This window comes from Lithobates pipiens, unplaced genomic scaffold (assembly GCF_037356315.1).
Source record: "Lithobates pipiens isolate NorthernLeopardFrog02 unplaced genomic scaffold, aLitPip1_a1.2 Scaffold_22, whole genome shotgun sequence".
NCBI lineage: Eukaryota > Metazoa > Chordata > Amphibia > Anura > Ranidae > Lithobates > Lithobates pipiens.
In genome coordinates, this window is record NW_027507784.1 from 79,991,267 (window position 1) to 80,135,445 (window position 144,179).

At 46.0% G+C, this 144,179-nt stretch overlaps 1 protein-coding gene across 1 annotated transcript; it reads left to right on the forward strand.

Moving 5' to 3' along the window:
* The first annotated feature begins 14,173 nt into the window (after nucleotides 1-14,173).
* On the forward strand, nucleotides 14,174-102,805 carry LOC143923853 (lactase/phlorizin hydrolase-like). Its single transcript, XM_077447775.1, has 17 exons — nucleotides 14,174-14,758; nucleotides 17,763-17,833; nucleotides 28,219-28,299; nucleotides 32,135-32,234; nucleotides 35,043-35,118; nucleotides 49,055-49,724; nucleotides 52,349-52,994; nucleotides 57,772-59,325; nucleotides 63,081-63,349; nucleotides 66,206-66,496; nucleotides 73,592-73,790; nucleotides 78,224-78,423; nucleotides 79,556-79,665; nucleotides 84,747-84,881; nucleotides 92,261-92,481; nucleotides 93,488-93,730; nucleotides 102,474-102,805. Exons 1-17 carry the CDS (start codon nucleotides 14,206-14,208, stop codon nucleotides 102,725-102,727), a joined length of 5,673 nt encoding a protein of 1,890 aa, XP_077303901.1. The 5' UTR covers nucleotides 14,174-14,205; the 3' UTR covers nucleotides 102,728-102,805.
* The last annotated feature ends 41,374 nt before the right edge of the window (nucleotides 102,806-144,179 follow it).

Here is a 144,179-nt window from a genome sequence, read left to right on the forward strand (position 1 = left end):
GGAGAGTATGATCTGGTTGTCTGAAGCCATGGTAAGGGTGTATTGCAACAATGAGGTGAGAATCTTGGAGCTTCAACAGTGGAGACAGGTTTGCTTCATGTGGTTATCCTCCACTTACAGGACATAGCAGTTCAAAGCTGCTGTGATTGCAAAAATCCCCCACAATACCTTTGTATCCCATGACCCTCCCCAGGGCCGTCTTTAAGGCAGGGCAAAAGGGGCAGCTGCCCAGGGCCCTGTCATTGTTGTGGGGCCCAAAGCAGCTGCCTCATATTTGCCAACTATCCCAGTTTACATTCCCTTAAAGTTTTAGTCCTGTGCTGCTACTAATGCTGCCCAGCTCTGCCCTATTGTTGTGTACAGATGACTTACCTGCAGACCCTGTGTTTACATATAAATACTAGCATTCATATGTAAATAGCAGTCACATGCATATGTAAATAGCTGAGGCCAACGGCATTGATGTGTAAATAAAGGCAGCATTCATTGGTATATCATGCCCCCCTGCAGTGAGGAGATGATGTGCTGTAACCTATCGCAACCAGTGAGCAGTATTACTGTACAGTAATCTCTAGCAGCCAATCAACGAGCAGAAATGTGCTGTAACCTCTAGCAACTAATCAGTGAGCCTTAAGGAGTGCTGTAACCTCTAGCAACCAGTCAGTAAGCAGTAATGATATGCTGTAACCTCTGGCAACCAATCACAATCGCTGTCTGATCTGATACAGTAACCTGATTTTAAGTCTTGCTGCTATTTATTGTATGTCTCAGAGAAGGTGGAGAGCGAAACTGCATTGGGGGGGGGGGACTTTAGAAAATTTTTGCCCAGGGTCCAATCAATATTAAAGACGGCCCTGACCCTCCCTTTTAGATTGTGGACTTTTCGATGGACTTGGTCCGGCGGACAATCTGACGGACTTTGCAGCTGAGGTCCGCCGGGCTTTCAAACAAATGGACTTGGCCACACACGATCACTTCAAAAGTCTGACGGATTCGAATGTGATGACGTAGAATAAGGAAGTTCATAGCCAGTAGCCAATAGCTGCTCTAGCGTCGGTTTTAGTCCGTCAGACTAGCACACAGATGACCAGATTTTTTGACCGGACTCGAGTCCGTCTGAAAGATTTGAAGCAAGTTTTATTTCTAGGTCCGCCGGACTTTTGGGAAGAAAAGGTCTGCTGGAGCCCACACATGATCGAATTGTCCGACGGTTTCCAGTCCACCGAAAAGTCCAGTCGTTTTTGTCCGTGGCATTACGAGCATGGCCCCTGATTCCTCCTGTATTGAATTGTATTTTAGCTATACTGTCTGCACTCATGTTTTAAAGTGCTGCACAAACTGCTGGCGCTATATAAATCCTGTATAATAATAATAAGGAAATATTGCAAGCCTTTGGTTTCATATATGTTTCCCAGAGAAAGTGACAGCATGCAGTTACAAAATAAACTTCACCTTTTCACAAAGTAGTAACTCCTATCAGCCAATCACAACCCTGAGGGTAATAATGTAGGTCACTATGGGCTGACAATAGTGATGATAACATTCATAATAAACCGTCGCCAATATAATTATTCACAGGTGTTTAAATTACCTTCCACTCTTCATGCACTGCCTAACCTGTTCTATCTAATGACATCTGAGTAGTGCATTGACCCCGCAGAGTTCACATTCCTCAGCTAGGTACCAGCTGTACAAGTTGGCATCACACAACATGGCTAACCTGAGTTTTTTTTCAACAATATAAAAAATGGGAAGAATAAAATTTTATGAAACCCATGAGCTATAAACGTATTATAGCAGTATAACTGGCGTGGTTGCTGGATTGCTGTTAAACTTCTTTTGCAATGCTTTTATTTGTGCAAAAGCATAACTGGAAAAACATGGCCACCAGTAGACTTGCACTTACTTGGTGCCTACACAACCTTGCAGGTTCTCCCCAAGACCCTAGTGTAGCCACCCTGATGTGTGAAGTCCCAGCCTGGACTGCAACTTTACTTGAAGAAGCTTCATCCACACACTCAAGCAGCAAAGACAGTCATCTGTTATTAACAATCAGATATGCCCAGCATAACTTACATCAACAACAATTTTCCTTCTGTCAGAACTGGGCTGGCAATGTGATTACCACAATACACCACAATAGGCTTTACTACAGTATACTATGCATTGTGGTGAAGGGAATACAAAACAAATCCAAGTCTATTTTCTGTTCTTTTGCAACTTCCTCCTTCCTTCCTTCCTTTGATGACGTGGGTATTGAAACTCATGTCATGAGGGATAGGGAAGTTTCTCACTCTATATTCTCTACTTTCCTCAAACCTAGAAAGTAAACCTTCAGGAAGGCGAACCATTGTACATGAAGGCGTATTTCTCCTGGTGTGAGGCCTGTAAGCTTCATCCACAATGATATGTCATGAGGTGCATTTTAGTCTGGTGTGGAGTTGTCACCGGTTTTAAGTACTATCAAGGTACAGATCTAGGCCTTAGCCATTGTTTCAGGTACCACTTGCATTTCATTTCTATGTTAAGACCTTGTCTTTTTGATGGTCATTTCCCTTAGCTTGCAGGGTCTTGGAGTTGACTGTGTTTTTCAGCAAGGAACCTTTACTTGTTACATAGTTAGTCAGGTTGAAAAAAGACACAAGTCCATCTAGATCAACCATAAAAAATATATATATATCACACAATCCTATATACTCAATCCTATACCCACAGTTGATCCAGAGGAAGGTGAAAAAAACCCCCCGAAAAGCAGGATCCAATTAGCTACAGTAGGGGAAAAAATTCAATCCTGATCCCAGAGAGCAGGGCCGGATTAACATAGGGGCTTTTGGAGCTGCAGCTCCAGGCCCCTTACCTTAAGATAGGCCCATTAAACAAAAAAATATTGCCTTTGAGGGTCATGGCTCAGCGACTAGGGGGTCACATAGAGCCCAAATTTAGGGGTATGTATTGGAAGGTCTACCCCACTACTGGTCAAAATTTGGGGCTCCTGTCACCTATAGTCCTGGAGATATGGGGCTCCTTGTGCAGCCTGTCAGAAGCTACATACAGAGCGGCCAGTTTAAATACAAGAAAAACGAGCTATAAAATTATATTATTAATTAGTCATGTTCCTTGTATTGCCTTCTTTTATGTGATCACGTTTTTATTTTAAAAGAATATATTTTTTTATTCTGTATTTGCTGATTTTATGGCAATAAACAGCCATCTTGTTATTTTTCATCTACACTATGGGAAGCTGTTTTTCTTTTTTGTCTCTTATGTGATCCTCTATACGAGTTCGGCCTTGTTTACTATCCTGGTTTTTGGTTGGAGTTGATTTTTTTCCCGTCTATTCCATTGGGACCCTGGAGAAATCGGAATCCTGTGGATGATACAGACCATTCCTCCTTTGACCAGAGGACCTACAGTAATTCCAACGGCTGTTAGACCTGTGGGGATCCATCTATTTCTATATGCACGTATGACCTCATGGTTTTGGTAAGAGTACCCATTTTGTTCTTTCTTACCTAGAATTCACCGCTTTGAGATGTTTTCAAGATCACCCTGTAGCCTTTACGTCGTGTGAAACACCACATTCTATGTCCTATGCGGACTCTAAGGACTTTTTGTATTCACTTAGTATTTGGACTTTATCCATTTTTCTTTCTAATACTTGCCACATGTGTTTTCACAGCACTTTTTTAGCGCTACATTATATTGTTTAGTTTTATTTATGAATTTGGTTATGTTCATATGTAGCTGCTTGTTCTCACCTTAATTTTTGGTTAGCGCAATATGTTTCTCCTTGTTTTATATATAAAAAAGACACTGACACCTGCTGGATGAAAATGGCCTGTCCGGCCTTTATTAACAATAACCAAATTTTAACTTTTATTCAAGATTTTAACCTTTATCACACATAACCATTTATCATGACTGTGTATCTAATCCAACCAACTATCCAGTTTATTAATTGCAGATCCCTGACGAACCACTATTATTTGAGCCTGAAGTCCCATTTTTTGTTGGCATTTGTCCCCAGCTGCCAACTCGCCTCTGGGACTTGCCAACCGACCCCAGACCCCCAACTTATTAACCCGTCAGTCTGGCCACCACCAGCCTAACCGGGAGGACTCCATACATGCGATGGGTCCTAACTTTCTCAATACCTCAACTTAACTGAGTAACTGTTGTATCTGCCATCAAGGAACATCCACCAAAACACCTTTCAGTAACCAATACACTTGCAAGCCACCCTACCTACCTATATACAGGGCGGGGGGGGGGGGGGGGGGCGGGAACTTCTCTCCTATCCTGCTGACTCCGGACTGCTGACCTACAGACCTCCCCCTACCACCAGAAAACCTATACTCCTCCCATCAGAACATTACTCCAATAAGGTAAGTTCCTATGTTACTGACCACACCTCTAACTATTTCACAGTAAGACTTGCACCCTGTCATGTCTGTACTCTGCCTACACTATGTTGCAGCTACGTGCATGTCTAGCTGCATTTAAGCTTGTTCAGGTTACTAAGTAAAGGAGAAAGCTTAAATTTATGGTGAGGGTGTAAAGGTTTGTTGTGAGACTTTGAGATAATTACAGTACATGCATGGATTAAGACTCCATAAAATCAGCTTTTTGTATGTGTTCCCAACACATCCACAAAGGGACACAGGAAGTCTTAAACCTTTGGGTTATCCTGGTATCTACAGGAGAAAGAGCAAACAAACTGTAGGTCAGCCTAGGTTTTAAGCCCTCCAATTCCAGCAAGCCTCAGTTTTTTGATGGTATCCTAGGAGGATGGACAATTTTTTTCAGGCCTGCTGTTTTAAAGCGATTGAAAAAGACAATACGCTTTTTATCTTAATGCTCCATTCAGGTGAAAAAATGTCCCAGTATATTTATTGACTTCCACCCCCAAATTGGTAGTGGATGGAGGGGGGTGTGAGCCACACTGTGTTTGTCTATGCACCCACACAGGCTGGCTTGGGAGCATGGCCTCAGGTGCATTCTCATAGAAAGCAGCTTACAGAGTAGGAAGATCCTGCATTCCAGATTTTTGGGTGCATGAGGTGGTATCCTAGGGCTACAAACCTGGGTTTTGTTTTCCTGGCCTCTCTTTACTCACATCGCTTTTAGGCTCTCAGGCCTTCTAGACTAAAGTGTTGTAGTTCTGATCCTTGCTGTGGAACAGTTCCAGGGGTTTTACTCCAACCTATTTGTTTTCCTAAAAACCAAAAGGGAGCATTGCCCCATTTTGAATGTCAAATCATTGAGGGTCTACATTTGGGTCCACAAATGCTAGATGGACTCAACCAAATCTGTCATTGCCTCACTTCAACGAAAAAGATTTTCTTGCTTCTGTGGACATAGAAAATGCTTGCATGCATTTGCAAATCTTTTCAGCACACCAGAGTTTTCTTAAGTTTGCTGTAGAACTACTGCGCTTCCGTTTGTGGCATTGCAATTTGGCCTATCCTCTGAACCCTCAGGTGTTCACCACGGTGTTTGCTCCAGTGTTGGTCCTGTTGTGCTCTTGTGTCATCCCCATTGTGGGACATTTGGAAGACCTTCTGTTGAGAGAACAATCAAGTGCATTGTCGAAGCAATATATCTCTGACTGTCAAATATTAGAGAGTTTCAGGTGGGTTCTGAACCTCCAGAAATCATAACTGGAACAGACTTGTGATTATCTGGATCTTGCCCTGGATACATCTTATGGCAGAGTGTTCCTTTTTCTCTGTTTTTAGATTAATCTTGGAGCTTTGGTTGTTTTTTCATCCATTTTTGGTTCCCTTGTATACATATGACTGGCTTACATTACCTTGCACTATAATTTCACTTGCTTGGATATGGTCCCACAGTCTATAGTTTCACCTCTAGTGGTATACTTTTGTCTCTTCCCTCTTTCCACACCCCCCATTTGACACTGGTCTCCACTTGGCTCACATTAGCACTACTCTATTACATGAGACCTATTTATAGCATATCATTTTTTCACAGACTCCTTTGGAGCCTTACCCTATGTTTTTATTTCAACAACACATGGAGAATCCAATTTTGTCATGGGACCTTGTGTTTGGACATTCACGTCGCACGCAGTGTAGTTTCCTCTGCTCCCAGGACAGACAGCCTACCCCAGCAGCTCCTCCTATTTGCAGTATTACATAATCCTGAATTCCAGTCCCATGTAAGTAATCAGGTTATAAGATCTTCCCTCTCCTTCCTTTAACGTTGGAGTCCCAATTAGAGTTTATATATTTCTTGAAGATCAGTGGATTCATCCTCTCCTGATGAAGTGATTTGATTAACACGAAAAGCGTTGCACATTAACAGAATGCAACCACGTTTTATACAATCATCATTGCATGCATATTTTATAATCTATGATATATTTTATTATTTCCTAACACGGAGTGTATACTCCATACATCGGTAACTGGAATGTGCTGCTATATTGTTTTAATGTGTATGTGTGTGTGTGTATATATATATATATATATATGAACTGTTGGGAATGTGCATCTATACTTTTATTTTTTTATGCGCTTATGAACTGTACTTTATCCAATTGTGTATGTGTATATATATTATGGCTGTTACTGATTAAAATTTTCGTGTTCGATTAATCGATTTTTTAAAATCAATTAATCGACTAATTTTGATTAATTATAACGCACATACAGATCCAACTACATTTAGCTGATCTCCTTGCATTGCAACTCTGCATTAGTCAGTGGTAAATGTGGTATACACTATATACAATCACCTGACACTAGTTTGTTTCCACAATCTATGACTTAACTTCACAGTTCACACAAATACGTGTTAAATTCAAACTGTAGCACTGACGTAAGTAATTTTTTTTTCCACAGTAGCGTGACCATCCCTCCACCTCCGGTCTAACTAATCACTCTCACCTTATGGCATGGACCCCTGTGGAAACAGGTGGTCATGCAAGCAGGTATCAAAAGGGTTAACACGGACCATAAACTTCTCTCATGTCTACTTAGATCTCAGCAAGGACGCCAGGTCATGGGTAGAAAGAAAAGATCTAAGTGCTCACTACTTTAAGTGGATGTAAACCCAAATTATTATTTTTGTTGTCTGGCACAATATAGAGTATGGGATTTCAGATCAGCTGTGCCCAGTCTTGCCACAAAGAGTTAATTCAGCTCTGAGTAATCCTCATATCTTTTTTCAGTGAAATAAAACCACAAACTGTGAAATCTTTGTCCGTTCTGCCCCCTTGCTGAGAATGACAGGTGATTTACATATCTCGTGCACTAGCCTAAGAGACATGCATTATTTTTTAATTCCCTCCCACTCCTTTCTTCAGCAGCTGTGCAAGGATTGGCTGTCCCACACCTCAGCATGATTTGGCATGCTGAAGTCATGTGGGGACTTTTTTGGGTTTTGACTGGATGTTAGTGATCATAGCAGAAGTTCAGTGTAAGAAATACACAATTGAAAATGCATATCGATAAGGGGAGTGTAGAGGTGGGCGGGGAATCTACTGACATCACGACTCCACCCACTGAGCCCTAGAAAACAGACCCACCCACAAAATCTGAAGTCCCATAGCAGACAGAGGGGAGAAATTTGACAGATAAGTAGTATACATGCAGGAGACATGTATATCCTTCTAGATAACCAATATTGCAGTAGTTTAGAAAGGATGAGAGTGGGTTTACATCCACTTTAAGTATAAGATTTAATTTTTATGTTCAAACACAAACTACTCACATAAAGATGATAAAAACACAGCATGTAAAGCCGCAATCGTGTTAGTTACGTAGGGCAGCAGCGGGTGACGTCATGTGTCGCTCCTCCCCCGTACGTGTTACGACGTCACCGGACTCCTTTGACCGGACTCACGGGGGTCCCGACTGGCGCGTAAGCGTGCCGCCGGCGGCACGCTCGCGATGGCAGGGCGGAAAATTTAAAGGGACGTACAGGTACTCCCATTTGCCTGCCCATGCCATTCTACCGACGTACATCGGCGTGCGCCGGTCAGAAACCAGTTATAAAGCTACTACATGTTAGGGCTTTGGAAATTAAAGATTAATTCCTCGATTAATTGTTAATTTTTTTGATCGATCAAAATTCTTTTGATTAGTACTCACCTCTCCGCCGGCTTCCGGGTCTTCAGGGAGTTCCGTCGGAGATCCGGTGATGTCACGGACATCATAGTCACCGGACTCCTCCCCCTTCTCCAAGTGCCTCCGTCTGCTAACGAAGGGAAGGGGGAGGAGTCCGGTGACTATGATGTCCGTGACATCACCGGATCTCAGACGGAACTCCCTGAAGACCTGGAAGCCGGCGGAGAGGTGAGTACTAATCAAAAGAATTTTGATCGATCAAAAAAATTAACAATTAATCGAGGAATTAATCTTTAATTTCCAAAGCCCTAACATGTAGTAGCTTTATAACTGGTTTCTGACCGGCGCACGCCGATGTACGTCGGTAGAATGGCATGGGCAGGCAAATGGGAGTACCTGTACGTCCCTTTAAATTTTCCGCCCTGCCATCGCGAGCGTGCCGCCGGCGGCACGCTTACGCGCCAGTCGGGACCCCCGTGAGTCCGGTCAAAGGTCCTGCGGACTCAATCGCCGCGGGCATACCCGCGATCATCTCACGGGGCGACTGAACCGAGAAATGCCGTTGTAAACAGCATTTCCCTGTTCTGCCTAGCAACTAGTGACGCTGACCTCTGCTCCATGTGATTGGAGCAGAGATCAGTGTTCACTAAATGAAAGCCCAGCCCCCCACAGTTAGTAACACTTAACCCCTACACTGCCACCCACTGGTTAACCCATTCACTGCCAGTGTCATTTACACAGGAACCACTGCATTTATATAGCAGTGATTGCTGTATAAATGACAATGGTCCCAAAAATGTGTCAAAAATGTCCGATGTGTCCGCCATAATGTCGCAGTCACAATAAAAATCGCTCATCGCCGCCATTACTAGTAAAAAAAAAATTATTAATAAAAATGCCATAAAACTATCCCCTATTTTGTAAACGCTATAACTTTTGCGCAAACCAATTAATAATCACTTATTGCGATTTTTTTTTACCAAAAATATGTAGAAGAATACGTATCGGCCTAAACTGAGGGAAAAATTTTTTTTATATATTTTTGGGGGATATTTATTATAACAAAATGTAAAAAATAATGCGTTTTTTTCAAAATTGTCGCTCTATTTTTGTTTATAGCGCAAAAAATAAAAACCGCAGAGGTGATCAAATACCACCAAAAGAAAGCTCTATTTGTGGGAAAAAAAGAACGTCAATTTTGTTTGGGAGCCATGTCACATGACCGCGCAATTGTCAGTTAAAGCAACGCAGTGCCGAATCGCGAAAAGTGATCTGGTCTTTGACCAACAAAATGGGCCGGGGCTGAAGTGGCTAATGTACTTCATACGAGTGCAATTTTATACTCTCTTTATGACAATAAACTTGCCAAGTTACTATTCACATATAACTTATTTGGTTGTTACTTGCCTCACACAAAGTCACAACTCCCTTTCTATGCTCACTTAAATTAGGGATGGAGGCACATAGTACAATGTGTGTGTTTCATGCAAAGTCTCAGACGGAACTCCCTGAAGACCTGGAAGCCCGCGGAGAGGTGAGTACTAATCAAAAGAATTTTGATCGATCAAAAAAATTAACAATTAATCGAGGAATTAATCTTTAATTTCCAAAGCCCTAACATGTAGTAGCTTTATAACTGGTTTCTGACCGGCGCACGCCGATGTACGTCGGTAGAATGGCATGGGCAGGCAAATGGGAGTACCTGTACGTCCCTTTAAATTTTCCGCCCTGCCATCGCGAGCGTGCCGCCGGCGGCACGCTCACGCGCCAGTCGGGACCCCCGTGAGTCCGGTCGCAGGTCCTGCGGACTCAATCGCCGCGGGCATACCCGCGATCGTCTCACGGGGCGACTGAACCGAGAAATGCCGTTGTAAACAGCATTTCCCCGTTCTGCCTAGCAACTAGTGATGCTGACCTCTGCTCCATGTGATTGGAGCAGAGATCAGTGTTCACTAAATGAAAGCCCAGCCCCCCACAGTTAGTAACACTTAACCCCTACACTGCCACCCACTGGTTAACCCATTCACTGCCAGTGTCATTTACACAGGAACCTCTGCATTTATATAGCAGTGATTGCTGTATAAATGACAATGGTCCCAAAAATGTGTCAAAAATGTCCGATGTGTCCGCCATAATGTCGCAGTCACAATAAAAATCGCTGATCGCCGCCATTACTAGTAAAAAAAAATTATTAATAAAAATGCCATAAAACTATCCCCTATTTTGTAAACGCTATAACTTTTGCGCAAACCAATTAATAATCGCTTATTGCGATTTTTTTTACCAAAAATATGTAGAAGAATACGTATCGGCCTAAACTGAGGGAAAAATGTTTTTTTATATATTTTTGGGGGATATTTATTATAACAAAAAGTAAAAAATAATGCGTTTTTTTCAAAATTGTCGCTCTATTTTTGTTTATAGCGCAAAAAAAAAAAAACGCAGGGGTGATCAAATACCACCAAAAGAAAGCTCTATTTGTGGGAAAAAAAGAACGTCAATTTTGTTTGGGAGCCATGTCACATGACCGCGCAATTGTCAGTTAAAGCAACGCAGTGCTGAATCGCGAAAAGTGATCTGGTCTTTGACCAACAAAATGGGCCGGGGCTGAAGTGGCTAATGTACTTCATACGAGTGCAATTTTATACTCTCTTTATGACAATAAACTTGCCAAGTTACTATTCACATATAACTTATTTGGTTGTTACTTGCCTCACACAAAGTCACAACTCCCTTTCTATGCTCACTTAAATTAGGGATGGAGGCACATAGTACAATGTGTGTGTTTCATGCAAAGTCCCAACTCCCCCCTATGCATTAGAGAGTTTCATGTGGGTTCTGAATCTCCAGAAATCATTACTGGGACAGACTTGTGATTATCTGGATCTTGCCCTGGACACATCTCATGGCAAGGTGTTCCTTTATCTCTGTTTTTAGATTATTCTGGTAGTCCTTTTTTGAGCTGGATCTCTTTGCCCAATTTCACTCCACAAATCTGCAATGCATTATTCTGTCAGCATAGGACTAATTGGTCCTGTCTCTGGTCAGGCTGATTCAGTTGATGCCAAGGACGATGCCGCCCCTGGCTTGGTAGTTTCGGAATCTGTATTTGGTGCTAGAAGTCCTTTTCCCTCCTTTTGGAAGATTCTCATCACAGAGTGCAGTCTGTTGGGCAAGGGGGCAGGTGGGGGAGTCCTCGGCACCTCGTCAGCGTAGGAGACTTGGTTGTTATAGGAATCTCCTCTCACAATAAACATCTTGGAGCTGCAGGCAATTTGACTGTCCCTTCAGTATTGGACCAACTTGTTGAAAAGCCAGCCAACCTATATGGTGACAAAGTACATCAATCATTGGGGGTTGCCTGAAATCTTGCTGTGACAAGATAGGTAGAGCAGATCCTGTCCTGAGCCACACTGTACATTATAGGCTATATTAGCCATGTAGATGTAGACAATTGTCAGACAGATTTTCTCAGCCTACGGCATCTGGACACCTCCTGGTCTTCAGGTTCAATAATAAACTGGACAAATTGCATCCAGGTGGAGATATCCACTTGTGGAAGCAGAAGATGCTCTGATAGCCCCAAGGGATCAGTACACTCTGATCTATACTGTTCTTACCCTAAAACATCTTTCTCACCTGATCTCTAGTATTGAGCTGGAGCACATTTTGGTGATCTATATATGCCTGGAATGGCCTAGGCAGGTGTATGCTGATCTGGTAGGATTTCCTTCAGATGTATTGTGGGCCCTGCCAGACCATCTGTGTATGCTGCCCCAAGGAACAGTTTGCTATCTTACCTCTTGTTCGCTATCTTTAAAAGCATGGCTGTTAAAGCCCAGGTTTTAAGAAGTACTGGTATAGATGTGTTTATGATTCCTACTATGCTCAATTCTAAAAGTCCACTTCCCGCAATGTTTCTCTATGGATGTGGAAGGCATACTTTACTTTATTGTGAATCTATGGGCTTTCAAATCAGAAGTTTCTTTGTGCAACAAATTTTCTCCTTACTACAGTTGGGTCTGGACCATCGTGGGGCGTTAGGCACCATCAAAGTTCAAAGACATCACTTTTTGATTTAGACCTTTGTTCAGGGGTTCTCCCCTCTGCAAGGTGAGCTTCTGCACTAGTAATCTTATCTTATAAAGAACACTTTTTGGTCTTGTGTAAGGTACTCCAGAGGTCCAGGGCTTCTTTCCTGCCCTGAGGTAGTCTCTGTCTTTTACCTCCAAAAGGACATTTCTTCATCAAAAGAAAAGTTTGATCCATTGTCTGACTATGATTGGTCTTATATGACTTTATCTTTCAGTCAATTTTGGAAAGACTGATTCTCATTTTATCATTCTGGAAGGATGCCTCAGCTTTTCATTCATGCATCTCTTGGAAGCTCACACACATCATTCAAGCTCAGTCTCAAGGATCAGGTTCCACCTTTTCCTTTCTAGGTGCACTCTACTAGATCTAGGAGTGCTTTTCAGCATTAAGCATCTGTTTTCCAGCTTTGAAATGATGCCCACCTAGTCTTATGTTCGCATATTCTCTAAGTTGTGCCAGGTGGATGTTTCTGCCTCATCTGATGCCAGCTTTGGGTATAAGATCTTTAAGGTGGTTCTTTGAGCTGTAAGCAGTCTCCAAGTCTCTGGTGTTTTCTTGGGCCTGTTAATGTTTGATGCGTTTCTCACGTCTCAGTTGGACTGCTTTTGGAAACGCTGAAGGTTAAGACGTACTGTATTCCTAAAAGGACTTTTGCTTGTGATTATTATCTCAGTGCTACTTTGCTACAAAACTGAGGCTTGTTAGTAGTGAATAGGATTATCTTGGGCTGGTCTTCAGTTTTTTGGCTTGCCAGTGTCCAATCCTGTAGGCAGCAAAATAACTCAAAGGTTAAGACTTCTTGGGGTTTATTTACTAAAGCTGGAGTGTGCAAAATATGGTGCAGCTGCGCATGGTGGCCAATGAGCTTCTAACTTCAACTTGTTCAGTTAAGCTTTTACAAAAAAACTGAAAGCTGAATGGTTTCTATGCAGAACCGCACCAGATTTTGCACTCTCCAGTTTTAGTAAATCTACACCCCCCCCCCCCCCGTGTCCTTCATTTGCCACTCACCCACTCACTGAAGGGTTCCATTGTTCTTAAATTAACTCTTATGCCGCGTACACACGATCAAATTGTCCGGCGTACTTAGTCCGCCGAAACGCATTTCACCGGACAATTCGATCGTGCGTGGGCTTCAGCGGACTTTCTCAGCGTAAAGTCTGGCGGACCTAGAAAGTATTTTTGCAGTCCAATCTTTCCGCTGGACTTGGGTTTCAGCGGACAATACGTTCGTCAGTATGTTAGTTCGGCGGACTGAGAATGACGCATGCTCAAAAGCAAGTATGAAAAGGAAGCTATTGGCTACTGGCTATTGAACTTCCTTTTTCTAGTCCCGTCGTACGTGCTGTACGTCATTGCGCCAGCAAACGCCGGACTTTCTGTGTGTCCGTGTGTGGCCAAGTTCGTTCGGTAGAAAGTCTGCCAGACTATCTGCCGGATTGTTTGCCGGACTAAGTACACCGGACAATTCGATCGTGTGTACGCGGCATTATGGTGAGTACTAAAATCTTATTTTTCACCACTACTTCACTTATTCTAGTGTTCTAGTGCATTATTCTAAACGTTTCCTGCTATTACATAGTGTGTGTGTTTATGTATGTAAGAACAAATTATATATATATATATATATATATATATATATATATATATATATATATTTATTTAAAGTATATTTGTGTGTAAAGCAGACCAACCAGGGAAATGTGAGAAATACAAAAATGTGATTATTATGTGCTATCCATATCCTGTGTCCTGACCACCCAGCCATATGTGGCTTCCTAATTTTCAATGGTTCCCTTTGCTAAACCAAAGGCATCATGTCCTACCCTGAATCCTGTCTCTTTCAGCTAATAATTAACACTTGTTCTGTTTAAATACATTCCATGTATTTTCTATATCTCTTCATCAATAAAAATATTTTCAGCAGTTTTCTTATCAGTAGGAAAGATAATAAGGAGTTTATGGTCCCAGAGAAGGTATAAGTGTCCTAATACCGGTATGTTTGTACCTTCTGATCAGGATGGCGCTGGCCTGGAGAGGACTTATTTTAGTTCTCCTCTCATCACTGTATCATGGAAACTGTTCTGAAACTGCTAAAGACTTGATTACAATTGCTGGACCTCTTAGAAGTAACATCGAGGACTTACACAATGCAGCAAGGGCATTTGATGTGTTTGATTGCCACGAAAATGATGTACTTGAGATGAGAGAGCGGATTTTGGTTCTGCAAAAGAATGGAGTCACCCACTACAAGATACATTTAGTAGAGAGCTCCATGGTCAAGGGTGACAGTCAAGTGCTGTGTTACAGGAGCCTACTCCAGGTCCTGGCTGAGGCTGGGATCAAACCTTTAGTGGTATTGCATAGTGGAGATGGGCTATCCATCCGCCATACTACTGAGCATAACATGTATGTAGACTATGCTGACTTTGCCTTCCGCACGTTCGGGGACCTGGTCCACACGTGGATCACCTTCGATATCCCCAAACATGAGACAACTGTCTCTTTAAAAGATCTGCTACAGGAACATGTGAAGATATCCAGCTTATACCGCAGAAAGTATTCCACAACTGGTGAGACGTCCTGTTGCATTTTGAATTATATCATGTTGAAGCCCTTTGTATTAGGTTGTACCTTAGCAACCAGATATTTTGGCTGTTTTCCTTATTATTGCCCCCTTTTATAAATGGGCATAAACCAATCTGCCACTTCAGAGTAGCCTTTTCCTCTGTTATGTCACTGTACATCACTGTTAAAGGGCAGTAATCACCTGGTAGAAATTGATGTGATCAGCATCCTGCTCTCTCCATGGTGACTGTGACAGAAGTTGGATGCCCATGATCATGCCTTGGTCTTGGAAATATCTAACAATTAGATCCACTATAATTATAAGTGTGGATTTGCATACTAGTAATTTGTAAAACATGACTCACTGGCACAAAGAGCTGCTTGTAGTAGGCATTAAAGTTATACACCACGTGACTGCTGTACTCCTGGGGAGCCTATGCTTATCATACCTGAGACTTTGAGCAAGGCCTGGACAAGGGGTGGGCAGGAGGGGCGGCTGCCCCTGGCGCAATGGTTTATTGCAGGGGTAGGGGGCACCCTGACCCTAACCCTAAGGGAAAGGGGGGCGCAATTTGTTGTCTTTGCCCTGGGCGCTGGATGAACTTCTCCCAGCACTGACCTTGAGCAATGGTGTCCTCTAAAGCTTGAGTTATTCCACCTAAAGCAAGTCTCAGGTGATTTTATTCAATTCCCTGCTCTCCCAGGAAACATACAATGCAATTTCTCCAGTGATCTATACCACCGGGTTAATAACTTATATCCTGATTCTTACATTCTAGATGAAATAGATGATTTATGTATGAAATGAAAAATAAAGTCTCTTTGCTCATCAGAGATGTTCAAATCCCTTTCCCATGCAGCAATGTAGAATGGAATATGCAATTCTGGAGGTGTTATCAATTCTGCAGTTGCCCTAGAAAGGCGTTGTCTAGTGATTTGGCTCATTGCGCAGAATAGCTCAAAAGCAGTAGGCCCAAGCATTATCCTAGGATCAAATGGTAAAGATTTAAGATAGTGTCATAGTTGGTTTGCCTGCCATATCATAAAAGCTATAGACTTCCATCTTCCCGAGTCCCTAAAATCTTGCATTCTGATTTTATTCATTTCTATAAATTGATGGGATTTAGGCTCAAATAGCCCTGGTACAAAATCTGGGCTTCCAATCACTGGTGTCATAGTTGTCATCTTCGGTTTGGTTAAGCACGCTACTTTACAGGTAGTGCCCATGATAGGATGTTCCCTTACCTGGTTGGGCATTTATTACATGGTAACCACAGGTGGACCTTAAATGGGACGGTCGTAATGGATTGTTCAATAGATATCCAACTCTTTGTCCCTGTGTGGTTGCACCAGTCTAAGATTCTGGATAGATGTACTGCTTGGTAATAGCAGACTGGGTCTTGAAATACCATACCCTGACATTTTTTTAGGCATAGTAAGTGTATCTGCCTTGATCCCAGGTGGGCAATCTGCCCATAGGAATTGTATAAACTCCTGATTTAATTGGCTTAGAAAGTTAGCTGGAATGCCACTGGCAAAGTCTGGAATAAATACAATAATCAGGGCATTATGTTCATTTTTAAAATACTGTTCTTTCCAAGTCATGTATGTGTCAGATTTCGCCATCTCCTAAGATCGCTTCTAATATTAATCAGCAGTTATGGAAAATTATACCAGAATGTATTGGTTATGCACAGTGTAAGATATATTCCTAAATACTTAAGTTTCTCCATCACCCATTTAAACGAGAAGCTAGATTCCAAAGCAGAGACTCTAGCTTCTGGAATTTTTCCCTTTGATGTTACTTTTGGGGGTGCCATAACCAGGGCAGCTGGTGAAGCCGCAGAAAAGAAGCCCCACAAGTCTTGCTGTGCAGGGACACCAGTACCAGCCTTAGATCTCCTCCATGCTGGCATATAGTTTGATTACCCTCTGCAGCCCTCTGATGATCACCAGATGTGATGGGTCTGCCTGGTCTGCTCAGAGCTCAGCTCATCAGCGTCTGCACTGCTCCATATCCAGCCCCTCCCCCTAACTTACACCTTTGACACTTTTTGGGGGCCAGCAACAATAATAGAGTGATCAATGCTAAAAAAATATGCACTGTCACTGTACTAATGACACTGGAAGGGAAGGGGTTAACAGGGGCCATTAAAGGGTTAAATATGTTCCCTGGCAGTGATTACTAACTGTGAGGTCGGCGGGAAGATTAAAAACAAGCAGCCAACAACCACACTGAAAAACTGCTGAATGAACCAGTGAGCCCCTGGGGATCATTACAAGTGAGTGAGCACTTTCACTGACCAGACCCTGCTCCCTTCTCTCTCACTGACCCTTCTCTCCCTCCCTGACCCCCCTATCTTCCTGACCCCCCCTCTCTCTCGGACCCTCCTCTCTCTCCCTGACCCCTCTCTCCCTCCCTGAACCCATCTCTCCCTGACCCCTCTCTCTCTCTCTCCCTGACCCCCCTCTCTCCCTGACCCCCCTCTCCCTGACCCCCCTCTCTTTCTCTCCCTGACCCCCCTATCTTCCTGACCCCCCCTCTCTCTCAGACCCTCCTCTCTCTCCCTGACCCCTCTCTCCCTCCCTGAACCCCTCTCTCCCTGACCCCTCTCTCTCCCTGACCCCCCTCTCTCCCTGACCCCCCTCTCTCCTTGACCCCCCCTCTCCCTGACCCTCCTCTCTCTCCATGACCCTGAGACAGGGTGAGTGGAGAGTGCAGGATGTTAATTTCTCACTACTAAAGTAGTTTACAGCATTTACTTCATAAAAAATCCTTTTCATGATTGAGAGTGTGAAGTTGATATTTTTTTTGTTACAAAATCGGCAAGTTCACTTTCTTTGAAAACATTTTTCAGCACAGTGAGCTCAAAAGGTTGCCTACTCCTGCTGTAAATCATTACACCTAGCCTGATTTCTAGTTGATAAAGAAACAGATTTTTATATCGCCTAAAATGTAGATATAATTAAATCTAATATATAACAATGTTTTTAAAATTCCTTCATCAGGTGGACAGCTGTCAATTGCTGCAGATCCAGCCCTTGTGGACGTATTCCCTACCATTCAAGAACATTTCTTGGTAAACGTAACCTCTTCACCAACCATTTATGCACTTATATATGTTGTTGTTTTTTTGTTGTCTGTGGTATATAAACTAAACAGCCAAATGTACAAAAACATAACTCAAGCAAAATAATATGTAGCGCCGGATCCTGAAGAGCATGCGCTATATGTTTTGAAAGTTAATGTTACACCTGAACTGCAGTTTGGTTTGGGTACAATTGTTCCAAATTTGGGCCTCAGCATCAGTCTGACTGGACTATAGGATGTTCAGCCTGGCCACCGGGGGCACTGTCTCTTCTGGCAGTCATGGAACCACAGTCTGGTTGGGTGCTTTAAGGTTACTTTCTCTCGGAGCCTGCCCAGTGGGAGTGTCACTCTTGCTGTGCTTTCTGGGAGAGGGTACTTAAGTTGCGGATGTCACATGGTTCGGGGTTCTGATTGCTAGGCCTTGTGAGAGAGGGACTATCCAACTTGAGTGAACATCCAGTTGTGAATGGCTATTCTCTGGATTTAGACAAAGTAAGCAAGTCTTTTATCATTGACTTTGACACTAAGAGTACCTGAATTTTACACCTAACCCTCTGATCCTATTTTAAGAGACTGTTCGTTAACTGCGGTTTTTGCAAATAAAAATCCCTTTAAGCGGATCTGTCGTCAGTCTCTAAAGTTACTGGGCCATTTACCACGAGAACCCCTAGACACAAATCAAGGTGAAGAAGGTAACGGTAAGCCCAATCAAACCAGCAGCTCCTTCGGGGGTTAGTGCTACAAATATATCATAAAAATAATTAAAGAAAGGACCCTTGGTGAAATTGACTCTGGATAGCTACAGCTCAAGATCCACTTGAAGGTTCACCTCTAAGATTCCATTAATTGTACCCAGAACCTCTGCCCAATACCTCTGGAGTTTTGGCAGCCCCGTAATAGGTGTATCAGAGACCATGAATTATTGCATCTAGGGCAAGCCGAATCGGCTCTTAAGCCAAAAGCACAGAAAGGGGTTCTATACACACTATGTAATATAAAAAATTGGGTCAGCCTGTGCAAAGGTGAAAGTGACACAGAAGGAAGAGCCCAAAGAATCTCTTCCCAGGTATTATTAGGAATGGGCCCAATATCCTGTTCCCACTTTGCTCTAAGGGCATGGGAAGTAGGCAGCGGAAATAATACCTTCAGTAGAAATTGCTTGAACTACTCTTTCCAGCACTGGCACCAGAGGAAACCAAACAGGAAGCTGATAATTTGGCATGTAGAGCATGGCGTAGCTGCAAAAATTGATAGAATACCCTCTGGTTCAGAAGACCAGAGAACCATTCACATATAATTGAGACAGAGTAAGAACCCCCACCCATTCCCACCACTGAAAAACCCTGCAGGGTTGATAGCTCAGGGAGCCTTTGAATACCCCAATTAGATGAATATTTATTAAGGGAGGATGACCCCATTAACTTCTTGACAGAATCCCACACCTTGAACAGCTGTAAAAAGGTGGGCATGACAGAAACAACATAGCACCCAGACAACCCATCCAAGGTAAGCAGCGGTGGGCGTACCTGAAACACAAATTCTTGAAGGTAAACCCTCCTATCATTTTCAGCCATGGAAGCTGCCATTTTTGACCCTGTTTAATCTTCAACTGCCATGGTGCAGCACATGTGATCAGTTATGACACCAGCCATTGGATGGTTTGACAGTTTGACTGAGAGCACAACCAATGTGCAGTTAGCATTCCCGGCATGCCGGGAATGTAACTGTTTTTTGAAACTATTAAATTGATGCGTTTATTTCACTTTAATGCCTTTGTTCATAAAATTTGAATGAGTTTGGACTCCATAGATAAACACCTATTTCCCTATGGACTTTGACCATAGCATTCCTTTTGTGTTAGGCTAAGATCCATTCTTAGATCTCCCATCCCTTCCCTCATAACGCAACAAACCAAACAAAACCAAAGAAAATCCCAGACTGCAACCAACCAAATTCTCTTGTCTAACTATTTGCATTAAAAGCAGGGGTTTGGTTATCACACATTTGCAAATACCATATATAAGTAAGCTGCAGAGCCACGCCATGGCACCCCAATATCATCTGCAGTCTTAACGCTGTAAATGTATGAGAGTCTCCATAGTAGAAGCACATGCATTCTTGTGGATAGATAGAGGGCAGATGAGCCTGGAGGGAGCCCACCCCTCCTTAAAGGCACAGGGGCACACTGGACACCCAGCACATGGCACAATGGCAGCAAAGGTGTCCAGTGTGTCCCTTTACCAGTATTACATCAGTACAAACAACTAGCCACTGCCTCCACCTATAACTGGCCTTTGCAGCAAGGAGCACATGGTAGGGACGACGCATGTCAAACAAGACCATAAAAATTCCCAGCTCAACTCACCAGCCAGCCTGCAACCAACCAAATTCTCCTGTCTAACAATTTGCGTTAAAACCGGGTTTAGTTTGCACACATTTGCAAATATATGCGTAAGCTGCAGAGCCACTCCATGACACCCCAGCATTATCTGCAGTCCTAACTTTGTAAATTTATGAGAGCCTCCATAGTAGAAGCACATGTATTCTAATGGATAGGCAGAGGGAATGTAAGCCTGGAGGGAGCCCACCCCTCCTTAAAGGCACAGGGGTGCACTGGACACCCAGCACATAGCACAATGGCAGCCAAGGTGTCCAACAAACCAAAGCATCTACATGCAATGCACCACATGTAAACATACTACTGTGCAATGGTGTCGCTATGGGGGTGGCCCATAGGGGGTGGCCAATAGCCCAGAGTCTCTGCAGGGAACCCCAAGGGGAGGGGATTCTCTCTGGGAACTCTGATGTAAATGGGTGCTCTCTGGGGACCCTGATGCAAGGGGGAGGCTCTTTGAGGACCCTGATTTAAGGGGAGGGGCTCTCTGGGGACCCTAATGTAAGGGGGCTCTCTGGGAACCCTGATGTAAGTGGGACGCTCTCTGGGGACCCTGATTCAAGGGGGAGGCTCTCTGGGGACTCTGATGTAAGGGGAAGGCTCTTTGGAGACCCTGATGCAAGGGGGAGGCTCTTTGGGCACCCTGATTCAAGGGGGTCTCTGGGGACCCTGATGTAAGTGGGGGGCTTTCTGGGGATATATACACACAACATATATATATTACTGTATATACATGTGTATGCCCATCCAAGCGTATGACTTTCTTTACTACGCTGCTATGGGCTCTAGCCCCAGATCTTTTGTAGATCTAGCAATGCCCCTGGTACTGTGCATTGTGATGTGCTGTGTTGGAAAAAAATGCATCCAATTTTGTGGTGTGTTGGCAGACCATTTATTTGAATGCAACGCATGTTAAAGTACCACAACAAATCGCATAGGTCTGAATGGCCACTATGTTGTTTGTTAAGTATTAATGCATAATAAATGTTGCAGAAAGCTCTTCATATGAGACTCAGGTCAGGAAGCTAACACACCAGGATAATGATCCTTGATTAATAAGGGAAAGTGATAAAAAGTGGAATATTTTGGGGTTCGTGTCTGGCTCCTGTCAAAATACCAAGTAAGAATACTTCAGTTATCTATAGGCTCAATTCACAAAGCTTAAACACAAGCATACAGAACTTTTAATCATTAATCATAATTTTAAAAACTCAGACTTTTAAACAAAATATATAAAAAATAAACCAATAAAATAAAGGAACAAACTTGATGGACCGCTTGGTCTTTTTTCTGCTGGCAATCTTCTTTGACACGGTTTAGCATGCTGTAAGCCATGTGCGAAAATGCAGCAGTGCCAATTCTATATGGAAAAACAGAACAGTAAAGTGGGAACAAATAACTGTGGGTTGGAAAACTCCAAACCCCATGTAGGAAAATTGCAACCCCAATTCCCAAAAAGTTGGAACGCTGTCCAGGGAGCCCGCAATGTTGGTACTCAAAGCCGGTCTTCAGATCGGCTCCCTGTGCTGCCGCCGCTATTCTTGGTAAGGAAACCAGGCAGTAAAGACTTTCGGCTTCACACCTGTGTGTCATACAGAAGACAGCAGGGGGGGGGAGGGAGGAGGAGGGGCTTGACGCAGGGGCGGACTGACCAGTCGGTCACTCGGGCGCCGCCCGAGGGCCCAAGGTCATTAGGGGCCCGGTCTCGGCCACATGAGAGGCCACTTGAAGCGGCTGTGCCCGTATCACATGCCGCAATCATGCCGATTACAATACGGCACGCTGCTCCCCGCCGGCCCCTCCTTCCCTCCCGTCCGTCCCAGGTGATGTCACAACGCATACAGTACAAGCACCTGGGACGGACGGGAGGGAAGGAGGGGCCGGCGGGGAGCAGCGCGGAGTTAGCCGTATTGTAATCGGCATGAGATACGCGCACAGCAGAAGAGTGCAGGGGCCGGCGGGGAGCTGCGCCGTTAAAAGTATTATCGACATCCGCCGGTAAGTGAAGCCTGGGCCTGCCACAAGTGATGGGGGGGTGGCGGTACAGATGCATGGGGCCCCGGATCCCCCCAACCCAGTGTCCCCCATGTGTGTGTGTGTCCCCCCGTGTGTGTCCTCCCCGTGTGTGTGTCCTCCCCTGTGTGTGTGTGTCCTCCCCTGTGTGTGTGTGTCCTCCCGTGTGTGTGTGTGTCCTCCCCTGTGTGTGTCCTCCCCTGTGTGTGTCCCCCTGTGCCCTCCCGTGTGTGTGTCCCCGTATGTGTGTGGCAGGCCCAGGCTTCACTTACCGGAGGATGGCGATAATACTTTTAACGGCGCAGCTCCCCGCCGGCCCCTGCACTCTTCTGCTGTGCCCGTATCTCATGCCGATTACAATACGGCTAACTCCGCGCTGCTCCCCGCCGGCCCCTCCTTCCCTCCCGTCCGTCCCAGGTGCTTGTACTGTATGCGTTGTGACATCACCTAGGACGGACGGGAGGGAAGGAGGGGCCGGCGGGGAGCAGCGTGCCGTATTGTAATCGGCATGATCGCGGTATGTGATACGGGCACAGCCGCTTCAAGTGGCCTCTCATGTGGCCGAGACCGGGCCCCTAATGACCTCGGGCCCTCGGGCGGCGCCCGAGTGACCGACTGGTCAGTCTGCCCCTGTGTGTGAGTGTCCCCGTATGTGTGTGTGTGTGAGTGTCCCCGTATGTGTGTGAGTGTCCCCGTATGTGTGTGAGTGTCCCCGTATGTGTGTGTGTGAGTGTCCCCGTATGTGTGTGTGTGTGTGAGTGTCCCCGTATGTGTGTGTGTGTGTGAGTGTCCCCATATGTGTGTGTGTGTGAGTGTCCCCGAATGTGTGTGAGTGTGAGTGTCCCCGTATGTGTGTGAGTGTCCCCGTATGTGTGTGTGTGAGTGTCCCCGTATGTGTGTGTGTGTGTGTGAGTGTCCCCGTATGTGTGTGTGAGTGTGTGAGTGTCCCCGTATGTGTGTGTGTGTGTGTGTGAGTGTCCCCGTATGTGTGTGTGTGAGTGTTCCCGTATGTGTGTGTGAGTGTCCCCGTATGTGTGTGAGTGTGTGTGTGTGTGTGTGTGAGAGTGTATCCCCCTGTGTGTTTTTGTGTGTGTGTGAGAGTGTATCCCCCTGTGTGTGTGTGTGTGAGTGTATCCCCCTGTGTGTGTGTGTGTGTGTGTGTGTGTGTGTGAGAGTGTATCCCCCTGTGTGTGTGTGTGTGTATCCCCCTGTGTGTGTGTGTGTGTGTGTGAGTGTATCCCCCTGTGTGTGTGTGTGTGTGAGTGTATCCCCCTGTGTGTGTGTGTGTGTGTGTCCTCCTGTGTGTGGTGTGCGAGTGTGTGTCCCCCCTGTGTGAGTGTCCCCCCCTGTGTGAGTGTCCCCCCCCCTGTGTGTGTGTGTGAGTGTATCCCCCTGTGTGTGTGTGTATCCCCGTGTGTGTGTGTGTGTGTGTGTGTGTGTGAGAGTGTGTCCCCCTGTGTGTGTGTGTGTTAGAGTGTCCCCCCCTGTGTGTGTGTGTGAGAGTGTGTCCTCCCCCCCGTGTGAGTGTGCGTGAGTGTATCCCCCTGTGTGTGCCCCCCCCCCCCCGTGTGTGGTGTGTGTGTGTGAGTGTCCCTGTGTGTGTGTGTCTCTCTATGTGAGAGTGTGTCCCCCTGTGTGTGGTGTGTGAGTGTGTCTCCCTGTGTTTGTGTGAGTGCGTGTGTGTTCTCCCTCCAGTTTCCCCCTGTGTGCTCCCCCCCTTGTCTCCCTGGCAAGGTGTGGCGCCCAAGGGGGCCCCATGAGCTTCTATTGCCCGGGGGCCCCATTAGTTGTCAGTCCGCCCCTGGCTGGACGTGGCTTAGCTTGCCGCACAATGTGTGGCATTCTTTTGCTGGAACTGGGAGCAAATACCTAGATATGACAGGTATCTGCTCCCCCCTCCCCCTTTAAAGCTGGCAAATGTGAAACCAGAGGGGGGGGGGGGGAATCCAATCAGTGGAAGTTCCATTTCTGGGTGGAACTCCACTTTAACCACTTCCAGTCCAAGGACATCATATGACATCCTGGACTTTGAGTATATCTGAATGATGGGTGCAGCTGCAGGCATCATTCAGATATCATCTTTTTCAGCCAGCAATTCCCTGCACCATAAGAACAATCATAGCAGCAGTTAAGCCGTTTGATCATTCTTACAGGCAGCAGGAGGGGATGCTCCCCCTTCCCACCTCCCTCCGGTGCTTCTATCGGCTCGTCCATGCGATCGGGAGCCGGAGAAGGAACCCGCCAGCGCCAGAAGTTGAGCATAGAGATTTCCGTCCCCAGTTATCTCTTTGACCTTCGGAGGCCTGGGGGTGACGTTGTGGCATCACATTCGCCCCGCGGAAGTAAACATTGCCGGGAATCAACTGGAAAGGCAGAGATTGTTTATTTTTTTTTCCGACTTTCTTCCTCGCCGCCGGCCTCTTCTTCCGACTTCGGGGGTCTTGTCCCCCTCTTCGGTTCTTCTGCCGGGCCACCGCGCCTTCTTATAGCTCTTTTACAGGCGGTGGCCCGGTCTTCTGTCGCCGCCGCCGCCGCCTTCCGTTCTTCTTCTTCTTTTTTTCCAGGAGATGTTGACTCGACGATCTCTCCGGCCGCAATGCCAGGGACGCGCTGCGCTGCCACTTATATAGGCACAAGGGGCGGTGTCACATGGCTTTATGTCACATGGGTTGGTCACATGGGTTGATGTCACATGGGGACTGTGACATCGTAAGGGGGCGGGGTCACCATGTGACACCAACCCAAGTGACATAAAGCCATGTGACACCGCCCCTTGTCCCTATATAAGTGGCCGCGCAGCGCGTCCCTGGCATTGCGGCCGGAGAGATCGTCGAGTCAACATCTCCTGGAGAAGAAGGAGACGAAGAAGAACGGAAGGCGGCGGTGACAGAAGACCGGGCCACCGCCTGTAAAAGAGCTTCCGACATCTCTCCATAAAGAGCACCTGTCATACACTATTCCTATTACAAGTGATGTTTACATTCCTTGTAATAGGAATAATGCCGCATACACACGATCAAACAATCCGGTGGAAAAGTCGGCAAGTCCGGCAAACTCAAGTCCGCCAAACAATCCCCCCGTGTGTAGCCTCCGGCATACTTTTTTGACCCGAAAGTACGGCGGACTTAGAATGCCGTGTTGCACACCAATCTTCCCGGCGGACTCGCATTTCGGCGAACTCTCCGGCCGTGTGTATGCCAGTCCGCCGTACTTTTGAAATGAGCGGACTTTTCCCGCCCAGAGAAAAGTCCGCTCATTTCGAGCGGGTCTCCAGGTAGGTGGGGCCCGCGAAGGAGACGTCGCTGGCCCCGCCGCCTGGTATGGACTTAAAGGGGAACCCCAACGCCGAAAAAAAACGGCGTGGGGGTCCCCCCCAAAGTCCACAACAGACCCTTGTCCGAGCACGCTACCCGGGCGGCCAGGAAAGGGGGGCGAGCGAGCGCCCCCCCTCCTGAGCCGTACCAGGCCGCGTGCCCTCAACAATGGAGGGGTGCCTTGGGGAAGGGGGGGGCCGCGCGGCCCCCCCACCCCAAAGCACCTTGTCCCCATGTTGATGAGGACAAGGGCCTCTTCCCGACAACCCTGGCCGTTGGTTGTCGGGGTCTGCGGGCGGGGGGCTTATCGGAATCCGGGAGCCCCCTTTAATAAGGGGGCCCCCGGATACCGGCCCCCCACCCTATGTGAATGAGTATGGGGTACAATGTACCCCTACCCATTCACCTGTAAAATAAAAGTACAAAAAAAACACAACACACAAGATAAAATAGTTTATTGCACAGCTCCGGGGGTCTTCCGTCTTCGGGGGTCTTCCGTCTTCGGGGGTCTTCTCGCCGGACTCCTCCGCTATCTTCTTGTAGCTCTTTTACTAGCGGAGGAGTCCGGCTTTCTTCCTCGCCGCCGGCCTCTTCTTCCGACTTCGGGGGTCTTGTCCCCCTCTTCGGTTCTTCTGCCGGGCCACCGCGCCTTCTTATAGCTCTTTTACAGGCGGTGGCCCGGTCTTCTGTCGCCGCCGCCTTCCGTTCTTCTTCGTCTCCTTCTTCTCCAGGAGATGTTGACTCGACGATCTCTCCGGCCGCAATGCCAGGGACGCGCTGCGCGGCCACTTATATAGGGACAAGGGGCGGTGTCACATGGCTTTATGTCACTTGGGTTGGTGTCACATGGTGACCCCGCCCCTTACGATGTCACAGTCCCCATGTGACATCAACCCATGTGATCAACCCATGTGACATAAAGCCATGTGACACCGCCCCTTGTGCCTATATAAGTGGCAGAGCAGCGCGTCCCTGGCATTGCGGCCGGAGAGATCGTCGAGTCAACATCTCCTGGAAAAAAAGAAGAAGAAGAACGGAAGGCGGCGGCGGCGGCGACAGAAGACCGGGCCACCGCCTGTAAAAGAGCTATAAGAAGGCGCGGTGGCCCGGCAGAAGAACCGAAGAGGGGGACAAGACCCCCGAAGTCGGAAGAAGAGGCCGGCGGCGAGGAAGAAAGCTGGACTCCTCCGCTAGCAAAAGAGCTACAAGAAGATAGCGGAGGAGTCCGGCGAGAAGACCCCCCCGAAGACGGAAGACCCCCGGAGCTGTGCAATAAAGTATTTTATCTCGTGTGTTGTGTTTTTTTTTGTACTTTTATTTTACAGGTGAATGGGTAGGAGTACATTGTACCCCATACTCATTCACATAGGGTGGGGGGCCGGTATCCGGGGGCCCCCTTATTAAAGGGGGCTCCCGGATTCCGATAAGCCCCCCGCCCGCAGACCCCGACAACCAACGGCCAGGGTTGTCGGGAAGAGGCCCTTGTCTTCATCAACATGGGGACAAGGTGCTTTGGGGTGGGGGGGCCGCGCGGCCCCCCCTTCCCCAAGGCACCCCCATGTTGAGGGCACGCGGCCTGGTACGGCTCAGGAGGGGGGGGCGCTCTCTCGCCCCCCTTTCCTGGCCGGCCGGGTAGCGTGCTCGGACAAGGGTCTGTTGTGGACTTTGGGGGGGGGCCCCACGCCGATTTTTTTCCGGCGTTGGGGTTCCCCTTTAAGTCCATACCAGGCGGCGGGGCCAGCGACGTCTCCTTCGCGGGCCCCGCCTACCTGGAGACGCGCTCGAAATGAGCGGACTTTCCTCTGCGTGTGTGGGCGAGTCCGTTCATTTCAAAAGTAGGGCGGATAGTACGGCGGACTTAGTGCGCCGTATTAGTCCGCTCAAAAAGTGCCGTGTGTGGGCAAGTAGCCCGTTCGGAAAGTCCGACGGACAGTCTGGCGGGAAGTCCGCCAGACTAAGTACGTCGGACATACCGCTACGTGTGTACGCGGCTTAAAAGTGTTTAAAAAGATACATTTAAACATAAATTGTAAAAATGAAAAAAGTAAAAGCAAAATAAACAATGAAAAAATTAATAAAAATGTAAAGTGCCCCCATCCCGCGTGCTCACGCACAGAAGGGAACGCATACGTAAGTCGCACCCACATATGTGAACGGTGTTCAAATCACACTGTGAGGTATCACCGTGACCGTTACAGTGAGAGCAACAATTTTAGCCCAAGTCCTCCTCTGTAACTCTAAACAGATGACCTGTAAACATTTTCAAAGCGTTGCCTATGGAGATTTTTAAGTACCAAGTACTAAGTTTGGCGCCATTCCACAAATGTGAGCAATTTTAAATTGTAACATGTTAGGTATCTATTTACTCAGCGTAATATAATTTTTCACCCAAAAATTCTGGCTAATTTTACTGTTTTTTCTTTTTTTTTAATTCATGAAACTGTTTCAAAAACGTGTTTGAAAAATTGCTGCGCAAATATTGTGTGATATGAAAAGTTGCAAAGTTTAGCTCACTATGCTTCACCTATAATTAAAATAAAACCTTTGGAAGACTGACACTTTAATTCATTTTTTTCTAACTTTAATCAAATTATTGTGTTCATTTAGAGTAGAATAAGCATTTACGTCTTTATATATTATTTATTTTTCCAGGAGTCAGTGGATTTCCTGGCACTAAACCTGGAATATAATTGCCAGGATTCTAACCTACTGCCAACATGGACAGCCTATAAGGTAAGGTTTGTGGCCCGCCATAAGAGGTACTTCAAATAAATAAAAAACATAAAAGGAAAATGTCTTTATTATTCTACTTTGAGATCCTAGTAATTTTCATATAATTATAATAAACACATGGCAGCACTCCAGTAAAGATCCTTGGCATTCTCTATTACATCAAATGGCTAAAAAGTAGCTTGATAGAAGGGCACTGTGGAAAGATTCAGCTTCATATGAGCCTCTTGGAGACGCCATGTATCTGGGTCACTTCTGATACCCTCTAGCCTAAACATGGCCTTGCTTGCCTTTCCAGACTCAGACTTTCAACTACTTGTACAGGCGCACCATTGAGGTCGACCCCCTTACCTGACACATTGACTTGGCCGTTGTAGGTTCTTGTTTTTTAGCCTGCATATTAGACGGGGTTGCTGAGTTTTGAACTGCTGGTTTGCCATGCGTCCTTCCCCTCCTTTTTTTTTCTTTTTCCATTGGGTGCCGTTATCGTACTCTTTCACATTTTGTTGGCTCTGTTTCTTTATTGTTTTGTTTTTGTAGACTGCAGCCTACGATTTGCCTTATTTATTTTTTATTATTGGTCTGTTATTGATGTATGACGATTTACATTATCTGATCCCTCCCTTGGGTGCTTTTTCTTTTCCGTTTTTCTTTTTTTCCTTAGAACACGCCTCTCTATTTGGGAGCTTGAGGCACTATGTCTCTCAACTACTTGCCACCCGTAGGACGTCCATGGATGTCCTCGGGTTTCAGTAGTTATACCGGGGTGATGCATGCACCTACAGTCATCATCCTTGTATGGATCTTTTCAGACGGCGATTATCTTTCCATCAGAAGTGATTAGAGTGGCTTATTAGCCACTCGATCACTTTGTGGGTGGTGGAAGGGGGGTGATTTAACTTGTTACATTGAGTACCTTGCTCACAAGTGATTACAGTCTATTATTCTGTATTTGTATTTGAAAATTAAAAATAAAGAATACTTAAACAAATTAATAAAAAATAGCTTGACAGATATGCTTACGTGTTTCAGCCACTCCAGAGCCTTACTCATTTCTATGAATAAGACCCGGAGTGGCTGAAAGACGGCAGTGTAACCGTCAAGTAGCTTTTTAGACTTTTGATGTAAAAATTATTAGCGAGGATCGTTACTGGAGTGCCGGCTTGTGATTATAATGATCGTTACCGGAGTGGCTTGCAGAGACTGAAGCTGAGCACCGGTGTTCCCTGATGAATGGAATTGGGTGAGATCAGGTGTGCACATGTTCAATGAGAGATTATTGACAAACTCCACAATATTGCCCGTGCAAATACAGTCTATTATTCTGTCTTTGTATTTGAAAATTCTAAATAAAGAATACTTAAAAAAATAAGTAAAAAATAGCTTGGCAGATATGCATACGTGTTTCAGCCACTCCAGAGCCTTACTCATTTCTATAAATAAGGCCCGGAGTGGCTGAAACATGGCAGTAAAGCAGCTTTTTAGACTTTTGATGTAAAAATTATTAGCAAGGATCGCTACTGGAGTGTCGGCTTGTGTTTATAATGATCGTTACCGGAGTGGCTTGCAGAGACTGAAGCTGAGCACCAGTGTTCCCTGATGAATGGAATTGGGTGAGATCAGATGTGCACATGTTCAATGAGAGATTATTGACAAACTCTGCAATGTTGCCCGTGCACATAATGATAAACAAGGGATCAGTCATAGATATGTTTATTAAAACAATCTTTTGCTCAAACACAGTCATTTGATACAAAAAATAAACAAAATTATTTGGTAACATTTTTATTAAATGTTCTACCAGGACCGATATTCCTTTTCCATAGTAATTTTTTTTTTGATGATGAAACCACACTTTTAGTGCAGTGTGCTTCATAAAAATACCGTACCCGGGCTATTTTACTGGAATATTCGGCCAGATTGGCAGTCCCTTTCTACATGTTTATCTCTCTAACACCAGTTGTCGATTTCCCCCACATGAGCTGATCTTTTAATAATCCACTATTTCCTTTTCGTAGCCAGAATGTGGCTCATAACCATAGGGGTGCACGTAGGTGGATGCCAGGCGTGCCTGGGCACACTCTTGACACCCCATGTGGCTCAGATTCCCCCTGCTGCCTGGGCCCCTATGTCATTTACTTACCGCTTCCTTTTGTGAATGAACACGGTGAGTGATCGGTACTGGGTTCACACTTTTGAGAATTTGATGCAGGTTTCCCCGCATCAAATTCACATGACAGGAGACTGTGACTGGCTTTCGCTGGAGCCGATTCACACATCTCCGGGGCGGCCACAGAGCGCACAGCATAAGGGTCCTGTGCGTCTTTGGCTCTGTTTCAGCTCCAAATTCAGGCAAAAATTCAGACCTGAAATGGTAAACAGGGATGCATCTGACCCCCTGCTGTGCCCCACGAAGGGAACTGAAACTGGAGCATGCTCAGTAGATGTGGCAATGGCTGGTCTACATAGTCTCAAGCTGTAATGGGGACACAGACAAGGAAGGAGGGAGAGTGAGCAGCAGGATCAACCAGGATTTTTGCAGAATACAGAAAATGAATCCCATTGAGTATTAACACTATGTAAAAACAGGTGTTTGAGCAATGGTTTTACTTCTAATTCTAACATTACAGGCTGTAGATAGGGCTATACACATGCTGCAGCCTTGATGCTTTGCTTCGCAGCCCCAGCATTTTTAACGTGGCTAGCAGAGTTTTACAGCCAGTACAGCCTGTCAAGCTTACCCATTGAGGTCAATGGAAATGTGCCGTAACAGCAAGCCAACAGAATCTCCTCCATAAAGCGGAGTTCCACCCATTTAATAGTCAGCCGCTACTAAAAGTGTAGTGGCTGACTTTTAATAAACAGACACTCACCTGTCCCATGGTCCAGCGATGCGGGCGCCTGAAGCCTCGCTTCTCTCCCTCTCCTCTCTGCTGCACCGGCATTGCAAGTGTGGGCGCCCGGCTGTAGCTTCACAGCCGGGCACGCACTGCGCATATGTGAGCAACGCTGCACGTTATGAATGGCCGGGCAATCTTTTGTAACCTGTGACGTGTCCCAGGCGATTGCAGGGAGGGAGGGGGGAGAGGTGCCACGGAAAACTAGGTACACGCCCCCCCCAAAAAAAATTACATGCCAAATGTGGCATGTCAGGGGGTCACGAGTACTTAATGTGAAAGTTCCATTTTTGGGTGGAACTCCGCTTTAATGCCTGCCAGCCGCTGCTATACAGCCTTCTGGAAAGCAATCCTCCACAGATCGGTTTTCAAAGGGCAGTAGGCATTGCCGCCAGTGTGAAAGAGCCCTTTGAAGCCGATAATGTAGCCTCTGTGTCAGGCAAATAACTGCTTAACTAAGTTTAAATTGTATGGATTGTTTGGGTAGGCTGCTAGTGAGCCTGTTGTACTTCAGATGTAGCAGTTAGAGGATTGAGTCAAACCATTTTACACTGACAGGAGTACTTACAATGGGCAGCTTTTATTCCTGTTTGTAAAACATTTATCCCAAAAAGAACAAAACTGTTTGCTGGAACTGCTTATAAAGTTAGATTTGTAAAGCTTTAATTTGTTAGTGTAAATCTGCTACCCCATCTAACACTCCCCTCCCCCCAGATTAACAATGCTGCTGTCCTAAGGTGTCTTTGTTGCTCCAAATGTAGCCATCCTAATATAGAAGGTATGTTACTGGCAGGATCACCAGGTAAAAATATAGGAAAACAAGCATAAAAAGAAGAAAACGAATGCAGCCACCACGTCTAATGACTGGTAAGCTGCAATATATTACTTTTTGTTTTTGGATTTAACAAGGCTTTAATGGTCTTTCTCCTTTATATTTTTAGAAGAAGAATCTAAAGATTTTAGTCTTTGGTTTATCCCTCACAAACTGTAATGGCAATCTGGAGAGCGGTAAAAATCTTATGCCATTTAACATACACACAGGTAAGAAAATGTCATATTTTATGATATTGTGGCTGCACCCAGCTTAGACGTAATCCTCCACCCTACCTACCATATACCTACCTTTCCTTTGCCCCCCCCCCCCTCCACACCAACATTCAAAGAAGCCAATAGAAAAGATAGTACTTCCAGGTACTATCCAGGTACTGAGGACCATGTGACTCACTCCATGTGAAAGCACAGGGCCAATCAGTGCAATCCATAGCCCCGTGTGAGCTGTGACTTATATTTTGCAGAGGATATTCCTCCAATTCCAGCAGATAAACAGAGAGCCGGGGAGTGAACCAAAGCTAAGTATGTTTTTCTGGAGAGGGCAGAGTTAAAGAGAAGCTATTGCTTTGCAAAAAAATTTTTATTTTACATTCCTTGATAGACACAGCTCTTCTAAGGCCGCGTACACACGCGGGGACTGTCTGCCGAAACTAAGTTCGTCAAACAGTCCGCTCAAACTTTTGAATGAACGAACACGCCCACACACGGCACTTTTTGAGCGGACAAATACGGCAAACTTTGTTCGTCGTACTAAGTCCGCGCAACTTTTGAAATGAACGGACTCGCCCACACACGAGGCAACAGTCCGCTCATTTCGAGCGCGTGTGCAGGTAGGCGGGGCCCGCGACGGAGACGTCGTGGGCTCCGCCGCCTGGAATGTACTTAAAGGGGAACCCCAACGCCGAAAAAAAACGGCGTGGGGGTCCCCCCAAAGTCCACAACAGACCCTTGTCCGAGCACGCTACCCGGCCGGCCAGGAAAGGGGGGCGAGCGAGCGCGCCCCCCTCCCGAGCCGTACCAGGCCGCGTGCCCTCAACATGGGGGGTGCCTTGGGGAAGGGGGGGGCCGCGCGGCCCCCCACCCCAAAGCACCTTGTCCCCATGTTGATGAGGACAAGGGCCTCTTCCCGACAACCCTGGCCGTTGGTTGTCGGGGTCTGCGGGCGGGGGGCTTATCGGAATCCGGGAGCCCCCTTTAATAAGGGGGCCCCCGGATACCGGCCCCCCACCCTATGTGAATGAGTATGGGGTACAATGTACCCCTACCCATTCACCTGTAAAATAAAAGTACCCAAAAAAAACCCACAACACACGAGATAAAATATTTTATTGCACAGCTCCGGGGGTCTTCCGTCTTCGGGGGTCTTCTCGCCGGACTCCTCCGCTATCTTCTTGTAGCTCTTTTGCTAGCGGAGGAGTCCGGCTTTCTTCCTCCCCGCCGCCGGCCTCTTCTCCCGACTTCGGGGGTCTTGTCCCCCTCTTCGGTTCTTCTGCCGGGCCACCGCGCCTTCTTATAGCTCTTTTGCAGGCGGTGGCATATTTTTTTGGGTACTTTTATTTTACAGGTGAATAGGTAGGGGTACATTGTACCCCATACTCATTCACATAGGGTGGGGGGCCGGTATCCGGGGGCCCCCTTATTAAAGGGGGCTCCCGGATTCCGATAAGCCCCCCGCCCGCAGACCCCGACAACCAACGGCCAGGGTTGTCGGGAAGAGGCCCTTGTCCTCATCAACATGGGGACAAGGTGCTTTGGGGTGGGGGGGCCGCGCGGCCCCCCCCTTCCCCAAGGCACCCCCCATGTTGAGGGCACGCGGCCTGGTACGGCTCGGGAGGGGGGGCGCGCTCGCTCGCCCCCCTTTCCTGGCCGGCCGGGTAGCGTGCTCGGACAAGGGTCTGTTGTGGACTTTGGGGGGACCCCCACGCCGATTTTTTTCGGCGTTGGGGTTCCCCTTTAAGTTCATACCAGGCGGCGGGGCCCGCGACGTCTCCTTCGCGGGCCCCGCCTACCTGGAGACGCGCTCGAAATGAGCAGGCTTTCCTCCGAGCGGGAACAGTTTGCTCATTTCGAAAGTGGCCTACACACGGGCGGACTGTCCGCTCAAACCAAGTTTCAGCGGACAGTTTTTCGGAATTTCCGAAAAACTTTGTTCGTCAAACTGTCCGCTGAAACTGTCCGCTGAAGCCCCACACACGAGCGGACTGTCCGCTGAAACACTGTTCAGCGGACAAAGTTGAGCGAACAGTCCGCCCGTGTGTACGCGGCCTAATTCTTGAGCATAGGGTTTTAGCACCACCTACAGGAGTAGACAGAAAAGAATACAGAGAGAATAGAGAGCTTTTTTCACTTTTTGTGCTAGGCTTCAACTTCCATTGACAGGAAAAGGAAGTAAGGCAAGATCTCCCCAACAGGACTAAAAAAAGGGCAATAACAACCCTTTTGTGACACCAATGCCACGTACACATGATCGGATTTTATGACAACAAATATGAGCTTGTTGGTGGAAAGTCTGACCGTGTGTATTCTCCATCGAACATTTGTTGTCGGACTTTCCGCCAAAAAATGTTGGCTAGCAGGTTCTCAAATTTTCCGCCAACAAACTTTTATTGTCGGACTTTCCGATCGAGTGTACACAAGTCCGTTGCACAAAAGTCCACACATGCTCGGAATCAAGTACGACCCGGAAGCGTTCGGTCTTGTAAAACTAGTGTTCGTAATGGAGATATTATCATATCATATCATATCATAATTGTTGGCCAACATTTGTGTGACCGTGTGTATGCAAGACAAGTTGGAGCCAACAACCTTCGAACAAAAATCCACGGTTTTGTTGTCGGGAAGTCCGATCGTGTATACGGGGCATAATCCTCGACTGTATCCAAAGTGACCAAAAAAGTTTGGTTGAAGTTTAACTTTAAATAAAGAGCAGACATAGCTCTAGTCTACCCCATTCCTCGTCTATTTTTGTTCACTGCTTGTTGTGTCTGCAGGTTAATAACTCTGATTTCTTCTTTTCAGCTATAACTGGGACAGGCGCCACCTTCTTGGGATATGATGTCAACAATTTCCTCCCTGTTTCTTCAGGCAAAGTAGGGTAGGTAATTGTGGGGTCAGTTTACACAAAATGGTGCTTATTTATTGGTTTAATCAGACATTTGTTTACAACTCCCAGAAAACTCCCAGAAATAGTTCAGAGACCCCAAGAGGTAGAAGAGAATGCTTTGTGAAGGGTGGAAAGAAGCTGAATGTGTCAATAACCAGCAGTGGCCCGTCCATTAGGGGCGCCCAGGCACCATCCCCTCTCTCCTCTCCACCCCCTATATGCAGTGGATAGATTCATGCATAGCATGAATCTATCCGCAGCCACTGCTGCCTCCCCCTAGTCATGTGTCCGGCCCCTTTCGGGTCACTGTGTGCTCGAATTACAGCGGCCAGGTTTTTTTTAATCACCTGATTAGAGCCATAGGCTCTAATAGGCTTCAAAATTGGGTGAGCTCGGGTCGCAGAAGATGCTTCCGGAGCCCACCCAGGTGTGTTGCAACAGGGAATGAACATTCGCTGTTGCAACACTCATCCTCCTCCCGGTCAATCGGGAACCAGGTATGAAACTCGTTTCCCGATTGGCCAAAACTTCAGGTGATACTATTGGATGCTTATCACCAGGAGGAGCAGAGAGGAGAACCCCCCCCCAGAGAGGACTCCAGGAGAGGACACCAGAGCCCACCATGCTGTTCTCACCGCCCGCATCCACGGTAAGGACAGCGGGTGGTGGAGGGGGGGGTGTTAGCTCCGCGCATGGGCTAACTGGCAGTTGTGCTAGTACTGGCCCGGGGGCGGGGGTTGTTTGCTGCCCCCCCAAGAAACCCCACCAGCCGTCACTGTCAATAACTGTCCATAATGGTGCTAAAAGCTAGATCATTATCAAGGGGAAAATTCGTGCTTTAAGCAAGAGAAGGCTGAAGGCCATCACAACAATTAAAAAAATGTGTTAATGTACTGTAGACGGGAGAAGGGTGGGAAGACCGTAGCAAGGTGAAGATGACAGGATTACATTACCTTGGTTCCTCGGCACATTGAAATTCACATTCATGCCATTAAACCTTTAAACAAATACATACTTTGCCATTGCCAGGGAAACCAAGGCCAGACCACGCAGCACTATTTCTCCGGAACCTTAGCTTTGCCCAAGTTATGTAACTGACAGACAGAAGAAAACAAACTCCAAGAATGTCTTCCTGAATCTGAGATACTTTTCCTTTTTCTCTTTCAATCCTTTTTAGAGTTTTTATCAAAAGGAAATAACAAATATATACTTTATATACAGTGCCTTGCGAAAGTATTCGGCCCCCTTGAACTTTTCAACCTTTTGCCACATTTCAGGCTTCAAACATAAAGATATAAAATGTAAATTTTTTGTGAAGAATCACCAACAAGTGAAACACAATTGTGAAGTGGAACGAAATCTATTGGATATTTTAAACTTTTTTAGCAAATAAAAAAACTGAAAAGTGGTGCGTGCAAAATTATTCGGCCCCTTTACTTTCAGTGCAGCAAACTCACTCCAGAAGTTCAGCGAGGATCTCTGAATGATCCAATGTTGTCCTAAATGACTGATGGTGATAAATAGTGATGGCCGAACGGTTCGCCCGGCGGTCGTTTCGCGGCGAATTTCCGACTTTCGCCGTCCGCGGGTTCGAACGCCTTTTTCCGTCGTTCGCCCCGGCGGACTTACGTGTTTAATGTATACAAGAACTTTAACCTTTCGTGACACGTTTATCATGTGTTACAGGACAACCAATTGAGACATGACAGCTCATGGACACTTGGACATTCCCCCTAACCTATAAATACACCCGATCCGGTGGCCATTTTACATTCTTTCTTCTGTCACTGTAGGGAAAGGATCCTGTGTGGAGTAGGGACAGAGAAAACGCTAGCTATTTGGTACACAAAAGTTCTTTTCAGGACTGGTATAGGTGTTAGGTCAGCAGCCTGAGTTTCTTTTGTCAGTTTAGATAAAGGGACAGAGCGCTGTATGCTGCTATTTTAGGGACAGCTCAGCCAGATTAGTCTTTCTTCATCATCATCATCATCATCATCATTAGCTGTTACTATCAGGTCCACAAAAGAGCTGTTCCAGCTAATCGTTCCAGCCTACTCTTTTTTGCCAATTTGTATAGGGACAGGCAGGAAGCAGTGTGTCAGGCAGTGAGGATAATTTTAAAGACTTGCTGTTACTATTAGTTCCACAAAGGTTCTTTTCAGGACTGGTATCAGTGGTACGGTAATAGGCTTGTACACGTATAATATTCTTTCTTCCAAATATAGAAAGAATATTATACTTGACTGCTGCCCTTCTGCTGCAGTCTGCTAATCATTCACAACTCACTTGTTCCACAAAGCTCTTTATCAGGACTGGTAACTTGGTCTGTCTAGGGTGCTACGGTACATAGGCTTGGGTGCGGTACAGTCTGCTGTTCTGTAAGGACCGCTATCGGTCCACAATACATAGGGTTGCCGTGCACTACTGCTGACCGCTGCCCTATACTGCAGCAGTCCTTCATTGGTATAGGGACTGACGTACAGTCTGCTAATCACTAACACACAACCTGCTTGGTCCACAAAAGTTCTTATAAGGACTGGTAACTTGGTATAGGGTGCTACGGTACATAGGCCTGAGTGCGTTACAGTCTGCTGTTCTGTAAGGACCGCTATCGGTCCACAATACATAGGGTTGCCGTGCACTACTGCTGACCGCTGCCCTATACTGCAGCAGTCCTTCAGCGGTATAGGGACTGACGCACAGTCTGCTAAACACTAACACACAACCTGCTTGGTCCACAAAAGTTTTTATAAGGACTGGTAACTTGGTATAGGGTGCTACGGTACATAGGCCTGAGTGCAGTACAGTCTGCTGTTCTGTAAGGACCGCTATCGGTCCACAATACATAGGGTTGCCGTGCACTACTGCTGACCGCTGCCCTATACTGCAGCAGTCCTTCATTGGTATAGGGACTGACGTACAGTCTGCTAATCACTAACACACAACCTGCTTGGTCCACAAAAGTTCTTATAAGGACTGGTAACTTGGTATAGGGTGCTACGGTACATAGGCCTGAGTGCGTTACAGTCTGCTGTTCTGTAAGGACCGCTATCGGTCCACAATACATAGGGTTGCCGTGCACTACTGCTGACCGCTGCCCTATACTGCAGCAGTCCTTCATTGGTATAGGGACTGACGTACAGTCTGCTAATCACTAACACACAACCTGCTTGTTCCACAAAAGTTCTTATAAGGACTGGTAACTTGGTATAGGGTGCTACGGTACATAGGCCTGAGTGCGTTACAGTCTGCTGTTCTGTAAGGACCGCTATCGGTCCACAATACATAGGGTTGCCGTGCACTACTGCTGACCGCTGCCCTATACTGCAGCAGTCCTTCATTGGTATAGGGACTGACGTACAGTCTGCTAATCACTAACACACAACCTGCTTGGTCCACAAAAGTTCTTATAAGGACTGGTAACTTGGTATAGGGTGCTACGGTACATAGGCCTGAGTGCGTTACAGTCTGCTGTTCTGTAAGGACCGCTATCGGTCCACAATACATAGGGTTGCCGTGCACTACTGCTGACCGCTGCCCTATACTGCAGCAGTCCTTCAGCGGTATAGGGACTGACGCACAGTCTGCTAAACACTAACACACAACCTGCTTGGTCCACAAAAGTTTTTATAAGGACTGGTAACTTGGTATAGGGTGCTACGGTACATAGGCCTGAGTGCGTTACAGTCTGCTGTTCTGTAAGGACCGCTATCGGTCCACAATACATAGGGTTGCCGTGCACTACTGCTGACCGCTGCCCTATACTGCAGCAGTCCTTCATTGGTATAGGGACTGACGTACAGTCTGCTAATCACTAACACACAACCTGCTTGGTCCACAAAAGTTCTTATAAGGACTGGTAACTTGGTATAGGGTGCTACGGTACATAGGCCTGAGTGCGTTACAGTCTGCTGTTCTGTAAGGACCGCTATCGGTCCACAATACATAGGGTTGCCGTGCACTACTGCTGACCGCTGCCCTATACTGCAGCAGTCCTTCAGCGGTATAGGGACTGACGCACAGTCTGCTAAACACTAACACACAACCTGCTTGGTCCACAAAAGTTTTTATAAGGACTGGTAACTTGGTATAGGGTGCTACGGTACATAGGCCTGAGTGCAGTACAGTCTGCTGTTCTGTAAGGACCGCTATCGGTCCACAATACATAGGGTTGCCGTGCACTACTGCTGACCGCTGCCCTATACTGCAGCAGTCCTTCATTGGTATAGGGACTGACGTACAGTCTGCTAATCACTAACACACAACCTGCTTGTTCCACAAAAGTTCTTATAAGGACTGGTAACTTGGTATAGGGTGCTACGGTACATAGGCTTGAGTGCGGTACAGTCTGCTGTTCTGTAAGGACCGCTATCGGTCCACAATAGATAGGGTTGACGTGCACCACTGCTGACCGCTGCCCTATACTGCAGCAGTCCTTCAGCGGTATAGGGACTGACGCACAGTCTGCTAAACACTAACACACAACCTGCTTGGTCCACAAAAGTTTTTATAAGGACTGGTAACTTGGTATAGGGTGCTACGGTACATAGGCCTGAGTGCGTTACAGTCTGCTGTTCTGTAAGGACCGCTATCGGTCCACAATACATAGGGTTGCCGTGCACTACTGCTGACCGCTGCCCTATACTGCAGCAGTCCTTCATTGGTATAGGGACTGACGTACAGTCTGCTAATCACTAACACACAACCTGCTTGGTCCACAAAAGTTCTTATAAGGACTGGTAACTTGGTATAGGGTGCTACGGTACATAGGCCTGAGTGCGTTACAGTCTGCTGTTCTGTAAGGACCGCTATCGGTCCACAATACATAGGGTTGCCGTGCACTACTGCTGACCGCTGCCCTATACTGCAGCAGTCCTTCAGCGGTATAGGGACTGACGCACAGTCTGCTAAACACTAACACACAACCTGCTTGGTCCACAAAAGTTCTTATAAGGACTGGTAACTTGGTATAGGGTGCTACGGTACATAGGCTTGAGTGCGGTACAGTCTGCTGTTCTGTAAGGACCGCTATCGGTCCACAATAGATAGGGTTGACGTGCACCACTGCTGACCGCTGCCCTATACTGCAGCAGTCCTTCAGCGGTATAGGGACTGACGTACAGTCTGCTAAACACTAATACACAACCTGCTTGGTCCACAAAAGTTCTTATAAGGACTGGTAACTTGGTATAGGGTGCTACGGTACATAGGCTTGAGTGCGGTACAGTCTGCTGTTCTGTAAGGACCGCTATAGGTCCACAATAGATAGGGTTGACGTGCACCACTGCTGACCGCTCACCTATACTGCAGCAGTCCTTCAGCGGTATAGGGACTAAGAGTTTTGTCACAGGGTCATTTAAAAAATGACATGCAGAGGAAGAGGCAGGCCCTTCCGCAGGGGTGGTAGGGGTAGGGCAGGAGCAACAGGCTTGAGCCAAAGTGGGAAGTTGCAGAAGGTGCGTTCAATTACTTTAAAGGATGCACCAGACTTGGTTGAGTGGCTCGCTCAGCCTTACTCTTCTGCACCCTCCTCATCCTCTCGATCTGCACCCTCTTCTTCACTCTCTGCTATGTGCACCCCCAAAGACACTACCACCAACAACACGACCACCACCACCACCACCACATACCTTCCGCTTGAGTCACTGGAATTATTTTCCGATCCATATCAAGAGGACATTTCTGATGCGCAGCCACTCTTGGTATTGGATCAGGAAGAGGAGGTAGCAACAAGCGCTACTCAGCAGTCTGACGCCAGTACCCAGATCAGCCCAAGGAGGAGGTTGGTCCCCGGTGTTGCTGCCTACTCTACTTATAGCGGTGGGGAAGGTGACGTTGATGATGACGTGTCTAGTGATGTCACGTGGGTGCCCACAAGAGAGGAAGAGGAGGGGAGTTCAGAGGGAGATATGGACCAGCAGATAGGGAGGAGAAGCAGCAATGACTTACATTGCACAGCAGGGACAAAGCAGACTGCAAATGTATCAGGAGCGAGTCATCGACCATGTACGGTCACATCTGGCGCTCCCAGGACACCGGCACATGGCTCCGCAGTGTGGGCTTTTTTTAACGTGTCCGCTGCTGACAATAGCGTTGCCATCTGCAATCTTTGCAGTCAACGCGTTAGTCGCGGTAAGCCCAATACTCACCTAGGGACGACCGCCTTAAGAAGGCACATGAGCAGCCATCACCGAGCCCAGTGGGAGCAACGGAACACACAAAGCCACACTGCAGGCTCTCACCGTCCAGCCTCGTCTTCTACTTCTCCTTCTCCTCTCTCCTCACAATTGTCCTCCACTCCACCTTCCATCACGCCAAGCTCACATTTTTCTGCAAAAAGGCAGGCTTCCGTGGGCCTAATGTTTGAGCGTAAAAAAATGATGACGCCGGATAACCCTCTTGCCCAACGGTTGGCGGCTGGCTTGTCAGAACTCATAGCCCGCCAACTACTGCCATATAAACTGGTGGACTCGGAGGCCTTTCGCAAATTTGTGGCCATTGGAACACCACAATGGAAGGTCCCAGGAAGGAAGTATTTCTCAGAGAAGGGCATCCCAGAGCTATATGGCCATGTTCAGCGGCAAGTGAATGTATCTCTGGCACACAGTGTCGGTGCCAAGATACATCTGACCACAGACACGTGGTCTAGCAAACACGGGCAGGGAAGGTATATCAGTTTTACTGCCCACTGGGTGAACCTTCTGACGGCCGTCAAGCATGTAACCCGTGGCACCCGTGTAGATTTGGTTTTACCGCCACGGATTGCATGCAGGCCTGACTCTTCTTCTCCTCCTCCTACTCCATCCTCCTCCCTCTCCTCCTCAGCTGCCTCCTCCTTTTCCGCTGCTAGCGTCTCTTCCACTGCACCGCCCAAGCTCCCCAGAACCTATTCCACATGCCAGGTGAGACGTTGCCATGCCGTGCTGCGTCTGTTGTGCCTGGAAGCAAAGAGCCACACTGGCCCGGCACTCCTTTCAGCTTTGCGTTCACAGGCAGATGAGTGGCTAACACCGCTCAATTTGACAGTTGGTAAAGTGGTGTGTGACAACGGTGCCAATCTGCTTAGCGCATTGAAACAGGGCAAAATCACGCACGTGCCGTGCATGGCACACGTCTTAAACTTGGTCGTGCAGCGATTCCTTGTCAAATACCCTGGGGTCCAGGACATCTTGCGGCAGGCAAGGAAAATCTCGGCCCATTTCAGAAGATCTTACACGGCCATGGCTCGCCTTGCTGACATTCAGCGGCGACACCATCTGCCGGTCAGACGTCTTATTTGCGATTGCCCGACGCGATGGAACTCAACCTTCTATATGCTTGATAGGCTGCTCCAGCAGAAACGTGCAGTTAACGTCTACCTGTATGAACTCTGCGAAAGAAACGGTTCTGGGGAGCTGGGTTTTTTTTCACCGCGCCAGTGGCTGCTCATGCGCGACACATGCAGACTTCTGCGGCCATTTGAGGAGATCACCAAACTGGTCAGTCGCAGCCATGGCGCCATCAGTGACATGGTACCTTATGCCTTCTTTCTGGAGCGTGCATTGCGTCGTGTCATTGATCAGGCTGTGGAGGAGCAGGAGCGGGAAGATGAGGAAGTCGCAATGCTGGATGAATTCCCAGGGGGGGCTACTCTATCTGAGACAAGTCAACAACAGGAGTCTGATGAGGAGTCAGAGGAGGATGGTGCCGGGGCGGATGAGCAGGAGCAAGAAGAGCATGCTTTAAACCTTTCTGGGATCCCTGTTGTGCGAGGATGGGGAGAGGAGAATGAAGAGGACGACATTATCCTGGATGATGAGCAGGAGCCAGGCCACCACACCGCTTCCACTTTAGTGCAAATGGGGGCCTTCATGCTCCAGTGTTTTAATAGGGACCCCCGTATAAAAAGCATGAGGGTCAAGGACCAGTACTGGGTGGCAACGTACTTAGACCCCCGGTACAAACACAAAATGGCGGAAATGTTACCGCCGTCGCAGAGGGCTGTCAGAATGCAGCACTTCCAGGCCTTGCTTCGAGAAATGCTGCATTCTGCTTTTGCGTGCGCTGGCAGAGGAGCAATTCCCACTCCCAGAGAAGGATTTGCGGGTACCAATCCAACAGCGCCTGCAAGAAGAGGCCGGTTTGAAGATGTGTTGGTGACTTCGGATATGAGGTCATTCTTTCAGCCGACCCATCGACAGGTGTCATCCGGATCCAGCATCAGGGAACGCCTAGACCGTCAGGTGTCCGACTACATTGGGTTAACGGCCGATGTGGACGCTCTGAGGAGTGATGAACCCCTAGACTACTGGGTGGGCAGGCTTGACCTCTGGCCAGAGCTTGCCCAATTTGCAATCGAACTGTTGGCTTGCCCCTCATCCAGTGTCCTGTCCGAAAGGACGTTCAGCGCAGCAGGGGGGATTGTGACCGATAAGCGTACTCGCCTAGCTCACCACAGTGTTAACTACCTCACATTTCTAAAAATGAATGAGGCATGGATCTCGGAGGAATTCAACACATGTGATCAGTAGACCATGTATATGTCTATAAACAATTTTTGGAATCAAGCACACAGACCTTCTTAATTCATTTGGCTCACTTCCCTGACCCAAAAAAGCACACCGTACTATATGCCCCTACCCTCCTCTTTGAAGAGGTTGAGCGGTGTCATATTTCTACTGGGGCTGCTTATTATGAGGGGTTCCCACCATCCCTGTGCTGTGCTGACTTCCTCCTGGGTGTTCTTATTATGAGGGGCTCCCACCATCCCTGTGCTGTGCTGACTTCCTCCTGGGGGTTCTTATTATGAGGGGATCACACCATCCCTGTGCTGTGCTGACTTCCTCCTGGGGCTGCTTACGGTGCTGCTGTCAGCGCTGTATGTCACGGAGCTGCTGTCAGCGCTGTATGTCACGGAGCTGCTGTCAGCGCTGTATGTCACGGAGCTGCTGTCAGCGCTGTATGTCACGGAGCTGCTGTCAGCGCTGTATGTCACGGAGCTGCTGTCAGCGCTGTATGTCACGGAGCTGCTGTCAGCGCTGTATGTCACGGAGCTGCTGTCAGCGCTGTATGTCACGGAGCTGCTGTCAGCGCTGTATGTCACGGAGCTGCTGTCAGCGCTGTATGTCACGGAGCTGCTGTCAGCGCTGTATGTCACGGTGCTGCTGTCAGCGCTGTATGTCACGGAGCTGCTGTCAGCGCTGTATGTCACGGAGCTGCTGTCAGTGCTGTATGTCACGGAGCTGCTGTCAGCGCTGTATGTCACGGAGCTGCTGTCAGCGCTGTATGTCACGGAGCTGCTGTCAGCGCTGTATGTCACGGTGCTGCTGTCAGCGCTGTATGTCACGGAGCTGCTGTCAGCGCTGTATGTCACGGAGCTGCTGTCAGCGCTGTATGTCACGGAGCTGCTGTCAGCGCTGTATGTCACGGAGCTGCTGTCAGCGCTGTATGTCACGGAGCTGCTGTCAGCGCTGTATGTCACGGTGCTGATGTCAGTGCTCTGTATTACGGTGCTGCTGTCAGTGCTCTGTATCTCCTGCACCCTCTTGTTTGCCTACCCTGGTCCCTGACCTTCCCTCTCCTCCATTGCCTTCATTAGCTCCATAGTCCTGAATTGTCAGAACAATTTCCCAAATAAAAAAAAAATGCTTGTAGTTATCGATCCCAAATTCACCTCATACATGTATTATGCTATTGTCCAGGTGGTGGGACTACGTGCTACCCCCTAATAATTACCCCGTGGCCGCAAATTCGACCTAAAGGTTTGCGAAATTCGCCTCCCATTGAAGTCAATGGAGCCCGCGGCGAACGGTCGTTTTCGCGAACGTTTGTGTCCGTTCGCGTTTCGCGTTCGCGAAACGTCCCGTCGGAAGTTCGTCCATCACTAGTGATAAATAGAATCCACCTGTGTGTAATCAAGTCTCTGTATAAATGCACCTGCTCTGTGATAGTCTCAGGGTTCTGTTGAAAGCGCAGAGAGTATCAAGAAGACCAAGGAACACACCAGGCAGGTCCGTAATACTGTTGTGGAGAAGTTTAAAGCCGGATTTGGATACAAAAAGATTTCCCAAGCTTTAAACATCCGAAGGAGCAATGTGCAAGCAATCATTTTGAAATGGAAGGAGTATCAGACCACTGAAAATCTACCAAGATCTGGCCGTCCCTCTAAACTTTCAGCTCAGACAAGGAGAAGACTGATCAGAGATGCAGCCAAGAGGCCCATGATCACTCTGGTTGAACTGCAGAGAACTACAGCTGAGGTGGGAGAGTCTGTCCATAGGACAACAATCAGTCGTACACTGCACAAATCTGGCCTTTATGGAAGAGTGGCAAGAAGAAAGCCATTTCTCAAAGATATCCATAAAAAGTCTCGTCTAAAGTTTGCCACAAGCCACCTGGGAGACACACCAAACATGTGGAAGAAGGTGCTCTGGCCAGATGAAACCAAAATCCAACTTTTTGCCCACAATGCAGAACTATATGTTTGGCGTAAAAGCAACACAGCTCATCACCCTCAACACACCATCCCCACTGTCAAACATGGTGGTGGCAGCATCATGGTTTGGGCCTGCTTTTTCTTCAGCAGGGACAGGGAAGATGGTTAAAATTGAGGGGAAGATGGATGCAGCCAAATACAGGACCATTCTGGATGAAAACCTGTTGGAGTCTGCAAAAGACCTGAAACTGGGGCGGAGATTTATCTTCCAACAAGACAATGATCCCAAACATACAGCAAAATCTACAAAGGAATGGTTCACAATTAAACGTATCCAGGTGTTAGAATGGCCAAGTCAAAGTCCAGACCTGAATCCAATCGAGAATCTGTGGAAAGAGCTGAAAACTGTTGTTCACAAACGCTCTCCATCCAACCTCACTGAGCTCGAGCTGTTTTGCAAGGAAGAATGGGCAAGAATTTCAGTCTCTCGATGTGCAAAACTGATAGAGACATACCCCAAGCGACTTGCAGCTGTAATCGCAGCAAAAGGTGGCTCTACAAAGTATTAACGCAAGGGGGCCGAATAATTTTGCACGCCCCACTTTTCATTTTTTTATTAGTTAAAAAAGTTTCAAAAATCCAATAGATTTCGTTCCACTTCACAATTGTGTCCCACTTGTTGGTGATTCTTCACAAAAATAAAAATGTTATATCTTTATGTTTGAAGCCTGAAATGTGGCAAAAGGTTGAAAAGTTCAAGGGGGCTGAATACTTTCGCAAGGCACTGTATATATAAAACTTTACAGTGTTCACACATTTCACCACATTAATATATTGAATACATTTGCCATTTTTTCTAGGCTACTTTTTCCATATACAGTGGGGAAAATAAATATTTTTAATCCCCTGCAGATTTTGTGAGTTTGCCCACTTACAAAGAAATGAAGGGCCTATAATTTTTATCATAGGTGTATTTTAACCTCCCTGGAGATATGATTATGCCAGATTTTTGATGCTCAAAGCGGTACAATGTGCATAGAAATTTGACATTTTAATTTATAGACCTGTAATTCTTAGGAATAACACTTAAATCTGTCCAAACAAGAGTCTAGTAGACATCCTGGGTATAATAAAGTTTGAAACAAGAAATCATAAATTATAATATAATAAATAACTATAAATAATTATAACTAATAATAATAAAAATTATTCAATAATGTAATCAAATCAAAAACACTGAAATTTGCTCATTTGTAGAATTGTCGCTGTCATTACTCTAAGTGTTTGATGACAAATTTCCCCACAAATCGCTATCGCTCAATTCTGAAAGTGATTCTAATTTATTGTCGCTGTTTTCTAGCTTGTCTAAAACTGCTTTTGATGTAAAGGGACACTTTATGGTTGCTATGGACAATCTCCAGCTTCCAGGCAGAAAGAACACTATATATAATAAAAAACTGCATGCAGGGCACTGGACAAACCACTAGGGACAAAAGGGACGTAAAATAGTAATGTAATCTGTAAGATTACAGTGTATTGTATGTGTATTGTGTTTTTAACTTTTTGAATTTTGTGCTGTTCTCCGTCCCCGTGCTTCGCAATGCTCACAGGGAACGGAGCCTGGCACTATGATAGATTGAGCAGAGACATGGCTCGCACACGCAGCCAGGAGACATTGAAGGATCCTGGGGACGAGGGACAACTTTGCCTGGATCCTGCAATGCGATCCAGAGTGTGGCTCGGGGGTTACCGTTTTTGGTACTGAAAATTCACCTCGACCCACACTAGGGAATACCGCTAAGGAGGTTAAATGATATACAGTCATGCCAATGAACATCTAAATGATTCAGAGAAGGACTGGGAGAAAGTACTGTGATCAGAAGAGACCAAAATTGAGCTCTTTGGCATTAACTTGATTCACCGTGTTTGGAGGAAGAAAAATGCTGACTATGACCCTAAGAACACCATCCCTACAGTCAACCACGAAGGTGGAAACATTATGCTTTGAGGCATTTTCTCTGCTAAAGGTACAAGCTGACTATGCCGAATTGAGGGACCATTGGACAGGGCCATCAATCTTGGTTGAGAACCTTCTTCCCTCAGTCAAAAGGTCTTCAGACCTTACTCCAATAGAAAATGTATGGAGGCAGCTGAAACTTTGAGCTGCCAGGAGACAGCCAAGAAACCTTAAGGGTTTAGAGAAGATCTGTAAAGAAGAGTGGACCAAAATCCCTCCTGAGATGTGTGCAAACCTGGTCACTACCTTGGAACCACTGGCATTTATACAGTGATCAGTGCGATTAAAAATGCATTGATTACTGTAACAATGTCACTGGCAGTGAAGGGGTTAACAGTAAAGGGCGGTGAAGGGGTTAACTGTATTCCTTGGGAGGTGATTCTAACTGAAGGGGAGGGGACTGACTAGAGGAAGTGATGGATCGTGGTTCCTAGCTAATAGGAGGAACACATGATCTGTCACTGCTATCAGAACAGAACAGGGAAGTGTGTGTTTATACACACTCGTCCCTGTTCTGTGTCTCCTGGTCACAATCGCTCATGGCCGGCGGTCATCACGACTGTTGGCCACGAGCATCGGCCTATTGGGACCTCACAAGCCCACATACAGTAACATGGTTTCGCGCAGGGGAGTCAATCTGCCACAGTAAAACTGCGGCGGCTGGTCTGGAAGCGGTTAAAGTGACACTAAAGGTTTTTTTTCTTTTTTTAAATCAAACTTTTCATACTTACCTCCACTGCGCAGCTTTTTTTGCACAGAGTGGCCCTGAACCTGCTCTTCTGGGGTCGCCCAGCGGCTCTCTCGGCTCCTCCCCAAATCAGATAACCCCATGGGAGAAGCGCTCTCCCGTGGGGGTTACCTTGCGGGCGTGGTCCCGAGTCCAGCATTCGGTGTCCATAGAGGCCAAATGCAGGCCTCGGCCACACCCTTCCACTCCCACTTCTTTGGATTTGATTGACAGCAGCAGGAGCCAATGGCTGCGCTGCTATCAATCTATCTAATCAAGAGCCGAAAACCCCGGGCAGAGAGAGAGCAGGATGCATTAAGGTGAAAAAACACGAACCTTTACAACCCTTTTAAGTGGTTAAGGGCTCATTCACACTATACATGCATGAAAACTGATGGGAACTGAGAGGAAAACTGACATTAGTTACACATCAGTTTCTATCGGTTTTCATGTCCGTCAGTTATGTGCCCTATTCACACCATTGTTGATGTCATACCAGTTTTTTCCTGTGCAGAAAAAATCTGCATGTGATATCAGTGTTGGGGTGTAAACAGGGCACATAGAGAACAATCTGTGCCCTTGTAGAACACGTGCAGAAAAACTGATGTTTCTACAACGAGGCCTTTTCGTTTCAACTGAAACCCTCGCAACCAAGAGAAATTTTATATTCAGCAACAACTTACAACAATGTAACTTTTCTGGGAAAATAATTTTTCCCGTTTAGGTTCCTGGCACCATGGGAAAAGGCTGATTGTTTCTTTTGTTGCAGATCACAGAAGCAGTTGGATAGATCTTCACGGTCAGCATTTACCACTGTTTGGGAGAAGTTTGCCAGCCAGACACCAGATGAGCGTGATGCCTTCTTATCCGAAAGATTCCCTGGTAATGTTTTGTGGGGTTCTTCTTCTGCTGCCTTCAAAGTTGAAGGGGGTTGGACTGAGGGAGGAAGAGGACAGTCTATATGGGATGTGTTTGGAGAACAAGGCAATGCTCAAGACAATGCCACTGGAAATGTGGCCTCTGACAGCTACAATAAGATTGACTATGACGTGAACCTCCTAAAAAGTCTACAATCTAAGGTCTACTACTTCTCCATCTCCTGGTCCAGAGTCTTCTCAACAGGGCGAAAGTCCACAGTTAACACATCGGGGGTGAAATACTACAATAAACTGATTGATAGATTAATAGAAGAAAATATCACACCAATTGTGGCACTATACCACTGGGATCTACCCCAAGCTCTGCAGGAGGCAGGTGGCTGGCAGAATGAATCCATCATTGACGCCTTTGAGGAATATGCTGATTTCTGTTTTAGCAGTTTCGGAGACCGGGTGAAGATTTGGATAACCTTCCATGAACCCTGGGTGGTCAGTTATGCGGGTTATGGCACTGGAGAACATGCCCCTGGGATTAAAGATCCAGGGAACGCCTCATTTAAGGTGAAACTTAAAAAAATAAAAAGCATAATGTGTTTTCTAGAGTTCAATCTTTTTATTACATTTTTATGCATTTAAGAAAACTGAGCACCCACGAGGGGGAAAAAGTAGACAAATACTTGGTTACAAATTCCCTTCATGGGGTAACCAATATAGTGAAGACAAAGTATTCAATTAGGGTAGAGAAGAGAAATACTATTACATCTCAACAATTGCTACAACTCTAGAGGAAAGAGCAGGTTCTAAAGAGGTCATCTCTCTTATTCGACATTCTCGCTTGCTGTCTTAAGCCCCATACACACTATCAGATTTGATTTTTTCCTTCGGATTAACCAAAAATATATATTACAAAGTCAAACTTTAGAAGTTCCACTTGGTATGCAATCAGGCAGGCCCTTGCACTACATGGTTTTGGTAAATCTGAAGGAAAAAAACAGCAGAAAATCTGATAGTGTGTATGGGGCTTTACTTGCACCAAGTGCCTACACAAAAACAAATTGCTATCAAGTAGAAATTTCTTGGATGTCCAAAAGAAGGAAGAAGGAGGCAGGGCATGGGAGAAACATGAAGAAGATTAGAGAGAAAGGACGGAAGTAGAAAAGATATGATCAAGATCCCCAGGATGCATTAGACTCTCCGTAGTTAACACAGCCAGATTTCCTGGTCTTATCAAACTTCGACTGGGTATATTTGAGGAGACACAAGAGTTTATCGTTAATCATTATCCAGTTTAGTTTTCGAGCAACGTATTTAATTGACACCACTGACTGGTTCCAACACCTAGCTCAACCTACCTGGTAAAAACAAAAAAAAAATACACAACTACAAAGCTGTAACAAACAGCAGTGATCACTCTAATATGCTGCATATACACGATCGAACATTCCAACAACAAAATCCTTTATTTCTGTTGGATGTTGGCTCAAACGCGTCTTGCATACACGCGGTCACACAAATGTTGTCGGAAATTCCAAACATCAAGAACGCGGTGACGTAGAACGCATATGACGAGCCGAGAAAAATTAAGTTCAATAGCCAGTGCGGCTCTTCTACTTGATTCCGAGCATGCGTGGAATTTTGTGCGTCAGAATTGTGTACACACGATCGGAATTTCCGAGAACAGGTTTTGTTGTGGGAAAATTTGAGAACCAGCTCTCAAATTTTTGTTGTCAGAAATTCCAACAACAAATATCTGATGGAGCCTACACACAGTCATAATTTCCGACAACAAGCTCACATCGGACATTTGTTGTCGGAAATTCTGACCGTGTGTATGCGGCAATATGAATAGCGTGTGAAGTTACAAAGCACAACCAATGCATTTGGACCAATAGGGCTGCTTTTTGGCTCCTGAGTACTAATGCAATTATATACACACCACAAACCAATATAAAACATGTACACCCATAACATTCCACATATATATAAAGTATATCTTGAAAATGATTCTCCAATTGAGGATAAAATGAATCCTTCATTCTTCTTCCCATGAAACATCTAATCCTGTCTAAAGCTTAGTACACACAACTAGTTTTTGTTCATTCAACCTAGTGGGCTGAACTGAAAAAACAGACAGCTTAGGTTGTAGCCACTATACTAACAATCTGATACTAGTACAGCGACAACCGCTGCTGTTCTATTATGTTCTTACGGGGGGGGGGGAGGGGGACCACCCCGCCAGAACACTTCAGCACTCAGTCATTGGCTGATGACCAGTCTGCAGACCTTTATTGGTCATGTTCCTTTGAAAGAAACCAGCCTCTGTCGGACCAGCTGCAACACACACAGGTTGAATGTCAGCCGGCTTCAAATGAACCATGTACATGATAAAGACCTTCAGGTTGAAATGTGTCATCTGAATATCTGACGTCTAGTGGTGGAAAAGATTTCTGCAAGAGAAATCGCTGGAGAGGTGGTGAGTATTGCATTTAACACCTCAAGGGAGACTTTTTTTTGCTCGGAGTTGTGTTTTAAGAGCTGATTTTAGGGGTTAACTGTAAAGCGATCAGAGAGGACAGGGTATGTAAAGTCAAAACTTTTTTTTTAATTTAGACTGGGTTCACACTTATGCGAATTCGATGTGGGTTTCAGCATATCCAATTCGCATGACAGGAGACTGTGACCAACTCTCAATGGAGCCGGTTCACACAGTTCCGGGATGACCGCGGTCTGTACTGGAAAAGGGTCCTATGCATCTATGGCTCCTTTTCAGGTCCGAATTCAGGCAAAAATTCACACCTGATTAGCACCTGCAATGGAGAACAGGGATGCACCGGACCGGCTGTTGCGAGCTGCGCCCACAGTTACTGTGAACCCGGCCTTAGACAGTAGAGAAGGGAATAACAAAAACAATTTTTTGCTACCTCTATCCCATTGGGGTGATTTCCTTTCACATTCTGTATTAAGGTATAAAAGAAGAATGAGAGGACAGCTCCCTAAAGTAAGAGAAATCTGCTCCCTCTAGACAGCAGTAAAATCTGATAGGGGTTGTAATCCTATTCCTATCCAAAACGTGGAAAACATTTTGGCTTGAAATGTTCTTTAGCCATGTTTGAAACTTTATTATTTGTCATTCTGTATGTAGAACTGCCTGCTCAGTAACACTCTTTCTTATGTTGTTTTCACAGGTTACCCATAATATTGTGAAGGCTCATGCAAGGGCCTGGCATGTCTTTGATGAAAAGTACCGTGCCGAGCAATATGGAGCGGTGGGCATCTCTCTGAATTCAGACTGGGCAGAGCCGGCTAACCCCAATGACCCAGAAAGTGTGAGCGCTGCGGAGCGATATGTCCAGTTCATGCTGGGGTGGTTTGCGCATCCTATTCTGTTGAATGGAGACTACCCTGAGATTCTGAAGACACAGGTAAACCAGAAGAACACCCAGTGCCCCAGCATAGTGGCTCCATTGCCCACTTTCACTGAAGTGGAGAAAAACTATATTTTAGGTACTGCAGACTTCATTGGGATCTCGCACTACACAACCCGACTGGTCAATGTCTCTAGCAGCTCTGTTTGTGAGTCCAGCTATGAATACATTGGTGGGTTTACTACACATGTGGATCCATCCTGGCCAACCACCGCCTCTCCATGGATCTCAGTTGTGCCATGGGGCCTCAGGAGGCTTTTGAATTTTGTCAAGGAAGAGTATGGGAACGCAGTAGTGTCAATATTCATAACTGGCAATGGAATGCCAACATCCAGTACAGGAGATGTATTCAATGACACGGCCAGAGTGCAGTACCTGACCTCCTACATCAATGAAGCTCTTAAAGGTAATGCCCATTGAATAAGAAATGTGATATTTAAAAGGCTTGAGAATTTGCATTTACTGTAAAGAATATCTGTCACTTTGCCCGTTTGCCTCTCAACCTACTGATACTTGCCTTACTTCACCACTTAACTGTCAGTGCTCTCAGAAAAACCCACTTATTCTAGTATGGAAGAATATGTGACCTCTTATTAGACTGGTGGTACATAAGATTGATAGATCAACTTGTGTATAATCAGCTATTTCATACTGTCCAGCTTCAGACCCACAGTCAGGGCTTTTTTTCTCAGAGAATAAGTGCAGGAACTCCCCCCTCCCAAGTCACCACTTGTCTCTGCCCCCTACCCACCTCCAACCACCATCCCATATTTCCACCCCATGCCCACCTCTCAGTAGCACCTCTTTTAGCCCTTGTACACACGGTAGGAAATTCCGACTGAAAATGTCCGATCAGACTGTCCTGTCGGATAATCCGACCGTGTGTGGGCTCCATCGAGCTTTTTCCGTCGGAATGTCCGACCAACAAAGTTTGCGAGCTGGATATAAAATTTTCCGACAACATGATCCGATCGGACTTCACAGTGCCAGGACAAGGTCATCCAGAGCCCAGGGCAAACACGCCAAACTGCGCCCCTCCCCCGCCCCCAATGTGTATGAGTATTATGTGTCATCAAAAATCCCCCCCCCCCAAAAAAAACAAAAAAACTGAGCACTAATCTTTTTCACCCCCCTAAGCATAAATGCCCCCTCCTCCCAGTGCTCTTCCCCCCCATTCCTTCTCCCCTTAAATTTTTGCATACCCCCCAAATTTCCCCTCCTATAACAATACTCACTCCCTGCTGCCCCCCAAATCCTCCTTTCCAACACAAATCCCCTCCCCCCAACTTCCTTGTGGTGCCCCCCACCTCACATGAAACCACAGGGCCCAGGGCAGCCGTCCCTCCTGCCCACCCCTTGTCCTGGCCCTGACGCTTCATACCTGCCACATATTAGCCCCAGTGGTGCTTTAACCACTTCAGCCCCGGAACAATTTTCAGCCTAAGGACCAGAGGTCTTTTTACAATTTCGCACTTCACTTCTTTAACTGGTAATTGCGCGGTCATGCAATGTTGTACCCAAACGAAATTTGCATCCTTTTCTTCCCATAAATAGAGCTTTCTTTTGATGGTATTTGATTGCCTCTGCGATTTTTACTTTTTGCGATATAAATGGAAAAAGACCGAAAATTTTGAGACAAAATATATTTTCTACTTTTTGTTATAAGAAAAATCGAATAAACTCAATTTTAGTCATACATTTAGGGCAAAATTTATTCAGCCACATGTCTTTAGTAAAAAAAAATGTCAATAAGCGTATATTTATTGGTTTGCGCAAAAGTTAGAGCGTCTACAAACTAGAGTACATTTTCTGGAATTTACACAGCTTTTAATTTACGACTCTCATTTCTTGAGGTGCTAAAATGGCAGGGCAGTACAAACCCCCCCAAATGACCCCATTTTGAAAAGTAGACACCCCAAGGAAATTGCTGAGGGGCATGTTGAACCCATTGAATATTTTTTTTTTTTTGTCCCAAGTGATTGAATAATGACAAAAAAAAAAAAAAAGTTTACAAAAAGTTGTCACTAAATGATATATTGCTCACACATGCCATAGTTATATGTGGAATTGCACCCCAAAATATATTCTGCTGCTTCTCCTGAGTACGGGGATACCACATATGTGGGACTTTTTGGGAGTCTAGCCGCGTACGGCACCCCGAAAACCAATCACTGCCTTCAGGATCTCTAAGGGTGCAAAGTTTTGATTTCACGCCTCACTACCTATCACAGTTTCGAAGGCCATAAAATGCCAAAATAACACAAACCCCCCCCAAATGACCCCATTTTGGAAAGTAGACACCCCAAGGAAATTGCTGAAGGGCATGTTGAGCCCATTGAATATTTTTTATTTTTGTCCCAAGTGATTGAATAATGACACAAAAAAAAAAAAAAGTTTACAAAAAGTTGTCACTAAATGATATATTGCTCACACATGCCATAGTTATATTTGGAATTGCACCCCAAAATATATTCTGCTGCTTCTCCTGAGTACGAGGATACCACATATGTGGGACTTTTTGGGAGTCTAGCTGCGTACGGCACCCCGAAAACCAATCACTGCCTTCAGGGTTTCTAAGGGTGCAAATTTTTGATTTCACTCCTTACTGCCTATCACAGTTTCGAAGGCCATAAAATGCCAAAATAGCACAAAACCCCCCCAAATGACCCCATTTTGGAAAGTAAACACCCCAAGCTATTTACTGAGAGGCATGTTGAGTCCATGAAATATTTTATATTTTGCCACAAGTTGCAGGAATATTACAATTTTTTTTTTTTTTGCACAAAGTTGTCACTAAATGATATATTGCTCACACATGCTATGGGCATAAGTCAAATTACACCCCAAAATAAATTTTGCTGCTTCTCTTGAGTACGGGGATACCACATGGGGAATTTTTGGGAGCCTAGCCACGTACGGGACCCCGAAAACCAAGCACTGCCTTCCGGATTTAAATATAAAAGGCTACCAAAAAAAAACTGTTAGCGATCACAGGGATCAGGCCTGACTCTGCGAAAGCTGCAGTTATGTGTTTAGTGTTTTGTAAGTGACAGCAATCGATTGATACTGCACTTGGGTGGGCTGGGCGGAGGGGCAAAACGCAGGTGCTAGCAGGTATCTGGGCTGATCCTGCTAACAATGCGTTTTTTTAGAACCCTAAACTGCTGGGGACGCTAGTATAGATCTGATCAGATCAGATATTGATCTGTTCATATTCTATACCACTACGGAAGGTTTATGCTTTGCGTGTGGGGATTAGCGGTACTGGCACTAACCTAGCGCTGCCTGGGGCGACGCAGACCCTGACTCTAAAACCTAATTGATATCACCCGCCGGGTGATCAGGGGGTTAAACCTTTATTGGGTAATAAATGGTGGGTGCCCTGATGCTATAAAAAGCTAACTAACCAGAGTCACCCCTAACACTTATACGGTGATCACTGGTGAAAGGGTTAACTAGGGGCAATCAGGGGGTTCAAATTTTTATTGGGTAGTATATGGGTTCCCTGGTGCTATATAAAAACCTGACGGGGAACCTAAATAACTAACTGGCTAACCAGCGTCACCAGTGACACTTATACTGTGATCGCTGGTGAAAGGGTTAACTAGGGGCAATCAGGGGGTTAAAACCATTATTGGGTAGTATATGGGGGTACCTAGTGCTATAAAAACCTGGCGGTGAACCTAATAAAATAACTAGCTACCTAGCGACACTAGTGACACTAATGCAGCGATCAGAAAAATGATCGCTTAGTGACACTGGCAAAAGGGGGTGAAAGGGTTAACTAGGGGCAATCAGGGGGTTAAAACCATTATTGGGTAGTATATCGGGGTACCTAGCGCTATAAAAACCTGGCGGTGAACCTAAAAAAATAACTAGCTACTTAGCGGCACTAGTGACACTAATGCAGCGATCAGAAAAACGATCGCTTAGTGACACTGGCAAAAGGGGGTGAAAGGGTTAACTAGGGGCAATCAGGGGGTTAAAACCATTATTGGGTAGTATATCGGGGTACCTAGTGCTATAAAAACCTGGCGGTGAACCTAAAAAAATTACTAGCTACCTAGCGACACTAATGCAGCGATCAGAAAAATGATCGCTTAGTGACACTGGCAAAAGGGGGTGAAAGGGTTAACTAGGGGCAATCAGGGGGTTAAAACCATTATTGGGTAGTATATCGGGTACCTAGTGCCATAAAAACTTGGTGGTGAACCTAACTAAATAACTAGCTACCTAGCGACACTAGCGACACTAATGCAGCGATCAGAAAAATGATCGCTTAGTGACACTGGCAAAAGGGGGTGAAAGGGTTAACTAGGGGCAATCAGGGGGTTAAAACCATTATTGGGTAGTATATCGGGGTACCTAGCGCTATAAAAACCTGGCGGTGAACCTAAAAAAAAACTAGCTACCTAGCGACACTAATGCAGCGATCAGAAAAATTATGGCTTAGTGACACTGGCAAAAGGGGGTGGAAGGGTTAACTCTAGGGGCAATCAGGGGGTTAAACCTTTATTGGGGGGGGGTAGGGGGCTACCCTGGACCTAAAACTAACTGCCCTGACAGTTTTTACTATCACAACTGACACTGAATGCAGTGATCAGTAAATAAATGATCACTGCAATCAGTGACACTGTGACTGGGGGGGAGGGGGGGTGGGGGGTATCGGGGGGCGATCGTCGGGGTGATCGGGGGGGTTGTATGCCTGTGTGTGCCTATGTGTTAGTGTAGTGTTGGTGCACACTTACTGTGTCCTCTCCTCATAGTCCGGTCAAAAAGACCGCCCCGAGGAGAATGACATCACTTCCTCCCTGCCTGTGTTTACTATACACAGGCGGGGGAAGCTTCTCATTCGCTAGGAGCGATCGAGAGGGGGTGGCCAGAAACCAACAGCCATCCCCTCATCCCGGATCGCTCCTGCAGCGAAATGGACCACCGCATCTAGCGGGAGGGGGTCCGATCGGACCCCCCACCCACTCGAAGGCAAGCACGTACATGTACGTGCTTGTGCCTGTACATGCCATTGTGATGACGTACATTGGCATGCGGCGGTCCTTAAGTGGTTAAATGTTGATTTGTTATGCTTTATTGGAGTATCCAGTTGATATAATAAGTCATTTTTGACCCCGCCTTACATATTTTGTATATATTCTGACCTTTGTGCCTCCTTATTCTACTTGCAGCATTCAATTCTGACGGTGTAGTTATAAGATCCTACATAGTCCGGTCCCTCTTGGATGGCTTTGAGGGCCCTGAGGGATACAACCAAAGGTTTGGCTTACATCACGTTGATTTCCAAAACGCAAATAGACAACGTACCCCAAAAGCATCTGCCTACTCATACTCCACAATTATTGCAAACAATGGCTTTTCTAGCTTAAAAACTGACAAAAAGTTTTCAAGTGCAAAATGGCTGCAGTCTCGAAAGTTGGCTCCCCAGCCAGCCTCGGAGGTTCCGTCAAAAGCAAAAGTTGTGTGGGAGAAGTTTTCAGGGCAGACAGCCTTTGAAAGAGACATGTATCATTATTCAGCTGTTCCAGAAGATTTTAAATGGGGGGTTTCAACTTCGGCCTACCAGGTGGAAGGAGCGTGGAATGAAGATGGAAAGGGGCCCAGTATTTGGGACACATTTGCCCATGTACCTGGAAATACATTTGCAAATGACAATGGGGACATAGCATCCGACAGTTACCACCAGCTAGATGCAGACTTGTACATGCTTAGAGGCTTAGGAGTAAACAGTTACCGTTTCTCCATCTCCTGGTCTAGAATATTTCCAACTGGACAAGGCACGCCCAATGACAAAGGTGTTGAATACTACAACAGGCTCATTGATGGTCTACTAGCAAGTGACATTTCTCCAATGGTGACCCTCTACCACTTTGATCTTCCACAAGCTCTCCAAGATTTAGGTGGCTGGGAAAATGACGCTGTCATTGAAGCCTTTAATGACTATGCTGACTTTTGCTTTAGGACATTTGGAGATAGGGTCAAGTTCTGGATGACATTCCACCAACCGCACACCATTGCAACAGCTGGGTATGGGACTGGTATACACCCACCTGCAGTAAAAGACCCTGGGTATGCTCCATACAGAATAGGTCACAACTTGTTGAGAGCCCATGCCAGAGTCTACCATACTTATGATGATAATTATCGAGGAAACCAACAAGGTGTGATCTCATTAAGCCTCAACACAAACTGGGTGGAACCCAATGACCGAACAGACCCAAAGGACATTGAAGCTGCTGACCGTTACCTGCAGTTCACACTGGGGTGGTTTGCTCATCCCATCTTCATAAATGGTGATTACCCTGAGGCTATGAAATGGCAAGTGGCCAACAAGAGTGAGCTACAGGGTCTCTTATCCTCCAGACTTCCAACTTTTACAGATGAAGAGAAGGCCTATATCCAGGGCACAGCTGATGTTTTCTGTATTAATATCTACACCACCAAAATAGTTCAGCAGAAAATTGTCAGCCTGCAACCCCCATCTTTCAGTACTGATATTGACATTGTAGAAAGATTTGATGATAGTTGGCCTACCACAGCTTTTTATGATGTTTACAGGGCAGTAGCCTGGGGAATGAGGAGGCTTCTTAATTGGGTTAAAGAAGAGTACGGAGATGTCCCAATCTATGTCACTGAAAGTGGACTTTCAATGGACAGTAACCCAGATTTTGATGACATTGCACGAATAGAATATTACAAAACATACATTGATGAAGCATTGAAAGGTCTGTAAATTTCCTGTCTGTCTATCTATATCTATCTTTTTGTAGGCTGCGCTGATGACTTCCCTCTGAAAATTGTCTAACTCAGTGTTGGCCAACCTTGGCATCCCAGATGTTTAGGAACTACATTTCCCATGATGCTCAACTACACTGCAGTGTACTTGAGCATCATGGGAAATGTAGTTCCAAAACATCTGGGGTGCCAAGGTTCACCATCACTGGTCTAACTGGTTATCATTTTGGTTTTCTGGCTTTTCTAATTTCCAAGTCATAGGGAGTGATTTACTAAAACTGGAGAGTGCAAAATCTGGTGCAGCTCTGCATAGAAACCAGTCAGCTTCCATGTTTTTTGCCAAATCTTAAGGCCGGGATCACACATATGTGTATTGGATGCAGCTTTCCCCAAATTCAAGTGAATTGGATGCAGGTTTCTCCGCATTCAATTTACATGCCAGGCAAGTGTGGCCTGCTCTCAATGGAGATAACTTTGATTACTCTGATTACTTTGGGTTAAAGCCACCCCCCAACTTTGTTTCTCCGGCCATACATGATACAAGCAGGGTCCTCTCCCGTAATGGACAGCCCTAAAAGTGATTTTAAACTCAAGAAGTATAGGGTATTGAGAAAACAAATCTTAATCCTTGCCTCAGCTGTCCCAGGTCAGCTCTAAGCCCTTGTACACACGGTCGGACATTCTGAGAACCAAATCCGTTGGATTTTGTCCGACGGATTTTGTCAGAAACTGTTGCATACACATGGTCAGACAAAGTTGTCGGAAAATCCGATTGTACATAACGTGATGACGTTATTTCGTTACGACGGGACTACGTTCAGGCTAGTAGCCAATAGCTTTGGTCTAGGAATTTGATCTGAGCATGCGTGGCACTTTGTCCGTCGGAGTAGGCTACACATGATCGGAGTATGTCCGATCGGAGCATGTTGTCGGACAATTTTATAGACAAGTTGGAAAACTTGGTCCGTCGGATATTCAGACGGAAACAGTCCGATGGAGACCACACACAGTCGGATTATCCGACAAAACGGTCCGATAGGACTCATTCCGTCTGACTCTCCGACCGTGTGTACAAGGGCTAAGACTCACATGACCGCTGATCACTCAGGTCTCGGCCTCAAGATCTCCATACCGGCTATCTGCTCTGAACCTCCAGCACTCACTGGAGCTCTGGACTGGGCAGGTTTACGGATGCAGCTGGCTGCTGCTCTCATCTTCATGCTGGGAGGCGCAGCCAGGTGGATCCTGACAGTATTGTCGGGACCCTTCCAGAGCCTGGAGCAGCCCATCTTCATTAGCTGATAGTGGACAAACATAGGTGTACTCCTGTGACCCACAAGAGAAGTATGGCCAAAAAATCTTTTGTCATAGTTATCTTTTAATCCATTCTCTGCATTAAGGTAAACCTCACCCCCATCCCTAAACACTTGCCTGAGTCCTGTCATCGATCCACTGTTGTTCTGGCTGCTTCACCACCCTCTTCTCTTCCTGGTCTCACAGGAGACACTGAGGGCAGTCGGAACCATGAGCTCCTGTTGTTGTCAGTCAAACTCCACTGAGGAGGGAGCAGGGTCAGGGCTTACCAGTATTGTGCATGTCTATGGGTGCACACAGCCCAGCTCGGGAGCGTGCCTGCCCTGGTGCCCTCATAACACAAAGCACTCAAAGGAAGGAGCAGATATTGCCAGGGGGCGATTTCCAGAATAGGAGGTAAGGGACTATTCCCTGCAATATCGTTGCACAGAGCAGGTAAGTATAACATCTTTTTTATTTTAGAAATGTAGCCTTTAATATCCCTTTGAAGATACAAATTGCAGTATTGATGTAATGAGGTCTCTCTCTGCATCATTTTATGTTAGTACAATGTGTCATGATGACACACAGTCCATGACGCCTTGCCATCAATAGATGTCCTCTGTCTGCAGGGTTAAATAATGCTGTGCTTCGTTAAACCCACAAGACAGGGACATCTAGCGGCAGAAAGGAATTACAGCGCCACTCTCTGGGGGCTGTAAGTATTGCATGCAGAGCTGCTTTTTGTTTTAATTCGATTTTCTTTATAGACCAGAGTGCTGTAATGGTGGTTGGATGAGTGTCTCACAATATTACAGCCCAACACAGAGGTCAGGAAAGGCAGCATCCATGTTTCTGTTTACTCTTTATAGTTTCTGATGATATGTGTAAATGGGGGAAGCCTTATTTGCTAATTGCACATAAAACTGTGTTCCTTGTTTATTAGTGTAGCACAGTGACTGCACTTCTGTATTCCCCTTTTTCCACAAAAGCCTGTTGTGAGAGCTCTGTCAATAAGTGTACAGTAAAACCTTGGTTTGCGAGCATAATTCATGCCAGAAACATGCTTGTAATCCAAAGCACTTGTATATCAAAGCGAACTTCCCCATAAGAAATAATGGAGACTCAAATGATTCATTTCACAACCATCTATTCATAGGTCCTACATTTTATAGTCCATATAAAAAGATTATAGCCATGTGACCAGGTTGTGTAATAAAATGTCCATTCACAAATGGAAGCCTCCACAAGGGGATTAGAAGCAAAATCCAGCAGGAGCTACAGAGTATTAAAAAGAACAGAGGCGCCTCTAATGCCGCGTACACACGACAGGACTTAAGTCCGGCAGACTTTCAACGGAGTTCTGACGGAGTTCTGACAGAGTTCTGACGGACTGTCCGAATGAACGGACTTGGCCGCACACAATCACACCAAAGTCCGACGGATTTGAACGTGATGACGTATGACTGGACTAGAATAAGGAAGTTCATAGCCAGTAGCCAATAGCTGTCCTAGCGTCGGTTTTAGTCCGTCAGACTAGCATACACACGAGCGGATTTCTGGGTCTGGCAGAGTTCTGTCGGAAAAATTTGAAATGCCCCGTACACACGACCAGACTTTTCAACATCAAAAGTCTGACAGAATGATTCCGGCAGACTATTCGAACGTGTGTGGGCTGCAGCGGACTTTTGATTTGCAAAAGTCTGACAGACTTTAGAAATGGAACATGTTTAAAATTTTTCCGACAGAACTCTGCCGGACCCAGTTCCCACTGAGAAATCCACTCGTGTGTGTGCTAGTCTGACGGACTAAAACTGACGCGAGGGCAGCTATTGGCTACTGGCTATGAACTTCCTTATTCTAGTCCAGTCGTATGTCATGACGTTTGAATCCGTCGGACTTTGGTGTGATTGTGTGTGGCCAAGTCCGTTCATTCGGAAAGTCCGTCAGAACTCTGTCAGAACTCCGTCGAAAGTCAGACTTAATCCCTCGAAAAGTCTGGTCGTGTGTACGCAGCATAACATGTTCCATTTCTAAAGTCTGTCAGACTTTTGCAAATAAAAAGTCCGCTGCAGCCCACACACGTTCGAATAGTCTGCCGGAATCATTCCGTCAGACTTTTGATGTTGAAAAGTCTGGTCGTGTGTACGGGGCATTAGTGTAGCAATATGTTGCTAAATGTTTTACCTTCATTAAATGTAACCAAATTGCTACACTTAGAGGCGCCTCTCCTCGTTTATACTCAGTCATGACATGACGCTACTTGTATATCAAGTCAAAATTTATTTAAAACTGTAGCTGTCTTGCAAAACGCTCTCAAACCAAGTTACTTTTAAACCAAGGTTTTACTGTATAGTGAAAACAAACCATTGTACTGATTGTTAATTGTACTGAAGGATGTTCCTATAAAACTATAAAATTTGATTTTGAAAATTTTTACTGTTTTGTGAAGCTTACAGCATTGATAGTGTCAATCTAAAGGGTTACTGTGCGTGGTCACTAATGGACACCTTTGAGTGGGATCAAGGATACCGACTCCGGTTTGGACTTTATCATGTGGATTTCAATAATCCCAATCGCCCAAGGACAGCCAAGCGCACAGCCATTTATTACACCAATGTGATACGCAACAATGGAATATTACAGTCTAGAGATGATTATTTCCTGTATGATGAATTACGCCCTGACTTCGCTTGGGGTGTGGCCTCCTCGTCTTATCAGGTACAGTAATGGTGTTTTTCTGGATTTTTTTTCCTGATACATAATTTCCCTGACAGGCATAAACATTTATTTTCCTTTGAAACTGCAATAACCCGTAGTCACTGATCACATGTGGGGTTACTGTATGTGGGGTTAAATGTGGGGTTACTGTAGCCATTTTAGTTAAAGATACATTTTGACTGGTTGCTGCAGGTTATTATTATTATTATAATACACGATTCATATAGCACCAACAGTTTATGCAGTGCTTTACAATGTAGAGGAGGGCAGCACAATTACAGTACAGTTCAATACAGAAGGGACGGGAGGGCCTTGCTCGTAGAGCTTACATTCTAAAGGGAGGGGGTGGTGGTAAAAGGTAATATATGCAGGGAATGATTTGATGAGGGTGGCTCAGTGACAGTTGTTAGGTGGGTGTAGGATAGGCTCAGGGCCGAGACAAGGGGTGGGCAGGAGGGGTGTCTGCCCCTGGTGCAATGGCTTATTGCAGGGGTAGGGAGCACCCTGACCTTAAACCTAAGGGAAAGGGGGCGCAGTTTGGCATCTTTGCCCTGGGCGCTGGATGACCTTGTCCCGGCACTGGATAGGCTTGCTATACATTGAAATATACATTGGATAGGATAGGATTGGATATATACATTGGATAGGTTGCTATACATTAAAAATTACTAACTGCCTACTTAACATGGAACTCTGGCCACAGCTATACCTTGTCAAAGATTAAAATTGATTGTGCTGAGTGTCAAAACGAAAATGATTTCAGTGACTGAAAACAAAAACAGTGATGGCTGCACTGTTGTTGTGCTATCCAGATAAAGTGCTAGTGCATCAATAATCAAATGAAACCAAATAAAGTGTTTAAACAAGCAGAATTCATGCAAGATAGATCATTTCATAACCATCCAAAAATAAGTAATATAGAAAAAAGTGCACAGTACAAAACAGTCCATCAATATATGCTCAGTGCAAAACAGTCCATATGTGGGACGCCCAAATCCAAACATGCTGCGTGTATATACACACCACTTCACACTCGGGTGTGGACCCCACTCACAAGCTGCTTACCAACAGGTAAGACCCTCCCAAAAATGGAAGGTCTGGCTGCACTTTTAGGGGGAAATCCCACTGGGATGGACGGATGGATCCCGGGGCTCAGGAACGATAATTTCAAAAGTAACGTAACTCCTGTACCCCTGGATGATGTCCTATCGGATGAAACACGTCGGGTGGAGCAACAATGGTGACGTAATCACGCTCGTCAGGGTGCTGACTGCGCTGATCTGGTTTACATGCTGTTTTTGACCTGGCTTGGAAAGTAACTTTTTTTCAAAATAAATGCTGGTATTTTATATGGGGTTGAAAGGGCAAAAAAGCTGTGCGCGCTCCATGTGCAGTTGCTCCAAAGCAAATGAAGCTCAGGAAGTTATAAATGTAGAGAAGGGACTCATAGAGGTTGTTTTACTAAAGACAAATTGGCTGTGCGCTTTACAAAGTGAAGTTGCACCAAAGCTTAGTAAATGGGGTAAAGCTTCACTTTGCAAAGAATACCCAATCATGTTCAAGGAACATGAAAAAAAAACCAGCATTTTTGCTTGCACATGATTGGATGATGGAAATCAGCAGAGCTTTTGCTCATTTACTAAGCTCTGGAGCATCTGCACTTGCATACGTGAAGCAAAAATGCTGTTTTTTTTTTTTTCCTTGCATGTGATTGGGTATTTTTTGCAAAGTGAAGCTTTACTTCATTTACTAAGCTTTGGTGCAACTGCACTTTGCAAAGTGCACAGCCAATTTGCCTTTAGTAAATCAGCCTCTATGAGGTCCTTTACATTTATCACTCCCTAAACTTTATTTTTGGACTGTCTTGGTTACTTATGAAATCATTGTTCCTGAGCCCCAAAACTCTGCCATTCATCCATCCCAGTGGGATTTCTCCCAAAAAGTACAGCCAAAGCATTTCTTTAGTTTGGAGTTGCAGTTAGAAGCTATATAAGGTTTTTATTGCTGCCGGTGTTCCTGTTAAGAAAATAATCCTCATTTTCTGTGTGGTCACCAAAATAGGAAGCAGCAGGTTCAGGTGTTTGACACAGGCACCATTCAGAAAATTCTTATTTTTCTCAAGGAATGCAACATATTCTCTGATTGGACTAAGTGGGGAATCAGAGTGCTGACAGCACATGCTCCACCTAGTCCGATCAGAAAATTCTTGCAATTCACTGAGAAAATGCAAAGCATTCTCTGGATAGCACCTGTGCCAAGCGGCCAACCTCCTTTGTTTACAATGCAGCAGGGCAGCTGCTTGGCACAGGACCCAGAAGCTAGCAGCAACCACAGTAGTAGTGGTGCCTACAGCAATGATTTCCAGCTTCCACGAGAATTCCACAGGTATGGTATTCTCCCTTAATGCGTGTTACCAAAAGGGGAAAGAAGTAAATCTAGCCCTAGTGGATACGTGAAATATTAGCCTCTGTATTCACTGTATTCTAATTGGCAGGCTTAGGGCTTTTGGATTTTGGACATCTTTTTTTGGCCCTCTTCTCCATTAAGTTGGGGTAGGTGGTAAGCACATCATGAAATATGTATCTCAGTTGCTTTAGAACTCTGGAAACGAGCAGGCTCCAGGTCTACGTGACAGCAGGAGGGGTCCCAGTACCCAAAAGACCCACATCATGTGTAAATGGTCCACTTAAATTACCAAAGGGTTGCTGTGCAGTTGGACAGTGTTCACAAATGGCTCATCCACCATTTTCGGACCACTCTTATTATTTTTGATATATCATTAAATCATTAGTACACAGGTCAACATGTACCCAGGAATGTATTGTGCCCTAACCCCATCTCCATTCTGATCTGTAGATTGAGGGAGCCTGGAGGGCAGACGGGAAAGGGATTAGCATCTGGGACCAATTCACACACACAGATTCAAAGATTACAGATGGAGGGACTGGAGATGTAGCATGCGGCAGTTATTACCGCATTGATGAAGATGTAGAGATGCTGAAGAGCCTGAAGGTCACCCACTACCGCTTCTCCATCTCCTGGCCAAGAGTTCTCCCAGACGGTACAAAAGACGTTGTGAATGAACCAGGGGTCAATTACTACAGTCGTCTGATTGATACCTTACTGAATGCCGGTATTACTCCCCAGGTGAGCCACACATTTTTGTTTCCATTGTAGACCAAAGTAACTGCTCAGCAAGGAGATACTCTTGCACTTTAACTCCAGTCTTCAAAGTCCAAAATGTTTTCCTTTTCAATAAAGAGGACACTGATGACCACAAGTTAGCTGAAGCTGAACATGCCGTAATTCATCCTTATGATTGCAAGATTCCCTCTTTAATGAGACAACCCTAAATTAGTTTTTTTGGTGATAGTGGCTCAATATGGCAAGCAGATTTATTGTGTGATTTTAAATGTTTTTTTTTAACATTATTTGTAATAAAATGGATGATTTTTTTTTTTAAGGAATTGTTATATTTTGGTGCCTTCAAAGTCCATGGTTTCGTTCAAAATTTCCTAACCCTATATTAAAGGTTTCAGCTTAAAGCCTGGAGACAACCTTTTTTTTTCCCTTATAAATCTTTTTCTTCGTTTTTGAGTGCAATGCAAAACATGCAAATGTACATATAAGACAAACAACAAACAAACTTACAGTTTCGGCATTCTACCCACGCAAGGGGGAATAAGTCACAAGGAGTAATATATGGTAAAACAGGGTAGCTTAGCCAACTATATCTCACCTATAACATATTTATCAGTATCAAGACCTGTGTACCACTGACCGAAGTCTATCAATTACTTAAAACCCCAAGGGGTTGCTGGTAAAAGTTGTTAGTTGTCCACAGCCACGAATGGTTCTGCAAGCCATTTGGCCCAAATTTTTTCATACTTCTTAGGGCAACCTCTGTGAAGGTATGTGTCTCTATAATAAGGAAGAGGGCTATTAACAAAACATTTCCTTGCGGTAAGTGGAGGGAATGCCTGCTTCTTCAAATGTAGTGTGATGGCTTTCCTGGCATAGAATAGTAAAAGGCCAAATAGAGTCTTGTCTGTCAACCCAGAGACCTCCACCAGGCCAAGCAGGCAAACTTTTGGAGAGGGGATTATGGAAGTACCAGCAAAGAGATTGATCACCGTAAACTGGACACAACCTTTAACTGCTACCTTGGTGGCTCTTGTGACCACAGACAAGGTCATTTTGGCTTAAATTATAACTTTAATCCATCAATTCAGCCTTGTTCAGATAGGTTAATATGCTGTGTCAGGCTTCTGCAGGTTCTGGTCACATGAGCATGAGCTTAGATGTTTGGTCATGTGGTTTCTGCTGAAGGTGAGAATCAGCCAATCTGAACATTTATCCTCCCTTTAGCAGAATCTTCAAACTAAAGGCCTAGGCTTTAATCAAGAGACAAGTACTGAAGGGAGCCTTGAACAACATTTTCTCCATGAATCCTAAGTAGACATGTGCATTTTGTTTCGTTCCGAATCGAAATTCGGACGAATTTTCATTATTCGCACATTCGGATGCATCCGAATTACCGAATGACAATGCTAACGAATTCAAACGAAATTCGAATCAAATTCAAAAAATTACATTTTGCGACCCAAATTTGGGGCCACGTATCTCGGGGCCACTTGCAGCTAGAAACCCCAAATTTGGTATGCAAACACAGTAGAACTAGCACTACAACCTCTTTGGGGTTTCTAGCTCCAAGTGACCCCGAGTTACGGGGCCCCAAAGTCGGGTCGCAAAATATTTTCGAATCCGGTTGAAATAGTTTCAAATGCGGTTGAAATTATTTCGAATCATGTTGAAATCATTTCGAATCCGGTAGAAATATTTTCGAATCTGGTTGAAATAACCCCAATTGGTGATTTTGTAGTTTGCTAGTTCTACTCTGTTTGCATACCAAATTTGGGGTTCCTAGCTACAAGTGGCGCCAAGATACGTGGCCCCAAAGTCGGGTCGCAAAAGCTCATTCTCTTCTGCAAAAAAGTACTTGACATATTGTCCATATCTCGGGGTCACTTGGTGCTAGGAACCCCACAACTTGTGGCAGGTGACGTGGCAAGTGGACAATCCACAACTTGGTCATGTGGCAGGTCACATGGCACTCGTGCCAGGTGTCATGGCAAGTGGACAATACACAACATGTGGCAGGTGATGTAGCAAGTGGACAATACACAACTTGTGGCAGGTGACGTGGCAAGTGGACAATGACATACAGCATATGTACTTGCTTTGTGATCGACATCCATGACTTCTTCAATCAGGCATGCTGACAACTTCATTGATGTGATAAATATAAATAAAATAAGATGTGTGTGTTTTTTTTGCACTGGTACACTGCAAGTATGAGAAGTTGATGTGACAGATGTATATAAGTAACTAACCATCTTCCAAAATTTCTAATTCAAATAGAAAAGATTAGAACAAAAATATAATTTAATAGAATAAAATAGAAAGAATATACAACGGTAGAACAGAACAGAATATAATATATTATATTTTATTCTGTTCTATTGTTTTTCTAGTCTATTCTTTTATATTCTATTAAAAACTTTTCTAAAGAAATAGAGAATAGACTAGAAAAACAATAGAACAGAATAGAATATAGATACTATCTATTTCATTTTTAATTTCTTTTGCAGATTACTGTTTGTTACTATTAGACGATTAGCATCTATTTCATTTTTTGCAGATCTCCTGCAGACTATTGGTATCTATTTCGTTTTCTCACCAGATCTCCTGCAGACTATTAGCATCTATTTCTTTTTTTAGCAGATCTCCTGTAAACTATTAACAGCCATTTCACACTTTTTTTTTTTGGAGATCTCCTGCAGACTGTTAGAATCAATTTCATTTTTTTTGCGGATTACTATTTATTTCCATCAGATCTCCTGCAGTATATTAACATCTATTTCATTTTTTTTGCAGATCTCCTGCAGATTATTAGCATCTATTTCATTTTCTTTTCTTATTTTGCATTAGAGCAGCCATTTCCTTTATTTCAGCAGATCTCCTGCAGACTATTAGCATCTATTTCATTTATGAATGGAGGAACGGTATGAGGAAGAGACAACAAGAAAGACATCACCGCTTATATCTCTATACATAGGGAAATGGCTACTAATAGTCGGCAGGAGACCAGCAAAAAATAAATAGATGCTTATAGTCTGCAGATCTGATGAAAAAATTTAATAGATACTAATAGTCTGCAGGAGATCTGCAAAAAAATATATATAAATGCTAATAGTCTGCAGGAGATCTGATGGAAATAAATAGTAATCTGCAAAAAAATGAAATAGATGCTAATAGTCTGCAGGAGATCTGCTGAACTAAAGGAAATGGCTGTTCTAATGCAAAAAAAATTAAAATGAAATAGATGCTAATAGTCTGCAGGAGATCTGCAAAAAAATGTAATAGATGTTAATATACTTCAGGAGATCTGATGGAAATAAATAGTAATCAGCAAAAAAGAAAAATGAAATTGATTCTAACAGTCTGCAGGAGATCTGCAAAAAAATAAGTGAAATGGCTGTTAATAGTCTACAGGAGATCTGCTAAAAAAAGAAATAGATGCTAATAGTCTACAGAAGATCTGGTGAGAAAACAAAACAGATACTATTAGTCTGCAGGAGATCTGCAAAAAAATGAAATAGATACTAATAGTCTGCAGGAGATCTGTTGAAAAAACAAAATAGATACTAATAGTCTGCAGGAGATCTGCAAAAATGAAATAGATGCTAATAGTCTGCAGGAGATCTTGTTAAAACAAATGGTAATCTGTAAAAAAATGTAAAATGAAATAGATAGTATCTATATTCTATTCTGTTCTATTGTTCTAGTCTATTCTCTATTTCTATTCTAATCTTTCTTATTCAAATTCGAATTCATTCTATACGAAATTCGAATGTCGGAAAGAAATATATATATATATATATATATATATATATATATATATATATAACCATCTTCCAAAATTCGAATTTAGTATATAATGATTTTGATTTTAATAGAAAAGATTTTAATAGAATATAAAAGAATAGACTAGAAAAACAATAGAACAGAACAGAATAAAATATAATATATTCTATTCTGTTCTGTTCTATTGTTTTTCTAGTCTATTTTGTATTTCTTTTCTATCCAAATTTAAAATTAATTAATTTAAAAATTTGAATTCATACTATTCGAAATTCTAATTTATTCTATTCAAATTCGAATTTCAGAAGATGGTTGTATATTCTTTCTATTTTAGTCTATTAAATTATATTTTTTTTCTATTCTAATCTTTTCTATTTGAATTTGAAATTTTGGAAGATGGTTAGTTACTTACTTATATATATCTGTCACATCAACTTTTCATACTTGTCATTGTCCACTTGCCACAAGTTGTGTATTGTATTTGTCCACTTGCCACGTCACCTGCCACAAGTTGTGTATTGTCCACTTGCCACGTCACCTGCCACAAGTTGTGTATTGTCCACTTGCCACGACACCTGCCACAAGTGCCACGTGACCTGCCACGAGTGCCACGTGACCTGCCACGAGTGCCACGTGACCTGCCACGAGTGCCACATGGCCGGCCACGAGTGCCACATGACCTGCCACAAGTGCCACATGACCTGCCACGAGTGCCACGTGACCTGCCACAAGTGCCACGTGACCTGCCATATGGCTGGCCACGAGTGCCACGGGACCTGACATGAGTGCCATGTGACCGGCCACGAGTGCCACATGGCCAAGTTCACCTGCCACCAAGTGACCCCAGATATGGGCAATATGCCAAGTACTTTTCTGCAGCAGAGAATGACATTTTGCGACCTGATTTTGGGGCCACGTATCTCGGGGCCACTTATAGCTAGAAACCCCAAATTAGGTATGCAAACACAGTAGACCTAGCACTACAACATCACCAAATTTGTTTCTAGCACCAAGTGACCCCAAGATACATGGCCCTAAAGTCCGATCACAAAATATTAGAATCCGGTTGAAATAGTTTCCAATGCAGTTGAAATAATTTCGAATCATGTTGAAATCATTTCAAATCCGGTAGAAATAATTTCGAATTTGGTTGAAATATTTTCGAATGCGATCGATTTTTCGAATTCAGTAGAAAACGAAATGAAATCCGAAAACGAATTTAACTAATTTAACTAATATAACTAAACTAAATTAATTAATTAACGAATTAAAGCGAAACTAAACTAAACAATTTTTTTCCTTTTGCACATGTCTAATCCTAAGTATTTAACCCCGCTGACGGTATTCCCGAGTCTGGCTCGGGGTGGAATTTTTATACCAAGAGCGGTAACCCCGAGCCAGACTCGGGACTGCATCGCTGGATCCAGGAGGATGTTTACTTACCTTCTCCCTCGGATCCAGCGATGTCCCCACGCTGTACGAGCGAGCCGTGTCTCGCTCTATCTATCACGGAGCTGATCTCCGTGCCCTGCGAGCGTTGCGACGCACGGGGACGGAGATCGGCGCCAAATTCAAAAAGTGAAACACACAGTATACATACAGTATAATGTAATCTTACAGATTACATTGCTGTATGTAAATATTTCACATCCCCTTTGTCCCTAGTGGTCTGTCCAGTGCTCTGCATGCAGTTTTATATAATAAAAACTGTTCTTTATGCCTGGAAACTGGAAATTGTCCATAGCAACCAAACTGTCATTTTACATCAAAAATGGTTTTAGACCAGCTAGAAAACAGCGATAATAAATTGTAATCACTCGCAGAATTGAGCGATAGCGATTTGAGTGGAGATCCGTCATCAAATACTGAAAAGTAATGACAGTGACAATTCTGCAACTGAGCAAATTTCAGTGTTTTTGATTTGATTACATTATTGAATAATTTTTATTATTGTTATATTATTATTTGGTACAATTATTTATAGTTATTTATTATATTATAATTTATGATTTAATTTTTCAAACTTTATCATACCCGGGATGTCTGCTAGACTCTGGTTTGGACAGATTTAAGAGAGTTATTCCTAAGAATTACAGGACTACAATATAAAACACCAAATTTTCATGCAAAATAATGGTACCGCTTTTAGCACCTAAAATCCAAAATAATCGCGATTGACCAGAATGGGTCTTGTGGCCTGATTGCTTGCCTTTCCTCAAGGTCAGGGGTCTCCAAACTTTCTGAAGAAAAGACCAGTTTATTGTCCTTCAGACTTTAGAGGAGCTGGATTGTGTTTGGTGGGATTGAAAATATTCTTAGCATCAGTGGGAGTAAACATTGTTATATTTGGTATTAGTGGGGGAATAGTGCTCCATCGTTGGTATCATAAGGAGGAATAGCCTCCCATTATTGGTGGTGTCAGTGGGAGAAATGTTATCCCATTATTAGAGCCGGTTCACACTGCGGGCGATGCGAGGCAACACGACTCGCCTCGCCGCGCTCTCGCAAGTCGCCCCCGTTCTGTACAATGGAACCGTTCTGAGAGGAGCGACTCGAAAAAAGGTTCCTGTACTACTTCTGGGCGACCTGGGGGCGACTTGCATTGACTTCTATACAGAAGTCATCTGCAAGTTGCCGCTGAGGTCGCGGCAGGTCGCGGCGAGGCAAGTCGGTGTCGCCTCGCATCGCCTGCAGTGTGAACCGGCCCTTAGTGTCAGTGGGACAAATGGTGCCCCATTATTGGTGTCAGTTGGCAGAATTGTGTCTTGTATCAGTGGAAGCAATAGTGCCCCAAGGGCCAAATAAAAACAAGCATAGGGCCACATCTGGCCCTGGGGCCGCAGTTTGGAGACCACTGCTCTAGGTATTTCTGGAAATAGGTATTTCTGGAAGCTGCTTACTGATACATTGGGGTTGATTTACTAAAGGCAAATAGACTGTGCACTTTGCAAACTGCAGTTGCACCAGAGCTTAGTAATTGAGGTAAAGCTTCACTTGCAAAGAATACCCAATCACATGTAAGGAAAATATATATAAAAAAAAAAAAACAGCATTTTTGCTTGTGCATAATTGGATGATGGAAGTCAGCAGAGCTTCTGCTCATTTACTACACTCTGGAGCAAGGGCTCTTGCAGAGTGGAACTGCACTTTGCAAAGTGGAAAGTTTATTTGCCTTTAGTAAATCAACCCCATTGGTACATGACTGCACAGCATAATGGAAGAGATTGCTTATTTAAACTCAACGTTTGCAATATCCTATCACCATCTAGCTCACTTTATCACAACTTGGCAGTAAGACAAATATATCTTTACATCCAGGTGACAATATATCATTGGGACCTGCCACAAGCTCTGCAGAATGTAGGTGGCTGGGAAAATGAAACTATAGTGGAGAGATTTAGAGACTACTCGGAAGTGCTGTTCCAGAGACTGGGGGACAGAGTGAAGTTCTGGACCACCCTCAACGAGCCGTATATCATTGCCCATCTCGGATACGGAGAAGGAGCATTTGCACCCGGTAAGTGTTATGAAACTACATAATTCACTGGATTTATTCATCTCCAGGGCCAGCCCATTGGACCCAGGCAGCACTTTGAGAGGGGCAGCAAATTGAACCACGGCCGCCTCTCCTTCTCTTCTATTTAACCAGCAGTTTTGTGTGTCATGATGACAACTACCCCCTGCCACTCAGCCTGCCCCTATACTACCCTATTCCCTCCTCATACAGCTATTTACTACCCTAGCCTGTCCATATACTACCCTAGCTTTCCCCTATACTGCCCTAGCCTGTCTATAAATTACCCTAGCCTGCCCCTATACTGCTTTAGCCTGTCTATAAACTACCCTAGCCTGTCCCTATACTGCCCTAGCCTGTCTATAAACTACCCTAGCCTGCCTCTATACTGCCCTAGTCTGTCTATAAACGACCCTAGCCTGCCTCTATACTGCTTTAGCCTGTCTATAAACTACCCTAGCCTGCCCCTATACTGCCTTAGCCTGTACATATACTACCCCTGCCTGTCTATATACTACCCTACCCTGCCCCTATGCTACCCTAGCCCATGCTTATACAGCCCTAGCCTGCCCCTCAGAATTAAACATAATGGTATGTCATACAATTTTGCATATAGACAAGGTGCTGTTACATGCAAATCTGACTTTCTGATAAATGTAATTTTCATTTTAATTATCATGATATAAAATAATGGATGTGTGGCACTTTTGGTGGGTGTGCTTATTTTTTATTTTTATTTTTTTGGGGGGGGGGGGGGGGGAACATTTAATTCTTTGACCCAGGCAGCACAATGTCTTGGGACAGCCCTGAATCTATGGAATATACTTTTTGTCTCAAATTAAATGTGCAGGTTGCTGGAGGAGGGTTAACTCAATTATTAAAGCTTTTGCTGTATGGAAGAATTTTAAGTGACATTATTAGCACTGAGCTTCTACCACGCTGTCAACAGTTTTTTTTTTTTTTAATATCAACCCCTATAGTGTGAAACGCAGCTGTGATTAACTAAGTATATTATATATAAATAACACACCCAGAGCTAAAGTTCAATTATGCACTACAAATACCACTTGACCTCTGGAGGATTTACCCCCCTTCATGGGCAGGCAATATTTAGCGATACGGCACTGCATTACTTTAACTCACAATTTCTTCAAAAACTTAGGCTAATATGTATTCTGCTACAAGTTTTTGGTAAAATAAAAATTCCAATAAGCGTATATTGTTTGGTTTACATGAATGTTATAGCGTCTACAAACTATGGGATATATTTATGGAATTTTTATATATATTTTTTTATACTAGTAATGACAGCGATCCGCGACTTATAGCGGGACTGCAATATTGAGGCGGCCACTAATTGACACTTTTGACACTTTGCGGGAACCTGTGACACTAATAAAGTGATCAGTGCTAAAAAATGTACACTGTCACTGTACTAATGACAATGGCTGGGAAGGGGTTAAACATCTAGGGCGATCAAAGGGTTAACTGTGTGCCTAGCCAGTGTTTTTGTGCACACAGTATGCTGCCTTCATTAGGGGAAAAGACAGATTCTAGTCTCTGCTTTGCATACACAGGATGTCCCTCCCCTGTCAAAACTGAGATAAGCCTTGTTTACATATCACAGTTCTCTGAGGGTTATTTACTAAAGGAAAATCCAATTTGCACTGCAAGTGCACTTGGAAGTAAAGTCGCTGTAGATCCGAGGGGAGCATGCAAGGAAATTATAAAACAGCATTTTAGCTTGCATGATTGGATGATAAAATCAGCAGAGCTTCCCCTTAGATTTAGAGCGACTGCACTTCCAAGTGCACTTTCGGTGCAAAGTGGATTTGCCTTCTGTAAATAACCCCCTCTGTGTTTTACTAATGATCGGCGGGTGCTGGAAGTCATCGAGTCCCTGGGACCCGCAGATCAGCTTCTGCTGTGACTTATTAGCTGGATTTCTACTCACGTTCTGCTCTTTGGACACTACAGGAAATGAGAGGAAATCTCTTTAATGTAAAGGAAATCTTCTTTTAGGCAACTACCACTGGAACACGTGTGGCCATGTAAAGGCATCCTCTCTCTTTCTTTTGCATTGACCACTCAAAAAAGTATTTTCCCTTACTTTGGGGTTATTTTACTAAAGACAAATAGACTGTGCACTTTGCAAGTGCAGCTGCTCCAGAGATTAGTAAATGAGAAGAAGCTCTGCTGACTTCCATCATCCAATCATGTGCAAGAAAAAATGCTTTTTGTCTTATTTTCCTTACATGTGATTGGGTATTCTTTGCAAAGTGAAGCTTTACCTAATTTATTAAGCTCTGGAGTAGACACACAGAGTGCAACTGCACTTTGCAAAGGTCACAGGCTATTTGCTTTTAGTGAATCAACCCCTAAGAGTCCCAGGGGCTTATTTACTAAAGGCAAAAAGACTGTGCACTTTGCAAGTGCATCTAATCCAGAGTTTAGTAAATGAGGTAAAGCTTCACAGAATACCCAAACACATGCAAGAAAAAAAGTCCCGAGCACACGCAGGTTCCTGAGTCCATTCGGCTCCCATCAGCACTGCACACCACCCAGATGAGCCTACCTGGTCCGACATCTGTTCCTGCCTTGCGGCTTTCATATCTGGACCAGGGCAACTCCATTTGTCTATCAACAGGAGCAGTCACACGCCCACCTATACAGCAAGAGAGAGCGGAATGCTATCTGACCGCAGTCTCACCCGATCCCTGTCCGTACACCAGCTGGCTCTGTACACTGACATTTGAGATATGGCGCTTCACCTTACCGCGGCCTGCAGCCTCCCCCCCTCCGCACCGAGAATACAAGTCCAGGCCGCCTAAGGGGTCCTTTGTCCTGCTGAGTGCAGCAGAGAGATTGCCCCCCCCCCCCCCACTGTCAGGCTCACTCCACCCGTGGATGCCATCAGCTCCTCGTTGCTATTGGAACCTCACCGGAAGCTGTTTATAATACATTTATTCTTTCCATCATCCACATAGGGTTGCCACCTGTGCAGGATTCACCCAGACAGTTCGGGTTTGGAACCATGAGTCCGGGTTTCAGACTGCCTGAAACCCGGACACATTATTCAGACTGGACTGTGGCTTCCCAGCAGGGTTGCTGGCTGCAGTTGTCTAAGCTGAGAGTGACTGTTACATTCTTTCACGCTGCCCAAAGCCAGCACTAACACACACACAGACAGGAGAGGAGAGAGGGCTTGATCTGAACCTCTCCCCCCCACCTTCTACCTCTCTGTGTCTGCCCATACTCCAATCCCCGTCGCTGTACTTCAGAAAAGGAAAGTGGGGGCTGGAAATTTGAAATCCAGCAGCCTCAGAAACATCTGGATGAGAGGTGCTGATTGCCAAGGGGTGAGTGAGCTCACCATCCATCCCAGTCTGTGACAGAAGTCTCTCCCTTTCTCTCTCCTGCCTCTGAGAGAGTACACTAAGGTATATCAGGGTTCTCAGAGCACCCCTTACATCAGATTTCCCCTTTACACCAGAGGCCACAGTGTTTCCTCTCCATACATCAGAGTACTCAGTGTTCCTCCTTAAATCCGGGTTCCCAGAGGATCCCTTATGTCAGAGTCCCCAAAGTTCTCCTTTCCATCAGAGTCTGCAGAGTCCCCCCTTACAGTGAAAGGGAACTCTGCAAGTTCAGATGTAAAAGGGGAACTCTGCGGACTCTGATGTAAATGTTATTTAATAGCAAAAAAAAAAAAAATATATATATATATATATATATATATATATATATATATATATATATAGTTTATCATATAATAAAAAAAAAAAAAAAAAATTGCTGTGCGCCGATAAAGTGTTTGGGTTTGACTTGAAGAAAAGGTGGCAACCCTACATCCACATCATCATTGTATTGACTTTGGATTTTGCTTTCTTATGTGCATTAATTATTAAACCTGTTAAGCTTTTTCATGCTGCTTCCCAGAGACTCTTTTCTACCCCAAACCCATTGAGCGCTGATATCTTTGGTTTTGCTGTCACCCATATTCTTGGCTCCTCCATCTGAGAGCCGAGGGACAGATCGGCTTCGGGTGCCGACATCGCGGGCGCCCTGGACAGGTGAGTGTCCATATTTTAAAAGTCAGCAGCTGCAGTACTTGTAGCTGCTGACTTTAAAAAATAAATAAAAAATTGTCGGAAATCCGCTTTAAGCTCTGGAGCAACTGCTCTTGCAGTCTGCACAGTCTATTTGCCTTTAGTAAATCAACCACTCCCCCCTCAGTGGCAGTGGTTCCATTAACAAACATAGAGGGTAAATCTCCCAGGAACACAGACTACAAGAAAAAATAAAAAACAGGTATCATAACCCTTGACCACTCTATCCAAGGCTAAACTTTTGCCATTGGTTAAACTTTGATATAAAATGATACATGCGCTTTGAGGTGACCCTGTTGATCAGTAATGTTCTCTTTCCATTACCAGGCATTAGCTCCCCTGGTATTTCGGTGTATGTGGTAGGACACAACCTAATAAAGGCTCATGCTGAGGCCTGGCACTTGTACAATGACAAATACAGAGCCACACAGGGGGGACAAATCTCCATCACCCTCAACTCTGACTGGGCCGAACCCATCAACGAATACAAGCAGGAAGATGTGGAAGCGGCACGGAGATACTTGCTGGTACGTTGTACTGTATCTGTTTGAAAAATAAAGCGGTATTAAACCCAAAATCAGAAATTGTATATATTGCAGCTTTAAACAGAGCTCCACTCAAAAGGGGAAGCTCCACTTGTTTGCACCCTTCCCCCCTCCAATGCCACATTTGGCACTTTTTGGGGATGAGTGGGTACCTGGTTTTGACAGGTACCCACTCCTTCTTCCAGGTAAGTTTGCCAATCAGCGATTTACAACATTTCCAACGGACCCAGCTGTCCTGCAGATGTAGCAGTTAGGCAGCATTCACGTCTAAGCGTTCCGGGAATGCAGGTGGAGACGTGCATTTATGACCGCATTTCCAGGAACGTGCAAAAAAAAAAAAAAAATGGCAAAATTCACAACACGCTTACTATGCCATTATTGCTTAAGCAGTCCTGCATTTTTTTTTGCACGTGTATCGGGAGTCAAATCATGTTTGGCTCCATGCCAAAAAGAGGTAGATGAGCTACTTTGGCACATTTGTTGTGCATAGGGCAGCCCAGTCAACTGCAAGTGTAAACTAGGTTTTCCTGCTTCTTCTCACATTGCAAGCCTACAAGTTGCTTAATTCATCCCATTCTGTTTTATTATATATTCCGATCAGATACAGAGCACCCCCCCCCCATCCTCCACTACTGGATTTCACTGGGGCATCTCTCAGCTATAGTCACCTCTTTACACAGAACATTTTTATGATTTCTTCAGTCAGGCAATAAATAAATAATGTTATAGTAGACGACTGATCATCTAGTGGTGATTAGTAAAAGCCAATCAAAATATAAAAAAAGGCCGCCTCTTTGTTTCTTCCACCTGCTGTGCCTCAGCCTCATTCACATTGGTGTACTACAGTGTACACCCCTGCGAGGGGCATGTTTGCCCACATAGGGATGTACAGGTGTTCTGTGTATCCCAGTGCAGGCAGTCCCATTCATGTCAATTGGGATGCAGCAAGGTGCATGGACACAGCCGCTGCTCCCAATCTGACAGCCATGTGGGTGCGAGTGCACAACCCCCAGCGCAGATTTGGCCTTATAGTAAGTCCAGTCCTGTGTCTATTGCATTATTTAGATAATAGATATTTATCACATAAATAATAGTTCTCTACTTTTTGCCTTAGTTTTTTGCTGGTTGGTTTGCATACCCAATATTCAAAACAGGGGATTACCCTGAAGTCATGAAGACCAATGTGCGGGAGAGGAGCCTTGCCTTTGGATTGCCAAAAAGTCGGTGAGCATTACATGTTACATGTCACCTGAATACAGTATGCATAGGATTACATGACACATGAGTCCAGTATGCAGAGAGACCTCTGTAAACTAATACAAAGATAAGAGTGTCGCTCAAAGCTCCAATATTTTCAATCCAATGGTTCCCACATACGGATGGTTGCAGCTCCAAAGGGGCCTGTCCCACCCAAATTGATAGACAACAAGCAGAAGATAGGTGCGCACTCCGAAAGCTGCCCAATTGTAAGACTTTAAAGCAAGTTTTGGCTTTTCCTCTTCCCAGACCACGCCCCCTAACACGTTTCACCCACCCCTGGGCTTAGTCGTAGCAAGACATGATACATGAGCACAATATGCACAGGTACCTTTGTTACATGTCACATGACACAGGAGTGAAAAATAGGAAGGAGAGATTGTGCTATGGTATACCAGATGTATTAATGGTATGAGCTGCCTCTACCTAATATTATCACCCTATAAGTGAAAATAAATTAGTGGAAAAAAGAAACAGTAGATGGGGCGCTATACCTTTAAATGTATTATTATAACCAAATATTGTTACTAATACGTGAAATTAAATGAAAATAAATAAGTGAATACATGGGGTGCTATACCCTTAAATATAGTGGTGTCACCAATATTATTTTTAGTGAAAAAACCACAAAGATATTTGGAATGACTGGTGAGGAGATTTAAGTGTTAGATTACACAACGAAAATAAATAAATAAATAAATAAAAATAATGTGTATAGTACAATATTAATATGCGTATGTCATTTTTACATTTTTACACCCATATAAAATAAAGTAAAATCTTGAATTTAAGTGCTAAGAAAAACTAAACAATAAAAATTATATATAGGTAAAGTTAGTCCATAAACCGCAGAAGGACATGCGATAATAATGTTGCTATAAAAACGCTAAGATAGAAAACAGTTCCAAGAGCAAGCTGTGCAGGAGGTATGTGTTCACTAATACAGCAACTTCCGGGTGCGAGTGAAGTACTGATATTGCCCTCACCAGATTTCTTACCCCTGTTGGGATGAGATAGCCTCCACAGTGTAAGCCCCTGTGTCGCTGTCTGTAGGCTTCCTGGGGGGGGTTCGTTTGTCATCCGCTGGGGAGAGGTCACTAGGCTCTTGAATGAAGTAAACTGCTGCATGTGAGGGAAACAGGAAGTGACTTCCTGTTTCCCTCACGTGACTTCCTGTTTCCCTCACATGCAGCAGTTTACTTCATTCAAGAGCCTAGTGACTTCTCCCCAGCGGATGACAAACCAACCCCCCTAGGAAGTTACCAGTCCTGATAAAGAGCTTTGTGGACCAAGTAGGTTGTGTGTGAGTGATTAGCAGACTGTACGCCAGCCCCTATATCGATGAAGGACTGCTGCAGTATAGGGCAGCGGTCAGCAGTAGTGCACCTCAACCCTATGTATTGTGGACCGATACCAGTCCTTATAGAATGGCAGACTGTACCTCACTCAACCCTATGTACTGTAGCACCCTAGACAGACCAAGTTACCAGTCCTGATAAAGAGCTTTGTGGACCAAGTGAGTTGTGAATGATTAGCAGACTGCAGCAGAAGGGTAGCAGTCAAGTATAATATTCTTTCTATATTTGGAAGAAAGAATATTATACGTGTACAAGCCTATTACCATACCACTGATACCAGTCCTGAAAAGAACCTTTGTGGAACTAATAGTAAGGGCGCGTACACACGGGCGGACTGTTCGCTCAACTTTGTCCGCTGAACAGTGTTTCAGCGGACAGTCCGCTCGTGTGTGGGGCTTCAGCGGACAGTTTCAGCGGACAGTTTGACGAACAAAGTTTTTCGGAAATTCCGAAAAACTGTCCGCTGAAACTTGGTTTGAGCGAACAGTCCGCCCGTGTGTAGGCCACTTTCGAAATGAGCAAACTGTTCCCGCTCGGAGGAAAGTCTGCTCATTTCGAGCGCGTCTCCAGGTAGGCGGGGCCCGCGAAGGTGACGTCGCGGGCCCCGCGGCCTGGAATGTACTTAAAGGGGAACCCCGACGCCGAAAAAAATCGGCGTGGGGGTCCCCCCAAAGTCCACAACAGACCCTTGTCCGAGCACGCTACCCGACCGGCCAGGAAAGGGGGCGAGCGAGCGCGCCCCCCCCCTCCCGAGCCGTACCAGGCCGCGTGCCCTCAACATGGGGGGTGCCTCGGGGAAGGGGGGGCCGCGCGGCCCCCCCCCACCCCAAAGCACCTTGTCCCCATGTTGATGAGGACAAGGGCCTCTTCCCGACAACCCTGGCCGTTGGTTGTCGGGGTCTGCGGGCGGGGGCTTATCGGAATCCGGGAGCCCCCTTTAATAAGGGGGCCCCCGGATACCGGCCCCCCACCCTATGTGAATGAGTATGGGGTACAATGTACCCCTACCCATTCACCTGTAAAATAAAAGTACCCAAAAAAAAAACACAACACACGAGATAAAATATTTTATTGCACAGCTCCGGGGGTCTTCCGTCTTCGGGGGTCTTCTCGCCGGACTCCTCCGCTATCTTCTTGTAGCTCTTTTGCTAGCGGAGGAGTCCGGCTTTCTTCCTCCCCGCCGCCGGCCTCTTCTCCCGACTTCGGGGGTCTTGTCCCCCTCTTCGGTTCTTCTGCCGGGCCACCGCGCCTTCTTATAGCTCTTTTACAGGCGGTGGCCCGGTCTTCTGTCGCCGCTGTCGCCTTCCGGTCGCCTTCCGTTCTTCTTCTTGTTCTTCTTCTTCTTCTCCAGGAGATGTTGACACGTCGCTCTCTCCGGCCGGAATGCCAGAGCCGCGCTGCGCGGCCACTTATATAGTGACAATGGGGCGGTGTCACATGGTATATGTCACATGGGTTGGTCACATGGGTTGATGTCACATGGGGACTATGACATCGTAAGGGGGCGGGGTCACCATGTGACCAACCCATGTGACATATACCATGTGACACCGCCCCATTGTCACTATATAAGTGGCCGCACAGCGCGGCTCTGGCATTCCGGCCGGAGAGAGCGACGTGTCAACATCTCCTGGAGAAGAAGAAGAAGAACAACAAGAAGAAGAACGGAAGGCGACCGGAAGGCGACAGCGGCGACAGAAGACCGGGCCACCGCCTGTAAAAGAGCTATAAGAAGGCGCGGTGGCCCGGCAGAAGAACCGAAGAGGGGGACAAGACCCCCGAAGTCGGGAGAAGAGGCCGGCGGCGGGGAGGAAGAAAGCCGGGCTCCTCCGCTAGTAAAAGAGCTACACGAAGATAGCGGAGGAGTCCGGCGAGAAGACCCCCGAAGACGGAAGACCCCCGGAGCTGTGCAATAAAATATTTTTTCTCTGTGTTGTGTTTTTTTTTGTACTTTATTTCACAGGTGAATGGGTAGGGGTACATTGTACCCCATACTCATTCACATAGGGTGGGGGGCCGGTATCCGGGGGCCCCCTTCTTAAAGGGGGCTCCCGGATTCCGATAAGCCCCCCGCCCGCAGACCCCGACAACCAACGGCCAGGGTTGTCGGGAAGAGGCCCTTGTCCTCATCAACATGGGGACAAGGTGCTTTGGGGTGGGGGGGCCGCGCGGCCCCCCCTTCCCCAAGGCACCCCCCATGTTGAGGGCACGCGGCCTGGTACGGCTCAGGAGGGGGGGGCGCGCTCGCTCGCCCCCCTTTCCTGGCCGGCCGGGTAGCGTGCTCGGACAAGGGTCTGTTGTGGACTTTTGGGGGGACCCCACGCCGATTTTTTTCTGCGTTGGGGTTCCCCTTTAAGCCCATTCCAGGCGGCGGAGCCCGCGACGTCTCCGTCGCGGGCCCCGCCTACCTTCACACGCGCTCGAAATGAGCAGACTTTCCTCCGAGCGGGAACAGTTTGCTCATTTTGAAAATAGCCTACACACGGGCGGACTGTTCGCTCAAACACAGTTTCAGCGGACAGTTTTTCGGAATTTCCGAAAGACTTTGTCCGTCAAACTGTCCGCTGAAACTGTCCGCTGAAAGCCCACACACGAGCGGACTGTCCGCCCAAACACTGTTCAGCGGACAAGGTTGGGCAAACAGTCCGCCCGTGTGTACGCGGCCTGAGCGGACTGTTTGACGAACTTAGTTTCGGCAGACAGTCCCCGCGTGTGTACGCAGCCTAACAGCTACTGATTAAACTGACCCTCACTGCCTGACACACTGCTTCCTGCCTGTCCCTATATAAACTGACAAAACAGAGGCTGCTGGAACAATAACTGGTTACTGGAATAGCACTTTTGTGGACCTGATAGTAACAGCTAATGATTAAACTCACTCTCCCTGCAGCACACACCGTCCTGTCCCTTTCTCTAAACTGACAAAAGCCACTCAGACTGCTGCAACAATCACTAGCACTGCACTGCCTATCCTGAACTACACCTAACACCTATACCAGTCCTGAAAAGAACTTTTGTGTACCAAATAGCTAGCGATTTGGATCACTGTAATCTCTCCCTGCTCCATACAGCAACCATTATTCAATCGCTTGGGGCAAAAAAATAAAATATTCAGTGGGCTCAACATGCCTCTTATCATTTTCCTTAGGGTGTCTACTTACCAAAATGGGGTAATTTGGAGGGGGTTTGTACTGCCCTGCCGTTTTAGCACCTCAAGAAATGAGATAGGCAGTCATAAACTAAAAGCTGTGTAAATTCCAGAAAATGTACCTTAGTTTGTAGACGTGACAACTTTTGTGTAAACAAATAAATATACACTTATTGACTTTTTTTTTTTACCAGATATGTGGCCGAATACATTTTGGCCTAAATGTATGACTAAAATTGAGTTTATTGGATTTTTCTGATAACAAAAAAATAAAAAATATAATTTTTTCTCAAAATGTTCGGTCTTTTTACGTTTATATCGCAAAAAATAAAAATTGCAGAGTCAATCAACTACCTTTAAAAGAAAGCTCTATTTGTGGGAAAAAAAGGACGCAAATTTTGTTTGGGTACAACATTGCATGACCGCGCAATTACCAGTTAAAGCAGCGCAGTGCCAAATTGTAAAAAGTCCTCTGGTCATTGACCAGCCAAAGGGTCCGGGGCTTAAGTGGTTAATGTTATGTTTTTGCTTTTTTACCACAGTTTGCCAGAGTTCACAGAAAGTGAGAAGCAAAGGATTAAAGGGACATACGATTTTTTTGGCCTTAATCACTACACTACAGCCCTGGCGGCGCGAGCTGTCTATGATCTCAATTACCAGGCTTACCAAGGAGACAGGTAAATCTCAAAACAGGGACATTATTGTAGTCATTGTGCCAACATTAATGAAATATACACCGTTGATCGGACAGGCTGCCTGACACTTCTGCTCAATAGAGGGCGTCCTGTTCTGCAACATATTTGATTATTGGTGGTGAATTGACCAGATGGTTGACCTGTGTTTGGATCGCCTCTGACTTTGCAGGTTGTTAGTATAAGCAGAGAATTAGCATTTCAAAACTCAAAGCAAACTAAAGATCATTTTGAATAATAAATCTCAGTTAACCACTTGCCGACCGCCGCACGACGATGTACGTCGACAGAATGGCACGGGCAGGTATAAGGGCTTACATGTACGTCCTTGCCTGCCCGCGGGTCGGGGGCCCGATCGGGCCCCCGCCCGGTGCCTGCGGCGGTCGGTATTAGTTCGGGAGCGATCCCGGACGAGGGGACGGCCATTCATTCATGGCCACCCCCTCGCGATCGCTCCCGACGAATGAAAATGTCCGGTGACATCACTTCCTCTCCTGTAATGTAAACACAGGAGAGGAAGTGATGTATTCTCTCCTCCGTGTCGGTATTTTTCGTTCCGGCACCGAGGAGAGAGCATCGGTGAGTTGCACAAGCACTACACTACACAGTAGAACATGCCAGGCACACTCACACCCCCCCTTTACCCCCCCGATCACCCCCCAATTACCCCTGCCCCCCCAGTCACAGTGACACCAATTGCTTTTTTTTTTTTGCATTGGTGTCATTTGTGACTGTAATAACTGTTAGGGCAGTTAGGGTTAGCCCCCTTTAGTTCTAATGTGCCCCCCTAACCCCCCCAATAAAGGTTTAACCCCGTGATCACCCCCCCTCGCCAGTATCACTAAGGCTGGGTTCACATTGCAGCGGTTTATGAGAACGAATGTGATTCGCACCGCACTGCAGTGCAAATCACATCCGATCTCTGTGCGATTCGAGTTCAGCCATACAGATAGTATGGCTGAATTCGTGTCGCACCCGCCGCACCCGCCGCAAATTCGCACGGGACCCTTTTTTTGGCCCGCAGCAGAATCGGATCGCATGGGTGTTCACACCATGCGATCCGAGTTTGCAGATCGCACTGCGATATGCGAACTGATCTGGGGGTGTCATTAACATTTCACTGACACTCCCAGCAGTTCGCATAGGGCAGTGTGAACTGCCGCCGGGAGGCATGCGATGCGGGAACCCGCCGCGGATTCGTGGCGTTCCCGCATCGCTCCAGTGTGAACCCAGCCTAATAAGCGATCATTTTTCTGATCGCTGTATTAGTGTCACAGGTGACGCTAGTTAGGCAGGTAGGTATTTAGGTTCGCCGCAGCTTTTTATAGCGCCAGGGACCCCCATATACTACCGCATAAAGCCCCCTGATTTCCCCCTAGTTAACCCTTTCACCAGTGATCACCATATAACTGTTACAGGTTACGCTGGTTGGTTAGTTATTTTTTTATAGTTTCAGGGCACCCGCCATTTATTACCTAATAAAGGTTTAACCCCCTGATCACCCGGCGGGTGTCATTTGTGACTGTAATAACTGTTAGGGCAGTTAGGGTTAGCCCCCTTTAGTTCTAAGGTACCCCCCTAACCCCCCCAATAAAGGTTTAACCCCGTGATCACCCCCCGTCGCCAGTGTCACTAAGGCTGGGTTCACATTGCAGCGGTTTATGAGAACGGATGTGATTCGCACCGCACTGCAGTGCAAATCACATCCGATCTCTGTGCGATTCGAGTTCAGCCATACAGATAGTATGGCTGAATTCATGTCGCACCCGCCGCACCCGCCGCAAACTCGCACGGGACCCTTTTTTTGGTTCGCAGCAGAACACCCATGCGATCCGAGTTTGCAGATCGCACTGCGATATGCAAACTGATCTGGGGGTGTCATTAACATTTCACTGACACTCCCAGCAGTTCGCATAGGGCAGTGTGAACTGCCGCCGGGAGGCATGCGATGCGGGAACCCGCCGCGCATTCGTGGCGTTCCCACATCGCTCCAGTGTGAACCCAGCCTAATAAGCAATCGTTTTTCTGATCACTGTATTAGTGTCACAGGTGACGCTAGTTAGGCAGGTAGGTATTTAGGTTCGCCGCAGCTTTTTATAGCGCCAGGGACCCCCATATACTACCGCATAAAGCCCCCTGATTGCCCCCTAGTTAACCCTTTCACCAGTGATCACCATATAACTGTTACAGGTGACGCTGGTTGGTTAGTTATTTTTTTTATAGTTTCAGGGCACCCGCCATTTATTACCTAGTCTCACTAGTGTACCCCTAAATTTAGGGGTGTCTACTTTCCAAAATGGGGTCATTTGGGGGGGGGTTTGTGCCATCTTGGCATTTTATGGCCTTCAAAACTGTAACGCCCTTAGAAAGCCTGAAGGCGGTGCTTGGTTTTCGGGGCCCCGTACGCGGCTAGGCTCCCAAAAAGTCCCACATATGTGGTATCCCCGTACTCAGGAGAAGCAGCAGAATTTATTTTGGGGTGTCATTTCACATATGCCCATGGCATGCGTGAGCAATATATCATTTAGTGACAACTTCGTGAAAAAAAAAAGTTTGTAATTTTCCCGCGACTTGTGGCAAAATATAAAATATTCTATGGACTCAACATGCCTCTCAGCAAATAGCTTGGGGTGTCTACTTTCTAAAATGGGGTCATTTGTGGGGGTTTTGTGCCATCTTGGCATTTTATGGCCTTCAAAACTGTAATAGGTAGTGAGAAGTGAAATCAAAAATTTACGCCCTTAGAAAGCCTGAAGGCGGTGCTTGGTTTTCGGGGCCCCGTACGCGGCTAGGCTCCCAAAAAGTCCCACATATGTGGTATCCCCGTACTCAGGAGAAGCAGCAGAATTTATTTTGGGGTGTCATTTCACATATGCCCATGGCATGCGTGAGCAATATATCATTTAGTGACAACTTCGTGAAAAAAAAAAGTTTGTAATTTTCCCGCGACTTGTGGCAAAATATAAAATATTCTATGGACTCAACATGCCTCTCAGCAAATAGCTTGGGGTGTCTACTTTCTAAAATGGGGTCATTTGTGGGGGTTTTGTGCCATCTTGGCATTTTATGGCCTTCAAAACTGTAATAGGTAGTGAGAAGTGAAATCAAAAATTTACGCCCTTAGAAAGCCTGAAGGCGGTGCTTGGTTTTCGGGGCCCCGTACGCGGCTAGGCTCCCAAAAAGTCCCACATATGTGGTATCCCCGTACTCAGGAGAAGCAGCAGAATTTATTTTGGGGTGTCATTTCACATATGCCCATAGCATGTGTGAGCAATATATCATTTAGTGACAACTTTGTGTAAAAAAATAAAAATAAATTATTTTTTGTCATTATTCAATCGCTTGAGGCAAAAAAATAAAATATTCAATGGGCTCAACATGCCACTTATCAATTTCCTTAGGGTGTCTACTTTCCAAAATGGGGTCATTTGGGGGGTTTTGTACTGCCCTGCCATTTTAGCACCTCAAGAAATGAGATAGGCAGTCGTAAACTAAAAGCTGCGTAAATTCCAGAAAACGTACCTTAGTTTGTAGATGTGACAACTTTTGCGCAAACCAATAAATATACAATTATTGACTTTTTTTTTACCAAAGACATGTGGCTGAATACATTTTGGCCTAAATGTATGACTAAAATTGAGTTTATTGGATTTTTCTAATAACAAAAAGTAGAAAATATCATTTTTTTTCAAAATTTGCGGTCTTTTTACGTTTATATCGCAAAAAATAAAAATCGCAGAGGCAATCAAATACCATCAAAAGAAAGCTCTATTTGTGGGAAGAAAAGGACGCAAATTTTGTTTGGGTACAACATTGCATGACCGCGCAATTACCAGTTAAAGCAGCGCAGTGCCAAATTGTAAAAAGACCTCTGGTCATTTACCAGCAAAATGGTCCGGTCTGAAGGTGGTTAAAGTGGTAGTAAACTTTTTTTTTTGACCTGCAAAGGAAAAGGCATAATGAGCTAGTATGCACCGCATACTAGCTCATTATGAAATACTTACCTTAGAACGAGGCTCGACATCTGGCCTGATCCACGCCGAGGGAGCTGACATGTTCCCTCGGCGTGTCTTCCGGGTATCACGGCTCCGGTGCTATGAGTGGCCGGAGCCACGATATTGTCACTCCCATGCATGCACGCAGGAGATTTCTTTCTGGCAGGGTCCGGCGTCTGCCGGACTTTCAGCCAAGAATCCCCTGTGCGCATGCGCCACTGCTGTCAGTGGCGCATTGCGAGGGGAATATCTCCTAAACCGTACAGGTTTAGGAGATATCTTTTTTACCTACAGGTAAGCCTTATTATAGGCTTACCTGTAGGTAAAAGTTAAAAAAATGACTATACAACCACTTTTAAAAAATTTTTTCACATATATGACACTATGGGGTTGATTTACTAAACTGAAGAGTGCAAAATCTGGTGCAGCCGTGCATAATGGCCAATCAGCTTCTAACGTCAGCGTGTTTAATTAAACTTTGATAAAAAATAAAAAAAGGGAAGCTGATTGGTTTCTATGCAGAGCTGCACCAGAATTGGCACTCTCTGGTTGTAGCAAATCCACCCATATGGGAGAGATTTACTAAAACTGGTACACACAGAATCTGGTGCAGCTGTGCATGGTAGCCAATCAGCTTCCAACTTTACATTTTTACACTAAGCTTTGACAATAAAACCTGGAAGCTGATTGGTTTTTATATAGAACTGCACCAGATGCACATTTCAGCTTTAGTAAATCTCCCCCATGTGTGCTAATTAGCAATGATGGTGGTGGGCTTCTGTTCAAATCCAATGCTCCCACAGGGCACAATGCAAGTCACGTCATCAGTAAAATAAATACAACTGATCTAAGCAGGACTTCAGTTGGGAAAGCCAGTTATCAGACTGAAAAAAAGGACACCATACTGGAAAATGTCTGATGTTGGCCAGTGGTGAAAAAAGCTGAATAATGCCCTGTACACACGGTCGGACATTCCGACCACAAAATCCATTGCATTTTTTCAGACGGATTTTGGGCCAAACTTGTCTTGCATACACACGGTCGCACAAAGTTGTTGGAAAATCCGATCGTTCTGAACGAGGTGACGTCAAACACGTATGTTGGGACTATAAACGGGCCAGTTGCCAACAGCTTTCGTCTCTTCGTTTATTCTGAGCATGCGTGGCACTTTGTCCATCGGAATTGTCTACACACGATTGGAATTTATGCGATCGGCTTTTGATGTCGGAAAATTTTAGATCCTGCTCTCAAACTTTGTGCATCAGAAAATCAGACGGAAAAAGTCCAATGGAGCCCACACCCGGTCGGATTTTCCGAAAACATGATCCGATCGCACATTTTCCGTCGGAAAGTCCAACCGTGTGTACAGGGCATTTCAACGGCAGTTGGCTGTGTTTCCCAGTTACTTCATTTACTAGTCATATTTTTACAAAATGAGTATCAAATAAACAATAATAAAATGTAGAAGTGATCTTAAAATAAGTCTGTCCGTATTTATTTAAAAAGTCTGTCCATATTTAATTTAATTTTTTTTTTTTTTGCGAAATCCTGAAGAATTATAGCTCCAACTGGGTTTGTATACTTGTCATAGCCTCAAGCTGTGGCAATGAGATGTCTGTGCTTACATACCCACCCGTGCACACCAGATACAGGTTTAGAAATTTGGTCCAACTGTTCCCGATGTTTTCTTTTTTTTTACTTTTATAGTTTGGGGAACACAAGTGGGAGAATGGAAACACCTAAATGTGGGCTAGAGCAGATCCAGGGTGTAGCAGAGAAATCTCACAATTGGTGGCCTTAGGAAGCCAGTAGATGTAATTACGGCACTGTTGCAACTTTAATTTTGTCTTTGGATGGACCAGCCCTTTAAAATCATGCATATGAAAATCAGAAAATTCAAATGGCCTGTACTTGGAGAATGAGCACGTCTCCCAAATTCCTCCCTTTAGCACTTGTTGACCAGCTTTTGTCTAAACCCTTTCATTACACTGCTGGCTTTCAAGAGGCCTGTATATGTATAAAGTCCCATACACACTATCAGTTTTTCTGCTGAGTTTTTCCTTCAGATTTACCAAAACCATATAATATGAGGTCAAACCTTAGGAGTTTCAATTTGTATGCAATCAGGCCAGGGGCGGATCCAGAGTCTAGTTTCGGGAGGGGCACTGCCAGAAAATATTTTTTTTTTGCAGGCAATTTATCGGGAAAATGGCTGGCGTTGTCGCTTCAATCATCACGGCGCTATGGTTGATATGGTGTCAGGATGATTGAAGTGCATTATTTATATTATTACATTGTTATATAAAATTAAATGGTTCAACTCACCATAATCCAGAATCAATGGGAGCCCTGAGGGTGTCACTTGCCACCGTCGCATGCCACCAGATGCGGCTTGTCACTTGCGACGTCGCCTGCCGCACCTTGCAGATTGTCACTTGCCACGTCACCTGCCACAGCTTGCGGATTGTCACTTGCCACATCACCTGCCACACCTTGCGGATTGTCACTTGCCACACCTTGCGGATTGTCACTTGCCACGTCCCCTGCCAAACCTTGCGGATTGTCCCTTGCCACGTCCCCTGCCAAACCTTGCGGATTGTCACTTGTCACGTCACTTGCCACACTGTGGATTGTCACTTGCCAGGTCACCTTTCGCACTGGGGAGGCAGTGAATGCCTGAAAACTGCCTCAGTGGTGCAAATTGGCACACATTTGCACTTGAATGGTGCTTCCCCCCCTTCTATATAGCAGCTCAGTGACAGAGTTCAGTCACAGCCCCCATTTTTCTGCCACCAAGCCCTGACAGCACGCCCACTCTCCTCTTTCCTTCAGACATGCACTCCTTCCAGCGTGCAAACTCCATCCAAAGCCCTTCGCGCCACCACCCCTCCCCTCACACACTGCTCAGAGGGCGGAGGGGACCCGCTGCATGGTGGACGGGGACGGAAGGGGACGACGTGATGCCTCGTCATCACGTCGGCTCCGTGACTGACTCCAAGACGTCACTCGTTGCTAGACGCCAGGCGGCCCAAGCGCTAGCAACGAGTGCAGGGTTGCCATGCCAGCGCCCCAGCTCCACCCACCTCCAGGCTCCTCCTGGTCCCAGCGCCGCATAATTGATCTCTAGAGTCTCTCTCTGTTCCGCTGATCGGATGATGAGAGAGAGACTCGGGCAGCGCTGCAGCCTGCAAATGACTGTTACAATCATGTCGGTGTGCCCCCCCCCTGGATCCGCCCCTGAATCAGGCAGGCCCTTCTACTACATGGTTTTGGTAAATCTGAAGGAAAAAATCAGCAGAAAATCTGATAGTGTGTATGGGGCTTAAGATGGCGGTCTGTCCAACTAATAGATGTGTTTTATCATGACAGAGAAGTCTACCTATGGAGTGACCCCACCTGGCTTGGGTCAGGCAGCATCTGGCTAAGGGTTAATCCTGTTGGCCTGCGAAGGTTATTAAACTGGCTAAAGGAGGAATTCAACAACCCCCCCATCTATATAACTGAGAATGGAATATCTGAACGTGGGACAAACTTGAAAGACGTATGGAGAGAACACTACTACAGATATTATATCAACGAGGCCATGAAAGGTACAGAACAGAAGTATTTCCTTATAACTGAGCATATCATTGAGAAATATATTAAAATGCATAAAAATACATAACCAGAGGCTACCATCAGGGAATAAATGTCAAAACGGTCAGTAGTAAAACTCCCATCTGTCTGAGGTGGGAAAGAAGGATACTTTTTAGCAGATATTGTTTAGGGGAAAGACATACAGTATCCTTGTCATACATGCACCCCCTCATCCTCCAACCACCTTGATTATTTTAAGTGTATCTAAAGCCTGGAGACCAATGTCAATGAGAAGGATTATCAACCCTCCACAACAATTTTTTTCTGAAAAATGCCTGTGTGATTCACATGCAGTTCTGTGCAGTGCGATTTTAGCCCATTAATTTTGAATGAGCTGAAATCACATCACACCAGAAGTAGTAGAAACTCACTGCAACTGGATCGTATGGTACTTCTGTACAATTGATCCAGTGCCGGCAACCTGCATGTCGGATATAATTTACTTAATATTGTCACAGGCCGCAGATCACTACCGCAGTGCGTTTTGAATATTGTTTGGAAAACACGCACAAAACACAAGTTTCCTGCACCGTATTCTGGTGTGAACAGGCCCTATAAGGATTTTGTTGTTAGTATAGAGAGTCCACTAGATGGAACAGAATATAATATATCCATTTTATGGGACATCTCATGGAGTACCCCTAAAACGTTTTAGCACTCACACTTTATTGACAACAGTATGCTGGCTTTCAGCTGTCCATGGCCTTTTTAGGAGTTAGGAAAGTTTTTCCACTGGGGTCCCAAAAATGGCAAAGAGCCTAGCCAAAACTTCACTGAAAATGGAAGAACACCTTTTTGATGCAGTTAAGCTTTACATTTAGGTATTAAAGAATGCTTCCTATTGCTTGTTACAAAATAAAGTTAGTGGAGAAATGTTGGCCAAGCCTTATTGGTTAAATCTAGATTAGGAAAAACAAATCTGACATTTTAAACTCATTGTCTATCTTTTTTCCCACACAGCTGCCAATCTGGACGGGGTGGACCTGCGTGGGTACTCAGCTTGGAGTCTCATGGATAACTTTGAATGGGCTATGGGTTACTCAGAACGCTTTGGTTTGTACTATGTCAACTTCTCAGACCCGGCTCTGCCTCGCATTCCCAAGGATTCTGTCAAATTCTACAGATCCATTATTAGGTGTAATGGTTTCCCCAATCCCCGGAATATCTCTCATCCTTGTTTCCAACCAGAGAATTTGCCTGAAGGTGAGTCAAGGGGAGTTTTGTGTGACCTAACTGGTTTGTTGTCATGTTAGGTTATAGTGACTAAAATAAGGAGACCTTGCTGTTAAAGCGGTAGTAAACCGCGGCATAGTTAAAAAAAAAAAAAACCTGTAAGGCAATTGCATAACGCATTATAAAATACTTTAGAGCTAAGCCCTTGAGCGTCCCGCGCTGTCCCCTCTGAGAAAGCTGACATCTTCCCCCATTCTTTCTTCCGGGTTCGCGGTCCCCAGGGCTGTGAGTGGTTGGAGCCGGGATAACGTCGCGGTATGCCAGAACTTCAGAGTGCATGCGCCGGTTACGTCACCGGCTGCATCCAGGGTGAATATCTCTGTGCATGTTTAGGAAATATTCATTTTACCTACAGGTAAGCCTTTTTATAGGCTTACCTGTAGGTAAAAATCACAAAGCCGACTTTACTACTGCGTTAACTGTCATTGAGAAATAGGTAGGACTTGTCTGTTGCTTGTACATCCTTTTCTTGTGTCTAATCACCACAAGACAAAAGGGGAGCTGTGATTTTTAGCAGTTGGAGGGACGCATTTTAGCCCAAAGTATGTAGGTGAAGAACTGGTCCCGCCATACCATCAGTGAATCATGAAGAATTACACAAAAGTGTAGTACTTTTTTTCACCTCTACGTTTATTTTATACTGATTTTTCAAAGTAACAAATACGCATAATTATTGACCTGGTTACAGTGATATGATTATGTGTAAACTCTGTTCCCCTGCCTCAAATAGAAGCAGCTCCTCTCATATAGACCCGAAAGAATTGCAGAAGTAGAATTCTGGTGTGTACCTTGCAACTGCATGAGGGACCTTTTAGATCTAGACCCCTTTTTGCTGTCACATAGACCTGAACCCTGCTCATTTCCTTGACAGGTGAGAATTAAACATTCCTCATTAATCTCTCCTTATAATTTAATGAGGGGAAAGGAGGGGGCAGATTTATTATAGGGCTTTTCAATGTACTGTATGTCTGTCACTTTCTTCATTTCCAAAAATTTGTATTTATATTTCAAGAACAATACAAAGTGATATACATTCCATTGAACACATCAAGTAATATAAAATGTTTCCCATACAAAACAAGCAAGAGAAAATATAAAAAAAAAAAAACATTTTTGGTTGTCATAGAAAGCAGTTAAAGAGCTTCTGGGTACCATTACATCAGCTGAGGTCTGTCATTCCACTAACATAGAGGTGACCCTCCTCGTATGTCTCCAGGGCCTCCCCACTGGGTGGCATTATAATGCTTGTTGAAGGGGACTTCTTAAGATTCACTTGAGCGAGAGAGTAGATAAGGTTGTATAGTTGTGTCCAAAATCGTTTCGAGCATGTCCACCAAATTTGGAATGGTGTACCCGACTGGCCACACCCTCTAAAACAGTGTGGAGAAGCCCCCCGGGGCATAGGATACCACCAATGATTTATCAACTGACCAATGACATGATCAGTTGATAAGGAGGATGTCAGTCGCCTGTATAGCATCCTTGTTTGACCCTTCCTTGCCTCTCTCCATCTGCTTTGGGGTCACATTTGCTGAGTGATGGAGAAAAACTGAGGAAGAAGAGAAACATTGAAATACTAGTCAGTACCATTTTGCACCTCTAACGTTGGGTCTCCTAAGTATGTGGATGTTGCTGCATTATGTAAAACAATTAGAATAGTGCTTACATTTTAAAATGGGTGCCTCAAGACTGTCCATAATTTTAAAGGGTACCTTGACTTAAAAAAAGTTTGAGAAACGCTGCCATATACCATCTCAACATCACTTTATAATTGGTCTCTATGATTGAGGTTTAATATAGGTCCTGAAGGTACACTGTGCCAGCTTGTACCAGTCATCCAGCTCAAGTATCTCACCCATCTCGCTCCAAGTTCTCCATTTAAGGCAACTTGGTAGATGTAGAGGTGAGTATGCTGTAAATCTTAGATATATGGCCCTGCAGCTTGTTATAATTCCTGCATAGGTGTTCCTTTGTACAATGTATATTTTGGGGTTTGCGCCTCCTAGTGTTATTCCCTCCTAGGTGCGAAGAATTAAACTTAATTCACTTCTGTGCACTCAATAAAAAATCATCACCCTAAGTAACTTCCTACTAAATCAAAAAAACATTATTTATAATATGAACCATAAATTCCATGTGTCTATATATATCATTAAATCATAGTCCTTTTTATGCAATGGTTGTTTCAATCGGGTCTCGCTGTCTCAATTAAATTCCTGTTTATCTTCTGGTGAATATTCCACAAGTATCACCAAAGAAAACCAAAACTCGTGCCACCACCACCTTAAAGAATGGCCACTCACCATACTTCACCATATAAAGAGCTTTTGGTTCATTCAACGGATAACCAATCCTCAATCAACTCTCCTGTTAGCAACTCCTCAATATCCGTAAGGTCATACAAAGGTAAATAAAACCAGCATAGTGTAAAACCGTTTCACCTTTAATTAAGAAAATCTTTAAAAACAATTTGCACTCACATTTCAGTGTGTCTATTAGCCGACACCAAGCTTATCCAGCCATAAGAAAACAACATGGAATCGGGCAAGCCTATGGTCTTCTGCAGGTGGTACTCTCCTCTCTTCACTCAGCCAACCTGTTCCTGGCTATCCCTTTATGGAAAATACGTCTCCCGCAACTTCTACGCGTTTCGCAGTTAATGTGTCGTCAGGAAGCGTAGGCTTGCCCGATTTCATGTTGTTTTCTTATGGCTGGATAAGCTTGGTGTCGGCTAATACACACACTAAAATGTGAGTGCAAATTGTTTTTAAAGATTTTCTTAATTAAAGGTGTGAAACGATTTTACACTATGTTGGTTTTATTTACCTTTGTTTGACCTTACGGATATTGAGGAGTTGCTAACAGGAGAGTTGATTGAAGATTGGTTATCCGTTAAATGAACCAAAGGCTCTTTATATGGTGAAGTCTGGTGAGTGGCCATTCTTTAAGGTGGTGGTGGCACGAGTTCTGGTTTTCTTTGGTGATACATGTGGAATATTCACCAGAAGATAAACGGGAATTGAATTGAGACAGCGGGACCCGATTGAAACAACCATTGCATAACAAGGACTATGATTTAATGATATATATAGACACACGGAATTTATGGTTCATATTATAAATAATTTTTTTTTGATTTAGTAGGAAGTTACTTAGGGTGATGATTTTTTATTGAGAGCACAGAAGAGAATTAAGTTTAATTCTTCGCACCTAGGAGGGAATAACACTAGGAGGCGCAAACCCCAAATATACATTGTACATTTATCTTTTACCCACAGGAAGGGGAGGCTTAATTGGGTATGCAGAGCACCTGTAAAGAAAGAAGGGATACGTCTGCTTGTAGTACTGTAGTTTTTTCTATAGGTGTTCCTTTGATGTAAAAGTGGTCAGGTCAGAATTACGTTTTAAAGAGCTTAGAAAATGTGCTATCTGGGTATATCAAAAACATTCTGTAGAAGGTAGCTGACACTTGTACTGCAAGAATTGTTTTGACACAATGCCCTTATTGTCATATAAATCTGCAATTTGCAACAAGCTCTTGTTGGTCCACCAGTTAAAGTTTTGTGGAGTGATACACAGGGTGAAAGCGGGGTTGTGGGACTAGGAGGCTATGCATGGATCAGATTTTTTAGGTAGTCAACAACCATCCCATAAATTGAGCAAAAAGGATTGAGTTGGATGGAGGATAACAGGTCTATCCTTAGCCAACACATCAAGTGACTAATCTTTCTGGATGGGTGAAGAGAGGACTCCAGTTATGTGCATAAAGGAGAGGACTTCTGTGTATGAAATCTTATTAGCTGCACCAATTGTGCAGCCTGGAAATACTTGGCTAAGTCGTCTGCCACTTTTTTTATACTAGGGTTTTATCTGTTCTGATAACATATAAGCATGCTTGCCGGTGTGGCAAGTGTGGCTACTGCCGGAGCAGCAAATCTGCACCTCTGGTTCATCCAAATCCAGCCCCTTGCCATGGATAAAAACTGGAAGCAGCTGGAAGGTTCAAGTCCATAGAATGCAGGGAGATGATGCCACTTGTAGGTTTATCAGCACCTGAATTGCAGTTTTTAAATAGTCAGCAGTGGGGATCAGGGGAGTTGTATAATATGGCTGTAGGTCACTCGACATAAGGACAAATCAGCTTGAAAAAATAGGATTTTTTTACTCACCGTAAAATCCTTTTCTCTGTAATTCACCAACCGACACAGCTCCTCTCTCTAACTAAATGGGTTGTATAGCCTGCTATTAGGAGAAACTAGGCAAAATTGTTACACAAAATTGTTACACAATACACAGAACTTTAATCCCGCCCCCCTGGGGCGGACCCTGCGCTATCAACCCTCCTCCTGCTTTTAGCAGCTTCAGTACGTCAACAAGCAGTATAACGTAGAAAAAAGGAGGGGTGGGTGCTGTGTCGGTCGGTGAATTACAGAGAAAAGGATTTTACGGTGAGTACAAAAATCCTATTTTCTCTTATATTCACCGACCGACACAGCTCCTCTCTGTAACTAAATGGGACGTCCCCAAGCAGTGCCAAACGAGGGGTGGGAAAAAACAGCCTTAAAACTTCATCCACCATGGCAAGTGGGAACTAGTGAAACTAAACCCACAAAAAACAGCAGTGTGTGGAAAACTCCACCATATAAACGGGTATCCTCAACAGGAGTGAACCCCAAGACCGCAACATTGCAGAAGTAATGCAACAGTGCAATAACGAAACAGTACTGCATTTTTATCACAAAAAACAGGAAAAAACTCAATAGAAACTACACGGCCGCCTGCAAAACTTTGCGGCTAAAACCAGCATCAGCTGATGCACTGACGTCTACCTTGTTGAACTTGGTAAACGTATGTACGGACGACCAGGTCACCGCCTTACACACCTGAACGACAGACGCTTGGTGTCGGAAGGCCCAAGACATTCCGATTGCTCTTGTAGAGTGGGCCGTGACTGGAAAGGGAGGCACCTGCCCCTTCAGGGCGTAGGCTTGGACTACAATCTGTCTAATCCACCTGGAAATGGTGGCCGACAAGACCGTCATGCCCTTCTTAGGACCAGGCACCGAAAAAAACAGTGAGTCTGACTTCCGAAAGGAAGCTGTGACAGACAAGTACACCTTCAGAGCCCTAACCACATCAAGCGCATGAAGAGCCACCTCCTTGGGGTTCTTTGGCTTAGGACACAACGATGGCAATACAATGTCCTCATTGATATGAAAAGCCGAAACTACCTTCGGCAGAAAGGCCGGTTGCGGACGCAACACCACCTTATCCCTGTGGATGACCAGATAAGGCGACTTGCAGGACAAGGCCGCCAGTTCCAAAACCCTCCTGGCCGATGTGATGGCCACTAGAAAGACCACCTTCTGTGAAAGGGTCAACAGAGGAATCTCCCTGATATTCTCAAACGGCGGCTTCTGAAGCGCCGACAACACCAGGTTCAGATCCCACGGAGGTAACGGAGGACGCACCGGAGGGACTACATGTCGCATCCCCTGAACAAGGGTACTCACTAATGAGTGAGACACTAGGGGTCACTGGAAAAAGACAGCCAGAGCTGAAATTTGTCCCTTGATGGTGCTCAACGCCAATCTCTGATCTACCCCTTGCTGAAGAAACAGCAGGATCCTGGATATAGAAAAGGAGCGCGGATGCCACCCTTTCTCTTCACACATGGAGATATAGGCCTTCCAAGTACAATGGTATATCTTCCTGGAAGAAGATTTCTGCGCCCTCAGCATAGTTGGAATCACCGAGTCCGACAGACCCTAAACGCAGAAATTTTTGATGCCGAAGGCATATGGGTATGTGCTAAAAACGGTAGGAAGTCCCCTTGATGGAGTTCAGCGACTACTGAGCAAACTGATTCCATTCTGAACCTGTGCACTTTCACAAAGTGATTGGGGGCCTTCAAGTCCAAGATTGGACGTACCCCTTCCTTCTTGGGAACTACAAACAGATTTGAGTAGAACCACTGGAAGCATTCCGATTCCGGAACTGGTACAATCACCCCCTGATTCAGCAAGTCCCTCACCGCCCCTAACAGGGCCTCCCAGCGAACCACGGACACGGGTATGCTGGAGGGGAAGAATCTGTATGGCGGCCAAGAGAGAAACTCTATCTTGTAGCCCGTGGAAATCAGATCGCAGGCTTGTTTGCAGGCTTGTTAGGCTTGCGGTTCCAGGGACGCTGGGGGCATTTCGCCGATGCACCGGGCGGACAAAAAAGCCGCTTGTGAGCAGAAAAAGAGGGCCCTTGCCTGCGGCATGGCTCCTTAGCCTTCCTGGCCTGTGGAAGTAGAGTACTCTTACCACCCATGGCATTCTTAATAATGTCATCCAATGAGGCTCCAAAGAGCCGGTCGCCAAGGAAGGGAAGATCCGTCAGGGCTTTCTTGGATGCCTGGTCAGTAGACCAGCATTTCAGCCAAATGAGGCGCCTCAGCACCACAGCTGACACTGAAGCCCTGGACAACAGGGGGAAGAGTGTCCAGGGCCATGTCACAAACGTACTTAAGGCCATGCACTAGTTGGTCTGCTAGCTCCACACAGACAGGGGAGGTGTTCTGCTCTCCCAATTTGCGGTGCAAACGTTTTACCCACTCAGTCAGTGTCTGTGACACCAGTGCGGATGCCAGTACAGGTTGACGGCTGACCCCACAACCGTAAACAAGGAACGAGCCACTGCCTCGGCCTTCCTGTCTGTGGGATCCTTGAATGCAGGAGTCCCCTCAACCGGGATCGTGGTTACTTTATTTAACCTAGATACTGGGGGGTCCACGACCGGAGGAGCCGACCACTTTTTGACAAGGCTTTCCTCAAAGGGGTAACGCAGCGCCAAATTTTTGGGGACCGAAAAGGTCCGTTGCGGGCGACCCCATTCCCTGTAGATGAATTTGTCAAAATAAGTCAAATACGGGAACACCTTAGGTGAACGTGATGGCTTGCAGGACCCAAAAGGGACCGGAACATCAGCAGAGTAATCCGCTGGCTCCTGAATCTTCAGGGTATCATGCACAGCTGTGATAAGTGCTCCAACAAGCTCCTTGTCGTGCCCGGACCCGGTAGGGGAATCATCCTCACTGTCCGAACAGTCCTGGTCAGCAACATCTGAAAGGTCAGAGCAGGGGTCTCCAGCCGCAGCAGGGCATGAGTCTGCATCAGAGCTCTCCCCCGAGGACGGGGGGGGGCAGGGGCCTCTTACGTGCACCTTTCCGCCACATGTCGTCTCTATTTTAGCAACATAGGAGTCAAGGAACGCCGTCAGGGTGTCCATGCGCACCGCACTAACCGCAGGTGACCCGGTTGCTATAGCCTGGATTTCGGGGGAAGAAACATCAGTTTCTGAAGCCATGCTGTCCCTATCCTGTCTGCCACCTGCAAGGGGACTTAGGACAATTAAGGTCCCACCCTTCTGCTGCCGCCGCATGGGGGGGTTGGGGGGGGTACTTAGCACTAGACTCACCACCCTGGGGTGTTCTGTGAATGCCAACAGTGCCTGTAGTCCCTAGGAGGTTCCCAGTTGCAGAGAGGAGAAAAAACTGTGTCAGCAGCAGCAGCTTCAACAGCGGTGCAACGATCTGCAGAACAGCGCCATCCAGTGTCCTACACACACAGTGGACACAGGAAGTAACAAGAGAAAGTACATGTCATGCTGTCACAAGAGGACAGCGGTGAAGAAAGCATTCAGGCTTTAATAAAATGGCCGCCAATGTAATCAATAGGAATCCTAAGGAAGATGGCTGCTGAAGTTCACCAGGGAAATCTATAGCTTTCCCAAATCCAAGATGGCCGCGGTGAACAGAGCAAAAATAAAACCGAGCTGCCTGCTGACAGACAGATAACCTCCACAAAACTGCTTTTTTGGGACCCCCAGACCTGGACCAGGACTGAACAGCAGCCGCACAGAGCCCCCACAGGTGAGAAACAGCAACCCACACACACACACATACACAGCCGGCAGCACATGCAGACACCCCCCTCAGAGGGGGGAGGGAGGGGTGATAGGGACTTGGGAGAGAAGATAAGGAGGTGAGGTGGCCCCCGAATTGACCCCCAGGGAATGCCCAGTTGCTCCCCCCACCGAAGCAGGGAGAGCTATACTTACCAGTCCTGAAGAGCTGGGAGACATTCCATCACAGACCTACACCTGCGCAGTTACAGGGTAGCTGTTGGCCTCAGTATACTGTGATCCAGACATCAGTAGCCCGGTCATATGTATACCCCGGAGCATTGAAGCTCACCGACCACCTCTGGAGCATGAGGTATGTCGTGGCCTGCCAAGCCATAGCTGCGGCCTGCTCACGCTCGATGGCCTGACTGGGGAGACTACAAGGATATCATTAACCAACCTGTCACCCAGCTGGCAGTTGATAGAAGATCTCAGGATCTCTAATCTTGCGCAAAAAGCAACAAACCTGCAGTAAAAATATGGACCGAGAGGCCCGCAGGGTTTCCTAGGTCCTTCTCCTTGCTAGGCAAAATAAAAACTGAAGCTGCTAGCAGCAGGAGGAGGGTTGATAGCACAGGGTCCGCCCCCTGGGGCGGGATTAAAGTTCTGTGTATTGTGTAACAATTTTGCCTAGTTTCTCCTAATGGCAGGCTATATAACCCATTTAGTTACAGAGAGGAGCTGTGTCGATCGGTGAATATAAGAGAAATATTTTTTTTTAAATAGCTAAGCTTCTTACTAAAGATCTTGTTTTTCTCTGCAGATACAACCACCAGCACATCAAGCACCAGCAGCACCAGCAGCACCACCAGGAATACTCAGGCAAGCGGCAGCCCAGAACCCACCAAGAAAAAAGAATCTGTCGGTTTCCTGGGATTGGACATCTCTATGAAAGATGCCTCCACTGCCTTGTATGTGGAGTTTGCCCTGCTACTCACTTCTGTCTTGGGCATTATTTTATCTATTGTGATGTACATTAAAAAAGGCAAAAAGGCAGTTAAAACTGAAACATTCTAACTGTGTTTGTAACTAATGTATAATGTTATATAAAAGATCTTCCTGAATGGCCTGAAATAAACTGATTCCAAACAAAAATCTAATTTTTGTTTGTTTGTCTGAGACTTTGTATGGTCAACCACATAGTCATCCCAAATGTAATATACAAGTAAACCCAACACATAACCAATTCCTTCTCAGGGTCAAGACACCTCTAGGTGTATACTCCTGTTTCCATATTCTTTGTAGAGCGCCCCAGAAGCTTAAAATCATGAAGTGCCATACATAGAAAATTGCAACCATAGCAAGCATGGCTCCTGTGTAGCCCTTCCCCTTCATGCTGCCTTTGCCCAACTATTGAGGAGGATATGAATGACATTGCTGGCCAATAGAAAGGTGCAGTGGGCAAGAATGAGTGGGTGTTCACAGGGACCTGGCAAGCACTGGCTGCAACTTCCATTAAATAGTAAAGCAGGATTTTCATCTACTGAGGTACTGTTTGAACAAACTGAATAAACATGGAGGAACCCTTGAAATAACTTGCTGGTCTCATGTAACCCCTGCTAATAATTACTATATCTACAGTTCAGAATACATAGTGTGATGATCACTAGGAAGAATGTTCATTACATTTTTGTTCTTTACAGATAGCTTAACCACTTCAGCCCGGACCATTTTGCTGACCAAAGACCAGACCACTTTTTGCGATTCGGCACTGCGTTGCTTTAACTGACAATTGCGCAGTCATGCGATGTGACTCCCAAACAAAATTGACGTCCTTTTTTCCCAAAAATAGAGCTTGCTTTTGGTGGTATTTGATCACCCTGCGGTTTTTATTTTTTGCGCTATAAACAAAAATAGAACGACAATTTTGAAAATAACGCATTACTTTTTACTTTTTGCTATAATAAATATCCCCCAAAAATATATATAAAAACATTTTTTCCCTCAGTTTAGGCCGATACGTATCCTTCTACATATTTTTGGTAAAAAAAAATCACAATAAGTGATTATTGATTGGTTTGCGCAAAAGTTATAGCGTTTACAAAATAGGGGATAGTTTTATGGCGTTTTTATTAATAATTTTTTTTTAATAGTAATGGCGGCGATCAGCGATTTTTATTGCGACTGTGACATTATGGCGGACACATGGGACATTTTTGACACATTTTTGGGACCATTGTCATTTATACAGCAATCAGTGCTATACAAATGCAGTGATTCCTGTGTAAATGACACTGGCAGTGAAGGGGTTAACTAGTGGGTGGCAGTGTAGGGCTTAAGTGTTCCTAGGGGTGTGTTACTAACTATTGGGGGCTGGGCTTTCTTTTAGTGAACACTGATCTCTGCTCCAATCACATGGAGCAGAGATCGGCGTCACTTGTTGCTAGGCAGAATGGGGAGATGCTGTTTACAACGGCATCTCCCAGTTCAGCCGCCCCGTGAGACGATCAAGAGTATGCCCGCAGCGATCGAGTCCGGGAGACCCGCGAGCGGACTCATAGGGGTCCCGACCAGCACGCGAGCGCGCCTCCGGAAGGACGGCATTTAAGATTGGACGTACCTGTACACCAATATGCCTGCCCGTGCCATTCTGCCGACGTACATCGGCGTGTGCTGGGCGGGAAGTGGTTAAAAGGTCATAGTTTCAGTGGTTACTTATCTAAGGGGTAGAAATTACTCATTGTAAGGTGGTGGTGCTGTGCGGTAGGATGACTAGTGAAGATGAAAAAGTTCTACGGTATAAGGTGCAAGTGACAATCAATATGTAAAAATTTAAATATAAATATTATACCCACAATATTCTTACGGTAAATTTGCAAATGCGTGGAAAATCTTCAATATAAAGTGCAAGTGCAGATGGCATACAATGTATACAAATGTATAAATATTCCCACAGTAATTTGATAAAACACAATATAGATTGCATAGTAAATAGATAAAAAAAAACTATGCCCTGTACACACAGTCGGACATTCCGACGACAAAATCCATCACATTTTTTTCCGACAGATTTTGGCCCAAACTTGACTTGCATACACACAGTCACACAAAGTTGTCTGAAAATCCGATCGTTCAGAACGAGGTGACGTAAACCACGTACGATGGGACTATAAAGAAGGCAGTAGCCAATAGCTTTCATCTCCTAAGTTATTCTGAGCATGTGTGGCACATTGTCCGTTGGAATTGTCTACACACGATCGGAATTTAAACGATCGGATCTTGTTGAGGGAAAATTTTAGATCCAACTCTCAAACTTTGTGTGTCGGAAATTCCAACAGAAGAAGTCCGATGGAGCCCACACACGATCGGATTTTCCAACAACATGATCCGATCGCACATTTTCTGTCGGAAAGTCCAACCGTGTGTACAGGGCATTAATGTGTGGACAAAAACAAAGGTGCAATACAGTGCAGTACACTCAAAATGTCCCATGTGCCACCTTAGGTACAAGTGCCAATCAGAAAAAAATTGTTCATAAAGAAATCAAAAGATGATGTGTAGGTGATGATGCCCTTCACCATAACCAGTGACTAAATGGCTGATGCCCAGCCAGTCCAATACGATGACACCTCAGTGTGCGCTAGCCTCTCACCTTACTGTTGCAAGGTAACAGCATTGAACTAGAATGGATGCTTCAGATGGCCTCTGTGGGTTTTCTGGGGGTCCCGCTACAGTGTGGTGGTAGCCCACCCTCTTTCCCCAAAGCTTTCTACATACTGAGACCTTATAGAGTTAGAGAATTTTGGGAAGAGAGGGTGGGCTGTAAAAGCTTCCTTATTAGTAGGTCTAGCTGGTGATGCCCTATGATGGGTAAATCCTCATAGATGGTTTCCTCAGTGTGTAAAAAATGTCTTATAATTGTCTAAGCTTTCAATAACAATTGTGAGACGAATTTCCTTAATTATTTCTGAGTCAGCTTAAATCAAAATGTGTGTTTTATTGAACACACCAAAGTAGAAAAATAATACTTACAAAAATAGTACAATGATACAAAAGAATGTGTTGCTTCATATATGATTAAAACTTCTAGTATTGTTCATTTGTTTCAAAGATAGAAGAATTCTTAGCATTAGACCATGTGCTCATGGAATCTAAAATGGCTGAATAACCCTTTGTATGCTGAAGAGTAGCTGAAGAAAGTCTGTGCTGAGATGGATGTTGTGCCTCAAGCAGGCTGGATGAAAGAGACCTTCTTCAAGGAAACTTTTAGGTTATATGAACTCAAATTTCTAAATTCGCACCAAAAGAAATACACACACCCCTATTCCTATTAACATCACCTCCCCTTTTGCTTCTCACAAGGGTGAGGGCTAAGGAGTGGATACCTGAGCTTTTCAACATTTGGTACCATTCACAGCATAAGCTGCCCATTCATCAGACAAGAAATGGGGGGAAGGAATCTAAACCTTAAACTTTAACCCCTTGCTGCCGAGCGTACGCAGATGTGTGTACTCGGCTTCCGGGGGTTATACCGGGATGATGCCCGCACCTGCAGGCATCATCCCGGTACCGTTTTGCAGAGCTGGCGATCGGCTTTCCAGCCATAACAACCGTTGTGGCTAAAAGTTTTATGCCGGAGGAGCGGGAGGGGACGTCCCCCCCCTCCCGCCGCCTCCCGCCGCTCATACCGGTGCTCCCGTTTAATCGGGAGCACCGATCTCACATCCGCCGCTTCCAGCGGCTAGGGAGGGACTGGAATGAAGCTGTAAGTGGCTTAATTCCAGTCTCCTAATTGTAAACACGGAAGCGACATCATGACGTCACTTCCCGTTTACTCGGCTGCCAATGGCGCCGGATTTAAAAAGAAATACACTATTCAGAATCGCCGAAAACGGCGATCTGAATAATTTGAAGTGTAAAGGAGGGATCGGGGGTCTTTTAGACCCCCGATCCCTCCATAAAGAGTACCTGTCGCCACCTATTACTGTCACAGGGAATGTTTACATTCCTTGTGACTAGAGATGAGCGAACTTCCGACGGGACGTTTTGCGGACGCGAACCGCGAACGCGGTCGAAAGTTCGCGAACTGCAAAGTTCGTGGCGGGCCCCATTGACTTCAATGGCAGGCGAACTTTAAAAACCTACAGGTCATATTTCCAGCCACAAAATAATTACTAGCTGTGCACACATAGTGTCACCACATGGCCACTGACATAACACATGTATGAAGTGAATCTGGGATCGACAACTACAAGCATTCTTTTTTTATCTGTGAAATTTTCACAATTCAGGACTCAGGAGCGCATGAAGGCAATGGAGGAGAGGAAAGGTCAGGGTAGGCTATGAAAAGGGTGCCGGAGATGATTACCAGCACCGTGATATAGAGCACAGACACCCGCACCGTGATAGAGTGCACTGACACCAGCACCGTGATAGAGTGCACTGACACCAGCACCGTGATATAGAGCACTGACACCAGCACCATGATAGAGTGCAGTGACACCAGCACCGTGATATAGAGCACTGACACCAGCACCGTGATAGAGTGCAGTGACACCAGCACCGTGATAAAGAGCACTGACACCAGCACCGTGATATAGAGCACTGACACCAGCACCGAGATAGAGTGCACTGACACCAGCACCGTGATATAGAGCACTGACAAAAGCACCGTTATAGAGTGCACTGACACCAGCACCGTGATATAGAGCACTGACACCAGCACCGTGATATAGAGCACTGACACCAGCAACGTGATATAGGGTGGAAACTATACTTTACATTGAAGGTGACCCTTATTGTCTTTAATAATGGTAAGGTCTAAGAAGGATATACTCGAAGTGCTGGGATCCACTTCTTGTTTGCGCTCCAGTGTGGATCACAGGCATCTGGGCTCCCCGCGCGCCGGTGACGTCATGACGCAGTTACTCGTATACTACGTCAGCTCTGATGCTGTTTATACCCAGGTACATATGTTTACTTTTGGTCATTTCCTCTTTCACCAGATATACCTCTGCCTAATCCCAGCTGATGTTATACTGTGTTGGCTAATGATATAGCCATACAGTGGAGATCTTGCAGTCACAGCACCCACAGACGCTTTTATTTATTGCCTTACTCTGTGCACACCCAGCTCTTTAAAGGCATTTATCTACTTTTTATTACAATATTGAGCCTCTGACCTTCATCTTAGTACTTCCACCCCCTACTGGTTACTATCGGCAGGTTCAGGCTTGTGAGTATATTGTATCTTTCCAGTATTATTTAACCACTTCCCACCCAGCCAATGCACATATACGGCTGGGTGGGAGCCGTCTACTTCTGATAGGATGTTTAGGAATGTCCTTCAGAAGGAGCGGGATCACGCGCGCGCATGCCCCGCGCATGCCCCGCGCAGCGGCGCGATCCCGATGTGCTCGTGTCACCCGGACACGGCGCATCTCAGATCTGCAGGAGGGCTCTGTGATTGGCCCTCCTGATCACATGATGGCCGTGTCCAATCACGGCCGTCATGTGATGTGAACAAACAGCCGGTTGCTAGGCAATCGGCTCCTCCTCTCCTCACACAGAAGTCATCGCTGAGGAGAGGAGAGCAGATCGCTGCAGCCGGCTGATGATCAGTGAGTATGAGCTGTTTTTTACAGCTTTTTACTCACTGATCATCAGTCTAGTATAAACACACAACACACCACACAGTATAAACACAATGTCCCCACATATGTCCCCAAAACACACATGTCCCCAAAACATACATGTCCCCAAATAATAAAAACACATGTCCCTAATAATAAAAACATGTACCCCACATATGTCCCACTAAAATCACATGTCCCAATGATTATCTGCACACATATGTACGTGATCACCTGCACACATATGTACATGATAATTTGTGTACATATGTCCGTGATCACACAAACCAATTTTTATACACTTAACGGAATTTTTTTTACCAAAAACATGTAGCAGAATACATTTTGGCTTAAATTTATGACAAAATTAGATTTTATTGGATTTCTTTTAAAATAGGAAAAAGAAAATATTGTTTTTTTTCCAAATTTCCTCTTTTTTTGCGCTTATATCGCAAAAAATAAAAAACGGAGTCGTGAATAAATAACACCAAAATAAAGCTCTATTTGTGCGAACAAAATGATAAAAATTTCATTTGGGTACAGTGTAGCATGACCGCGCAATTGTCACTGAAAGCGATAGAGCGATGAAAGCTGAAAATTGGGCTGGGAAGGAAGGGGGCGAAAGTGCCCTGTATTGAAGTGGTTAAGATAAATGCTGCTGTAGAGCCATGCACCTATTGATTTGTTATATTTGTACTAAAGAGAGGACCGGAGCGAGAATGCATCAGAGGGGAATCTAGGGGAGGGCGAGTGACACACTAGGGTGCTTTGGGCAGAAGTAGGCAGGGCTGCAGAGAGGGAGCGGCCATATAAAAAGGGGGCGGAGCTGAGAACGGGCAGTCGGAAGAAGGAGAGCACACGAGGAGGCAGTTTTCCCACCCACCCTCCCTTTTGTTCTTATGTTCCAGTTTTGGATGTGTTAATAATTTTTGTTGTCTTTGCAGGATCGAACACGGTGGGTCATCATGACAGCTGGGGAGTTGGCGGTGTTTGTTTGTTGGTCAGTGACGGTAGCAGTAAGGCTGGGTTCACACCGCTGCGATGCGGGAACGCCGCGAATCCGCGGCGTTTTCCCGCATCGCACACCTCCCGCCGGAAGTTCACACTGCCCTATGCGGACGGCTGGGAGTGTCAATGTTATGTTAATGACACCCCCAGATCCGTCCGCATATCGCAGTGCGATCTGCCGACTCGCACAGGAATCGGATTGCATGGTGTGAACCCCCATGCGATCCGATTCTGTTGCGGACCAAAAAAAGGGTCCCGTGCGAGTTTGCTGCGGGAGCGCTGCGAATTCAGCCATACTATCTGTATGGCTGAACTCGCATCGCTACGGAGATCGGATGTGATTTGCGGTGCGAATCACATCCGGATCTCCCCCCGCAGCAGTGTGAACCCAGCCTAATAGAAGTGGTAAAGTTGTACATCAAAACTTGAATACTAGTGTTGATGCACTGCGCGAAAGGTGGTTGTCTCCGAGCGGTACAGCTGGAGGCCTATGAGGTTGTGGTAAAGGTCCCGCAGTGCCCCCTGGTGTATATATATTTATATATACGGTAAAAGGAGTTAGCTCCGTCACTGACCAATAAATCAGGTGAAACATGTTGTTTCTATGTGTTTGATATGTTGAAGGCTGGCCGTTCTGTGCAGCATTTCCGCCACAGCATTCTGTGCAGTATTTCCGTCACAGCGTTCTGTGCAGCATTTCCGTCACAGCGTTCTGTCCATTTTTTCCTGTCACAGCGGTCTGTCCAGCGTTACTGTCATAGCAGTCTGTCCAGCATTACTGTCATAGCAGTCTGTCCAGCATTACTGTCATAGCAGTCTGTCCAGCATTTCAGTCATAGCGTTCTGTCCAGCATGTCTGGCATAGCGTTTCTGCCCCTGGATGCCTGTCATAGCGTTCTGCCCCGGCATGTCTGTCATAGCTTTCTGCCCCAGGACTTCTGTCATAGCGTTCTGCCCCTGGACTTCTGTCATAGCGTTCTGCCCCTGGTCTGTTGTCATAGCGTTCTGCCCCTGGTCTGCTGTCATAGCGTTCTACCCCTGGACTGCTGTCATAGCTTTCTACCCCTGGACTGATGTCATAGCGTTCTACCCCTGGACTGCTGTCATAGCGTTCTACCCCTGGACTGCTGTCATAGCGTTCTGAACCAGGATTTCTGTCATGGTGTTCTGAATCAGGCAGGATTTCTGTCCTTCCTCGGGCCAGGCCTTGTTCCTTTCCCCTCACGTATCCTCTCATTTCACAAGCAGTTCATTCTCGGGTCTGGGTGTCGCGGGCATCAGGCTCATTTCAATCTTTCAGGAGATGTTTCAGTTGGGTTCAGGGTAGTGTCACAGGTTCAATAGGGGGTTCCTTCTCATCGCCAAGTCAGGAGTCGGTGTGTTCTTTTGCCACTGCGAACACTTTCCGGTTACTTGCTGGATACGTACTGCTGCCGTCCGGGAGCACACCTTTATCCATGATGGTTCATTACCTTCCCTTCTTCACCTAAATTTTGTGTCTTTTTGCCCTCTTCTCAGGCATACTGACCAGCTAGGCCAAGGCACACCTCAGGCCTTGGTTCTTAGGAGTATCGCATTTCCCGCTTGAAGACTCTGACTACAAGTTGAAGGCTGGCCGCAGGCCAGCCTGTATTTGTAGGAGGAGCCTGAAAGGGCTATTTAAACCTCCTCCTCTGTCAGGGCCAGTGTTGTTAGGATTTCTGGGTTCCCACCCACCCGTTCCTCAGTTTTCATACATTCTCATAGTATTTTGTTCTTATTCTTACATTCAGGGTATGCCCTCTTCTCAGGCATACTGACCAGCTAGGCCAAGGCACACCTCAGGCCTTGGTTCTTAGGAGTATCGCGTTTCCCGCTTGAAGACTCTGACTACAAGTTGTAAGGCTGGCCGCAGGCCAGCCTGTATTTGTAGGAGGAGCCTGAAAGGGCTATTTAAACCTCCTCCTCTGTCAGGGCCAGTGTCGTTAGGATTTCTGGGTTCCCACCCACCCGTTCCCCAGTTTCATACATTCTCATAGTAATTTGTCCTTATTCTTACATTCAGGGTATGCCCTCTTCTCAGGCATACTGACCAGCTAGGCCAAGGCACACCTCAGGCCTTGGTTTTTAGGAGTATCGCATTTCCCGCTTGAAGACTCTGACTACAAATGTTATTATATTCAAAGTTAATTTGGAGTTTATTGCAGTTGGTTTAATAAAGGCTGTTGTGGCCATTTTACTCCATAAGAATGGTGTGGTCTCTTATTAAAGGGAAAAAGGGGTTGGGAGTAAAAGGGGCTGTATGCAGCAGAGAGTGGCTTATCTGGGCTACACTGGTCATGTGACTATACTTATATTCTAGACTATGTATATACGAGATGTATGGTATGCCTAGGAAAAAGGATGGATAGTCTGAAACATGTCGGCATCATTCTCAATTCTACATATGTCGCAAGCCAACTGTTAACCAAGTCCCGTCAAGTACCTTTTATTGCACATGTTGAAAATTTGAATATACATGTATTAAAGTCTTCTAATAAATATATAGTTACATTTTATCTACGGACTGGTCCATCTTATTTAGAACATCCCTAGGGGTATCGGCTGTGCGTTTAGCACTAGGCCATTTTTTTCTATGATGTCTAAGGTACACTGCCTGTTCCAAACAAACAGAATTGGGGGGGGGGGGGTAGAGTTTCAGGAGCTCACAGAGGATGTTACAAAGTGTCAGAAAAATCACAGTAAAGGCTAATTCACACTAGCAAATTGGGGGGCAATAAAACCCCAAGGCTAAAACCACCCTTTTACCACCCACCAACTGCTAACTGCAGAAGCAGCAGCAGGGGGCATGCACATGCTGTGGCTGCAGCAGGACTTATACCCCCTGTTGCTTTGACCTGGTTTATTCAAGATGATGGGGTCGCTCTCCAACCGCATGCAATGCAAGCAGTTGCAGCTTCATAGGACAGCAATCAAGTGGTTAAAGCAGGAGGTGAAAAAGTGATACAATGCCTCCTCACCTTAAATGCTCTCTGAAGAGTGATCCGAAAGAAAATCACTCTTCAAAGACAAAAGCAAGTGTGACTGAGCCCTAAGGCCCCATTCTCACCTGAGCGTTTTGTAGCTTGAAGCCTGAAGCTACAAAACGCTGGAGGGGAAAAAATCTATTATTCTAAAAAGAATGTAAAAAGAAGGAAAACGCCCAAATCTGCCCGATTCGACAAAAAAGGGTCCAGAACTTGTTTGAGCTTCAGGCGACATGGAGTGGAGATATGAACCATCTCCATTATTCTCAATGGAGATGGTTCATATCTCCACTCCATGTCGCCTGAAGCTCAAACAAGTTCTGGACCCTTTTTTGTCGAATCGGGCAGATTTGGGCGTTTTCCTTCTTTTTACATTGGTGACCTTTTGCCCTTTTACCTTTGCCCAGCACAAAATCGCGGCAAAACACAGTAAAAAACATCGCAAAATCACGGTTTCTGCCTGAAAACGCTACGTTCAGGTGTGAATGGGGCCTAAGGTTGGTCATACAATTTTCTTCTACAATTTTCATTTATATTTACCAAAACCATATACTATGAGGTAGAGCTGCATGATTAATCATTAAGCATCGCTATTGAGATTTTTCCCCCTTGCGATCTCGAAAAAAGTATTTCCCAATTCTTTCTATGCAGAGAATTCTCTCTGCTCTGCTAAAGCCCTCAAAAGAAAGGAAAACAAATCTGGACAGTCTGCCAAGAATTTTTCAACATTCTTTAACAGTGGAACTTAAAGATAAACATTGTAATGATTTGTCCTTTAGATGAAAGGAATACACTTTTGTTGGTTTCAAGTTAAAATCACTTTTTTTTTGCTAGAAAATTATTTAGAACCCCCAAACATTATATATAAATATTTTTTTAGTAGAGACCCTAGAGAATAAAATGGTGGTTGTTGCAATTTTTTATGTCACACTGTATTTGCGCAGCAGTCATTCAAATGCAAATTTTTGGGGAAAAAAATTACAATTTAATGAATTAAAAAAAAAACTAACCAGTAAAGTTAACCCTTTTTTTTTTTTTTTTTTATATAATGTGAAAGATTTTACACCGCGAGAATCGTGAGAGAATCGCGATCCTTTTAGTCTAAGCAAAAAAATTGTGATTCTCATTTTGGCCAGAATCGTGCAGCTCTACTATGAGGTCAACCCTAAACACGTTCAATTTGTATGCAATCAGGCAGGCCCATGTACTACATAGAAAATCTAAAGGAAATTGAATAAGAAAATTGTATAATGTATGACCAGCTATAGAAACAAGTTAAACAAAAATAGATTACAGGATCAATAAAGCGATAGTAAAGTCTGCTTTGTCATTTTTACCTATAGGTAAGCCTATAATAAGGCTTACCTGTAGGTAAAATGAATATCTCCTAAACGTGCGCCATTTAGGAGATATTCACTCTGCATGCAGCCGCTGACATCACCCGTGCTTGTGCTCTGAAGGTCCGGCATACCATGCCATACCTTTGTGCCAGAACCGAGGGCTCCTGCGCGCATGCATGGGAAGTGAGGTCATCGCGGCAGCTCCGGCCACTCACAGCGCCAGAGCCGGTGATCCTGGAAGAAAGGACAGGAGGAGATGTCAGCCCTCTCAGAGGGGAGAGGGCGCCGCTGAGAGAACTTTGTTTTAAGGTATTTTATAATGTGCTGGTATGCGATGCATACTAGCACATTATGCCATTGTCTTGCAGGGTTTTATTCATTTCAGCAGTTTACAACTGCTTTAAGTAGGGGATGTGTGGATTTTTTTTATTTATTTTTTTGGAAAATAAGGATATCGTTTCACTTTAAAGCAAAGCCAAACCTGTTGATTTTAACGGCCTCACAAAACAAAGCAGAGAATGATAACTGTCAGGTGCTTGTGCTCTCAACCAAACTGTCAAGGCATAAAAAGGTTGGTGTCATAACTGATCACATGTGCAGCACTCATACACCTGCAGAACAGAGGCTGAAGCTGGATACACACTATACAAATTTCTGTAGATTTTTTCCTTCAGATTTACCAAAACCATATAATAAGAGGTGAAACCTCAGGAGTTTCAATTTGTATGCAATCAGGCAGACCCTTGCAATACATGGTTTTGGTAAATCTAAAGGAAATTGGACAACAAAATTTGTATAGTGTGTATGGGGTCTTAGGCCTCGTACACACGGTACGATTATTGGCCAACTGAGCGTCTGATCTCTCTCAAAAGGGCATGTGCCAGGATCTTGTCTTGCATTCAACGGTACACAATTGTGCAACTAACACAAACGTAGTGACGTACTACGAGGAATTTTAGCTCTTGAGCGCCACCCTTTGGGCTCCTTTTGCTAATTTTGTGTTTGGTGAGCATTGATTCCGAGCATGCGTGTTTGTACTTTCAACTTTTGTGTGACGTATTTGTGTACTGACCATATGAAAATCTGACATCAAACCGCTGAAAATTTACTAGCCTGCCATCCAACATTTTTTGGCCGAAAGTTGGACAGCAAATGTCAAAAGGAGCATACTAACGGTCAGATTTTAGAACAACAGTCTGTCAACAGACAGTCCCCTGCCAACAATCGTACCGTGTAAAGCTGGCCATACATGATACAATTTTCCTTTAGATTTACCAAAACCAAATATTATGGTCAAACCTAAACACTTTCAATTTGTATGCAATCAGGCAGGCCCTTGGACTGCATAGTTGAAGGTAAATCTTAAGAGGTTGGCGAGTAATTTTTTCACATTTGACATGAGACTAACATGCAACAAAAAACAGACAAACGGTCCTCCGAAAATCTGATCGTGTGTATGGGGCTTTACAAGGTGGCCACCTTAAAGCAGAACTAAACCCTCTGATCCTTTACAACCAGCTAAGGCTGGTCACACATTATACAATTTCCTTTAGATTTACCTTAAACGATATAGTCCAAGGGCCTGCCTGATTGCATACAAATTGAAAGTGTTTAGGTTTGACCATAATATATGGTTTTGGGAAATCTAAAGGAAAGCATTTGACACAGTTCCCCATAAACATTTACTGTACAACGTAAGGTCAGTTGGCATGGACCATAGGGTGAGTACATGGATTGAAAACTGGGTTCAAGGGTGAGTTCAGAGGGTGGTGATAAATGGGGAGTGCTCAATGGAATGGTCAGGGGTGGGTAGTGGGGACCCCCAGGGTTCTGTGCTGGGACCGATCCTATTTAATTTGTTCATAAACGACCTGGAGGATGGGATAAACAGTACATGTATCTGTATTTGCGAAAGATACTAAGAACCTCTGGGGGGAATCTAGGATGGAAAAGGACCTGGGTGTCCTAGTAGATGGTAGGCTCAGCAATGGCATGGAATGCCAAGCTGCTGCTAACAAAGCAAACAGAATATTGACATTAAAAAGGGGATCAACTCCAGAGATAAAACGATAATTCTCCCGCTCTACAAGACTCTGGTCCGGCCGCACCTGGAGTATGCTGTGCAGTTCTGGGCTCTAGTCCTCAGGAAGGATGTACTGGAAATGGAGCGAGTACAAAGAAGGGCAACAAAGCTAATAAAGGGTCTGGAGGATATTAGTTATGAGGAAAGGTTGTGAGCACTGAACTTATTCTCTCTGGAGAAGAGACGCTTGAGAGGGGATATGATTTCAATGTACAAATATGGTACTGGTGATGCCACAATAGGGATAAAACTTTTCCGCAGAAGGGAGTTTAACAAGACTTGTGGCCACTCATTAACCACTCGAGATCCGCGCTATAGCCAAATGACGGCTACAGCGCGGATCTCCTTTTCCGGGACGACGTCAATAGACGTCGTCCCGTGCACGAGCGCCCTGAGGGGCGCGCGCGGCGCGCTCTGTGATCGGCGAGTCGAAGAGACTCGCCTGATCACCGATCCATGCAAGGGGTCGATCCCGACCCCTTATCACGTGATCAGCTGTCAGCCAATGACAGCTGATCATGTGATATAACGGAGTCGGTAATCGGCTATTATTCCTCCTCGCGCTGACAGCGCCAGGAGAAAAAAAAAAGACGATCGCGGCGGCCGTGATCGGGACATCAGTCCCGATCATGGCCAGCCCTGTTAGTGCCCACCTGCCCCCTGCCAGTGCCACAATAGAAAAAATAAAGGGCCCCCCGTCAGTGCCACCCAGCAGTGCCCATAGTGCCACCCAGCAGTGCCCACAGTGCCACCCAGCAGTGCCCACAGTGCCACCCAGCAGTGCCCACAATCTGCCTCAACATAGGTGCTGCACCCCAGTGCCACATATCCGTGCCCATCAGTGTCATCTACCAGTGCCCAGCAGTGCCGCCCATCAGTGCCCAGCAGTGCCACCTATCAGAGCCACCTATCAGTGCCACCTATCAGTGCCCATCAGTCCCATCTACCAGTGGTACCTATCAGTGCCCATCCGTGCCACCCATCCGTGCCACCCATCTGTGCCACCCATCCATGCCACCTTATCTGGGCCCATCTTTGCCCATCAGTGCCGCCTTATCTGTGCCCATCGGTGCCGCCTTATCTGTTCCTATTAGTGCCGCCTTAACTATGCCTATCAGTGCCCACCAATGCAGCCTATCAGTGCCCACCAATGCAGCCCATCAGTGCCCACCAGTGCAGCCTATCAGTGCCGCCTCATCAGCGCACTTCAATGAAGGAGAAAAATGACCCATTTGCAAAATTTTATAACAAACTATTAAACATGATTTTTTTTTTTTTTTTGCATCTTTTTTTGTTTGTTTAGCAAAAAATAAAACTCCCAGCTGTAATTAAATACCACCAAAAGAAAGCTCTATTTGTGGGAAAAAAATGATAAAAATTTCATTTGGGTACAGTGTTGTATGCCCGCGCAATTGTCATTTAAAGTGCATCAGCGCTGAAAGCTGAAAATTGGTCTGGGACTGAGGGGAGTTTAAGTACCCAGTAAGCAAGTGGTTAAAGTGATAAGAAAAGAGGTTTAACCTTAAACTGCGTAGAAAATTCTTTACTGTAAGAGCGACAAGGATGTGGCATTCCCTTGCACAAACGGTGGTCTCGGGGGACCACAACATACAGGGATATACAATGTAATACTGACAATATAATCGCACACATAGGTTGAACTTGTGTCTTTTCATGTAACTATGTAATGTGTTGAATAGTTGTGTATGTATTCTTTCGTTTCTGAGCATGTAGTCTTGCTCTTACAATTTTTTTCAGACAAAATCTGTACTAATTAAATGAAAATCGGAGGTTGTGTTTATGTACCATTAAAATATTATAGTCTGCACATCCAGCTTTTGTCGTACGAAAAATCGGAATCGGCTTTCGAAAGCAGCGTACTAACGATCTGAAAATCAGCAGATCGTTCGTTGGATGAAATTTTACTTCCGATTTTCGTATTGTGTGTACGGGGCTTTAGACCGTCCAGTACCCAAGCTGGCATGTGATTTTTTTTTTAAATCACGTGTTCTTAAAAAAACGCACCACGATAAATTTGCGATCAACTGGATCAGTGTGAAAGCAGCCTAAAAGGACATCTATGGCCACACCATACATTTACATTTTTTAGCATCATCATTTTTGACAATCCGAGATAAGCCTACTTAAAAAACCTCTTTTCAATTTGTCTTTGTCGTCTGCTGGCCATGTCCCTTTCCAGCTCTTCCTGGATTCCCAACATGCTTTTCAGCTTCTCCTTAAAGTGGAACTTCACCCAAAAGAGGAAGTTCCGCTTCCCTCCCCCATCATGTTTGGAAGAGATACTAGTTGTGCGAAGTACCCACTTCCACACCGACCACCTAGGAGATCAGAGCAAAAGTTCTCCCTTCCACCAAACCCCACCTTCCCCATCTCACCCCCCCCCCCCCCCCCCACGCACACATCCTCTTCAGACACACCACAGGTCCCAGGAGGCTGCAGGACCATTCAAAGGCGCATGCAGTAGGGGAGCTACATAGTTACATAGTTCGTCAGGTTGAAAAAAGACACAAGTCCATCTAGTTCAACCATAAAAATAAATAAATAGAAAAAATTATATCAAACAATCCCAAACAATCCCATATACCCAATTCTACATCCACAGTTGATCCAGAGGAAGGCGAAAAACCCCAGCAAAGCATGATCCAATTTGCTACAGCAGGGGAAACAATTTCTTCCTGACCCACAAGAGGCAATTGGATTTTCCCTGGATAAACCTATACCTATAAATGTTAGTACCCAGTTATATTGTGTGCATTTAGAAAAGAATCCAGGCATTTCTTAAAGCAATCTACTGAGCTGGCCAGAACCACGTCTGGAGGGAGTCTATTCCACATTTCCACAGCTCTAACTGTAAAGAAACCTTTCCATATCTGTAGATGAAATCTCTTTTCCTCTAGACCAGGGGTTTCCAAACTGTGGCCCAAGGGCCAGATGTGGCCCTTTGCTAGTCTTTACCCAGCCCCTTAAGGTGGGACACTATTCCTCCCGCTGACACCAATGATGGGGCACTATTCCTCCCACTGATACCAATAATGGATCATTATTCCTCCCACTGATACCAATAATGGGGCACTATTCCTCCCATTATCACCAATGATGGAGCACTATTCCTCCCACTGGTACCAACAATGGGGCACTATTTCTTCTACCGATACCAATGATGGGATACTTTTCCTCCTGCTAATAGGGGCACTCCTCCTCCTATTGATCACTAACCCTGAGGCCATATTTAATCTCACTGATGCTGGGTCTGGGACATTTTCTGCCCCCACTGGCTACACTCCAGCCCACCTAGAGGCTGAAGGACATTAAACTGGCCCTTTGTTTGAAAAGTTTGGAGACCCCTGCTCTAGACGTAAAGAGTGCCCCCCGTCCTCTGTGTTGACCGTAAAGTGAATAACTCAACCCCAAGTTCACTATATGGACCACTTATGTATTTGTACATGTTGATCATATCCCACCTTTAATCTCCTCTTCTCAAGAGGGAATAGATTCAGTTCCTTTAATCTTTCCTCATAGTTGAGATCCTCCATGCCTCTTATCAGTTTGGTTGCCCTTCTCTGCACTTTCTCCAGTTCCCCGATATACTTTTTATGAACTGGTGCACAAAACTGAACTGCACATTCCAGCTGAGGTCTTACTAATGATTTGTAGAGGGGCAAAATAATATCTCACTCTCTGGAGTCCATTCCTCTCTTATACAAGAAAGGACTTTGTTCGTTTTGAAAACCGCAGCTTGGCATTGCATGTTATTATTGAGCTTGTGATCTACCAAAACCCCCAGATCCTTCTCCACTATGGATCCCCCCAGTTGCACTCCCCCAAGTATGTATTATGCATGCATAGTCTTAGCCCCCAAGTGCATAACTTTACATTTATCAACATTAAACCTCATCTGCCACATAGTCGCCCAATTAGGCAGAGCATTGAGGTCGGCTTGTAAGTTGGAGACATCCTGTAAGGATGTTATTCCACTGCATAGTTTGGTGTCATCTGCAAAGACTGAAATGGTACTTTTAATCCCAGACCCAATATCATTAATAAAGATATTAAACCTTGAGGTACACCACTGATAACCTTAGACCATTCAGAGTAAGAATCATTAACCACTACTCTCTGAATTCTGTCTTTTAGCCAGTTTTCTATCTATTTACAAACTGATATTTACAAGTCTGTAGACTTTACCTTACACATTAGCTGTGTGTGGAGAACTGTATAGAACGCTGACTGTGAAGCCGCAATGAATCACATCTGCCTTCCCACATTAAACATGTCCGCTCCGACAGAGGCGGCTCTTTAATTAGGCAAATTAGGCGATCGCTTAAGGCCTCGCGCTCACAGGGGCCTCGCGACCGCACAATTTGCCTACTGAAGAAAAGGGAGCACTGCCGTAACTTGGGCAGCTGGTGGACCCGTGCTGCCCCTGGGTCTGATGCCACAGCTGCGGGAGTCGGGACACTACTAGCAGCGCTGCCTGCCTGCACTAAGCAGTGAGGGGGAATCGCTGCAGCGGGGAATAATTACAGGAACCATGCCCTGCATCTGTGTCCGTCCAGCAGATGAAAGCTCTAAAGATCCGCCCCCCACCCTTCCGCGCTGGACGGACACTGATACAAGGCACCATGGTTCCTGAATTGCTCCCCTGCAGCCTCATCTCGGTCAAAGCCTCGTGTCAGGCAGAGTTTTCTTCTCTGCCCGACACATCACATCATACTGCTGATGCAGACAGCAGGACCTGCGGGCAGCGATAGCGGGACTCGGGAGCCCTGGAAGAAGTACACGCACAGTGAGTAGAGGGCTGTGTGTGATAGAGGCGGAGGCTGGGCGGGACTATGGGACTACAATCTCCAGCATGTCTACGAAGGAGGAGCACTTATTGTGGGGCTGGGGGTGAAAGCATGGTATATAAGTCCCACTTGAAGTGTAGGTGAGAGCACATGTGTCTGGATGGCAGGAGGAGGAGCTCAGAACACCCTGATTTTTATCTGCAATCAGTGGTGGCTGGTGTTTTCTTGGGGGGGGGTGGCAAACAATCCACCCCCCGCCAGCCCCCTGTCAGGTCGCAGATGGCACAGTGGGCCCTCCCAAGTTCAGGGGCGGCACCCCCCCACCGCCCCCGTTAGTCAGGTTAGTCAGTCAGGGCCCGCACTTACCCCATATAGCGAGCTTCTCTTCCCCCGTTCCCCAGTGTCTCCTCCCTCCTCCTCCTGTCGGCCGATCGGATCTCATCTTCATTCGGCCAATCGAGTGACGGGTCTCATGGCCTGCTTCCTGATTGCCCGGGAGGACAACTGGGTGGGCTTGGAGCGCAATGCTCTGCACCCCAAGATCACCTTTTTTTGAAGCCTATTAGAGCCTCCAGCTCTAATCATGGGAATCCATTCTTTCAGCGCCCTGTATGTGGATCAGGGGGCCGGGCACATAGATGGGGAGGGCGGCACCCATGAGCCCCTAATGGACAGTCTTCCACTGTCTACGATCCTACAGTACAACACTGCCCACCTATCCTAATTATCACGTCAGCCCCTCCCCCTCTTCTCCTACCTACCCTCCCCTCTATCCCCCCTCCCTGTGCCCTCTAACCCTCCTATCCCCCCTTCCCCCCCATTTCCATCACCCCTCACTTTCTCTTCTCTCCTCCCTCCCCCCTCCTCTCTCTCCCCCTCCCTCTCTTTATCATTCCCCCTATGTCTTCTCTCCTCCCTCCCCGTTTTCTTCCCCTCTGTCCTTTCTGCCTCCCTCCCCCTGTCCACTCTCTCCTCTCCCCCTCCCTCCCCCTGTCCACTCTCTCCTCTCCCCCTCCCTCTCTTATCTCCCCCCCTCCTCTCTCTTCTCCCCCCTCCCTCACTCTCTTCTCTCCCCCTCCCTTTATCTATACCCTCCCCCTCCCCTCCATCTGTCCACACTCTCCTCTACCCCCTCCTTCCTCTCTCCCTTCCCTCCCTCTCTTTGTCCCCCCCATTCTCTCTGCCCTTTCTCACTCCCTCCCCCTCTCTTTCCTTCCCCTTTGTCCTCTCCCATCTTCTCTCTATCCTCTCGCCCTCCCTCTGTCCGCTCTCTTCTCCCCCCTCTCTCTATCCTGCCCCCCCCCTCTCTCCTCTCCCCCTTCCCTCTGTCCTCTCTCTCTCTCCCTTCTCTGCCCCCCCGCTCTCCCCCCGTCCTTTCTCCCCATTCCCTCACTATGTTCTCTCTCCCCCTCCCTTTGTCTTCTTTTCCCTACCCATATCCTCTCTACACCCCTTTCCTCTGTCCTCTCCCCCCTTCCTCCTCCAGGATCATGTACTGTGTAAAGACCACTGCCCTCTACACCAGAAGCCTGGGGTCTCATGGGCACTATGAACAGTGAGATCCAGAGGGGTGGCCAGGATACTTTGAGTTAGTTCAGCTTTTAATTTTTTGTGAAAAGGTGAACTTGCCCTTTAAGCCGTCCAAACTATCTCAGGGCATAAAAAAGGCCCTATAGGTGTTGCATTCCTGTTACCTACCTGGGGGAACATTCAGGAGACCTGAGCCCCCAAAACCTATCATATACAGATCTAGACTAGCCAGAGGAAGTGGTAAGGCTCCAAAGGTTGTTATTGGCTTATCACTTTGATGGATGGCCTCCTTTACCAGTAGGGTGGAGAGGGCAGGCCCAAGCATTCTACAACAGTGGCTGGTAAAGATTTGCATAATTTTACCGCTCCAGGCTTTACCATCCATTGCCAAGCGCTCTCTCCTCTCCCCTGCAGCCACTAATGACTGACACAGGGGATCATGTGACCAGACCAGAGCTAAAAGTCCATGGGTTAGGGGGGCGTAAATTACTTGCCTTGCCCCAGGCGCTGACAACCCATGCTATGCCACTGGTAGAGAGAGCTGCAACCTTGAGCTGTCAATGTTTTCTTTGTGCCACTCACAAATGGTGGTCTGCTGACAAGACACACCCAGCTGAGAGCAGAGCACAGCCTTGGAAAGGGAAGGACGGTCTGGGTGAGCTCGCCGGTGTGATATGATCCAATACCATACTGGAATCCTTGAGGACTGGCCATGGATGGATTGCCATCAGTTAATTTTACACTGTACATTGCAATGTAGTATTACATTTTTATTGCTTTAATTATTCTTACCATTATGGGCGTGAGTGGGGCCTCATGTCTAATTTTTGCCTAAGGCCTCACAAAGTCTAGAGCCGCCTCTGCGCTCCGAGGACCCAAAGACTGGTGAAAAGTCGACCGGGTGAGGATGGCGCTGGATCCCTGGACAGGTAAATGTCCTTCTATTAACCACTTCCCAACTGGTGCACGGCGATGTACATCGGCAGAATGGCACAGACAGGCAAATGGGCGTACAGGTACTCCCTTTGAATTTGCCGCCGTGCCATCGCGTGCGCACCGCCGGCCGGGACCCCCGATCATCTCACGGGGAGGAAGAATGGGGAGATACCAATGTAAACAGCATCTCCCTGTTCTGCCTAGCAACAAGTGAAACTGATCTCTGCTCTCTGTGATTGGTGCAGAGATCAGTGATCTGTAAAACACAGCCATGCCCCCCACAGTTAGAAACACGCCCCTAGGACACATTTAACCCCTACACTGCCACCTCCTGGTTAACCCCTTCACTGCCAGTGTCATTTACACAGGAATCAGTGCATTTGTATAGCACTGATTGCTGTATAAATGACAATGGTCCCAAAAATGTCCGATGTGTCCGCCATAATGTCGCAGTCACAATAAAATTTGCTGATCGCCGCCATTACTTGTAAAAAAAAATTATTAATAAAAATGCCATAAATCTATCCCCTATTTTGTAAACGCTATAACTTTTGCGCCAACCAATCAATAATTGTGATTTTTTTTTAACAAAAATATGTAGAAGAATACATATCGGCCTAAACTGAGGAAAACATTTTTTTTATATATTTTTGGGGATATTTATTATAGCAAAAAGTAAAAAATAATGTGTTTTTTTCAAAATCGCTCTTTTTTTGTTTATAGTGCAAAAAATAAAAACCACAGAGATGATCAAATACCACCAAAAGAAAGCTCTATTTGTGGGAAAAAAGGACATCAATTTTGTTTGGGAGCCACGTCGCATGACCGCGCAATTGTCAATTAAAGCGACACAGTGCCAAATGGCAAAAAGTGCTCTGGCCTTAAGCCAGCAAAATGGTCCAGTCTGAAAGTGGTTAAAGGTCAGCAGCTATAGTATTTGTACAATGGCTACAGCACAATCATTCAGTTCTAGAAGAGCATCCAAAAATGTCCTCCCTGAACCCTGCACCCCCTGCGCACATCCTGCAGCATGCATCGTGGGCACTCAGTGACCGCTGATCAAAGATTGGGGTAAAGGGACAATCACAGCTGATTACATGTAAACAGACCTGTGGGTTATCGGTAGTCCTTTCCTCCCATTCTGTGTCTGTGTAAGGAAAGGAGAGCAATGTTCTGACAGGCAAGCCTGTCAGAACATGACTAGTGTAGTCTGAATGTTCCCCTTATACTATTCCTTATCTATTAGAAACGAGACCACACCATAGGTTGGAGTAAACTGGCCACAACAGCCTTTATTAAACATAACTCAAAATTACTCCAATAACTTGTAAATATGAAAATATATAAATATATAAATATATATATAAATATATAAATATAAATAACTTTATTAACATTAAACCACATTTTAATTAACATTAACTGCCCATTCTGGTGATCTCTGACGGTGACCACACTTAAGCCAATACCCAATCACTGCGGTACACCTGACCAACTTCCCAAAGGCCTCCACCTGTGACCGGTCGGAGACAACTTCCGCCAGTGAACATAACCGTATTCCCTCCAACGTTCAGGAATACCCAGAGGGGCCGATCGTTAGATGAGCCCCCCACACCCTCAGATCCCTTCTGAGTACCTGTCTACCGTCAGAAACCACCAGAAAACACACCGCCACAGCCCGAAAGGGTGACCCCCTCAACCTTGAGGGCCGCCCCACACCCGAAGAGCTTTCTGTATGCCCTCCTGTAAGCCAAAGGACCAGAGGTCAATCCCCACATCCGATAGATGAACGCCATCCCGCCTAAGATAAAGCCCTACATTCACCTCCAATTCCCTGTGTCTTACCACAATGCCCCCGTTCTGTACTACAAACCGCCCAACAACCTTATTAACCCTAATCCTGTTTTTTTCAAGGCTGGCTAAAGACCTGGCCCCCCGCCACACCGTTCTGGCCACAATGTCTGACCACACCAAAATGGTGCCCGGGAAAAGGACTCGCATGCGCAACACATCAGCCTTGATATCCGCCAAAATGTCCTTCACTTTCCGAACTCCCAGGTCATTGCCCCCCGCATGAACAACCAGCACATCCGGGGGCCTATCCCTCAAAGCGAAACGCTCCACCTCCCTCATGACACGCTCCCACCTCATGCCCGGGAAACCCAACCACATCACCCTAGCTACCTCCCTGGGGATACCTAATTGCCTGCCTGCTGGTAGAGAATCACCTCTCCTGGCCCCCCAGCAGACGTACGAATGCCCCAGGATCCAAACGAGGCGTTGAGAACCTCCATCTGGAATGAAAACAAGAGAAATAACACAACAACCAAAGGAATGTTACAAGCACAGTCCTCCCCCCCATAAATCCCACAGCAAACAACCCCCAGCCGCACCCTCCTTACCCCAGTAGCAACTGCGGCCGGACATAGGACCGGAACCTCCGGGACTCCCATCTACCAATCCGGCGAACCACCGCCTCCTCCAGCCCACATCGAGCCGCCTCCGTGGCCGCCCCAATCCGAAAAGAGTGGGACGCGTAGTCCCGCTCATCCAAACCCACCGCCCTCAGGCATTGCCGAAAGACCGACACAAACTGAAAACGGGATAGAAAAGAGCCCTCCTCGTGCACCAAAAAGGGGCCCGCCCTCCCAGGCCGCACCGCCCGGTAAGCCCGTACCGCCGCCACCGGGCACACTACCGAGCCCGGCAGGGCGAGCAGCGTAATCGCCACTCCCTTGCCCCGTTGATCAGACTTAGACCTACGCAACCGTATACTCACCCGATCCGCAACCACCTGCACATCCTGATCCAACAGACCCCCAGCCACCCGTTTTGAGCGACACACCAACTCCCCAATCCTAAAAGCCCCATAAAACGCCAACGAAAACGCTGCCGTAAACAGGACGGTCTCGTAAGCAGACGAGCAAACGTCCCCCAGCCGAGAACAAATTGCCACCAGATTGTCAAATGACACCGGCCGGCGCGCATCCCTACCCTTCCAATCCCTCCTGTACCCCTTCAACGTTTGCCTTACCCAAAAATCCTTCGTCCCGTCCGGCTCCCCCCACAGTTTGAACAAAAAGGCCAACCCCGCCAGCTTCCGCTCAATAGATGCGGGAGACAGGCCCGTCTCAATGTTCCGGGCAACCCAGTACAATACCACCCAGCGCCGGTCGGAGCCCCGACCAGCCACTCCAACCTCCCGCAGGAACGCCCACCATTCCGCCCACACTCTAGAATAAGCGGACCATGTAGCCTCACTCAACGACCTTTTTAACCAACCTGCGGCGATTCCAAGGGAAGTTCCCACATCCACCCGGGGCATGGCGCCCCCGACTCCTCCGCTCCCGGCGCCAGCTGCCGGAACTTGTCCCACTGAAAACGAGAGAGCGAGTCAGCCAAAGAATTCTCCACCCCAGGTATGTGCACAGCATAAACGTAAACATTGAGCCGCAAACAGCGAAAGACCAGGTGTCGCAGCAGCCGGATGACCGGGGGGGAAGAAGCAGTCATCCGATTGAGGACCTGGACCACCCCCATGTTATCGCAATTGATGCGCAACTTCAAATTACGAAACTCCGCCCCCCACAACTCCAATGCCACCACTATCGGGAACAATTCTAGCAAAACCAAATTGCCCAACAACCCCGCAACCTCCCATGAGCGTGGCCAAGGTTCCGCACTCCACCGACCCCGGAAAAATGCCCCATAACCCGTTGAGCCAGCCGCGTCAGTAACCAACTCCACATCGAAGTTGCTCACTGGCCCCGACATCCACATAGCCCGCCCATTATACGACTCCAAAAATTCATGCCAAGCCCGCAGGTCCTCCCGGTGTTCCCTTCGCAAACGCACGAAGTGGGTAGGGGCGGTTACCCCGGCAGTGGCCCCCGACAGCCGTCGGCAGAACACACGGCCCATAGGGATGATCCGGCAAGCGAAATTCAGCTTGCCCAACAGGGACTGCAGGGCCCGAAGCTGAACCTTCGGCCGGCCCTGCATGCCTGCCAACTCCGCCTGCAGATCCCGTAATTTATTCTCTGGCAATCGACACTCCATTGCCATAGAATCAATCACGATTTCCAGAAAACTCAATTCCGTCACCGGGCCCTCCGTCTTATCCCCCGCCAACGGCACCCCGAACCTGCCCGCAATGTGCTGCAACGTGGACAGAAGAATCGCACACACATTGGAGGCAGGCGGGCCCACGCACAGAAAATCATCCAAATAGTGGATGACCGACTCCAGGCCCGAAACATCTCTCACCACCCATTCCAAGAATGAACTAAAAGCTTCAAAATAGGCACATGAAATGGAACAACCCATGGGCAGGCACAAGTCCACATAAAACTTGCCCCGCCAATGGCATCCCAACAGCCGGAAGCTGTCCGGGTGGACCGGCAGAAGGCGAAACGCCGATTCCACATCCGCCTTGGCCATGAGAGCCCCACGACCATACCGCCTGACCCACCGTACCGCCGCGTCAAAAGACGTGTAGGAAACCGTACACGCCTCCGGGTCAATGAAATCATTGACCGACCCCCCTTTCGGAAAAGACAGGTGATGAATCAAGTGAAACTTCCCCGGCTCCTTCTTAGGAACTACACCCAACGGGGAGACCACCAGGTCCCCCCACGGCTGCACTTCGAAAGGACCACCCATCCGGCCCAGCGCCACCTCTTTACCCAATTTATCATCCACCACCCCCGGGTGATCTAAAGCCGAACGCAAATTCCTGGCCAACGGCGGCACCCCTCCCAAAGAACAGGGAATCCTAAAACCGTCCCGAAAACCCAGAATTAACCCCCGCGCCGCCGCACCATCCGGATACCTATTTAGGAAAGGAAGCATCCTTCCCAGGTTCACCGGCGTCATCCCTTTTTTGACCGGCGGCACCGGCACGCTGACCTTTTTTGAAACAGCGGGACAGGGGGTGGGTGCCGCCGCACCCGGAGCACTCATGCTTGAAGCGGCACGCGCCTCCGAATTTACAAGCCCCTTCATTGAAGGGCCAGCACACCCCCCACTTCTTTCCGGCCGGCAGTCCCGAGGAAGACGCACTCCCGGCCCCCCCCTGAAGAAACGGAGTGGGCGCCCGCGGAGCAGACATAAGCCTCATCCAGAGGCTTATGTCCTTGTGATCCCACCGCAGGTCAGCCCGCACTGCCTTACGCTGACGAAACTGCTCATCATAGCGCAGCCAAGCCAGCCCTCCATACACTCGGTGAGCCTCCCCAATCGTGTCCAGGTAACAAAATAACGCCGAGCAATGCTCGGGGTTCTTTTCCCCTATCACGCTAGCCAAGATAGCGAACGCCTGAAGCCAATTTGCAAATGTGCGCGGGATCAGCCGATACCTACGTTTTTCCTCGTCGTCCTTCTTGGAACTGTCCGGCTTAACCCTGTCCAAATTAAATTTCTCGAGGGGGAGCAAAGAGAAAATCTCCACATACTCACCCTTGCCGATCTTGTCCCGCACCTCCTGCTTCAAATGCGCCCCCAATGGGCCTTCGAAACAAACATAGACTTCGCACCGGGCAGCATCCGCGATCCTAACCAGGTCAGACCGCGCCCCCGGGTCCGCGGGCACCGGGGGGACCCCCGAGCCCACGGCCCCCGCATCCATGCTCCCCGACACCGCAGCAGGCGGTGAATCCCGCGCAGGAATGACCTCCGCCCCCCCGGCCCCCCCCACATTACCCATCCAGGGGGCCACCTGAGGCGACCCGGAGCCCCCAGCAAACCTACCAACCAGGGCCTGCAGCCCCCCCAACAGCTCCTGCAACTGACCTGACGGCCCCCCCGGGGCCACAGGCCCCGCCCCCTGCGCTGAACCTGCCGCAACCCCCCCCAATACGTCCCGGGATCCCGTGGGTACCGCACCCCCCTGCGCCACCCCCAACAGATCCCGCAAGGCATCCGCCAGCAATGTAGACTCCCGCAACTTACCCGGGCCCCCAGGGGCCTCGGCGACCGGTACCGGTCCGGGTGCAGAAAAGGACCCCTCCTCCTCCTGGGACAGCTCGCTCTCCGAACCGACCTCTCCAGCGCGCACCGGGGACGCGGCCATCCCCCTGTGCTCCGCGCGGTCCATCCGGTCCCTGCGATCCGGGACTGCAGGCAATGTCCTCCTCCCCCCGCCGCCCCCGGCATGCCGGCGTCTAAAACCAGCCCTGCCAGGCACCTTGGCAGCCTTCTGCGACCCACCCCCCCCCCCCTCCAGCATGTGACCCCCCCGGAGCGCCCCCCTCCCCCCCACCGCGCGGATGCTGGCCCCAGACCCAGCATGCCGCAGATCCCCCGCCACGTGCACCCCCCCTTGGCCTACCGACCCAGAGCCATCCACACTCCCCCCCACCTCCACCGGGCCCCGTGCGGTCCCGGCGCCATTTCCATGCGGCCGCGAAGCCCCGCCCCCCTCCGGTCGGCGGCGCAACGACCGCCCGGACCGGGGGGAGCCGAGAACCTGCCGTTTTGCCGGGGGGACCGATCGGTCCACCCCCGGGCTCCGGGAGTCACGAGGCGGCCGAGGAGTAGGCCCAGGAGAAAAACGCGCCGGAGGCCGAGACCTCCGCGCGCGCAGTGGAACCTCACCTGTCCCGCCGCCGTCCACATCGCCGTCCGCCAGGTCACCCACACGTTCCCGCAGCCAGTCCGCACCGTGCACCTCCGCCGCCCGTCGCAGCCGCGCGAAGAGTCCCTCGAGGTCTGCCATAGCAGAGGAACAGCGAAAAAACTGCCTCCTCTGTGTCACACTGGGCTCCGAATGATTCCTTAAAGCCACACTTCTCCCTTTTATGTGACCCCTCCCCTACACTGAACTTGTTTCCTGCAAACCTTTTCCTGAACTCCACCCATAAAGCTTAACCCTCTGTGTCCCTCATCCACACTGTCATGTCCAGCACTCCTTATATCATTGCATTCATAATCCGTGCTTCTCTTTGTTTACACTGATAATCAGGGCACTGATCATCAGTGTCCTGATGTGCAGCCTATCAGTGTCCTGATGTGCAACCTCATCAGCGCACATCAGTAAAGAAGAAAAAAATACTTATTTGCAAAATTCTATAACAGAAACTAAGAAAAACGTTTTATTTTCAAAATTGTCAGCCTTTTTCATTTGTTTAGCAAAAATAACAAAAAAACTGTGTTGATTAAATACCATTAAAAAAAAGCTCTAAAATTCTAAAAAATTAATCTGGGTACAGTGTTGCATGACGGCATAATTGTCATTCAAAGTGCAACAACGCTGAAAGCTGAAAATTGACCTGGTCAGGAAGGGGGTGAAAGTGCCTGGCATTAAAGTGGTTAATTTATAAGAACTCCATATCCCATGGTACCTTGCTGCCTGCAAGCAGTGATTCCTGTACTGACTCCGCCTCCTGAAATTCCTCCTCTCAACCCCTCTGTAGATCAGAAGGCAGGCTCTGTGAAATGTGTGACACAGCAGTGCTACTCACTACATGTCACAGAGTTCAAGGAAGTAAATGTGTATGGATCTTCACAAAGTAAGTTTAGAAATTTCAAGGTCTTTCAGATTAATAGGAATAGGCTGGAAATAATTGCAATATAACGCAAAAATAATTATATGATTTTTTGACCATAGATAAGGTTTAGCCCAGCCTCATGTACACTGGTCATTTTTTTTAGCTGGTCCTAGTGGCATCTGGCGAATTTTTCCTCTGTCTCTAAACGCCCCTGACTGTTATCCTACTCTATTACCCTATGGGGGTAATTTATTAACATGAATGCGCTGCGCCAGTTCATAACTTAATTTGTGCGCTAGATAAATTATTATAAAGCTTAAGCGCAAAAAAGATAATATGCCGGCGCACGCAATAATGATATGCCATTGATAATAGCGCACGCCGTATCATTAACAGTCCATTCACACAGGGGCAACACGACTTCCAGCATGACTTTGGGAGGCAACTTGGACATGACTTGAGTATGAATCACAGCACGTCTTGGGGTGACTTACAACACGACTTTAAGTCGCCCCCAGGCAAGGCGACTTTCATAAATAACAAAAACCATTGGGGTCCTCTCCAAGAGCATACCAGGCCCTTCAGGTCTGGCACGGATATTAAAGGGAACCCCGCACCAAAAAAAAATGGCGCGGGGTTCCCCCTCAAAATCCATACCAGACCCTTATCCAAGCACGCAACCTGGCAGGCCGCAGTAAAAGAGGGGGGCGAGAGAGTGCCCCCCCTCCTGAACTGTACCAGGCCACATGCTCTCAACATTGGGAGGTGCACCTTGTCCCCATGTCTATGAGGACAAGGGCCTCATCCCCACAACCCTGGCCGGTGGTTGTGGGGGTTTGCGGACGGGGGGCTTATCGGAATCTGGAATCCCCCTTTAACAAGGGGACCCCCAGATCCCGGTCTCCCCCCTGTGAGAAATGGTAAGGGGGTACTACCATTTCACCAAAAAAAGTGACAAAAGTGTTAAAAATGACAAGAGACAGTTTTTGAAAAGTCCTTTATAAAAGTCTTCTTCTTTCCATCTTTTTCGGGTCTTCTTCCTCCTTCCTTTCTTCATCCTTCAGTTTCTTCCTCCACCTTCTTCTTCCTCCGATCCTCTACTTCTTGCTCCGGTGTTCTCGTCCGACATTTTCCTCCATGGTGTCTCTTCTTCCTCACTTCGTTCTCGGGCCGCTCCGCACAATGGGAGGCTCCCGCTGTGTGACACTTCACAACTGTCAGAAGAAGAGAAGTGTCACACAGCGGGAGCCTCCCATTGCGCGGAGCGGCCCGAGAATGAAGCGAAGGAAGAAGGGGCGCCTTGGAGGAAGATGCCAGATGAGAACACCGGAGCAAGAAGCAGAGGATCCGAGGAAGAAGAAGATGGAGGAAGAAACCCGAAGGATGAAGAAAGGAAGAAGGAAGAAGACCAGAAGAAGATGAAAGAAGAAAACTTTAATAAATGACTTGTCAAAAACTGTCTCTTGTCATTTGTACCACTTTTGTAATTTTTTTGGTGAAATGGTAGGGGTACTTTTGTACCCCCTTACCATTTCACACGGGGGGAGGCTGGGATCTGGGGGTCCCCTTGTTAAAGGGGGCTTCCAGATTCCGATAAGACCCCGCCCGCAGACCCCTACAACCACCAGCCAGGGTTGTGGGGTTGAGGCCCTTGTCCTCATCAACATGGGGACAAGGTGCTTTGGGGGGTACCCCAAAGCACCCTCCCAATGTTGAGGGAATGTGGCCTGGTATGGTTCAGGAGGGGGGCGCTCTCTCGCTCCCCCTCTTTCCTGCGGCCTGCCAGGTTGCGTGCTCAGATAAGGGTCTGGTATGGATTTTGAGGAGGGCCCCCCACACCATTTTTTTTGGCACGGGGTTCCCCTTAAAATCCATGCCAGACCTGAAGGGCCTAGTATGGATTTTAAGGGGGCCCCCCACGCATTTTTTTTCTTCATTTTTTTTCTTCATTTTTTTTCTTAATGCTAACATGACCTGCTTGCAAATAGCCTTAAAAAAAAAAACATAAAAGTGAACCAGTGTAAAAAAAAAAGGCAAGTTGAGAGGTGCACCTTTTCAACTTATGCAAATGCATCTACGTGGCTTGACATTTACTAAGATTTTACCAGCGCAGTGAACCAAAGTACTTGAACGTGCGCAAATGCCTTTTGCGCATACGCAGTGCATAAATTGACCTAGCGCAGTTCTAAGTGTATTTGCAGGCGCAGCAAGCTTGTTCAGAGAAAGTTACTTTTCCATTCTATTTTGGGCATATTTGTTACTTGGACAGTTATAACTATACTTTCTCACATCACCCACATCACCCCCATAATAATAAATAATAAATTCTGAGTTGAATAATGCGTGCTCCATGTCTATAGCGGCGCACCGTTCACCACCTCCCGTGTGCCGGCAACATGATAGTAAATGGGGAATTGCGCTGTGTTACAGGCGCAAATGCTTTGTGATTACGAAAACGGCCGTTGCGCACTGGTGTGCACCGCAGCTCATGGCGCAAATCATTTGTAAATCAGCCCCTATGTGTCCATGTACACATAGGCTTTAGAGTTAGAAAAAGAACACCACTGCTAGAGCATCTAGGAGCAGCAGCGTTTTGGCAAAAAAAAAAAGATTGACGTCTGTAAACCTGTCTAAATGCGCCTAATCGCTAGGCACATTTAGCGCTTGAGTATTATTTAGTTTCAATGGCCAGAATAAATTATTATTTTGGGCAATATAATGAATTAACACCGAAGCGCTGGATGGGCCTAAACACGTTACGTCAGGTGTTTTTTTTTTCTGCCAAAACCCTGCTGCCAAGAGGAAAGGCTTCTGGAGGAATTAGCAAAATGTCCTGTGTACACGAGGCCTTAAAGTGGAACTTCAGTGAGAAAAATAAGCCCTGCTAGATCACTTCAGGCTGGCCCCTTTTTCAGGTAGCTATGTCAGACAATAAAAATAGGTGCCTATACTGTTTCAAATCCAGCAATACCCTGCTCTGCACATGCTCAGTTGCTCTCTATTTTTTGGCACTGTTCCTAAAATGTAGAGGCTGATCTGCTGACAGCGTAAAGATTTATTGCTGCTCAAGGGCTCTGGACTTCAGCAAAATGGCAGCCTCCAGCAAGAAGAAGCAGGAGCAATGCTGAAGGCAATTTACAGCAATACACTCATTTTGGTAGCATAATTATTAATGTGGAATGTATGTTCCTTGCTAAAGAAGATTATTTTTTATCAAGTTGTTATGGGTAAAGTTCCATACTGAAGGGTCAGTGTTCAACTGTTGGCCTCTGCATGCATTATGTAAGGAATAATTAACTGCTGAACCATATCATGTTCTTGTATAATCAACACTTCAGATAATTTACAAGGCTAGGTTAATGTGTTATATACAAGGAGAGTGCAAATACAGATACACTTAGAACAGGCTTTTAATGCATTATACAAGAGGATTTCATAACAGGTTAAAGTGGCCGTAGATCAGCCTTTGTTAACCAGGGTTGTGTAGAACCCTAGGGTTCCTCCAGAGGTTCTGTAAGCAATGAACAAGTCCTTTCTCTTAGCCCTTGTGCACACGGTCGGACATTCTGACAACCAAACTGTTGCATACACACGGTCGGACAAAGTCGTCGGAAAATCCGATCGTTCAGAATGTGATGACGTAATTTCGTTACGATGGGACTACGTTCAGGCTAGTAGCCAATAGCTTTGGTCTAGGAATTTGATCTGAGCATGTGTGGCACTTTGTCCGATCGGAATTCTCTACACACAATCGGACAAAGTCCGATCGGATCATGTTGTCGGAAAATTTTATAGCCCAGCTGAAAAACTTGGTCCGTCGGATACTCCGACGGAAATAGTCCGATGGAGCCCACACACGGTCGGATTATCCGACAACACGGTCCTATCGGACATTGTCCATCGGAATATCCGACCGTGTGTACAAGGGCTTAGATCAGGATTCTCAAAACATTCCAAAGGGCTAGTCCTTCAGACTTCAGGGGAGCCAGACTGTGACCGTTGGGGGTAGAAAAGGTCCTGATGTCAGAGGGAAAAAGCAATGTCCCATCTTTGGTGTTAGTGGGAGGAATTGTGCCCCATTATTGCTGTCACTGGGCCTCAATATTGGTGTCATTGGGAGAAATTGTGTACAATCTTTGGTGTCATTGGGCCTTGTTGTTGGTGTCACTGGGAGAAATTGTGCCCTGTCGTTGACTTCATTGGGAGGAATTATGCCCCATTCTTGACATTATTGAGAGGAATTGTGCCCATTCATATGGCTCCATTATTGGTGTCAAGGGTGGAAATTGTGCCCCATTGTTGGTGTCAGGGGGAGGAATAGTGCTCCATTGTTGGTGTTAGTTGGAGGAATAATGTGCCATCATTAGTATCACTGGGGGGAAATGTTGCCCCATTGTTGGTATCACTGGATGAAATAGTACCACCAGGGCTGGATAAAAACAAGCAAAGGGCCACATCTGGCAGTTTGGAGACCATTGTCTTAAATAACACTTAGATAACCACTGACACCAATGATCTTTTTAGCTATCTGTAAGGGGGGCTCTTCCCAATGACCACAAATGTGAGGAGCATGCTTCCTAGTGACCATCACACTAATGATTAATGAGCAGTAGATACTGTATATAATTATTTGTAGTCAGTGTCTTCACTAGTAAATGCGATAGTCCTAACTACTAAGACCTGAGGTGTGCCTTGGCCTGGCTGGTCAGTATGCCTAAAAGAGGGCATACCCTGAATGAATAAGTATGAAATGTAAATGAAATGATGAAAGAGTGGGGGAGCGGGTGGGTGGGAACCCAGAAACAAACCAACAAGGACCTGATGGAGGAGGAGGAGGGATATATATAGCCCTCAGACTCCTCCTACAAATGCAGGCTAGCCGGCGGCAAGCCTTCTAACTTGTAGTCAGAGTCTTCACTAGTAAATGCGATAGTCCTAACTACTAAGACCTGAGGTGTGCCTTGGCCTGGCTGGTCAGAATGCCTAAAAGAGGGCAAAAAGAGACACAAAGTAGGTGTGATGTGAAGCTGCAATGAAAGGCCAGCAACAACCATCAGTCCAGAAAATTCCCGGAAAAGAAAGCACTGACCAGAGGAAAGTAGCAGAGAAGGACATGTGCTTGAATCCGACACTGTACCGTGGTATGGTAATGAGACCACCAACCCCTGCTTGACCATCTATTCTAATAATGGGGAAAATGTACAGTACACTCCATGTTAGGAAATAATAAAATATATCATAGATTATAAAATATGCATGCAATGATGATTGTATAAAACGTGGTTGCATTCTGTTAATGCGCAACGCGTTTCGTGTTAATCAAATCACTTCATCAGGAGAGGATGAATCCACTGATCTGCAAGAAATATATATATATGGAGTAGGCTGTCTGTCCTGGGAGCAGAGGAAACTACACTGCGCGCGGGGTGAATGTCCAAACACAAGGTCCCATGACAAAATTGGATTCTCCATGTTTTGTTGAAATAAAAACATAAGGTAAGGCTCCAAAGGAGTCTGTGTAAAAATGATATGCTATAAATAGGTCTCATGTAATAGAGTAGTGCTAATGTGAACCAAGCGGACACCAGTGTCAAATGGGGGGTGTGGAAAGAGGGAAGAGACAAAAGAATACCACTAGAGGTAAAACTATAGACTGTGGGACAATATCCAAGCAAGTGAAATTATAGTGCAAGGTAATGTAAGGCAGTCATATGTATACAAGGTACCCAAAAATGGATGAAAAAACAACCAAAGCTCCAAGATTAATCTAAAAACAGAGAAAAAGGAACACTCTGCCATAAGATGTATCCAGGGCAAGATCCAGATAATCACAAATCTGTTCCAGTTATGATTTCTGGAGGTTCAGAACCCACCTGAAACTTTCTAATGACAGTCAGATATATATTGCTTCGACAATGCACTTGATTGTTCTCTCAACAGAAGGTCTTCCAAATGTCCCACAATGGGGATGACACAAGAGCACAACAGGACCAACACTGGAGCCAACACCGTGGTGAACACCTGAGGGTTCAGAGGATAGGCCAAATTGCAATGCCACAAACGGAAGCGCAGTAGTTCTACAGCAAACTTAAGATTTGCAAATGCATGCAAGCATTTTCTATGTCCACAGAAGCAAGAAAATCTTCTTGGTTGAAGTGAGGCAATGACAGATTTGGTTGAGTCCATCTAGCATTTGTGGACCCAAATATAGACACTCAATGATTTGACATTCAAAATGGGGCAATGCTCCCTTTTGGTTTTTAGGAAAACAAATAGGTTGGAGTAAAACCCCTGGAACTGTTCCACAGCAAGGATCAGAACTACAACACTTTAATCTAGAAGGCCTGAGAGCCTAAAAGCGATGTGAGTGAAGAGAGTCCAGGGAAACAAAACCCAAGTTTGTTACCCTAGGATACCACCTCATGCACCCAAAAATCTGGAATGCAGGATCTTCCTACCCTGTAAGCTGCTTCCTATGGGAATGTACCTGAGGCCATGCTCCCAAGCCGGTGTTCTGCCTAATAGAGTCCGGCCATCAAATGGTGTCCGCTCCGTACTGCGCATGCGCAGTACGGAGCAGACGAAGCTTCGGAAAAGCTCCGAAGCTGAACGGTGCCTGCGCCGTGAGTGGAGGTGGTAGCCCCACCATCCAAGCGGACATAGGGTTGTGAATTTTAGAGGGCCCCTTGCGGGCGAGCTTCGCTCGCCACACTTCGGGCTCGGCCTCGCTCCGCTCGGCTCTTTTTTATTCTAACTCTATGTCCACTTGGATAGTGGGGATAGAACCTGGACTCACGGCGCAGGCGCCGTTCATCCTCGGCAATTTTCGGAATCTGTGTTCCTGTGTACTGCACATGCGCAGTACGCAGGGGACACTATCTGATGGAGGACACTATTTGACAAGACACCGGCCTGTGTGGGTGCATAGACAAACACAGTGTGGCTCACACCCCTCTCCCCCCACTACCTCCTCACGCACTTTTATTGACAGCAGCAGAAGCCAATGGCTCCCTCTGCTGCCTCTGTTCTGTGAATGCAAGGAGAGAGAGGAGAGAGCTGTTACAAATGGCCACAGCGCTGGATTATTTGAGGAAGTAAGTGTTTTGGGGGTGGAAGTCAATAAATATACTGGGACATTTTTTCACCTGAATGGAGCATTAAGATAAAAAGCGTATTGTCTTTTTCACTCGCTTTAAAACAGCAGGCCTGAAAAGAATTGTCCATCCTCCTAGGATACCATCAAAAAACTGAGGCTTGCTGGAATTGGATTGCTTAAAACCTAGGCTGACCTACAGTTTGTTTGCTCTTTCTCCTGTAGATACCAGGATAACCCAAAGGTTTAAGACTTCCTGTGTCCCTTTGTGGATGTGTTGGGAACACATACAAAAAGCTGATTTTATGGAGTCTTAATCCATGCATGTGCTGTAATTATCTCAAAGTCTCACAACAAACCTTTACACCCTCACCATAAATTTAAGCTTGTCTTTTACTTAGTAACCTTAACAAGCTTACAGTGCCTTGCGAAAGTATTCGGCCCCCTTGAACTTTTCAACCTTTTGCCACATTTCAGGCTTCAAACATAAAGATATAAAATTTAAATTTTTTGTGAAGAATTACCAACAAGTGGGACACAATTGTGAAGTGGAACTAAATCTATTGGATAATTTAAACTTTTTTAGCAGATAAAAAACTGAAAAGTGGTGCGTGCAAAATTATTCGGCCCCTTTACTTTCAGTGCAGCAAACTCACTCCAGAAGTTCAGCGAGGATCTCTGAATGATCCAATGTTGTCCTAAATGACTGATGGTGATAAATAGAATCCCCCTGTGTGTAATCAAGTCTCTGTATAAATGCACCTGCTCTGTGATAGTCTCAGGGTCCTGTTGAAAGCGCAGAGAGCATCATGAAGACCAAGGAACACACCAGGCAGGTCCGTAATACTGTTGTGGATTTGGATACAAATAGATTTCCCAAGCTTTAAACATCCCAAGGAGCACTGTGCAAGCAATCATTTTGAAATGGAAGGAGTATCGGGCCGCGCGGCCCCCCCCACCCCAAAGCACCTTGTCCCCATGTTGATGAGGACAAGGGCCTCTTCCCGACAACCCTGGCCGTTGGTTGTCGGGGTCTGCGGACGGGGGGCTTATCGGAATCCGTGAGCCCCCTTTAATAAGGGGGCCCCCGGATCCTGGCCCCCCACCCTATGTGAATGAGTATGGGGTACAATGTACCCCTACCCATTCACCTGTGAAAAAAAGTAAAAAAAAAACACAACACACAAGAGTTAAAATCGTTTATTGCACAGCTCCGGGGGTCTTCTTCCGTCTTCGGGGATCTTCTTCCCCTGACCGGGCCACCGCTTGTAAAAGAGCTAGAAGAAGGCGCGGTGGCCCGGCAAGAAGAACCGAAGAAGGGGACAAGACCCCCGATGTCGGAAGAAGAGGGCGGCGCCGGTGAAGAAGAAATCCGTGCTCCTCCGCTAGTAAAAGAGCTAGAAGAAGATAGCGGAGGGGTCCGGCAAGAAGACCCCAGAAGATGGAAGAAGACCCCCGGAGCTGTGCAATAAACTATTGTAACCCTTGTGTGTTGTGTTTTTTTTAATTACTTTTTTTCACAGGTGAATGGGTAGGGCCCCCCCTTCCCCAAGGCACCCCCTATGTTGAGGGCACGCGGCCTGGTACGGCTCAGGAGGGGGGGCGTTCGCTCGTCTCCACCCCCTTTCCTGGCCAGCCAGGTAGCGTGCTCAGATAAGGGTCTGATATGGACCTGTGGGGGACCCCCACGCCGATTTTTCAGAGTAGGGATTCCCCTTTAAGTCCATACCAGGTGACGGGGCCAGCGACGCCTCCTTCACTGGCCTCAGCTACCTGGAGCCGTGCTCAAAATGAGCGGACTTTTCTCCGGGCGGGAAAAGTCAGTTCATTTCAAAAGTACGGCAGACCAGCACACACACGGCCGTACTGTCCGCCGAAATGCGAATCCGGCGGACAGATTGTTGTGCAAAACTACTTTCTTAGTCCACCTGGACTTTTGGGTAAAAAAAGTCAGTCGGAGCCTCCACACGGGCGGATTGACTTTTCCACCGGATTGTTTGATCGTGTGTACGCGGCATTACATATCTTGTGCGCTAGCCTAAGAGACATGCATTAATTTTTAATTCCCTCCCACTCCTTTCTTCAGCAGCTCTGCAAGGATTGGCTGTTCCACACCTCAGCATGATTTGGCATGCTGAAGTCATGTGGGGACTTTTTTATGTTTTGACTGGATGTTAGTGATCATAGCAGAAGTTCAGTGTAAGAAATACACAATTGAAAATGCAGGTTGATAAGGGGAGTGTAGAGGTGGGCGGGGAGTCTACTGACATCACGACTCCACCCACTGATCCCTGGAAAACAGACCCACCCACAAATTCTGCAGTTTTTCGGGTCTCATAGCAGACAGAGGGGAGACATTTGACAGATAAGTATACATGCAGGAGGCATGTATATCCTTCTAGATAACCAATATTGCAGTAGTTTAGAAAGGATGAGAGTGGGTTTACATCCACTTTAAGTATAAGATTAAATTTTTGTGTTCAAACACAAACTACTCACATAAAGATGATAAAAACACAGCATGTAAAGCCGACAATCGTGTTAGTTACATAGGGCAGCAGCGGGTGACATCATGTGTCGCTCCTCCCCCCTTCCCTTCGTTAGCAGACGGAGGCACTTGGAGAAGGGGGGAGGAGTCCGGTGACGTCACGGACATCAAAGTCACCGACGGAACTCCCTGAAGTCCTGGAAGCCGGCGGAGAGGTGAGTACTGATCAAAAGAATTTTGATCGATCAAAAAAATTAACAATTAATCGAGGAATTAATCTTTAATTTCCACAGCCCTAATATATATATATACACATGTAGTAGCTTTATAATGTACTTCATACGAGTGTGATTTTTATACCCTCTTTATGACAATAAACTTACCAAGTTACTATACATATATTACCTTATTTGGTTGTTACTTGCCTCACGCAAAGTCACAACTCCCTTTCTATGCTCACTTAAATTAGGGATGGAGGCACATAGTACAATGTGTGTGTTTCATGCAAAGTCCCAACTCCCCCCCCCCCCTTATGCATTAGAGAGTTTCATGTGGGTTCTGAATCTCCAGAAATCATTACTGGGACAGACTTGTGATTATCTGGATCTTGCCCTGGACACATCTCATGGCAGAGTGTTCCTTCCTCTCTGTTTTTAGATTATTCTTGGAGCTGGTAGTCCTTCTGGGTCTCTTTGCCTAATTTCACTCCACAAATCTGCAATGCATTATTCTGTCAGCATAGGACTAATTGGTCCTGTCTCTGGTCAGGCTGATTCAGTTGATGCCAAGGACGATGCCGCCCCTGGCTTGGTAGTTTAGGAATCTGTATTTGGTGCTAGAAGTCCTTTTCCCTCCTTTTGGAAGATTCTCATCACAGAGTGCAGTCTGTTGGGCAAGGGGGCAGATGGGGGAGTCCTCGGCACATCGTCAGTGGAGGAGACTTGGTTGTTATAGGAATCTCCTCTCACAATAAACATCTTGGAGCTGCAGGCAATTTGACTGCCCCTTCAGTATTAGACCAATTTGTTGAAAAGCCAGCCAACCTATATGGTGACAATGTACATCAATCATTGGGGGTTACCTGAAATATTGCTGTGACAAGATAGGTAGAGCAGATCCTGTCTTGAGCCACACTGTACATTATAGACTATGTAAGGGTAGGGAGAGTCACCCTTTAAGTTTATACTCTTCTTATTACATTTAGATTCTGCTTGAACAGATATTTACTGAAGTTTAGTGAAACACCATGCTTTGCAAGTTACTTCTGAAGTCTGCAAGAAACAGGATGCATTTGTGGTTAGAGCTAGCTGTTAGAACTTATAGGAAGTAGGAAATATTCATAAGGTGAAATGAAGTTATGTGGTTTAATTGTAGACAATTTATAAGGTCATGAAATATATTTTTATAAATATGTGTCTGGGGACCTTTCATCAAAAATTCCCCTAAAAATTCTGCTTAATGTATGACGCTCTAAATGTCAATGTTTCATGATTGGTTATGTCTTGAATGTCTTGTCTAATCCTGATTGGCTGACAATGCAATGTTTGAAGCACATAAAAGTAGTATACTGGAAATAAAGAACTCGTAGTGATGATAATCCTCAACTCGTGTGATTGTCTGATTTTACCCAATCGATTGAGAGGGCTTTCCAGTGATCACTAAAGTCCAGCTCGAGCTAGGAGCTAGGAGGGGCGCACCTTACAGAAATGGTACCAGAAGTGGGGTACAGCCATTAAACTGGGTAAGCTTTCTTTAAAATTACTTATAATAAGTCTTTTTGAAAAGCTTACCTTGTTAATGCTGTACCTTGAACACTTGATGTAGATGTAGAGATATTGTGGTTTTCAAGACAATGATATAATCTCTGTCTCTGTCTTTGAAATAAGGTAGCTTGCTCAGTTAAGGAGTATGAAGTATTGAGATCCTCGCTAGGTTGGTCGTGATCAAGCATAAGATAAAGTATTGAAATCCTCGCTAGGTTGGCCGGGATTAAGCATAAGAATATAGACAAATAATTGAAAATTTAAGTTTTCAATTACAAAGGACTGGTCACTGGAAACCTCTAGAATTAATGTCAGGACATTGTCCTGGGTATTGGTTGGCAGGACGCTGCCCCGAGTGTTTAACAGGCTTATTATTTGTATACAAATAATCTCTAACCTATTTGGTTGCTAGTGTTGATGGTGGTTATTATCACAAGGTGGGAAAAGGGTAATTTGTTCCATGAAGGTGCACCACGGATACAAACATTAAGGTTTAATATACAAAATAATTTTGTGTTTCAAGAAGGTTTAACTGTTAACGGTGTTAGGAGTACCATAGGGAGGCCTGGAATAAAAGACAGAAAGGAAATAGATGAAGGGCCGGGCATGACAGATGTTGAGAGTGAAAGCAACTATAGGGTTAAGAAATGGAATTGGGAGAGGAAAGGGAGGAGCCATTGGAGAGAGGAACAGAAAGGGGTGGGAGGTTATATATTCAGCGTGGGCGGGGGCTCCCGGCAAACGAAGAGAGGACAGCAGGGAGAAAAGTTTGAGCTGGCAGCAGGTACACGGACACTCTGGGGCATGGCATTGCGGTCTGGGGACTTTGCTGTGGCGGACGTGGAGGGCTCATTGGCGCGGTTGTGGGCAGCAGTGGGATCCAGGGGAGCTGAGTGTCTTCTGGGCTGAGTAGCGGTCCTCAGGTGGGATTAGGCTGGGGTTATCCACGGGGGGGGGGGAGACACCACGTGCTCGACGGTCGCAGCTTCCGGAGGGCTCCTCTAGGCCGCTCCACCGGAGCTCAGCACATCTCCAGGAGCCGTTGACGAACCCGCTGGCCCCTCTGACTGGGAGGACAGCTTCCTTGCCGGCTGGGGGGGGACCAAGCGGAGTCCTCCACATTGGTGAGGCGTGGGGGCGGGGCTTTGGGCCACAATGGCGCCCACTTCCCGTCTGGGGGTTCAGAGCGGAGAGGGATAGCAGTTCCCCCTTCCACGCCGGGAGGGCAGGCCCGGGGGACACCCCGGCACGGGGGAGCTGGGTAACACCTGCAAGGCAGCTGCCGGACGCTGCTGGTAGGTCCACTTGGCAGAGTGCGGGGGGGCGGCGGACTGGGCAGAATGTGGTTCTTTTTGCTGTTTTTTCTTTTGTGTGTGTGTTTGTCTGTGTGCTTTCTCTGGCAGGGTAAAGGTGATCCGGGTCGTCATAGCAGCAGTAACGGCGGTGTCTTTGGTCTTTGATGGTGGCAAGAAAACAGATGTGATGGAAGTGGTGGGGGGCTCATAGGTGGTATGTGCCCCCCTTTGGTGTATTCCAGCGGAAGGGTAGGCTGGAATACGGGATTGGTTGCACTGCGGGAAAGGGGGTTGTCTCCGGGCTGATAAACGGCCGGAGGCCTGGTATGGTGAAATTTGGTCCTGCAGTGTACTGGTGGAAAGTGTTAAGTGGATAAGGTGAAGTCGGGGTACCGTCAAAGACCAACAGACTGGGAGTTTCGAAATTGTCGTTACAAAAAGGTGTATATATATATTTAATTGAAGTTATTTAAGTTTGGTTTTATGATTGGTTAATAAAGGCTGCTATGGCCATTTACACTCCAAACTCCGTGTGGTCTATTTATTAAGGATAAGAGGGGGAAGGTAAAGGGGTAATAGGTTAAAAAAAAGGGGTTGGAAGAAGTAAAAGGTTATTAGGCGGAAGTTGGTGATATCTTGAATACATTTGTCATGAATTCAGAACAGGTGAACAATTTATAGTCTGTCCAAAAACATTGAGAGTGTGTTCTGCAACTGATGTATATAAATAGAAGTCATATTATAAGTTAAAGTATAAGAATTGAATATGGGAAATCAGCTGGGTAAGGGAGGTCCAGGAGGTAAGCTGGAACAGCCCACCCCATTTGATTTAGTGTCGGGAAATTATGGAAACATTGTACTGAACCCTTTTGGGCAAACATACTATCAAACATACTATCTAGAGCACATTTCAGGTTTAACTACTGTTGGCCCTTGTTGCCAAGAAAATTGGGAGGAGGCTACTAAAATTTGTGGGCAACACAAACAGTACAATTATCCACCATTTCTCCATAATAATGATTACATGATTGAATGTTATAAAGTATGGTCTAAAACATTAA

Coding starts and splice junctions, on each gene's coding strand:
- LOC143923853 (XM_077447775.1), top strand. CDS start 14,206: ATGGCGCTGGCCTGGAGAGGACTTATTTTAGTTCTCCTCTCATCACTG. Junction 49,725..52,348: donor CAGGGAACGCCTCATTTAAG/GTGAAACTTAAA, acceptor TTGTTTTCACAG/GTTACCCATAATATTGTGAA. Junction 79,666..84,746: donor TTTGGATTGCCAAAAAGTCG/GTGAGCATTACA, acceptor TTTTTACCACAG/TTTGCCAGAGTTCACAGAAA.